At 42.1% G+C, this 144,179-nt stretch overlaps 1 long non-coding RNA gene across 1 annotated transcript; it reads left to right on the top strand.

Annotated features, from left to right (window-relative positions):
- Positions 1–69,666: 69,666 nt before the first annotated feature.
- Positions 69,667–128,623, top strand: LOC137485595 (uncharacterized). The gene is made up of 5 exons (XR_011005387.1): positions 69,667–70,321; positions 71,064–71,193; positions 122,973–123,271; positions 124,613–124,715; positions 128,285–128,623. It is a non-coding gene; the product is annotated as an uncharacterized lncRNA (long non-coding RNA).
- Positions 128,624–144,179: the final 15,556 nt, after the last annotated feature.

The raw sequence follows: 144,179 nt of genomic DNA, 5'->3' as shown, positions 1-144,179 counted from the left end.
AAGTTATTCTCTTTAGGCTGTTTCCCTGAGAATGGAGATTTTTTTTTTTGCCTGAAACAATCAGTGTTTCATGAAGTTTTCACTTGGAAGTCCTCTGATCAGGCAAGTAAATTTCCTCTTTCTGTTACACTGTCAGTACTGGTAGTTTGATGAAAAGTAGTAGTATAGCTTTTAGTGTTTCTAATTATTTATAGGATTCTCAGCCTTTATTAATTTCAAAGCCTTTGTTTCGATAATTAGAAAAAATAATAAGTATAGGTTTCTGCTTTTGGATGTACTGGTTATGCAGTGCAAATTGTGTCCTTGGTTTGTGGGATGGTCTGTTGAGGTGGTAAGAGCTATCTATGTGTTGTCTCATTATTTTGGAAACCTGGGGAAATTTTTTTGGCAATTATGGTATTTTAAACTCTGGGGAATTTAGAATGTAGCTTTCTGGAACTCTATATTTGTCCAAGACTACATTAAAACAAGTTTGACTTTTAGCTCACTTCTTATTGCAGAACAATCCATATTTGGCAACTTAGGCTGGAAGTAAGTGGACCAAAGAAAATAAAATCCAAAAGGGTTGTCTGCCCCTACAGCAGAGAATAAGCTAAACCCATATGTACACCTTTGTTATATATATGGAAGGGCTTAAGGAACAGTGATACTTACACAATAATTAGTGTATCACAACATACCTATTTTTCTACATAATGCAACAACATTTCCTCCCCTGCCTTGCTAATTAATTAATGTTTGGAAAATATTTAAGAAATTTAAAGCTCCCAGTAAGAGGTAAATGCTATTAATTGTAATTACCAAGTAGATTATTTCTTAGCTTTCACATGATTCTGTTCCCTCTGGTTAAACACCGAGGGATGTTTCCCTTCAGGATAACTCCATAACTCCTGTTCTCATTGCATGGCTGAGATAATACAGTTTGTTCTTGTTTTGTCAGCAGGAGGGGGAACCAGCTACAGTGCTAGAAGTTTTCCAGGGATTGCTCAGGTGTCTTTTAATTATGGTGAGGTAAAAATACCTTGTCTGCAAAACAGTCCAGATTGCTGAAATAATATCTCAGCTGGGTCTCTAACCTGAGTGATCACCTCACCTGCATTTCTGCAGATTGCTGTCTGGACCTGTGCAGAGAGTGTTCCAGCTCAGCTATCCCCAAAATGATTTTTCACCTTCATTTTCCTGTGCTCCATCCCCTGTACACGACTGAACCTCTGACACTATGGCTCATGTTGTGCTGCATTAATGGCTTCAGACAATATACAGTATAATACAATATACAGTATAATACAATATACAATATAATACAATATAATGGCTCTGTTCATACCTGCCAGGTATGAGCTGCATTAAACAGTGCATGTGAGGCATTTTTAGCCAGTGATCAAAGGGATTGGGGAAGATACACCCCAGGGATCTTATTTAATTGCTGTTTAAAGGATTTTAACAGGCAAATGAAGAATTGAGAGGACAGCATGGTGGGGGAGGTTCTCTCACTTGAGGATAATATGTCTGTTGCCTCATTGCATCACAGAGATGAGCTAAGATATTCACACCACTGGACTGCAGCAATGGATGGTATAAGGCCTTCAGGAAAGTCAAGCTGAGGGGTGGCAGTGGAGTTTGTGTGAGAGAGCTTCAGGAATGTCTGGAGCTCTGCCTTGAGGTGGGTGATGAGCCAGGGAAGAGTTGCAGGTCAAGATTTCCAGGAGGACCTGTATTACCAGCACTGTGGTGGGTGTCTGCCATGGAATTCCTGATTAAGAACAAGAAGTAGTTCAGGTGGTCTTCAGCCAGCTGGAAGAAGCTTTGTATTTGCAGGCCCCTCTCCTCACGGGAAACTTTGCCCACCCCAACATCTGCTCATTCCAGCAGGACACAAGCAATCGAGTGGTTTCTCAAGTGCATTGTTGAAAAATTCCTCAGCAAAGTGATCAAGGCGCTGATGAGGGGAGCTGCTCTGCTCCTCATACTTACAAAGGTGAAAGAACTATTTGGCTATGTGAGTCTGGGGAGGTGATCTCAGAGACAGCAAGGTTGAGATGGTGGAGTTCAGAATCCCAAGGGAAAGAAACAAGGCAAATTGTAGGATTGCAACTGTGGGCTCCAGGAGAGCAGACTTGCATCTCTGGACCTATTTGGTTAATATTTAAGGATTATATTCTCCAAGCTCAGGAGTGGGCCAACCAGATGAGCAGGAAATTGAGCACAAGTGGCAGAAGGTCTGCATGGATGAATGTGGAGCTCCTGACCAAACACAAACATTAAAAGCACACAGGATGTGGGAGCAGTCGGGTGATACTGGGGCAATGCTGGTTTCACATTGTCATTAACGAGAAGGATGGTGGGACAGAGTGCACTCTCAGCACATTTGCAGAACATACAAAGCTAGGAGGAATGGCTGATTCACCTCATGGGTGCATTGCTGTTCAGAGGCATGGGGCCAATGGGAACCTCATGAAGTTCAGTGAAAAGTCCTGCAACTGGGAAGAAACAGCCCAATGCATGCTGTGTGAGCATGAAATAGCTTGGCAGAAAACCTTTTAGGGGCTCTCATGGACTGGAAGTTGAGCAAGAGCCAGCAATGGAAGAGTGTAGCCAGATGGTTGAGGGAAATGGTCCTCCCTGTTCCCTGGTTTCAGAGAGACAATGTGTCCTTGGAGATAGTCAACCAAGGTCCTGCTGTCCCTTCTTAAGCAAACTGGAACTGAATAATCTCTAGGGGTCCCTTCAAACCTTGGTTATTCTGTGGCTTCATGATATCTGTATTATCTTCAGAAATTATGTGTATGGAAATGATGCTTGCTCTCTCTTTTTTAAACCAAGTCATTCCTGAGCAATGTATAGTTTATAAATTTTAGTAGAGGGTTATAAAATGCAGTTTATTACTAAATTTGGCTGTCATGACATAATGACATGATTGCTGAGGTGCACATGATAAATATTATTCTTATTTTGAAATAAGATGGTAACTGCAATCTCTGCCAAAGACAGCTTCGGGAGATGGAACCGAAATCTGAAGCCATTCTCACCTGTGCATTGAATAATTCCAAGGAAACTTGAACTTTTTGCTTTCAGTGCTTGCATGACTTGATACTGTATGCAGTAACAGCACCTACAGTACTTCAATAATAAGGTGTTTATTCCTGTCCTGTCCTGACTGGGTGCTGCAAAACAGGCAATCTCTATGGGAATGTTATCTGAGGTATTCCATTGGTAGGAGGAAAGCAAAGCAAACTAGAGTGAGTGTATTTTAAGCCAGAAGTAGAATTGGCAGCTCAAGGTGTTTTGAATAAGCTGAAGGGGACTTCCATTCATAGAGTCAAACTGAAAAGACAGTATTTATAAGATGGACAAGGGCACTGAGAAATTGAAAGAATTCATATCAAAGTGTTGCTTTATAGTTAGTAGTGTCAGAGAAAAAATGGTCTTGTAGAGGTAACTATTTAAAGAAGGAGCTGAATCTCTTCTCTTTCTGGCCAGTCAGATGTGTGAATGCTAGAGTTGAGTAGCAGGTAACAGATGGCCACTGCAGCAGCAGGTATCTGCCAGAACCTTGGGTGTGTGCTAGCACAGCTGCAGGTGACCTTCCTCAGAGCCTGAGGTGAAAGGGGGAGCTGGGCACTAAGGGAGGTGTGGACACAGCTCGTGTAGGGATGGCTGCAGTCTGTGAGGACATCCAGAGCCATGAAGAAGTTCTGATCCCTGTGTCCTACTGGCCTTTTTCTGACTGATCTGTCTTTCTTGGTAGGCAGGCTGTTAGGAGGTCTTCTGCCCACAAATGACTGCATCAAGGCAGATACAATTCAAGGTGTAAAGCTTTGGGAACAGAGTCACTGTGGAGCTGGTACATGAAAGCAGCTGTCAGTGCTCCTCCTTTGGCTGTCTCCAGGGCAATGGGTGTAAGAAATTCCTCCTTTTCAATGAACTGCATGGAAATGGAGTTCTCCAGTGGAGTGCTCTTCACTTGGCAAGGTTTTTCTCTAGTGATATCCACTTAGTTCCTAACAAAAATGTATTCAAAAGATTAGTGGCAGTACACTTGGAAGCTGGAACCACTCAGAGCTAATGATATAATTACTCTCTAAAGCCATTTGTAAAGCAATTATGTACTATTGTTGTCCTTTTTTCTGTATCTTTATAAAAGTCAGCCATCTTGTGATGGGCACGTGTTGAGCTGGCTGTTATGTAAGAATACAAATAATTTGTAGGCATATTTATAGAAGAAAAACAATGCTTTTACAACGTGACTGAATTGTTTAGATGTAAAAACCTTTGTACAGGAACATGTTGCTGTTACAATTTCTGAGGTGGCTGGACTTTTCCAATATATAAGCCTTGTAACTTCTGTAGAAAATTTTGTGGGTTTATTTTGTTTGCCCTTCTAAAGAAAATATTATATAACCTGTTTTTCAGGTGCTGGAGGTAAAATATAATTATTAGGGATAAGAGCTATCATAAATAAGTTGTGGAGAGTTTTGCTATTTTTTTAACAAGCCCTTTCTTTCTATGTTTTGCGAGTTCTGCTGAAAGGTTACATGCAAAGTGATAATCTCTCAGTGATAATCTCTCAGTGATAATCTGCTTGGCTTTGGTTTGTTATGGAGGTTTCCCAGGATGGGCTGGGTGAACTCACCACTGGGAGTGGTGGTTCTGCTCATTCTCCCTGTCAGCCCCTCTGTCAGCCAGGACAACCTGGTCAAAATTGGGGAAAGCTCAGCAGAAACAAGCTGTTTTTCTGCAGGGTTGGAGAGCTGGACCAGCTCATTGAGATGCTTGGTGGATAGCACAGCCAAAGTGGAGGTGTGGCTGCAGGGGACAGAGGGAGCCAGGAATGGCAGGAAGCAGCAGCAGCATGGGTTTAGGTCAGTGCAGCATCTTGCTAATGTTCAGCCTGAGTCTGCTGTAGCTAGAATGGAGCTCTGTTTTGTCTTCTTGCTGGTAATGCAAAATACACACAAAAAAAGGGGCATTGTCCACTAAGTAGTTTTCCTGGAAAACGAATGGAGCATTAATGGTGCATGTAATCATAATGGAACATGGATTCTTTCAGTGTTTCATTGCTATTGTGATCAGCACTGTGCTTCTTAGCCCACAGAAATGCTAATGTTTGTTTTACGTCTCATGTGAAAACCTATTTCTAGTCTAATCTACATTGAATGTGGATTTTTTTTTTTTTTTTTAGTTTAAAACTCTTCAGCAAGAACTGTTGCAATGCTATGCCCTAATACTGTGTGTGGGCAAGAGCAAGTTAATTCCATGCTGGCTTTAGCCTGGAAAGAATTTGCCTGGTCAGGAGTAATGTTTCAGACAGGAATCATGTATTTCTGTGACATCAGTGGTGCTTTTGGCTTGATTTGACTGAAGACCTGGTGATAAATGTGTGTTTTGTGTCCACTGGAGCTTGTTGAATTACTCTGGTCATGACAGAGAACACACAGAGTGCAAAGGAGAGAGCAAATGGAGGTAGTAGGAGACTCACCTGCAGAAAATGTTTGAGTTGAGTAAATCTGTGCTTTGGGAAATGTATTGTGCCTTCCTAGGGTTCACAAACAAGTTATATTTCCTTAAAAAGGAGTGGCAGAAAATGTTGGGACCTAATCAAGAAGGGAGATTTAATCTCTGAAACAGATAGTAGCAAACAAGCAAGCTCTAAGTGATATCAATGTGTTAGAAAAACAAAGTTTAGAGCTTGACATGCTTCAGTGATCAGACTTGGGGGAGGAAGCTAACGTAAGCTTGGGAAGAAGAGCGTACCACCGATAACAGATACAAAGAATGCAGAATTTATAGATGACGAGGACATCTGGCAGGACTCCCAAGATAAGGAAGGAACTCATAAAATCAACTCAGTAAATGTGTTGAAATCAGCTCCAAGTGAGTAAGAGGTAATCCTAGCGAGGATTGTGACCACTGACTCACAGACCACCTGCCCAAAAGCAGAGAGAAACAGCATGTGGGCTAACTAACATGAAAAGTGAGAGAATCATTAAGCAATATAAAATAAAATAGTAATTGATAAGAGAATTCTGTAATTTGTAGTCAATGAACACTAATTCCTTTGTTTGCTAAAATGTATAAATAGTTAAAAGTTTTGATAATTGGGGTACAGTCCAGCTTTCAGTGACACTAGAATGAGTAGTTGAAGAACATAGATATATAATGGGCTCAGTTTGTTCGGCTGAATTTGTTGATGTTAACATTTAAATAGATTGTGATCTGAATTTATAATACAAGTACTCACAAATTTTAGAATAAGCTCCAAAAAAATACTGTTATTTACTGATATAATATGTACAGAAATCGAGAAGTGGGTTAAGTGATAAGGCAGAGGTGGAGTTGAAACCGGAAGAGAAATTCAAAATATTTGTGAAAATCTCTGATGTAAGCAGAGAGGGGTGAATGTTATAAAATATTTCTTATGATTTATTTTTTTTCCATGATTTTCATCTAACCAAAGATGAGGAACAAGCTGTGTAATGCTTAGAGCAGGGAACCAAATGTTTCCTCTCAGGAGACACTTTCCAGCTGCCTGTGCTGCCAGTTCACTGTGGAAAAGCAAGAAGTGGGGCTCTACTGATGATAAAAACAGTGCTAAGGGTCAGGAATCCTTGTGGTTTATGGCAATTTGTGTTTCCTAGGGAGGGAAACCATTGCTCTCTACAGCTTTGAGGGAGGCATCATTAAATTCAGTGCCTAAGTTTAAAGGTTTCCTCTCATTATTTTCTGTTGGCAAAATATTCTTAATAATGTGATATCACAACAGTTGCACAAGTGAGTGTGAAAAGAATGATCTTAGACTACAGCAGTGCTGGAGAAGTTGTCTTCATTATATGCTAACTACAACTTGGCTTCCTGTGGATCCCTGAGTCGCTTCTACAAGGACAGTTATGCCCTCCAGTTGTTAATCTTCTTGAAGTTTTTTACCTATGAGTAAAACACAGGATATAAAATGTGATTATAAAATATCTTGGTTTGAATAAGGGATCATAGGAGTGTGTCCACTTTGTAGCACATACCTCTGATTTTCCACATTAAAATCCTGTATTCAAACCTTGAAAATCGCTATTAGGTTGTGCACTTGAGTTCCCAGGAAATAGTGAATAGCCTCTAATCTGTTGTGTTTCCCCACTTCCCCCCATTTTTTTTTCCTTCTAGATGGGCTGCTTGGCTGTCCTCAGGTTGAATTTTCACTTCTGCCTAGTGGTAACACAGACAACTTCCAGTTTTGTTGGCTGGGATGCTCTTCACTGGGAGCCCAGGCTGTTTCAGTGCATGTGCAATAGAGTGGGGAATGCCGTGCTTGTTACCTGATTCAGTGTTAATTTGTTTAAGTTTTTCTCTCTTGAGTTTTTTCCTGATTCTGCTTGTGTGCTACCTCAAAGAACAGGCCTGATGATGGAGTCTAGCTAGAAATTTTATATGTGGAATGAATTTTCTTTTTCTGTTGAAGTCTGAATGCCAGATGGCTGTGACCCAAAACATGAGGAAGCCTCTTCCAGTGAATATTGCTGAGGTATGTGGAAATCATCCTGAAAATATTTCAGGTGTATACATGAGAGACTGCTCATTGAAGCATCATTCAATTCTCTGAAGTGGAGGTGTCTGCAGCATTAATGATACAGAAATTTGGCATGACAGCAGGAAAAAGCTGTCATGAGGTATTGTCAGTTCACCTGCCAAAGCCTTTTAAGTGCTAATTTAGAGATCCACATCAAACTTAGACCAGAGATATTTTGCAAATCTGAACTAAGCTACTTCAGGAAAAGGAGTTTCTCTTGTTTAAAACACAATGGAAGAAGATAACAGGAAAAGAACACACAAACGACATGAAATTCCTTCTTTGATGGCTCATACTGTCACATTGCACGAATGTGTGTGTTTGCCCTTTTTGCCCCTCTCAGCCTGTAACATCTCTTAACCAAATTTAACCAGATTTGGAGAAAGGCACTCAAACACGCTGTGTTCCTGCAGGAGAATAATTGCTCAAAAAAGTCTGTGAGCAAAAGCCTGGGGTGTGAGCTGACTTCTTGCAATGGACCCCCAGGGGAAATTGTTCTTTTGTGTGTCTGAACTGTGGGAAAGCGTTCCCATGTCAGGGAGCAGCAAAAGCAGGACAAGCAGGGAGTCAAGGGTGGGCAAAGGCCACCACAGTGACAGGCCAGAATGCCACAGCACCTGGGCTGGATGAGCAGAGCTGGGAAGTGAAGTGTTTTTTCCAAAGAACCCTTAGCAAAATATTTTTATGTGCTTGCTGTTTCTGATGATGTAGATCCATGACAGTTTCTTAAAACTGCTTGTCTTAAGGAAGGGATCCTTGCCAAGAATGAACATCAACATTTGTTACAGCAAACACTGCTTGCTTCCAGCCCAGTCTGCATGCTGCCTTGGAGGGAAAAGCAGACACATGGTATTTGCAAAAGATGTACCTTATTTTAACAAAATTTTGCCCACATTTTCACATACAATGATTGAGAATGACAGTGAATTCACATATTTGTAAGTGGCTTTTTGGAGCTGATAACGACTAGAGCAGGAGTGGGAGTAATTTATACACAAATTATTTGCTATACATGTCTGTTGGAGCCATTTACTAAAAAAATATTAATTGTAATTAAGTTAATCTGGTCCTGTGGAAATATAATTTTGACAAAGTGTGTTTCTTACTGCCACAGACTGCTGTTAGCTCAGAGTTTTATGTGTTGTTAGTAATTTAAATACTGTACTAGTCAAAATAACTGCAAATTGCTGGTACCAGATGTCATCAATGTAGAAAATAATTTCTCCGTCCTAACTTTATTTTCAGTAATGTAATGGAAAATATTGAAGATATTGTGCAGTTAATTAGGACATTAACTGTTACCTAGTAATCTTGCATTGTGCTTTCTAAAGAAAATGTTTTCTTCTGTATGCAGCTCAGGGAATGAAGCACAGCATTGTTATTAATTCCCTGACTGGAGGAACTGGTGGGAAAAAGGCAGATAACTTGAAGTCAGTCTTTCTATGTACCAGCTTATGTGCATGAATTAAAATATCACTGAGGAGATGGGGAGAACTGGGCCAGCTTTCAGTGGAACTCTTGGCCTTGGAGGTGCCATGATGTTGACAGTGAAGTTTGAGGCTTGCAGTGTGTGAACAAGCTGAGGAGCTTTGGACCTGTTTGCACAAGTGGTGAGCAGTTAGTCTGAGGGCTGTGGCTGTGGAAGGGGAGCCACAGGGATGGACTACATCCTCATCAGCTCCCTCTGAGTGGCACAAGGGTTCCTAAGAGGAATAAAGTATATTCATGTGGAGAAGACACAGTGTGCTACAGGGTGGTTTAATCTGGGTCAAAAAGAATGAGAAGCAGTTGCTACAAAGTGAAATCAGGTAAATTCAAAATAGGAATAAGGCAAGTATCCTTTACAGTGAAGCAGAGGACCAGGAAAGAGGTGAATTTTCTCTTTTGAAATGTCTTTATGTCAGTATCCTCTTTTTAAATGTGGAAATTAAAGCTCTAGGCAGAAGCACACTTATCCACTCTCCTTTTTAAGGTATTGAACAAATGGATCAAGCCTTTGCCACAGAACTGTGCCTGGTGCTCACTTTACCACCAGCCCTAGTCTGTTTCCAGTACTATTTTTCTGAGTGCTTTTCCTTAGTCTTGAAAACAGGACCATGGAAGAAAAATGGAACAAATGGTTTGTGATGAAATTAAACTGAGGAAGGACGAGCTGGCAGGTTATTGCAGGTGGCTGTTGGAAGGACAAATGTGCCTCGTGCTTCCAGCCACCGGGGACTGGCTGAGATCTGAAACAAAATATGTGATCTGAAATTGCAGCTGAGAATGTTTTAGTCTAGATGGGACTTTTTCAAGACTAGAATTACTTGCCAGGCCTGTGAAATCTCAGTCATTAGAGTTTTTCAAGAAGTTAGCCAAATAGCTGTCTGAATGTCTTAGATCTCAGTAGGAAGATGGACTTAGATGATTCATAAACCTTCCTATTTGGAATTTCTAGGATTTTCCCCAGATAAACGTTTGTGTGAGATTTGATTGAAAACATATTTTGTTCAAATGGGTCTTTTTTCTCAAGTGGCTCTAATTTCTTTGTCAGTAGTCTCACCTCTTCCTCATTTATCAGTCTGCAGGTATTTGTAATATCAACTCCCTCTGCTCAGTTTCCTTTAGTTAGTTCTCATTGATGGATGCATTCCTTTGTAAGGGGTTTTATCCCAATCCTTTCAGGAACTTGCTAGTATTGGTGCCTCAGATGTCAAGTGCCCATTGATGTCTATGTTTTCAAGCTAGGGAGGTATTTTTAATCAATTTGATGTGTTCTTTAGTCATGCTGTATTCTCAGGTGCTAGTTTGCAGGTCTTAAACTAAGAAATTTACTCTCTTGCCTTTACTTAGAATCAACTGGAACAAAAAATCAGGCTTGTTAAACAAGAGCTAATGTACAGCAAATATTCTTTCCCGACAGTTGTTATATTCCTGGCTTTGTTTTGTGTGGCTTGCATGTTATGCTAATCATTTCATTTACCTGCATCTGTGAAATATGGGTGTAGTGATACAATTTGCAGTCTTTGGGAATGTACAAATTTAGCTTGGAGCCAGGAGTCAGTCTCACTTGAAATTAATTAATTTTAAAAACTCAACAACCCTAAATTTTGGGACAGTGAGGTTTTTCAGAAATTTTCATCCAGATGAAAAAAACAGCAAACAGGTGCACAAAACTGTTTTTATATATAAAAAGCTACCTCTCTCTTTTTCTGTGTGACCAATGCTGGGTTGTTATGCTTTTAGTGAAGCAAATAATTTCACTTTCTCTATGGAAAGGACTGCATGGCTCTGGCTTAGGGAAATGGGAAAGGGCAGAGTGTTCTGCAATGCCCTCCTAGAGGCTGGCAGAGCTGTAGAGCTGCCAGCAGCCTGGGAAATAAACTTGGAGCCTTGGAAACTGCAGGTTTAGTGGGACAACTTTCAGAATAAATGTATCCACTTTGAGAACACATCAGGAACTGTCAGCCCAGCCCAGAGCCATAAATATTTAATTTATCTTGACCCTTTTGATGTTGCCAATCAATGTTGTTCTCTTCTGCTGCAGACCTGGGACTATTATGCTGACAGTGATACCAGTCAGTTTGTCAGATGGAATGACACTGTCTCTCCAGATTCTGTTCTTTGTGGCCATGGGATTCTGTCAGAAGCCTTTGCACACAGCACACAGCCCGTGTGAAATTTATAGCTGCAATCCTGCTCAGAAGTAGAACAGACCAGCATAATTAGGTAATTTATCTTGTTAATGATAGTTTTGTGCAACAACGTATACAAAGTAAAATTATCGGCCTGCAAAAAAAATCCCCATATTAACTAACGATGAAATTCTGAATTCTTATAAAAGTCAAATATTAAATATTAACGTTGTGATTTTGCTTTGGCACCAATTTCTTCGGTTATCATCGCATTAAAATATTTTAAAATATTTACTCTGAAATAAAGGTATTGTTTCTCTGTAGAAACTGTTCTATTTTAGCTGACTTTGCCTTTTACAAAGATTGTTGGAGAAACAGGATACAGCTGACCAGGAATTACCCTGGCACATTGATTCCCTGAGTCTGGAGAGAATGTCAGTGTTTAAAATTGAGTGTTTTAATGAAACAGGTAAGTCAGGTGAGGTGAGGCAGTTAAAATGGTAGGTGGGTTCAGCTACCAGAAGAAAGGAGAATTATACCTAAGGTAAATGGATGATTATTGCTCATCAGAGCGATGATAATTTTTAATGTAGCACATTTCATACCAGTCAGAGCTCAAAAGCATAAGGTGTCCTTTGCAGCCCCTTCAGCATCAGGTTTGCTGCAGAGTTGCGTTTGGCTTTAGTGACATTTCAGTTATAGGCTGCAAGGAGAGAATGTTGATAGAATAAAATTTCTTCCTGCTGCTACTGATTTTCTTAGTCTGTCACTGAGGTGTGTGCCCTGCCTGGTTAAGAACCTCCTCAGTGCTGGCCTAGGACATGATGTCTGAGAAAGGCAGTTAGCAGGGAAATTCAAATAACAACTTGGCACAAATGCTTGTCAGGAAAGCTGGGGTCCATCTGCAACAGCTGGCTGCAGGATCCCACCAGTCAGGAGCATTTTCATTTGGTTTGGAACTGTCTTTGCTGTCTGAGATGGGAAGATGTGGGCTGCACCCAAGCCCTTAGGACAAGGGCTCTCTTTTACCCCGTGGCTCAGAAAGGGAAGGGAAGGGAAGGGAAGCGAAAAAGAGAGAAAGAAAGAAAGAAAGAGAAAGAAAGAAAGTGTGAAAAAGAAAGAGAAAGAAAGAGAGAAGAAAGAGAGAAAGAGAGAGAGGAAGGAAGAAAGGAAGAAAGGGGAAGAAAGGAAGAAAGGAAGAAAGGGGAAGAAAGGAAGAAAGGGGAAGAAAGGAAGAAAGGAAGAAAGGGGAAGGAAGGAAAGAAAAGAAAGGAAAGAAAGAAAGAAAGAAAGAAAGAAAGAAAGAAAGAAAGAAAGAAAGAAAGAAAGAAAGAAAGAAAGAAAGAAAGAAAAGAAAAGAAAGAAACCTGATCTGGCTGTGGTGTGGGCTGTGCTGGGGTCCCCTGTGTCCAGGGAAAACAGCACACTCCCTACTTAATCTTCTCAAAATATAGTCAATCTTCTCTTAAAATTTGGTGAAAATTGTGTGAAGGAACCAATTTGGGGTGTTGACTGATTTAAAAAGATAAAGATAACAGTATTTATTTCTCAGAGAGAGAAGTTATATGCCTTCAGGTTTTTAAAATTTTAATTTGTAATGGATAAAACCAGTATGATGAAGTGCAACTTACAAACAGGAATTTGGTTTCTTAGAAATAGATTATTTAGCAGTTGACAAAAATACCTGAATTAAAATGTGGTGGGAACCAGAGCATAAACATTTACCAAGGAGAATAATCAATAGATCTAAATGTAGCATCTTGAGAAAACACCCACAGAAAATTTGTTCTTAAAGAAATCCTGCCTCAGGGGATAATAAAAAATGTGACCAAAACAAATAGGAAAAAAGAAGGGTGTTGAAAAATCCTCACTGAAGGAGGACAAAATGCTCTGTTGCAACTGTATGATGACTTTGCTTTTATTTAAATGCATTTTTCAGCAGTCTTGCAAGTTTTATGTAATGGAACATGAATACTTAAAATGATTTCCTGAGAATTTCTTCTCTACTGCACACACATCGTCTTAGAATGCAGATAAAATTTTGGTTTTGTTAAAACCAATATTTTCTTTCAATATCTACTAAAATATTCAGTTCTGCTATACAGCAATTTTACTTTTGTGCAGATTTTAAGATGGGATTTGGGTTTTGGTAATATGGACTAGATGACAGTGGCTGGATTTAAATCCACTACTTGCATTAAAGCAACAAAGGTTGTCTGGGTTAAATGGCGTGAGCTCCTGCAGAGAAATGCTTTATTTATTTTTCAATTATTTCTATAATGTTAACAAGCCTGTTAATACAAAGCAAAGAGCAGTTTGTGTTCAGTTTAATAACATCTTCCCATGCATAATACTTCCCAAGTGTCACACTCCAGCCTCCTGAGGAAAAAGACAGTTCCTGACCCATTGGTACATGCAGAAGTCTTGGTGTGACCAGCAAAGTGACAGTGGCAATCAGCCAAGATGGGAATCAACAAATCCAGTGCCTGGTTTGATGGAGTTCCTCCCCCTTTAGATGCATTGTTGTCCCTCAGTTGCACTTGGGGACCAGTGCATTCACCCCAAGACCTGTATTTTATGATTGTGCATAGTTTTTTAATTCTTTATGATTCACTTGGCTGGCAGGCTCAGAGCAGTCTGAAGAGTGCCCATGCAGTGCTTGCAGCTCCTGGAGAGGCAGCAAATTGAACAGTGCAAAGCTCTGTGCCCTCGGTTCCCTGGGCACACTTGGGCTCTGCTCTGCTTGGTGCCTGGCTGCTCTGCAGTTCTCTGCTGTGCTTTTGCTGAAAACTCTTGTGAGCTGCTGAAGTGCTTTTAGCTGCGCTTCACTGATGGGAATTATGCTTCTCTACAACATGAGGAGACAAGAGCCCCCTTCAGATGCTGCCAGGTGGTTTATACCCCTTGCTTGAGAGATGGATGAATTAAGTGATGAATTTCCCTCTGGACATACCCACTTCTCTGCAGAAGCTTAGGAAAACACAACCAGCTTGCTCAGACTTGTGCAATCATCTGCTAGTCACTGGAGGGATGAGACAGGACTTTCCTACTGATTTGGGCAACAAAAAAGCATATCAAGTGAACACCTAAATTGTGTTGTTTGGGGAGGTTTGTGTGCTTGTTCAGGAGCACCCAGCTTTGTTTGTTACTTGTTTTCCTTTCAGAATTCCCTCTGGTGAACTTTCTGCTCGAGACTTTTGCCTACGGGTGGGTGTGGGTGCTGGTATCTTATGCTTTTTGCTGTTTAGTTGAGGCTCTAATACTTGATTTGTCTCATCTGGTTGAGAACTGAGTATCAGAATTAAAGTATGGTCAAACAAACAAAACCCCTGTATCTGCATTCTGAAATCATACAAATCTTCACCCACAGTGCTTATACTTACATAAAAAACTAGGGAAGTTACACTTGGGTTGTCTTGATCCATGATAATGTTTACATCTCTCTGTCTTTATTTCTTTATAACTTACTGGAGTGTGTTACATCTGAAAGTGTATTATTCAGTGCAAAAGAATCACTTGAATTTGAGGTTTTGGACAAATTACATTTTAAATTGAAAGAGATTCAGCTGACCTAATGATTCATCAGTTTAGGAAGGTAACTGCTTACAAGAAACATTTATGCCAGATTACTGAAAATAAAGGTTTATAACCTCAATAGTGTACTGACTTGTAATAGTTTAGCCAGGAAACAGAGGGGATTATTTCTCTTTAGGGTCCTTTATATTTTGTGCACACAAGCCTTATTTTGCACATGAATAAAAAAAAGTGTCTGCGTGGAAGATGGACTGAAATTCTTTCCTCTGAGGAATCCTGTTTGCAAGTGAAGTGTGTATTATGCTTTTGTTCCTTTCTTTAAAGTCAGGAAGAAAGGAACTCTACAGGAACCTGGGGAGATGTGTTCATGAGGTGCTTATATGGACTGCTGTCCACAAGAATACAGAAGTGGATAATGTTTAAGAAGAAATAGGAGTTCAAAAATCCCCACGTGTGGCACTGAGGAGACACCCCAGATGGCCAATCTGCAGCCTTATGGAGTGACACACCTAGGGGCTACTTTCAAGCTGCCAACACAACTAATGCTGAATTTTCCCATTGTGCTGGATGTTCCTGCCCCCTCTGCATGGCTGGAAGCCAAAGACAAACAGAGGCCTTGCATTTTCCCTGTTTTCCCTGTTTTCATATCCCCATGTGGGAGAGGGATGAACATGGGTAAATTGAATAGAGTGTAGTTTTTGAGACACATTCATATGTTTGCCTCTATTCCTTGTTACAACAGCTGCTGATAATTCAGGGCCTTTTAGGTCCTTGTTTGGTTTGCCAAGGTAGGCATCCAGAAAGGCACAGCTTCAAAAGCCTTGAATATGTAAAGGGATTTTGAAAAATTTTGAAATGAGAATAATTTGGTTTTTGTGTGAAGACAGTATTGTCATGTCCTTGAGGTGTTAGAAGATGTGTGAAAAGCTTGTATGAGATGGAGAGGTCCTGGAAAAGGAAGGTAGCAGGAAGTTGTTCCTGTTATGAGAATAAGGACCAACAAGGCACAGCCAGGAAGAGAGCCCTGTGGCAATAGTTTTTGGATTGGAGGTTGGAGGGCCAGCCTGTCTGACACATGGCAGTCTGGATGTCAGAGCAGGCAGTGCAGTCCAATGTGGAGTGTGTTATTTTGGGGATGTTGGAGGACGCTGCACTTATTTTCAGAGCTACTGCTTCTCCTGGCCAATTGGTCCAGAGCTCTGTGGCTGGCTGCTCTGAGCCCTGTTTGGAACAAGGTTTGCATTTCATGCAGTCCTGTCCCAGCTCTCACCACCAACATGTGCCCTGGGCAGGGGCTGCACCTCCTGACACAGACACAGACAGCTGCTACCAACATGTGAAAGCACATGGAAAGACTGAAGTCAAATCCCACATGACTTGCACCTTACTAGATGTGGCCAAGTGTTTTTGTTTGGATGATAGGACTGAACTCATGATCTGTGTGTTTTTCACCCTAAGGCAAATTGCCATCCTGAGCTCCAGGCCCATCTGTTGAGAATGTGGCTGGCAGCCCTGGGACCATGCATATGGAAGAGGTTTTACAGTGACTTCTGTGAGCCAGAGAGAAGTTTGATAAGAGGATCCATGTTTACCCCTGAAAAAATTTCATACCAAGGTCGTTAACATAGAAATCAAGAAAGAAAGAAAGAGAAGTAAGAGAAACCTGCGACTGCCTGTTCCAATGAGCACTTTGTTTGTCTCTCATGACCAATGAGTAAAGTGTAAACTTATGAGTCTTGTAAGAATGTATAAAAAGTATGCATGCTTCAAAATCCTGGGGTTTTGAAGCCTTCTGAAAATGGAGTGTGTTGCTTTGTATTGTCTCTGTCTCAACTCTGAGACACGCATGTGCCAGCTGAGGTGGCACTGATTCACACAGCACCAGCACAGCACGGTGCTGTCTCTGTGACTCAGGCTGTGCCCTTTGCACAGAAGGGTGGAGTGACAAAGGTGCTGCTCTGTCACTCCAGCTCTCAGCACAGGAATGAGCTCTGAAGCTCCCCACACCTCCCCACGCAACAGGAGCAGGATCCTTGTGCCTCAGTCCTTTCCTGCCCTGCACATGGCACCCAGCCCAGGCAGGGCCGGGCTGTCCTGGGCATGCAGAGCTCCTGGCAGCCACCTGCCTGCCCACAGGCCAGCATGGAAAGCAGCAGCGTTTAAATCCAGCTTTCTGTGCTGGGGCAGGGGCCCTCGAGGCACTGGAGTGCTTACAGATAGCAGGAGGTAAGTGGGGAGAGTGAGCAGCACTTGCTATCATTATTAATAATAATATTAATGAAAAAGCTCCCAAAGATCAAAGAGTTCAAAATTGATTGTTCCTGGTTACAATATACAGCATGAAAAGAGGCTGCCTAAACCAGTAATGGAATTCTAGTCCCTACCTTATTAAATTAATTTTGTTTCAGATCTTCAGCTTTTTTCCCCATCTGTGCAAATTTTTTATAAATGTTTAAAAGAACAATTACAAAAGAAAGATTAGGCAGAGTAGAAGCAGCAGTGATCCAGCTCGAGGAAGTAGTATGGAAAAGCAATAACGTCTGAGATACTGAAGCATTTTTGAATAAATATTCTTACATTATTATGACTATTATAATTCTATGTCAAATACCCTTATGTCCAGATCCAGCATTTCTTCTGCATTTTAATCTCCCACTAACTTCAATGCCACCATATTCAAAGGACTCCATCTTGCCTTTCATGCTTCCAGTTGGATTTTGGATTTGTAAGGAATGAAAAAGTTTATTATTTGTGAGTGTGTTGAACACCAAAAAAGATCAAAAGATGGAAGATCTGCTCCAGTTGCTTGGTGTACTTTTGGGTACAACTCAGCACAATAGCATGATTTGCACATGGGTTTCCATTGTTGGTAATTTATTTATGCCACATTTTGAGCTGATAATTTAAAAACTTGGAGCATCTTTTGAAAGTATTATTTAAATAGATCATTTAATTCTTAGCAGGAAGTCTATTTTTCTCATTCAAGAAGAATGACATTATAGTTGCAAAGTGTATTGCAATTAAAAGGAATTGTTTTGATCAAAGGGAGAGAAAGGGACAGAGAGACAGAGAGAAAAACATGGGCTTTACTCTTCTGTGATTCTGTCCCTTCTCCTCCCCTGCCCTTTACAAATCATAGGAACAGACTCTTGGGTGTCTAGCTGACTCTTCATATCCATGGTTAGGTAGTACATACTCAAAAACCAGGAATTTTGCACACTGGATAGTGTATCCCAGCTCGAGTTCCTGCTCAGTGCAACCTGAGAGCAGCTGGCTGCTGGGAATTTGCAGGGGGGAAGTGCCTGGGCCCCTCCAGCACAAGGTGTGGTGGGAGTGGATTCTGTCCTGTCTTTGCCAAGTGAGGGGTGTTAAAGGGCTGTTACAGCCCAAAGGGTGAGCTGCTGTGGAGTGAATTCACCCTGAAAACAGGGAGCTGCTAAGACCCTTACACAGCAGCCTCTTCTCCCTGCTGTGAATCTCACTGGGAATCTCTAAGTGACTCCTGGCTATTCTTTAAAAAAAAGTGTCAGATATTTTCCCATGAGTTGAAAATAACTGCCTATTGGGTAACTTGTGCTGAGCTGCCTGTGTACCACCCTGATACAGGCTGTGTCCTAATTTCTCTGCTCTTTCACCTGCCAGCAGAGCTGTGTGCATAGGGCATAATGCCTGCCATGGGTGTTTGCTCAGGTCTGCAAACCTGGATGTTTGTACCCAGCACCTGATTTCTCAGATGCCTTGTGCTCTTGAGAAATTGGTTTCAGTTAACTTTTCCTCAGTTCTAATTTTAATGCGTCTCACTTCGGGGAGGAGAAAATCCCCACCTTTCTTCCAGTTTGCTTGCTTTCTTTCTGTAGTCTGTGCTGCTTGTGGTGTGCCCAGCCTGCCCTGGGTGCTGGTGGAGAGCTTTGGTGACCCTGCAGCTCATGGGGAAGAGATGCTGGGAAGTCCTGCAGAGGAATTCCTCATCAGGAGTTCCAGCAGAGGATTTGATTGCCCCTAGGGATTCCTCTTCCTGTGTCAGGAAGAGGAAGCCTGGGTGCAGCAGGTGTGATGAGCTTGTTGCTGTTAGACTGGACTCCTGTCCTCTTCCTTTGTACATTTGGTCATCAGGTACAAACCTTAAATTCTTGGCACCCTGGGAAACTCATTGATAAACGACTCCAGTTTTGTGGTTGTCATCAGCCTGCACATGAACAGACTAGGCTTGGACAGGGTCCCCATGACAAGAGCTATCAGTGCCATCCAGCAGTATTCAATAGAATGTTTCAAAATGACTTTTTTATAACATCAGTAGTTTGGGATATTTGTTTTAATTAATCTGTGAATATTATAGAAGTCTGGAGGTTGAATTAAATTTTTTTCTGTTTTAACACTAGTAAAAGTTAACAAAATAATTAACAAAATTACCCAGCTTGCAGAAAACTCTGACTATGTAACCTATTATTTATATAACTTCCTCTTTGTACTTGTTGCTGAAGTGCATTTGTTGCTTTTGAGTTTTCTAGCCAAAAGAAAAATCTATTTTATTATGTTAGCACTGTCTTTTAAACAACTGTGCAATTTCTATTTCATTATGTAAAAGTGGAACAGCCTTAGAATCTTTTCAGGGTAGAAAAATTAGTTAATAGAGAAAAGGCAGATGGAGAAAAAGAAAAGCTTGGCAGGGAGTGGGGAGATGTGAGACCTTCCAGGGATGCCTGTTGAGCATGTTTGAGAGGAAATCTGTGCATGCATGGCCTTGTTCCTTTTGTCCTCTGGATCCATGTGGTTCACAGCCCTCATGAGCATGGTGAACCTCAATGACATTTAATGTATAATAAGAAATTATTTTGCTGTCTCACTTGGGGATATGAATTTATTACTAGACTCAGATCTGTTTCTTTTCTTCTCTTGTAAGGTCTTTTGGGATGAGAGTCTCTTCCTAAAAAAATTGAAGAGTTAATGCAGAATTATTTTCTTCTTTTCTGTTTTACCATAGGTAGTTAATAATAACAACAAAAGAAAATAGGACAGTAAATAGGAGTAAATTCCACACAGGGAGAAAACTGAAGAATGTGAAGGGCTTACCCGTTCTAAAGTAAAAAGTCTTGAACTTAGGGAGTTTTTTGTTTGTTTCATATAATAAGAAACTATAGTAGATGCTTTTCTTCTAATTGATAACTTTAAATTGACAGATCTTAGTATATGTGATAATTAGTTGAATTTTCATTTCTGAACTTGCATACAGTTTTGCAGGAGTTCTTAGAGAATCTGTTAGTTCCGCTCCTCACTGTTCCTGGGAAGCATAGAATTGCAGAATTAATATTCCAATGCTGCTTATGCCTGGTGATAGCAGAACAGTCAAAACATTACAAACCATTTTTTTTGGAGAAAATTTGTGGTAAGAGTTTATTAATATCTGTAGGGTCACTTTCAGTATAATTCTTTGTTTTCTTGTCACTTCTAATCTACTACTAGAATAGCACTGGAAAACAAGTAGCATTTGTAATCCACCTCTGCGCCAGCTCATGTGAAGGTGATGTAATTAAACATCTTTTTGACCATTATGGCAAATAATAAATGATCCTGACCTGACTAAGGAACAACATTGATCTGGACTACTTAAAAGCAGCTAATGACAAAAAGTCTTTGGAAGCAAATGCCTCTTGAAGATCACCAGGAGGCAAGAGAAGCTCCCCAGGGCTGCAGCTTTTCATGGTGTACAGTATGTTTGATCACTGATCTGTGCTGGCTGGTGTGATGTGGATTTATAAATCCTGATGGAACTACTTCCATTCCCCTTTGGTACAGATAATGACCCCTGGGATATTTAGTTTAAAGAAAAGTCACTTAAAAAGAGATGTTTGATTAAGGTACACAAAAATAGGTCTTCAGTGGGTGCAAACAGAAGTACAGGAAATTTTATTTAATCCTAAGAAAAAGCTATTTTACTGTAAGAGGGTGATCAAACACTGGTTGTCTGAAAGGGACATCCTTGGAGATACTCAAAACCCATCAAGACACAGCACTGAGCATGCTGTAGGCTTTGAGCAGGGGGACTGGAGTAAGTGATCTCCAGAGGTGCCTTCCAACCTCAGTGACTCTTATTCTGTGAAATGATGGTGGGGTAAAAAGATGAGCTACAGTCACCTGGTTTACCCTTTCCATACCATGGGCTTCTTATTAAATACTGTGCTCCTCTTTCCTGCCCCAGAAAGAGTGTGGTATAGTTCAGCAGAAGAAGGACAGGGTGTGAAGAGAGAGTGAGTTTTACCAAGTTTTGGATTTCCATCTGTGTGGAGTGGAACTCATTTAATACTTGTTTATGCCTTCTGTGCTGGGTGGGAGGACAAATTCTGGATTAATTAGCTTGTGCAATAGTGGTTGTGCAGATCTGTGGGGGGTCTGTGCATTCTCTGTTCCTAAAAATGAGACAAGGCTGCTGAAAATTTTAAGGAAAGGAAAAGCATGGAACTGGAAGGGAAAATAATGGTCTTTGTGAATCACCTAGGAGTGTATGTTCATTCTGAGCACATACTTGGCTCAGCAGGTGGCATTATTTACTGACCAAAGAACATCAGTCAACATGGCAAGCTATGGGCATTTCAAATCAGAAAAAAACATTATAATAAATACGTCCCCTGATTATATAGCTCATATTTTTAATTTATGGTCCACAGTAGGTGGAGAAGATTGAAATTATAGTGGTGATTAAAAATGAGCAGACAGAAACTTAGCAAAGTAGTCTGACAGTTTTGAGAAATACCCAGATCTAGCAGGAAGAAATCTGCAATCACTGCAGTGCCTCATTGTGCACCCAAAGCACGGCTGCCAATGTCTGGGGCTGGTGCCTGGGTGGTGGGAAAGGCAAGGCAGCAAGTCAGGAACATAATCAGAGATTAATGCTGTATTCTCTGCTTGTCTCCAAATGGTTTGTGAATGAACACCTTTGGAGAGACAAAACCTTACTTTTTTAGGATGTGCACTAAAGTTTCAGATTTCTTGAGTCTGGTATTCAGTGGATACAAAAGATCATTCTGGGTAGTTATAGCTGACAGTTCTATTTTGTATTGAAAGGTTGAAACAGTTCTGTAGGAATTGGTATAAAATCTCAAAAATTAAAAAGAATGGGACTCTCATTATTGCAGGTGGGGAGAGGAGATGAAGAGATTATGAGGTTGACTGTTTGGAATGCTGGAAAAACTTGATATGAAATAAGTATGTAGCATCTCTAAAAACCAGTTGTGTGCCTTCTGCCAGTGCTTCCTAAGAGGAGAGGATTTGAAGGAGAAGAGGTCATCAGTGGCTCATATTCTAGGATAAATTCTGCCTGTTTGGGAGGTCAAAACACATCACTGGCCCTGCATGGCCCATCAGGAGAGGCCTCTAGCAAAACCTAGAAATCATCTCTTCAGGAGCTCACGTGTGCAGGTGTTTAAATACACACCAAGGCACACACCAAGTACTCAGGTGTGTAAATGTGCCTCTGGGTCTTTGTCAGACAGACTGAGGCCTTGGTTTGGCCTCACACACACTTTCAGAGATTCCCATCCAATGTGCACACACAGAGCCTTTGTCAAGTGCAGAGTATTACCCTACAATTAAAACAAAGTTCTTCTGTTAATCTAAGGTTTAGAATTAATGGCAAAAAATCTTAATGAAAGGCCTATGTAATAATTCTCTAGCACTTTGACTTAAATCTGGGAACTCCCTCCACTGCCTGAACTCAGAGTCATACTACTGTGCATTTTTCATTTGGATTTTCACAATGATTTGTCTTACCCTGCTGCAGAGCATTGTCACTGAATCCACATAAACTGACAGTAACAACTCTTCTGTTAGTTCTTTAAACTGAGACTATGGAATGCCAACTTTCAGTAGTTAGTGCTTTGTTGGAAAGCTTGATAGGACTTAAAAATGCATTGATCTCTCCCTGATGGACCGCAAATTGTGACCTTTAAATCTTGGAATGCTTTGCCACACAATGAGGTGCTGCTTCTTTTCCTCACCAAATACAGAGTGCTGGACAGGAGAACAAATATGACTTCTTCAACCTAATGTTTGAAGTTTTTCAAGCATTCTTCTCCCCCCACCCTATTTTAGTGCTGTGAGCCTTTAATTGTATGTGTTCTGAGCAGGCAAAGACTTTTCCAGCACTGGAGGAAGTCTTGTGTTCCAAATCTCCCTCATTTCTCTCTTTCTGACTTATTTCTAACGTAGCAATGTGACACATGCTATCTCTTGCTGATGCCATCTCAGCATTGATTAAACTGAAGACGAATCAGCATGGGGGTCCTAGCCTGCTGTTCCTTTTTGCATTGTACATTCCCATAAAAAGTGTCTCTTTATTTCTTCCAATTTCACTATTGCTTTGGTTCATGGACCACTGAAATCCAGCTGTGAAGGATAATTTTGTCTGAACATGAATTACTTTTGATTTCTAGATTCTAATTAGGTGGTTAATTGCTTATGACCATATTGTATCATTGATGACATTTCAATTTTTAAGATAATTGCACAAGTGTGTGAAGCTAAAGAATTGTTCTTTGCAGTTCGGTAAATGTTGCTGTTTTTATAATACAGGTAAGGAATCATCATCATTCTGAGGACTTCAATTTCTGTAAATTATGTTACTGTTAGTTATTTACTGAAGTAATCTGATATTTCTAGAGCAACTCAGCAATATAAAATGAATTGTGGGTGCTATATAACCATACTTTGGTGGGCAGACTAAACATTTACTGAATTGATTATTCATAGTCTGTATTTTTAATTTATCTTCGTGCAATGCTTTTTTTTTTTGTCAACTTACATTAGCTATGGAGTGTCTAAAGCCATGTAGTAGCAAGTAGGAGTGGTAGAATCAAAAAAATAAAAGAAAAAAGTCTCCACCCCACCAAATCAGAACAACTTCCTCCCTCACCCCAGTTGTGGAGAATTAGCCAGGCTATCTCTAAGGGGATGCTGTGTCCATCTGTGCTCTATGCTTGCGAGGGGAACTCTCATTAATCACTGCAGAAGAGCATGTGCTGTTCTGTAGCACCACAATTGCTGATCCAGGGGCTGGGGAGGTCAGGGACCTGCCCACCAAGTGTCCCACACTCTTGGTGGGGCTGGTGGCTGCAGCTGGTGATTCCACAGCAGGAGTCAGACCATGGTCAAGACTTAGCTTGGATGGAGTGAGTGCTATGGTACTGAAGAGTCAGAGCCCATCATATTTCAACACATGAGTGCCCTGAGATCCTGAATGCTCCATTCCCAGCTCCAGGCCTGCCTTTCCTTCTGGAACCCCTTCCCCTCTTATGCCATTGGCTGTTCCCAGACACTTGCCCCCTTAATTCTAATATAAGTGAATTATTCTGAATCAACTTCCACTGGGTCATGGCTTGATGATGTGACTGTCACTCCAGTTGAAAGACTGAAGTGAGAGAAATTAAGCATAATGTACATTGCAAGCTTAAATATCCGAGACTGAGCTAGAATTGTAGCTGTCTGAACAACTGGGAATGCAGCTTGGTTGAGCTGGGCCTAACCAGTGGTGGAGCAGCTACAGCACCTCATAAATGTAACCAAGTGGCAAATCAGTCTGAGTATTTTCAGTGAACTGTCAACACATGGTCTGCAAGCGTGAGTTATTAGTGAATAGTTTTGTGTAATGTATACCTGCCGAATTTCACAAAATGTTCAAAGAGAGATGAAAGGTGAAATGCAGTGAATAAATTATTCATAACAATTATTCACTTAGCTCTATTCATCACTGAGATGAGACAGAATTATTGACTGGACATGGAAACAAAATTTCATTTCAGAGAGATGATATTAAAATACCGGTGTGTTAGTGTAATTATGCTGTGACTGTAAAGACTTTACTATTCTGCAGTAAAATATGCCATGGGCATTGCTGCAAGATTGATATTCACCATGGCTAGTACACTGGATTTTTCCTTTAGCTACACAATGGAATATTTGTGGAATATAGGTACACCACTGACCTCTTCCCTTAGTGAGACAAATTTTTGCTTATTTCCTTTGTTTATAATTTACTGATGGGCACACTGTGCTCAGCTGGATGGAATGGAGACTGGTTAAACTGGAAGTGGTAGGTAGGTAGGGTCTGAGCATTGTTCCTTGTGCTTGGATGCCAGTCTGCAGCTCCTGAGATGTGTGAAGGAGGGTGCCTTCTCTTAGCACTTGCATGTTCAGCATGTGAGCAGGGGTGCTGCTCCAGCTCTCTGTGTGTGAATATCTGCACTGACACATGAATAATCTGGCCAGCAGGTTGGGAAAGAGCAGTTAAAATGTTATCTTTGGTGCATTTTCCACCCACATACAACCAGTAGATCTAAATGGTGATTGTAAATGTGCATTCATGTTTCTCCTACATAGGGGATGCTTCCTTTAGTCAGCTCCTTAGGTTTTTGAAACATTTTCCTCTTGATTTGCTTTGTAAGGTACAAAATGAATACTAGCATGTCTGCTGCAGCACATGCATGGCTATTTATTATTGGCATGACCCTAATAATGCAAGTCTTATAAGAAATTGATATATCATTGTGCTAGGAGCTGCTTTCCTGCAAAAAGATCTTGTGTTTCCTGGAGCTCTCCTGTGTAGTACAGTCTGTCCATGGGCACTTAGCATTGCAGTCCTCATAAAACATTGGTGTATTGAGGCATAAATGATTCTTCTCCCCTCAGCCATCGTGTTTTCCCTACACTGTGAGCTCCTTACTGTGTGACCCATCTCCTGCAGGTGTGCTGTAAGCATGGGATCACAGAAGGGCACAACTGGTTTTGAACTCCTTCCTTGCCTGAGGGACAGAACATGAGATAAAACGAGTTGTCTGATTTTAGCACCGCAAATTAAGCGTTGAGTCAATCCAAGCAGTTAATTTCAGATCAGGACTTGAAATCACTTTAATACTTCTCTGCTCTTTCCAGTTGTCCTGAGCTTATTTTCAAAATTACATACTAGAACTGCTGTTTATCCACTGCAGATGAGCACATATTGGTTTGTACTGGAAGGCCCAATTTGTTCCACCCCAGTTAAAGATGTTGGCCTAAAACCAGGAAAGGGTCACATGGACTGCAGCAACACGTTTGAGCTGTATTAGCTGTAGCTTTGGCTGTGGTTACTGAATTGCTTTCACTTACCAGTGGTAGACAGTCTTCCAGCAAGAAGGGAGGCTTTTCAAAATGCTAATAAAAGCTTTAGTGCTCCATCATCATCATCTTGCAGAAAACAATGTCTAGATCAATCTATCTCCTTCTAAATCTTTAAAGAAACAAAATTTAAACTCATTTTGCCAAGGCCAAATGTCAATCATAAGAAAAAAATCTATATGAAATTTTAATTGCAAGATGTTCAGTGCAAATTTAATGAGTGAAATAAGAGATCTGAGAATTCAAGCATGCTCAGCTCATGCATAATGTTGACTTAAATTGGCTCTCTGGAGGTGCAGGGAATTGCGTTTTTAGAATTTACACACTGATAGAGCAAATGTACTGGGCCCTGTAGGTTAAGGTCATAAATCAGAATCATTTAACTGCCTTTGAGTGATTGCTACAGACTATAATGGTTGGGAGAACTGGCTTCATCTACAAGTGATCACTCTGCTTGGATTATTGAAATGCTATTCAATATTCATAAATCAGTGATCATTAATCCCCCAAATAGTTCCTGTCAGTTTTCTAAATAAATTTCCTACTGGCTAATTGAGATTGAAGGAGACTAGCTTGCACTGGTTCAGAATCAGGACAAATGAGTGCTTTGCCTACCTAGGATCAGAAAAACATCTTTGGGGGAAATTAAACCATACTGGGTACATATGTGGCTGCTAAAATTGTCACATTTAAGCTGTTAACTGGAGAAGCCTTTTGTAGCAGGTTTTGCTCTCATGAGTTACAATGCCTATAAAAAGACTTCTTTATTTTTTATGATGAAGACATTTGTGTGCTAAACATCAGAAGCAGCTAAGATGCCAATGGGTGGCATTCTTCACAGCACAGGGGGCAGGTGCAGAGAGACAAGGACCTGCAGCCCCACAGCTGCATTGCTGCAAGATGCAGTTCTCTACTAAAGAGGGGCATTTTCAAGCTACACTTAACTAGTGATTGACAGGAACCCAGGTACTACAGAAAATCACCATAAAAAAATCACCCCTCTGCCACAAATGCTTTATGAAAAATAAATGTCCCTTAAAAAGCAGGTTTCAGATTCAGTTGAATCTGAAAAGAAAGAAGTTAAAATTCATAGCTTTGGTGCTGGGATGTAATTGATGTGTTTTAACTATATTGAAGTTTTTATTAACCACACATATTAGTGTAGTTTAATGTTGTTTACCACTGTAGCTGCTAATATTTGAATGGGAGGAATATTTTACAGATACTAATGGTCTCTGTTACCCTATCTACAGTAGCTGTGAATGGGATTGCCAGCTTTCAGCACTGAAGGTCCCTGAAAGCAGAGTTCTGAGCTGTAAGGTGTGGATATTCTCCATTCAGTCAGAGAGAAAAGAGAGAGAATTCTTCCAGGCCCAGTGTGGGAAAGTTAGGAGAAGGAATGAAAACAATTATTATCTCTCTTTCTGTTCATGCTGTTTATAGATATGTTCTACCACAGTGTGCTATTCACAGTGCACCAATGGTGTGTGTTGTAGATGCCGGCAAACCCAATGGGAAGAAGGATGATGTCTGACTCCAGTTCAGAAGGCTGAATGAATTCTTTATTATAACTATACTATAATACATTAATATACTATATAAAAGAGGATACTAAAAACTACATGCTACTCTCTCTAACTATCCTATCTAACTAACTCACCCACAACTCGTGACCCTGTTCTCCAGAGTCCAGACACAGGTGGATCTCATTGGCCATCAGGCCCAAACAATCCACCTGATCCAACCAGGCACTCACTCCAGGTAAACAATTCTCCAAACACATTCCACAAGAGAAAAACAAGGAGCAGAAATAGAAATTGTTTTCTCTTTCATTTCTCTCTGTGCACCTTTATGAAAAATCCTGAGAGAGAGAGAAGGTGTGAAAGGTTTGCCACAGGTGTGAAAGGTTTTCACTTTGAGACCAATCATATTTTACCTTAGCGATCCTGGCTATAAAAGATGAACACTACTTCCTAATAAAGATTCTTCTTTTACCTTCAAACACCTGAGAGTCTTTTCATTCCGTCCCAGCCTCAACAGCGATGGTAGGGGATCTGATTTGGAGCCCATGTCTGATTTTGGAGCCCCTGTGGTTGCTGGGAGTCCTGGACTCAGCACCATGAGTTTGCAACACCTGAGAGCTCAGTGATCCTTCTGTACAGGACCATGTGAATGGCCCACATGTGTCTGAAAAATGCCATATTTGGCTCCGTTCCCTGAGGTGGGATTTTCTGTTGGGTCTCCTGAGGAGATGAGGGTGCTGTGCCAATCTTGGTGTATGACTGCAGGTGTCTGTCTGCTCTTCCTGCCCACTGGAAATTTTGGTCCACATGGGCCAACTTCCACTAAATCCAATGGGGCAGGAAGGGACTTACAACTATCAGGTTCCTGCAACCAGACAGGGGAGAAAAGACCTTCCTTCTAATGCACTGACAAAGGAAATTGGACCTTACTGCACAGGAAACCTTGTTTTTTCATAGCTTGGCTGTTCACTGCCAACTCCTTGTTTTTTCTGTTGTCCTGTTGAAATGTTGCTGTTGGCATGGGCTTGGAGAGCATGTATTTCTCAAAAAAACTATTTTTGCTTAAGTGCTGCTCTTCTCTTAGTTTCCATCTTCTCTCCATTTGATTTATGTGTGTATTTACTTTTAGGAAAAAAAAAATAGAGGAAGAAAACTGAGTATTTAGTGAAGAGCAATGGAAAGATTGTAGAAATATGGCATTTATAGGTGCTAGCAATGGCAGGGATGCTACTCCATTGGCAAGATGATGTGCAATATCAAAAGTCACAGAGGAAAGGAGGGATGCTCACACCTTGTTGGAATTATGTCAGAATATCTTTTGTTAATAGGATTTACTGGAAGATGAGCTTGAGAGAAGGATTTATTTTTTTATCTATTTCTTAAATGCAGGACTTAAACCAGAACTGATGTATATCTACATTCCTTTCATATCAGGACTACCAGAGCTCTAGGTAAAAAGCTAATTGTATCAAAAAGCCATACTTAGTTTGACAAAGAGCAATTATTTTTGAAACATGTATGAAAGGATTAAGCAATGTATTTAGAAATAAGTATTTCTGCTGCAATCTATGCTTTTTGTGCTCTCAGCACTGACCAACGCTGATGCTAACGTAAGTCCTTTAAATACACTACTAGTTTCAATTAAAGTTTAGGATATGATGAAGAAGTCTGAGGGGAAAACCCCATCTTTTTTCCCTGTTTCATTGCTATTCCACTTGTATTAGCTGCAGCCCAACCCTTCTCTGCCTGGCTGCTGTGCTAAAATATGAATGTCCATCCTGTTAGGCAGTTACAGCTTGGGCTGGAGCATTCCCCCACATTCACTGACATCAGCTGATGTTCTATTGCCCTGAAATAATAAATTCAGATGGTCAAGGTTGGAGTTGCTTCTGCTGTGAAAGTTTTTTTCTTCCTATTACAGGTGCTTCTACATAGGACCTGTTTTTAATGGAGAAATGTTTCTATTTTATGCTGTATCATTATTTAATTACTTTGCTTGGTGTTGCAGTTTTGTTTGTGATAAGCTGTAAATACCTTTGTAATCTCTTAGGCTTCTTGAGTCAGAGAATGACAAGGTAAAGAAGACAAAAATGGCACTGTCATTGCAAAGTCTATCCAGCTGCAAAAATCAGCTGTTTATCTGCATTATTTTTTCCACATAGCTCCAAACTGTGGTTTTTTGCAATGATTTATTTACCTTTTAGCCTTTTTGTATGCCTGAAACTACCAGAACCTGGCTGTAAGGATTTTTAAATTTTTATTTCCATTACTATGCCTTCAGTTCTTACTTCCTTTTGCTATTGCAGTGGCTTTTCTCAAAGAATAGACTGTGATTGTGAGGAGCTTGGCATCAGTAGGGAGCACACATTAAACTGAAACAAGGATATTCTCATATCTGCATTTTTCATGCTGATTTGTCACTGCTTCTTCTACTGCAGAAATTGGTTGTGAAATGATAAATAGCCAAACCTTGTTATGTCTTGTAAACAGTCTAATCCCATTGTCATGTCAGATCCTCTAATCTTGATCCAAGTTTTGTCTGTTGATCTAATTAGGTTTTTCATTGGTTCCTGGCAAATTTCTGGCTCTTGGAGTTCCTGGGCTGGCTCTCGAGACTGCTGAGGTGGAATGATCCATACGGCTCCTCGTGGCTTTAAACAGAAACATCTGTCAGAAACGAGCAATTCCTTGGCAGAGTTAGCAGTGAGCAAACTTGCATGTCACAGCACTGCTGTTGCTTCAGAGTGGCTGATTTTGGTGAGATATTCCTGGGGACTGCAGAGCCCTCAGAGATCAGCTCTCCCTGCCAGGAGAAGCTGTAGGAAGCACTATCTTCTCTGGTGACCTTCACAGAAAAATGAAAATGAGTGGTACTGACTTATTTTCATTCTTTGTTCATGTTTCCTTCATTTCCTTTGTGGAAGAAGAGGTTTCAGCATTTTCTTCTTGCTGGCAAAAGATGAACTTTAAATTTTATTTTATTTTTTTTTTTTAATTTTTAAAGTCATCAGGGACTTTTGCTGAAGTGTAGAGCAACAAGTTCAAATACTGTCCTGAACAGAGACAATCTCTGTAAATTAGATCTCTGTAAATTAGAGCCTAAATTAAACTAATCTGGAAGGAGGATACACATCTGTAGTGTGTACATGAGAACTATATATGTATGCATACATGTATAAATAACCCCAATTTCACCCTGGTTTTTTTTTTTGTCTGTTTATGTTGCATTGTACCAGTCATCCTTAAACAGTGTGGTTTCAAAAGAGGAGTTACTTCCTTGGCACTGAATCAGCCACCATTTAAGCCACCAGAAACACTTCACTGGTTTAAGAGAGTGGCACTGGGGCAGTGAGGGAGTGTCTTGGTTTGAAAAGACAGTTGTGTGCTAAGAAAGGCAGGAGCCTCCCTTGAAATGGAGAATGCAACCCCCCTCCCTCTAAATGATTATAATTTTGAAATCAAGGGGCTCTCAGGCAAAGATATGGGAATAGGAATAAAGTTCCTTATTAGAGGAAAAAAAAAATGCAGTAATACAAAACAACACTGCCTGAGTCAGAATAGGAGCTGACCCCCTCCTATGGGTGTGTCAGGGTGGTGGCAGCAGTCCCATCCCATGGTGGCTCAGCCCTCCTGCAGTGCCAGCTGTGCTTCTGCTGGAGCAGTGATCCTGCACAAGGCTGGAGTTTTCCTCTGAAGCTCCAGGGCTGGTGGGGATGGGCCTGGGCTTCCTCTGGGAATGCAGTGGGGAAGAAAGCTGCTCCTCTGGGAATGCAGTGGGAAAAGGCTGCTGTGGTGTGCCAAGGTCAGATTGTATCCAGGTAGGAATGCTTGGCTCCTCCCCTGGGCAGAGCCTCTCCCCATGGATGATGGAATTTCTCAGCCATGCAGGGACACTCACTGGCCATGAACAGCAGAGATCTCCTGGAGGGAGGATTGGCTGTGGGAGAGATAAAGAAAACTGCCCATGAACAGAAGAGAACTGCCCCAAAGATGGCAATAGAATGCACATCCCCAGCCACATCTTTCAACCTAAGACCGGGAGTTTGTCAGTGCCTTTCTTTCCTTAGGCCATTGCTCCTAAGGGAAGACCAGGAGTCACCAGGCAAAGGGCATTAGTTTGTGGGTATTTTAAATTGCATTGTGGTCACAGGCCTGCTCATGAACCTTCAAGGCAAAGCAAGCACAATTTCATTGCAGTCTTTTTTCTGCAGGCACATAACAGAGCGCTGCATTCAGCTCTGCTGTGCTGCATTGGCTCGTGTGGATGTGATAGGGAGCATCTGCTGTGTGCCCACAGTGCCAGAGCTGCAGGGGACACAAAATGCTGCTCTGCTTGGGCTGAGCCATGATACAGAGTCTGTGGAGACCAGAGACAGGAGCTGCCAGCACATGTGTGGCACCACAGGAGTTCCTGCAGGAGGGCATTTGGCAGAGTGCTGACAGGAGATTGACAAGATTGCTGCCAAAATCTGTTCCAGTTTTGGAGAAGTTGTGTTGCATCTTCTACTAAACACAGGCAGTGTAAATTTAAGTTGGATGGAACCTGTGACATGTAAAGTGTATGAGCTGCCAGTACTGCCTTCATGCTGTTGGCACAGGGCAGGTCAGGGCTCCACATTGTGCCTGCTGTGAGTCAGGAACTGCTGCAGTTTGTGTCTCCAGCATGGACAAAACTGTGCAGAGTAAGGTGATTGTGGGGCTTTTCCTCTGAACCAGGACTAGGAGCCCACTCTGGGTTGGTGACCCAGTGCAGTCTTGGGCATTCCTGGTTCCCTGGGGCAGCCTGGTGCTAAGGAAGAGCTATGCTTGTAGGACCACTAACAAGTGACTTATCCACTTTCTGGTATTTCAGCTGGCAGCTGGTTATCACTTGATTCATACTCTTTGATCTGCCTTAACTTCAAGTTTTCAAAATCTTGCTGAGTTTGTATAAAAAAAACAAAAAAACAAAAAAACCCCCAAAAACCCCAGAAAGAACCAAAAACCCCAAACCAAAACAAAACCACATCATCCCAACAGAAAACTCAAACCAAATCCTTGATGAATGGAATTGTTTTCTGATCAAGTTGTGTATATAGCACATAGAGGCTATTCCAGTTCTCTTTACCCCAGATTCATAGGTAATAGGATGATGTACTTAGTAAATACTTCATGCAGAAGATGTGAATTTTGGAGATGACAGCAATGTGTGAAGCAGAACTATGCAACTTTGGTCTGCAGGGAAACTTAGATATAGCTTAAGTGTGATTCTTAAACATTTTTGCTTTGACTCACAAAGTTGGAAAGCTAGCCTTGGAAAAGGGAAACCGTGTTTTGTTTCTGTTCTGACTCATGCAATACTTGGATCAGTTTCTGCTGAGATAAGATTGTTTTGAGCTGAGATGGCTTGAATTACCAGGACATGAATTTTGAGTGAAAAAAATGTTTTAATGGAAGCAGTAGAATTAGTCCCAGTGTCTTTAGCAAGATGAAGATTTTCAGTAGGATGAAGATTTACTTGTTGCAGAAACCATACAGGTGTTCACTTTCCAGCTCTGTATCCAGGCACACCCAGGTTCCAGACTGGATTTAAATAATCTGTAGTTAACAAGGAGCTCAGTTATTGTTTGCAAGACACGTTTCAGTCCAGGAATTTTTTTTTACCTCATTCTACACTAATTAAGCATGTTATCTCTAATTTTTGTGGCTGTCAAAAAAAAAAAAAAAAAAAGGGGGAAGGAGAACTGATGGATAATACTTATAGGTTCAATATTAGATTATCTTTAGAAGTTCAATTTTCACTTAAGGGAGACTGCACATAAATAAAAAAGCATATGTTATTTTAATGTGTAAATCAATAAAGCTGCCTTGTTTTTTCTGGTTTTATTCCAGTATTGATGGGATTTGTAAAAGTCATTTTGAAAACAGCATCCTGTCTGTCTTGGGTTTTCAGTAGGAAGGATCGATCAATTTCTTTGGGAAGGTTTTGAAAGACTGTAAACCAAACAGATATGATCAGTGATTCTGAAAACCAAGATTAACCTAAATACTGATGTTTTCCAGCCAGGCCCTTGTATGCTTCTGGAATATGTGCTGAGCCAGCTGGGAGCTGTGCTCTGGTTAAACTCATCAGCCCCTCCTGAAACCAACGGCCTGGGAAATGCAGAGTTCAGGATGGTCAACCCAATCATTCGTTCTGACTTGAAACCTTTCCTGCCTTTGACTTTTTATTTAGGGAAGACAGAAGGAAATAACAGTGATATTTAAAAAAAGGGTGATAGGGAATAGGAAAAAAACCCATTTTTTAAAAATTACTTTTTCTCCTGATATTGCATAATGGCTGATTTTGCTGTGCAACAACATGGCACCCTCAGAAATAATAGGAAAAAGAACATCTGTACAGAGGAGCACCTGGGATGAGTGTGTGTGGGGAGCTGTTCTCAGTAAAAGGGACTATAATGATTATATTTCTGAAATGATTGAGTCTAATAAATGTTGATATGTAAAAAGAAATGATCCTTTTTTATTAGTCCTTTGAGGTGGGCTATAATTTTTTTATGTTCTAGCTCTGATCAGAAATTGAAGTGACATATGGAATCAGAATTGAAATACAGCTCCATGGAATACTTTGTCAGTAGGAAAAAATGCATATGATAAAGCTGCTGAATTTTTGGCATCAATTACAACACCAGCTTGTGAGCACTGGAGAGAGACATTTAGGCCCAGGTTCCAGCAGCATTGTGCTCTGAATGAATGGAGAATTTCAGATAACTGCATTTCCCTTGTCTGTTCCAAGTATGTGTGGGTATTCTGCAGGGTTTTTATTAGATTGAATTGTAATCAGGAGCAGTCATTACTTTGCTGCTTGGAAGGATAATTCCCAAGAATCAGAAATTAGAGTGAAATTCATGCTTTTACAAACTTGAGGTTTTAAGCCTACCAGATTTTTCAGGATGTTTCACAGCTTGGTTCCAGAGCACATTTGAGAAGTGTAAATACTCTCCAGCTGAAAGAGAAGTGCCAAGGGCTAGGGCCCAGCAGACTCTGAGTTCTGTTCTCTCTCGGCTGGAGCTGGTGTTAATGGTGAATTATTCTTTTTTTGGAGGGCACAAAGCTGAAGCCCAAAGATCTCACAACGTGCCTAGGATTGTGGTCAAATATGATGACTGAAAATAAAAACCTTGATAATGCATAATTCCACCTTGGATGACATTTTTGAATTAAATTATCCAGTGATACTCACCGAGCCTGGCACGTTCCACAGGGGGGATCACAGGGTACAAAGCCAGTGTGGATACCTCCACCCAGGATGGCCTCTCAGGAGCTGAAAAACATGCCCAGACCAAAACTTCCATGGGAAGTGACAGTCCCTCTGGGGTCTGAAGGTACAGTGGGTGTCATGGGTGTGAGTGTGTCCAGCTGGATGGACTCTTCAAGCCAGTAGCCATGTGGTAAGAGAGTAAACCCAGCAGCAGTCTGTGAGGGAAGGACACAAGAGTGGTGTGTGCTGCTGTCACAAGCTGAGCTCGAGTCTTGCCTTAAGTCTTTGCAAGGAGAAGGTAAGTTTGCTTCCAGCCCTGGACTGACTGACTCAACTAACTCACAAGACAAAGGAGACTGGAGTCTCACCTCTGCTTGGGGCAGGAGGAGAAACCTTCTTCTTCCCCCTGAAATGTCCTTATGTGACAGATGCAATGTCCTGGGGCTGGGGAATGAGGAGGGAGAGAGTAAATAGGCAAGTCCCAGGGAAGGCCAACCATGCAAAATCAATCTGATCATCTACCCCCACTAAACTGGTGCTCCCAGAACAGGGGTGAGGAATTGGAGTCTTCCTACTGAGAGGCCCCCTTTGTCATCCAGACAGATTCTAGAGAAGTCTGCCTGCTGGGAGCTTGCATCCAGGCTGTCATGAGAGGCTGCTGAGGCTGGTCAAGCCTGTGGACTACCATCTCTTCCTACTCCTTCAGGTAGGTGTGAATGACACTGCAGAGAGGTGATGCTAGAAATATCAAGAGGGACCTTATATCCCTTGGGACAATGTTCAGAGGGTCAGGAGATGAGGGTCTGCTCCATCTTCCTAGTTAGAGAAGAAGATTTGAGAAAAAGGAGGTGAACCAGGTGAATGACTGGCTGCAGAGCTGGTGCCATGTTCAAGGTCTTGGGGTCTATGTTTTTGGGCATATCTTCAAGAACTGGGTCTGCTGGCAATTTAGGGTCTCAGCTGGCCAAGTGGGGCAAGAGTGTCCTGGACAGCAAATTGGCTAGACTTATCAACAGAGCCTTAATCTGCATTTTAAAGAGATGCAAACTTCCAACCCTTTTCTGATTTGTAATATCTGCTGTAATTTCCTTTTCATTCTGTCTTAAAAGGACTTTAAATTTTGAAATCATTATAGTGCCTCAGTTGTTGCAGCAAGCATATTGCACAGCTCTTGCCCCTTCTGTCCCATTTCTTGATGTTAAGAGTCCTTTCTCTTCCAGGGTGACTCTAGTACAGGGACTGGTGGTGGTTTATGAGGAGCTGTCTTTCAAAGACACAGATACTTTACAGTACTTAATTTTTTTTTTTCCTTCCTGCTCTGTAAAACTCTTTCCAGGCTCTCTCCTCCACGTTTAAAGTGCCATGTGTTCTGTGCTATTCCAAGCTTTTCTTTTGGCAGGGAGAGAAAGACAGGCCTGTTGTGCTGTAATAATAGTCACCCTCATTCTCTGAGGGTGCCATGTGTTGTGTTTTTGAGCCAAACATATTTCTGATTGTGTGATACCTAAGTCTAGTACCCAATATTTGCCATGCTTAAGTTTCAATAAAAGCCATTCCAAGTTGCCTGTATTCCAAAAGGAGTGTGTAATCTCTTTATTATGCCTGGCCTGGCTTGCTGGGCACATGAATAAACCTGGCTGTGTGTCATGATGACTGTTTGTATTGCCTGACAATAATTGGAACAGAGGTAAATAAAATCAGTGTTTTGTCTTCCCTTAGATTGGACTCATCAGCAGATGGGGAATGCTGCCATCCTTTCTTTATTTTTGGCAAGGACCTGCATAGCTGACAGACCCCTGCTACAATGGAAAGAGATGGTTCAATAATGTTTAGGGAAGAACTAATAATATGTCAGTTATTTCTGCAATGCTTGGAATATAGTTTAATTTGATCATTTAAATGTATTTTTTTTGAAATCTTAAAGAAACCTGCTTTATTACCTGCCTCCTGGTTTGACATCTGTGTAGCAAAATGTGAGCATTTGGGATATGCAAACTGAAATCAAAATGTAAAATTCCCTTTGAAGCTCAGTTTCTCACTCTTTTCCCTCCCCACCTTTTAATATTTGGCCTGCTGTAATTTTATTTCTCTGAAATTTTCTGTGTAATCAAAAGAGTGCTAAAGGAACAACGCAAATATTTACATTGCACAAATGCCACTTGATGTGATTAGTTAAAAGTGATCTATTTAAAATTTAATATGTGTATTAAACATATGCACGCACATGCATGCACACACAGGGAAGTCAGTGGAATAAATTCTGAGTTTAGGTAACCTAGGCTGTCAAGAACACAGAACCTGTGCTCCTGGGCTCTGGAATACAGTGTCTGGACAAGGATTTTTGACAGTCTGACCTTTAGTTTAAGGAGCAAACCCAGCCCTAATTCACTTCAAATGTAAAAGGCATTTACAGCCTTGTGGTGCTGCCTCTGTCTTGGTGTGTGTGGCCCTGGCAGGATCCTCCTCTGGAGCCCTGGGCTGCTTTGTCCTGGGTTTGGGATGTTCACTGGCTCCAAGACCTGTGGAATTTATTCAGATGAGCAAGAAACTGGCCTGGACCATGTGCTGCCTGTCCCTGCCTGGTGCAGGGGGTCCTGGGACAACTCCTTGTCCCAGAGCAAGGTAGAGCAGGGATGGGGCTCTGGCTGGGTCATGCCCACTGTGGGATCCCTTGATGCACTTCGATGCAGTGCAAATGAGGCCAATATTCCTCTCTCAGGGCTATGTCTGGAGCTCCTGTGCTGCTCAAGGATCAAATTTTTCAATCTGTAAGTCTTACAAGTTCATGAACTTGTCCAGGTGCTGAAGCTGCTGCATGACTTGAGCAAATGGGCAGTCACAAGTTCCCTTTCGTGCTTTGCCTGAAGCTTGAGGAAATGTTGCTTTTTTCTGTTCTCTTTTATGTCTGAGACAGAGGTGGATGAGTAGGAGGGATGTGAGGAAGCATCCTCACAAGCTAACCCAACCAAGTGATCTGAAAAATAAATCTTGGACATGGAAAAGACATTCTTTTCTGGAGATCAGTTGATGCTCACTGACTGTTTGAAGAGAGGGATAATGATTTTCAAGAAAGTTGAATAATCCTCTTTTATTTATAATTTTAAAATTGAAGCTGAATGATCCTCTTTTATTTATAATTTTAAAATCACTTTGTAAAGTGTTTTATGGCAAATTTAATAGGATAAGCAAGATATTTGATTTTTCATCTTTTTTTTTTTTTTAATTTCCTTGATGACTTTTACCAAAGATACTAGGGTATGGAAAACAGTACTTAATTTTTCCCAGAGGAGACGAAATCAAAGGAATTAAAGTAAGTGGAAGAAAACCTCTCCAGATCTGCTAAAGCTCATGGTTTGTGCAAGGCTCTTTCTCAGCCCTGTGATGGATAAGTACTACAGCTCCTCCACTTCTGGGCTTCAGACCACTTTTCCTGGTCTCTGTGGTCCAAGAGGTGGTGAATCTTCAGCACTGAAGAGCACTTTGGGGGTCAGTTCTGACTGTGCCTCACCCCTGTGCTCGGGGAAGGTTGGAAACACAGCAGTAATCTCACCTTGCCAGGCTCTTATGTCACCCATAAAAGACCTTGACCCAAAAGGAAGGGAGAGCAGGACAGATGGTGTCAGACAAGCTTCAAGAGGCAATCAGCTGCTGAGATTGATGCTTTTCTGCAAAATCTGCTCATTTTATTATTTCAGAGTCCTTGCAGCAGGGGTGTCCTGAGATTTGGTTTGTGCCAGCTGTGGTGGTTTGGGGAAAGACTTTGCTTGAGCACATCTTCAGAGGTGACACTGAAATGTCAGAGAGAATTTCCCTGTGGTTGAGGTCCCTCATGACAATCACATTGTGCAGAAATCTCTTGAACCATCCACCATCCAAAAAAGAACTTATCCATCGGGGAAATAGACATTTTTGTTATGGTTTTCACAATATTCTTAACACTTTTGTAACAGTCTAATATGGCTTCTAGGGAACTGAAGGGTCAAAACTCATCAAACCTGATCTGTCAGTTAGAGGAGGCAGTAATATTTAATATATGTTATAAAGCCTGTTGCAGTAAATGGCTGGATTAAAAGAATATCTTAACAAAATCGTGGAGCACAGAGAAGGAGCCATGTAGTGTTTTTGTACTGGATGCCTCTTTTTCTTATGATCCTCTTTTAATGTGGCTTTGGAAATTGCCCAGCAGTACAGCATTATTTGGCTTTGCTTCAAATGTTAAGACACATTTTCTTTTTTTTTAACCTAAAGGAGACCTTTATATGAAGTATAAAAATCACAGTATCACAAGTCAAGGGCCATTAACTAAGAGTAATGCTGGGGGGAATGTATGCTTTGAACATTGTTTCCATTATTCAGAATAGATCAAGTTTCAGCCCAAATAGAAATGAAAGGCTATTGAGGAAACATTGCAAATACCTGAAATTCTAACTTTTACTTTGCTCTTGTTAACTATGTGTGATTAAGGAAGAAAGGAAAATTGTTAAGAGGCTGTGCCATTGCACGTGATATAGCCACGACCCTGTCTTAACTATCAGCATGTGTGAAAGTCCATCGGTAGCCACAAAATTCCCTGAACATTTAAAAATGCTTTTCTTTGATACATCAAGCTAAAAAGAATGACATATTCTTGAAAGCACAAGAAAACTTCATGTATTTGCCCAATATTATTCACATATGGGGTTGTATTTCTGCCTGATGATAAAATGATGCAATTGTGTCTCATGGAAAATGGCTTCTTACCACTGTGGGATTGTTAGATTTTACAATTTCCATGCTGCTTTTGATTGGTTTGGAAGGTAAAGGAATTATAGAGGTGTAAAAGTGTAGCCTTAGGCTTCATTGTGCTGACTTTTCAATAACTGTTTCCTAGGGGCTTTATTTATCAATTTTTAGATAGTATACTGGCAAACTTTTGAACATTTTCCTTCTTTGCTGGTGTTGCCAGGCTTGTCTGCCCTTTGCTCCTACCCAGTCTCACCCAGAGCACTAGGCAAAAGCTCACTTCATCAAATTTGCTGGAGATAATAATGTTTTACTTTATTTTTGGGACTGTTCAGTGCTCAACCATCAGATAATGGCCATTAGAAGATGTTTTTGGAATGCTAGACACTTGTTCTTATTCATGAATGTGTATGTGTGGGCCTGATTTTATGAAAATTTGACCTAATTTATGGTTTGCCAATTGACTGTCTACAAACTACAGCAAAGCAGCAATTCCTTTGGGTGCAGCACTCCAGCACATTCTGATACCAGTTTTGTAGAGAGGGAATGCTAATACTTGTTCTTTCCTCACCCTTTCTAGAGAGCAGATGTTTGTGCTTTCTCACAAGACCATTGTTTTTTAGTAACTATCTATTTTTTTCTACTGTGACAGTTAAAAAAAAACAAAAAGTGGGGAGGGGAATTATTATTGATTTCAATTCTTGCTACAGTTTTGTATTGACAGAGAAGAGACTACAATAAAAGGGGTGAAGGTGGAAAATCAGAGATGGCTTCTGTAATTGCCTACCCACATCATAAGGATTCTTACTCTGACCTAATGTTTTCTTAATCTTTCTTTTCAATTTATGGATGTTGCTCACTTAAATGGATTTCAACTGAAGCAAAATTCCCTAATTAGACAAGAAGAGTGGAGGAATTGACCATTATCTCCAGTTTTGAATTTTCAGACAGCCTGTATTAGAAGTCATGCTTCTGCCCGCTGATCTTTAAACATGGAAATACTGTTTCTAGAGATTACTGCTCAAATTTATTTTCACTAGTCTAATAGCTTTTTAACTTTTGCAATAGTTTACATTCATCAGCAAGGGGCAAAGATAATGAAATTTACTCAATCAACTAAGTTATTTTGCCCCTCTTAGCTAATGACAGGTTATATTGCAATATTAAACTTGCAGGAAAGCTGGGATTTTATAATTTTTGGACAATCTTGTAAACAGTAGCCCGTGCAGTCAGTGAGTTGAGGTTGTGGGATTTTCTAGCAAGTATTAGAAGGGCCTTGTAGGACTGAAGTAAATGTGCAGAGAGTTGGTTTGGTAGCTTCTCAGCATTTTGAGTAATTTTTGGTAATTTTTCTTTATTGTACTCTTGAAGGTTCATCTGTGTAAGGGAGTGTCCTAGGGTAACTTTATGATGCTGAATTGTATCCCCATTCATCTGTTTAGCCCAGAAATAAGTTTTGCACCTTTAAAACTAGATCTGAGAGTGAAGAGGGGGCGAGAAGGAGAAGCAGTGGAATGTCTGAGGGGCTGTATTCAAAAACAGAGAGAGGAGAGCTCCAGCTTTCCTTCTCCTGGACTGAGTTGTCTGCAGATGGACAGACAGCAGGACAGAGCTCTCCTTTGCTTTTCAGGTTTTTTAAAGTTTTTTGCTCTTAGGTTTTTTTAGCTAGCTGAGGTAGTGAAGTTCCCTGGACTGTGGCTTTTCTTTTTCTTGGAACTGTTCAAACCTGCTCTGGACTGAAAACCCAGAAGAGCACAGGGAGCTCACACCAAGGCCAGGACGTGGCATTTCCAGCACAGGAGGGACTGATAAGAGACTGAGCCAGCCAAGGCAGTAGTCAATAAATATTGATTTTTTGCAAGCTCTAATGTATGAAATTCGAAGAGTTAACACAAAGAAAGATGACCGTGCTGAAGGACAGTCAATGTGCATATTAGGATTTGAACTCAGATGCCCTTTGCTCTATTACTAGGCCTGGGACAAATCCTTATCCTGTGATACTCCATGGTTAAATAGCATGCAGTCAGTTCTGGAGTTACAAAATTAACTCTTTTCTCCCACGTTGGCTTTGTGTCATCCTGTCTGGGTCAGTAAAACACAGCAGAAACATCAGTAGACGGTGAGTAAAATGCTTTGTCTCCCCTTGGGTGTTTGGAGGCAGCCCAGGGTTGCCTGTGTGTTGCAGGGTGTTATGGAAAAGCCAGTTTGGATTCCTGGAGTTAGTGCAGTGGTGGTAGAAGTCAGCCAGGAGAGCACTGGCTCTCTACTACCACTCCTCTGGCTCTGCAGCCAACGTGTTTTGTGCTGGCTCTGGGATCTCTGCAGAGCTCTGGGATGTGCAGTGATAGGTGTGTTCCAGGCCTGCACTCCTGTACAGCTGGGCTGGTGTGAAATTCTGGGTGGAATCTTCAAGGTATTGAGATGCTAGGAGACAGAAATATTCCAATTAGTTAAATTTTCCATGAAATTGAATTTCTTTCGAAAAACATTCCATTTCACTGAAGTGCAGTGGATAAAGGTTAATAACTTAAGTGCATCTTTTTATTTTATGAAAGAAATGTGATTGACTAGGTACCTTTTGTTTTTCATCCAGAATTCCCAGTTGTCTGAAATGAGTTTGCATGTGAGTGAAGGTTGCTTCAGTCTTCACCTTCATTGTCTGGTTATGATTTGCTCATAGAGATTCTATAATCACTTTCTGGGAATGTTTTATCCATGGGAATACACACTACAGTCTGTGCCAGTTCAAGCTTAGGTACTCTAAAGGTTTGGGGAAGACAGTCATGAAATAAAAGAAAAATGAAGAATCTCTCTTATTCCAGTTTCAAAATAAAGATGATAAAACTCTTGCCCTTTTTGATGTTAATTATATTTGAACAGAAGAAACTTGAAGCTGTCATGTAACAGGTTTGTTCTGGCTGTGGGCTGTAAGTTGCTGCTGATGGCTGTGCTGTTTGCACACCTATTTCACAGTTCAGAGAAACCTGTACGTGCCTGGGGCTGGGATGTGCAGGGACCAGGAGAGTCCCTGGGAAACAGGTCATTCCTGATCCACTGAGGGTTCAGCCTTGTCAGAATGAGCAAGCAGCAACTGGAGCTGTGGCTTTCCATCTGCACGTGTTTGTTGCTTTCTGAATAAAGAACTAGAGCAATGTGACCTCTTGTCTTTTACTCTGGACAGCAGGTAACTCCCTGGAAAGCATAAGTCTGATTTTTTAGCTCTTTTAATTGGAAGTTTCCTATTCCAAATGTCATGGAAACAAGAAGCATTGACATTTTCTGCAGAGAGAAAATGCTGAAGATTACTTATTCAAATACATAGATTCTTTTAATAAATGTATAGAGACTTTCACCAGGTTTCTGGAGTGCTTAAAACCCTGAAGACAGAGAGTCCTGAAGTCAGGCTTGCCTATTGCTACAAAGCTTCTGAGGATCTGAAGACTTTAGAAAAAGTGAAGTTTCTAGAAATTCAAGGCAGTTTGTCTGGTGATTTCCCAAGCTGGCAGGGAGCCCTGTAGACTTGGCTTGTGAGTTAGCTAGTGGTGAGTGTAGGACTTCTTTATCCCCAGGTTTTCACAGCATGCTGGGATGATTGCTGCAGAGCTATGGGGAAATGAAGTCATTTTCCAGTGGAAACCTGCTTGGTTCTCATCAGAATTTTATCCAAATTAATAAACTGTTTTGATGAACTAGATTTTAAATTTTTTATCCTAGTATAAAATATTCCAGTGAACAGTTTCTGAGTGACCACAGGGACCTGTGCATCTTGTTACAGCTTCAGTGGTCATTGCCAGTTGTTGCAATTTCTTTGCTTTAGATGATCTGGATAATACAGATGTTCTGCCTGCCATCCTCAAGCACAAGAGAAAAATATTTTTTAAAAAAAATCTGTAATGTAGTTTATGCAGTGACCAATCAGAAGACACATGCTGTATGTTGTTACACTCTGTCTTTTATGTGCAAGTGATTTATTAGCATTGATTCTTTGTTAAGATCAAAAATATAAGGAGACTACAAAACCCTGTACAAATTAGTGTGTTCCATGAAACTTTTCTACAATGAAGGTTGTTCTTGCCTCAGTAGTAGTCCTGGTTTCCCAATAATGGACAGGAAAATTGTATAAAAATATATATTGTCATTCATGTTCTGCTGCTTATACAAATCACCTGTTCTGATTCCTGCTTGCAGGTACAGAAGCATTCACTGTGCAGTTTAAAGGATGCCTACCAGTGCTGCTCGTCTTGAGAAGGGAAAGATTATTGGAAGGGATTTGGGGAAGAGAAGGGGAAAGCTCCAGACATGAACAGTGGCTGACTGCTGTGCACAGGCCTGCCACATCCAGCAAGGGCACAAAAAGAGGAATTGGGGCCCTTGGATACATTCCTAGGCAGACACTTTGGTCAGAACTGATGGGAATGGAGTCTGAAATGGCTCTGAGACAGTGGCAGCAGCTGCAGAAAATGTGGCCTGGGGAAAAAATGGAACACAAGACATGCAGGTGTATGGAGTTGAAAGAATTTTGCACTGAAAAACTCAGTTAACAATCTCACCAGTGCTGTTCAAACCAGCCAGGATTCCAGCCCTTTCTAGACTCTGGAGAGGATCAGCATACAAAAAAATGCCACAACATTTTTTTATCCTAGGGATGTGTTGCTGAGTACCCACTGTGCTTCAACGTGTTCAGTCAGGAGTGATTTCACAAGTCTTCAGGGACAGTTACTCTGCTCTGAAGCAACCAGCCCTGTAGAGTCTCAAACACAACAGCTTTGTACCTGTGTTGTCACCAGAGGACACAAGGAAAAACGATGCACCACAGCTTTGGTCACCATGATGAGACTAATTTATTTCTTCTGACTCCAATAATTTATAGTTCTCAAAAGGTGCCAGTGGATTGGAAGGTGAACGTGCCACCTCTCCAACGACACTGGACAAACTACCAGTACATCAAATTTCTCCACCTCTATGAAAGAATGCAAAACAATAGCTTGTTTACAGAAAGTTGCGTGAGAAAGTTCTCTACAAGAATGTAAATTCAGAAGGCTTTAGAAAATCCTAAGAAATCAGGGCGACACTGTGTAGTGAGAACTGCAATTGACACAGAGCTCTGGAAGCTCCTCACAAATTTTGGCAAAGGTTTTAGTATGACTTGAAGGAATTTTACTGTGTGAAATCAAACATGTCAGACCAACACTTCACAAAGTTTGGTTTCAGGTGCTGGTGGAATTTCACATGCAAGTTATGTGTCAGGTGCTGCTTGATATTTTGGGTGCTGTGCCCTGGGGATGGGTGTATGAGGAGGATAATGTGTGGATTTATGTTAGTGTGGTGACCGGTCAGTGATGATCACTGCTGGGTGGAGAAGCAGACCTCACTGCTCTGTGCTGAGTTACTGCTGCTCAGAGCCTCAGGCAGGGTAGGGATGTGTCACTTTGCTTGCTCATATTTATACAGCTCCTGTGCCTCAGAGTCCATGTGATTTGGGCTCCAGTGATGGTATTTTCTGCTATTTGTCCCGTGGCACATGGAGAAAATCATCCTTCAGTGGTTTGATCTGCTCCTGAGAATATTCCTTGGTGGTGAATGAGCTTTTAAGTAGTGTCTGAGGAATATGCTGCAGCTGGGCTGAGTTATTACATCTTCGTTGACTTGCAACCTGAAATCTATATCCTACTGAGTCTTGCTGTGTAGCCATCATCTCTTTACCTTGGGATTATTGATTGCATTAAAATGTTCACTTTGTACTGCACACAGATACAGGGTACTGATTACTTTTGTCCATGCTGCCGCTTGGAAATGTTATTTATGTGGGATCATTTCCAACATTACTGCCAATCTGCAAAGCAGACTGTTTTATCTTTATTTATTTAAAATCTTTATACAAATAAGTTTCTTACTATGAGAAAATACTAATTCAAAGGAACAACTTGCTCTCCTTATTTAATTCATTTATTTTGGTGCATCCTCTTCAAATTGAGAAAACATCAATATTAAATGGATTTAATCTTTTGTTATTTATGCAAAATGTTTTGTTCCTAATAAGAGATCACCCAGTCTAGATTTGTGGCAGAACATTTTTAGTCATAAAAAATGTGTTTGCAGTGTTGTGTTTTCACATATGTAGATGTGAATATAATTTTATATATACAAAACACATTCCATGCTTATTCCTTTAAAATTTCCTTTTGTTTTTTCAGATCACAGAAACAAGCTCCCTTACCATGCAGGTTATTCCCCTCTCTGGACTGTCAGTAAAACATGAACTTGTAATGTAATTATATCACCAGGACACTGATTTTTGAATTGCCATATCAAAGAGGGTGTGCCTAGGAATATCCTGTTGTATCAGTTTACACAAGGCTTTGGCACTCATACTCAACGTGTTTTTCCTTCACACCAAGCTGTTTCATTAAACAGGGCTTACTGGAGTTTCCTCTGCCCACGTTCCATAGGGACCACTTTGGCACATGCTGCCTGTTATCCCAGACCACCTCAGATTGAGGACAGCTCCCTCCCTTAAGTCAGCTTAAAACTTTGGGGTGTTTTTTCCCCAACACTGCTGAAAGAAATCTCAGGGAGGAAATAAATAATTTAGTTTATTTTTAATTGATTTCCCACCTCAGTCTCTAAGCTTAAGTAAGTGCACATGCATGTTTTTTCAGTGCAATACAATTTGAGTTAAGAAGTGAAAGCATTTCACTTATGCAGTGACCAACAGAACAAAATATCCTTTAAAAAATATGTGAGTAAGGTTCACAGACTCCAATCTGCTATTATTGGTTGGTTGGCTGGTGTTTTTTCTGGGTGGGGAGAGTGTTCCTTATAAGCCTCCCAGACTTAATTTGCACAGGCATAACTGTCATCCTTTGCTTTCAATGACAAAGCAAAATTTGTTTCCAAATTCTGCTTTTAATTCTGGGCACAGAACATTAGAAACACAGTGCTTAATGATGCTTGGAACCATTTATGCTGTCTGTATTCTTATTGTAACCAATATTTTGATTGGAAATTAATTTCTTAACCAGTTGGAACACAAAAACCAGATAGTGTTTTATTTTAGGTCTGTAATGGTGGCAAGGCAGAAGACAGGGGCATGAAACTACAGCAGGTTCATTTTGATACTCTGCATAACAGAATCCATTAAGTGAGTCTCAGGAGTCAGGCTCAAGGACCTCTTGATTAAGAATTAAATTACAGGTATGATTTACTAAATTTGTGCTTGGGGAAGAAGGATTTTGATGATGATATGATTGGTAAACTACACATTTCCTCAGCAACATATTAAAGTTAATGGGAATAGCAGAATGGGAAATGCAAAATACTTCACAAAACTTAGGAAATAAGTTGTCTTATAAACTGAACCAAAAATCTGTGTCAGTAACTTCCTTACTGAAGTAAATCCAAGGGGAAAGTAAGGCTGGCACCCATTCTGCTCAGACGGAACCTTCTTCTGCTGTTGAGGAAGATGTAGTTAAAAGAGCTGTAGCATCAGCTCCTTTGTCTGATTGGGTATGATAATTTCATATGATTGTTTTAAAACATTTAAATGTAGAATGTCTTGAAAGCTTTTATTCCAATGGCTAGGTATAAGGCTAATTTAAATTGCTTTTACATTTCTTTCAGAATTGATTGAAATTATATTTGTAGTATTTTTATTTGTAGATTTGAAGATATTTGTAATATTTTCTTGTTCTTTGTGGGTGAATTTGGCATAGTAGGATTCTTAACCACATTTTGGGTTCCAAGATGCAGTTGCATACAAACAACACACTACAGCAGGGTTTGGAAAGAGAAGGAATACAGCTGTTGGTATTTTACATGGATGCAGGGAAGTGAGGGACCATGGGATCCAAGTTCCTGTGCTGCAGAGTCAGAACTCTTGGTTCCAGATCTTGTGTGTGCTTCCCCTGCTCGCTCTGAACTGTGTGGACTCATAACATTCACCCAGCATGGGTATGACAGCATTGCTGCTTCATGGGATGCAAACTAATATGTAGGACATCAAAAAATGCAAACTAATATGTGGGACATCAAAAAGATGCACATCATACCATCCAAAAGTGCTCTTGTCCAGCCCAACATGCAAAGTCTTTGTGCTGACCTTTTTGTTTGGCTGTATAAAGGTTGGCAAGTCAGACCAGTGGTGTGTTCAGGCCCAAGCTGTTGGGTATTTCTCTTCCATGGATGCAGGTATTTAGGAATTCAGTATTTGTGAGTAGAAGGAAGAAGATGGGAATGGTCAGAGTCAAGTTTTTGAGATGACTTCAGTTCCTGTGATCCAGTTGAAGCCCCTTGCTTGCAGCTCCAAGGGGTCCTGCAACTGCCAGGATTTGAGACAATGGGAAACAGCCACTTCCATTCTATCCATCTGTTGTATTTCATTGGGATGGACAATTGCCCTGTTTTTCTAAAACCTTTCACTGGCAGTCACTGCATCTTTGGAGCTTTTGAAAGCTCCAGAGCTTTGAAAGCAGAACATTTTTCATAGTGGGAAAAAGAGCTTGATTTACCTCCAGCCTATGCTTGGGCTCCCTCACCTGCAGACCCAGGATTCATTAAGGAGAGAGCAATCAGTCTTATCACAAGAGCAGATAAACACGAAAGGCTGCTTTCTTCTAATATACAACAAAGCACATAATTAAAATAAATAAAGTAGCATTAACCATAAAGTCTTGCTAGTATTGTTTTTGAAGCCATGAAGGGATTTTGAAGTATCAAAGATCCAATCAGTTTGTATTTCATGAAGATGTTAGCTACAAACCATGAGAGAAATTATTAGTTAAACTAGAAATGGGTACAAGAAACCAGCTAGAAAACAGCCCCATTTTGTGTTGGTGTTGGGCTGGGGGCCCATGAATTTGGAATCCCTCCAAAGCAGTGTGTGACTCACTAATCCCAGCAGGAATGGCTTGGAAGTTGCTAGCATTACTTACTGGCAATGCAATGGTTGGGAGCTTTGTCGAATAGGGCAAAAGACCAGAACATTACACTGGGACCAGAGGTTGGTTTCATGAGCTGAAATAATAGACTGTTAAATATATTAGTATAAAACTCACATGAATCATAAAGGACTAGTAATAAGGATTTAATTTTTAAGGTGGGTTTTGTAATTTTGACATATCTGTAGAGGAACATCAGAGCAATTCTACCACACAGCAACACATGGATGGTTTTTATGGTGTTTATTCTGTCGTGTGACGCAGGAATGAGGGTGTGCCTGGAATCCTGGGCCCGTGTCAGGTCACCTGCATTCAGGACAAATGAATTAATATAGGAGCAACTGCAGGAAATATAGAGGGGCTCCGAGTTGAAGCTGGAAGGCTGGGCTTCTCTGCTCTGCAGAATGAGCACTGGGGCAGGGGACAATTGTGTCTGAGATGTACCTGGAGAAAGGGCTGAAGAAGGGGGGAATCCTTAGGAAATGCTTCATTTAGGAAAAGGTTTCTAGCCTTTGGGGCAGTTTATAGCAGAATTTTTGGAGCAGTTTGCTGGTAGAGTCAGTGGTAATGTATATTTGTGCCTTTAACATATAAGTGTTGTTTAGGAAACTGTAAGGTACAGTTATGTTTTTCCATGGCTGGTGGATCTCAGTGACCCAGGAAAACACTCTTCCTCCTTCTGTATTAATTGAAGTTTGTCTGGTCTTGTGGAGATTTTTTTCCAAATGGTCATGTCTGTGCATGTTGCAAGGATGTTATGTTATTGTTTTTGTTTTTGGACTTGGATTTTTGTTTGTTTGTTTGTTTTTGTTGTGTTTTTTTAAAATCAATTTTTGGTTTGTTTTATTTTGTTTTGTTTTGTTTTGTTTTGTTTCTCCAGGTGTAAATATTTTAATTTCAGGGCTTAGGGTTAGTTGCAAATATGCTCCTACAGGTATTTGGAATATTTCATGTTTAATCCATGGCTATAATAAAATTTCTTCTTAATTCTGCTCTACAGCATTTGATACTGAGACACAGAAGCTGTAGGAAACATCAGCTAAGAGCACTAATAAAGACTCAGTGTGCTTTCAATAAACTTGTGTTGCAATGAACAAATTAACTGTCAAGAGAAAAAGACAATATTTTCCTCGAGGGAATGTGCTTATACAGAGGTAACACTGAGTAGTTCAGTAGTATTTTGATTTGGAGGAAACTCTGAAATATGACTTTGGCTCTTTGTGTCTGGCGTGTCAGAAGGAGCAACACAAAAAAGTCATCCCCTTAGAAAACAACAACAAAAAACCCAGCAAGGGAGAATGCCCACAGGAAAAGCAGGAGGAAGCCTGAGCAGAGGGTTCTTGCTGGTGCTCACCTGAGCTGTAGTTAGGGCACGAGGGCAGAGCTGTTTGCTGCCATCAGCCTGGAGTGTGCCTGTCCATCCTGGGTGGGGCATGCAGCAGCTCAGTCACCTCCAGTTTTACTGCTTGTTCTAAATGCTAAGCATATTTTCCTTATGGAAATGCCATCTGGAGGAAAGAGAGCCCCTGCTGCTCTCTGCGCACTCTCCAGGGCAGGAGGGGTTACGCTTGGGGCAGAATCAGGAGTTGGAGTTGTGCTAGCAGAAGCAAAAGCATTCAAGGATTGTTTCTTTCTTGGGCTCTGTTTTTTTGACTTTTTGTTTGTTTGTTTGTTTATCATATGAAAGACATAACATTTTCAAGTTGTCGTAGAGCACATCCTTATGGGTTTGGTTTCTGACTCTGTTTGCTATAGGAATGTTATTTGAGACCTCAGAATTCCTGGTGGTTTGGGAGTTCTTCCTCAAGTTTTAAGAAAAGTAGTATATAGATTTTTCAGTACAAGTTTCTGGGTACTAAGAGTGTTGATGTTCATAAGCCCCTGAAATTACTAATTGATAAGTATTGAACCCATTGGGGTGAAAATGGTAGGTAAGGAGATGGTGGTAAGGGCTTTTGCCAGCATGAGTAGCAGTGCAGCCCTTGGCTCCCTTTGGTAAGTGGCTTACTGTGAGGATTTGTGAAGGAATTTTCAGTGAGTTAGAGATGGGACCTCTGAGTTGCTTTAGATGATGCAATTAATTTTTCTTATCTTCTGCACAGGCAGGACGGGTGAGTTTGGCTCACATCTTCACCACATGGCTCAGAAGGTCACAAGACTTCTAGTTACACGAACTTTTAAGAATTTATTAACCAATAAAATACTGCCAACAAGGATATTTATTTTTTGACCCAATCCTTAAATATTTCATATTATGGACTCATGCCGCATTGTAATCTTTCTTAGCCAATCATGTTATGACACACAAACCAAAACTCTAAACTTTCCTCTACTTAGCTTAATGTGTCTCTGCTTTAAACTATAAATCCTCATTCTCACTTCTAGCACCTAAGTCTGGGAGCCTTTTCCAAGGTCTCAGATCAAATCCTGTGTTTAATTCTAAGCTTTGGCTTACAGGCCCAAGGTTCTGAGAATTCCCTGCATTTCAGACTCCAACAGCTTACTTGTGTAAATCTCTATTTCCCAAGTCCTTTAGCTGAAGAATAATTGTGGATCCATGGATTCTGGGGTTTTGTCCTCGTGATTTTCAGTTGTTGATGTTGGATGCCAGCCTCAGATGAAGGGTGTTTGTGCCCCATGTGCTGGGCCAGCAGGATGGCACCTGGGGAGTCCCCAGCTTGCACAGCCTGTGGCTCTTCTGGCCAGGGGAGCAGAGAAGAGGCTTCGTTTGCAGGGTCTGTTTAGGGCATGTATACTAGACCCTGTCCTTAAACAGACAAGAAGAGAAAGGGAGAAAAGAAGGAAATAAAAGGGCAAGCACTGGTCCTCTGCCATTTTCTGGTAGTTTTTTTTTTTTTTTCTTTTTTCTTTTTTTCTTTTTTTCCAAAGCCCATGACTTGAGGTCATTTTGGGATTAATTGAAGCTAATGTCTTCACTTCAAAGCAGCACAAGATCAAGCCAAATGTACATGCATAGCAATTAAAGACCTGGCAAGGTATTATGGATTGGCTTCTACAGCAGCAGCTTTCTCCCTGAGCTGTTCCACTTGTTCAGGCCTTTGATGTGCTTCAGAGCAGAACTAGCTGGGCCTGTGCTTAAACAAAGGAGCATTTTAGCACTTGATTCTACAGAGAGTGACTGGTGTGCTATACTTAATATTTTTAACTGTCTGTTAAATTGGAGAGATTATGAATCTGTGGCATGGCTGGCTACAGGAGAATTCTGTGGATAATGAAGAAGATTGCAGGGGGCAAATTGAAAGATTTCTCTTTTATATTGTATAGCATCAGTATTCCTTTAGTGCTAACAAAGATGAGGCCAATTTAGTATAAATCTTCAAAGCAACATGTGTGAATTTATCTGTCCAGTGCTCATTACAGTTAATGGGAATCATGTGGCTGGAACTTTGCAAGTGCTTTAAAAGAGCTTCTCTTATGGTTACATTATAGACCCCCATGTTAGCTGTTTTGCTATTATTTTTATATTGCTCTATTTGTTTTCTTGACATTGAAAAAAAATCAAACCACTAAACTAATTAAAAACTGCATCACCCCCTCCAGTGCTGAAATAGAGCAAAATATCCATTTTCTAAAGTAAATAAAATATTACTTATATGTAAATCAACTTGAGACACATCAAGAATCTCTCCTGGTTTAAATCCCAGTGGTACAAATCCTGATGCTTGTTGCATGCTTATTGAGGTGAGCTTAACTGAAGATGTTGGTCCACACATCCATGTTTCAGTTTTGATTTCACTGTGCTGTTAGTCACCATGTGTGGTACAACATCTGCATTTCTTCATAGGTATCCTGAAGGGGATATAATCTTTAGGGAATCTTTAGGGAAGAAAAAGACATAATGAAAACAAGAATTATTTAAGCAGGTGATTATCATAAAAGTGCACCTACACAGATGAAGGAATAAATTGATGGAAGTTGGGTTTTAATTAATTTTTTAGTTGTAATCCTATAAAATTCTATGAATATGCCTATATTTTATTATGGAAAGGAGGATTTTTTCCTGCCATTTGAAAATGGGATAAATTAGAGCAAATTTTATAAAATCATTTGAAGCTCATGAATCATGGAAAGCTTTCATTCTGGTGTTAGGTGAAATACTCTGGGTTTTAGGTGAAGAAGATGTCTTGGTTCTGGCCAGCAAGGAGATTGTCAGTGGTCTGTGCCCAGTGAGTGAGTTGAATGTGTTGGTAACTGCCTCTGTTTTCTCCCACAGCCTTGTTTTGTGGGAGCTGTGAGAAAAATATCCTACAAATCCTTCTTCTTGAACATGAAACACCCTTCTGAATTTCTTCTGGTGTTCCTGTGAGTGTTAGGCATTGTGTTTTGTCTTATTTTTTAACAAAAATGTGAGTCAGGACTTGCATTCCTTCCTTGCATTCAACCCAAGCGAAACTTAGGAAGGTTGTGTAGGAGTCTGGATTTGAATTTTTGTACTGGGTTTGTGTGGTGTGGTTTTGGTAGTGGGGTGTTGGAACCCTGGTTGCTGAGGATTTTAGACTTTCCGTGCTGACAGGCACTGACCCCCAAGAGAACATTGCATTTGACCTGAGGCCATGGAGAAGGCTTCCGAAATTGATTGATTGAACTGGGATTGTGGGTGTGGAGTTTGAATAGAAGTGTGTGATATCACATGGGGGAAAACTTAAGAGTTTAAGGTTTTAGAATATAGTAATAGATATAAAGCAAGATGGAGGTTTTAGGGTGGAGGCTGGTCCTTCTTCTTCACCTTCTTCTCCACGGGTTTGGGTGGTTTTGTGTAATTGGATAAAAAAGTCTACAGTGAGGGCACGGGTTGTTGGGTATTGGGTTAAAAGTAAAAATAATTTAAGTGTCATTTCTTAATTGCACAGTTTATCCTTAAAAGGCCTTGAAGAGGGAGAAATGGGGCTCCATTTTCAGTTTGTTGGAGTGAAGTGCTGTAACACTCAGGGTTTGTGAGACTGTGACATGGATAAGAACTAATAAACATCTGAGTCCCAACAAGAAATTCTGTCTCCCCATTTAATCCCGACCTTGGCAGCAAAGAAGCAAAGACTCTGCAGTGGGGGCCACAGGGGTGAGTTTCTCTGAGAAGCTGCTGGAAGCTTCCCTCATGTTCAGCAGAGCCAAGGCCAGCCAGCTCCAGATGGACCTGGTCCAGGGGAGCAGAGACCTCCCTGCAGCCCCTGGAGCTGGAGCTGGGGCAGAGTGTGAGGAATACTCCCACTGAGGAGGAGGCTGCAGCAGAGACAACGTGTCTGACCACTGACCACAGCCCCCATTCCCCACCCCCTGTGCCACTGAGGGGGGGAGGGTGTGGAGAACGCGGGTCTCCAGGACGGTTTGGATGGATGAGAGTTCTCTGAAGTCAGGTCTTAGAAGATGTGGTTTATTAAAAGGGGGAAAGGCCCTGCTTGGAGTTGCCAGGCGCAACTCGTGGCAGGCCCAGGGAGAGATGGAGAGGGAGAGAGAGGGAGCGAGGGTTCCAGGTGAGGGTCCCAGGGGAAGGTCCAAGAGAGCATCCGGTCCCTCGGGCACACCTTATCAGGGGGCTTCAAGGTGGGCTGGAACAGGACTTGGGCCAATGGGGTCACAGATACCTGATACTTCAGGGGAGGGTCACAGGTGTGGGATGAACCATACATTGGGGGTGAGACAGAGCATTCCATGTGACCTTTGGACCTATCTGCAGGTAACGGGCGTTGTTTAATCAGAAAGGGGATTGCTTTCAGCCTGGCTATACTATTGTTTTCTAATTATTCAGTGGTCAAGGTTTGTTATTTCAAATCTAGTTCTCATCTCAATGTCTGTATTTTCCAAATCTTTTGCCAGGCAATCATATTTATAAGGTTTTCCTATTTCATCTTCCCCAACAGGAGGGAGAGAAAACTGGGACTAAAGTTAAGGCTGGGAAGAAGGGAGAGATGGGGGAAGGTGTTTTAAGGTTGGGTTCTACTTCTTGTTGTCCTACTATAATTCAATTTGTAATAAATTAATTTCCCCAAGTTGAGTCTGTTTGCCCTTGACCATAGTGGGTGAGTGATCTCTCCCTGACCTCATCTCCACTGATGAGCCTTTTGTTATATTTTTGTTCTCCTGCCCAGCTGAGGAGAGGAGTGACAGAGTGGATTTGGTGGATGCTTGTTGATGGCTTTGTTGGCCCCAGACAGGGTCAACCCACCACATTTAATCTTAATTTTATCTTAATTTTTTTAATTAAAAAAAATAAAAAATTAAAGAAATAAAAGAAAAAATTATCTTAATGTGTGATACACACTGGATTTGTAAAGAATGCATATATGTAGCCAGGACCAAGTCAAAGCAAGGCTCCCTCAAACCTCTCAGGTTCTGTGGGACACACTGAGTCATGGAGGAGAGTTAACATGTGATCCACTCTGTACCCTTCCAGAAAAAATTAGGCTGAATGATAAATTTTAAATTTTTAAAATTTAATGTAGTTACTGCTAGAAGTCTTTGCACTTTTATCAAAGCAAATTAAATGGCTAGTGAAATCTCTTGACCCTGTAGTCTTTGTGCCAGCACATCCTGATTTTCAGGCTTGTTTTTGCTGACTTGCTGCCATTGGTACGTGGGAAGCATACGGGCACAATGTGTTTTGTGACCCTGTGAGCTCGGTCCTGTCACAGATGTTAAGGAAGTGCTTACAAAAACAGAATTCAGATTCTCACTCTGATTCACTCTCTGGATATATCAACAGAATGAAAAAAGTTGGGAGGACTCAAATCTGCTCCAAATTGAGGTAAGAATATTGTACTAACAGCCATTGTACTTTTTTTAAATTTAAAGATAAAGGCAAATTCTTATTTTCCATGGAAAGCTCCTCTCTCTCATACCTTACTTGTAATAATTTTGTAGTCTTGATATTAAGTTTGTCATAAGGGATGTTGAGGAAAATTTTGTTGTGACTTTGTCTTCAAGCAAACCAAACAAAACTCATCCAGTTTGAAAAGGATCACTATGGTTACCTGGTTTAAAAGCAATTATTAATAAAGGAAAGAAAATTGGAACTGAGTGAAGCAGTAACTGCAAAAGCATAGCAAAAACGGTTAGACTGGTATTGTTCATCAGATTTGAACTTCATGTTTTGTTCATTAAATATCTGTTTTAGGGATGCCACCTTAACTCAAAGGTTATAGCTAGGAGAAACCAAACTTAAAAGGAAGTTTTAAAATATTTAAAGATTTAAAAAAGGACAGTATTCATGTTTTGAATTTCTAGGGTAAGGGGTCTGGATGGAGTCCAGTTAAGGTTTAGAGTGGTTTTCTCCCTTTAGTATTTTGATAAGGGATAATTGATTTTAAAATGGTTGCAGTGTGCCTCTTAAATCACATATGTTCTGATTTTGCTGCCCTGTTCTTTTTCATGGTGCATTACATATTCACATGGGACTAGAACCTTAGAAGCAAGGAATCTGAGCTTGGGCTGGAGCTTGATTTAAAACCCAAGCTTAAATATTTTAATTGAAGTCAGCTAACATATAGCTTCCAATCCCAGGGTAGAATGTTGGCTTTTCAAAAATCCCTCAGTCTCTAAAATTGAGAGAACTCCATACACTGGTAGTGTGGTTTGTAGTGACAGTCATGGGCCTACACAAAGCCCTCAGTTCTCATCTGCATAGAATGTATTCTGGTTATTTTTTTCCTGGGGTGACTTTTATTTTGAGTTCAGAGGAATTAGACCAAAGCTGGCTGATTTCCTCCATTTATGTAAAAAGAGCTTTTTTGCTTTGAAAAAATATGGGTAAACTAAATATCAGCTTTCATATTAGCCTACTTTATTACTTAAAATAGATGGTTTTAAAGGTAAATAAAAAGATATTAGATAACAAAGGTTATAGAATTACGTTCTTTAAAAATTAGGTTAAATTAGAAATTACATTTCTTTTAATATTGATGTAGCTGAGAGTTAAGTTATAAAAGGAGTCAATCATACTAATGCTAACAGTTTCAGACCACTGATTTCTAGAATTAGACTGGAGCAAAAATATTACTCCAAACCCACATTTGATTAATAAATTCCCGTGATGTCAAGATTTAAAGATGAACACATCACAGGTTCAGTCTTGTTGCCAGATTTCTGACACCAGAGGACTCTGAAGGGCTATTAGGAAGCTGGAATGTTTATGGGCATTAAAATTGAGCACATCAAGTGTGCTGTACCCTTCACTGCAGGTTTCCTGCAGTGCATCACAAATGTTTCCTACTGGTCCTGCTATTTCTGTCTCCTGCCCTGCCCCCATGTATCCAGGAGTCTTCAGCTTTGGTTGACCATGCTCTGCAAAGAGAAATCAGGGAGCACTTTCCCTGGTTTTAAACTTTTTCAGGGAAGAATGATTGCTGAACACTCTGGATATTTATTAGTTTTCCTAACCATATTTACTCAAGATTTTGATCTTTCAAAGCCAGCCCCAAATATGCGGGGAGTGGAGCAGGGTGAGCATCAGGTCTTCTCTTGCTACCTCAGAATCACAGAACATGCTGAGTCTGAAGAGACCCACGAGGTTCCTTGAGTCCAGCTCCTGCCCAGCACAGCACCATCCCTCAGAGTCACACCATGGGCCCGAGTGTTGGCCAAACACTCCTGGAGCTCTGCCAGCCTTGGTGCTGTGACCCCTGCCCCGGGGAGCCCGTTCAGTGCCCAGCCACCTCTGGGGGAAGAACCCATTCCTAACCTCCAACCTTAACCTCCCCTGACACAGCTTCAGGCCATCCCCTCAGGGGCCATCGCTGTCACACAAAGCAGAGATCAGTGTCTGCCCCTCCTCTTCCCTCACCAGGGAGCTGCAGACTGCAATGAGTCCCCCTCAGTCTCCTCTTCTCCAGCTGAGCGGACCCAGTGCCCTCAGCAGCTCCTCACAGGCTTCCCCTCAAGGCCTTCCCTGTCCTCGTGGCCTCCTTTGGCCTCTCTCTAACAGCTCAAGATCTTTCTCACCCTGTGGTGCCCACAGCTGCACACAGCTCTGGAGGTGAGGCCGCCCCAGGGCAGAGCAGGACAATCCCCTCCCTGGCCCCACTGGCAATGCTGGGCTGGAGCCCCAGGACAGGGATGGCCCTGCTGGCCCCAGGGCACGGCTGGCTCAGGTCCCACTGGCCACCAGCCAGGACCCCCAGGTCCCTTTGGGTGGTGCTGCTTTCCAGCATCTCCTTCCCCAGTCTGCACACACATCCAGGGCAGAATCCAGAACTTTCCACTGTTGAACTTCATATGGTTGATTAACTTGCATTGATTAGGTTGGCTGTAAGAGCTGTGTAGGACCAGAGAAAGCTTTGGCAACCATTTTGGGGCCGAGGAGTCCTTCAGGGCTGTAATTACAAAAAGTTATCTAATCTAGCAGCAGAAATCCTGATGTTCAATGGGACCTGAGCTCCCCACATTCTTCAGGTTTTTGAGACATTCCCCATCTCCCATTTTTGCAGATACCCGTAGGAGAGGTGTCATAATGTTGCTGTGGGTTGGGTCAGCATAGCAGAGAATAATCTCATTAGTGTTTCCATTTGCAAGATGGTAGTAGAAGCTTTTCTAGCTGAGACAAGGATATAAGCTATTGAAGGGCTGGAGTGTGTCCAGAGCTGGGGAAAGGTGTGGAGCACAAATGAGGAGAGGCTCATTCTGGGGAAAAGGAGGCTCAGGAGGGACCTTCTGGCTGTGCACAACTCTCTAACAGGAGGGGACAGCTGTGGGGATCAGGCTCTGCTCTCTGGGAACAAGCGATACATACTAGAGGGAAAGGCTTCAAGTTGCACCAGGGGAGGTTTTAGTTGGATATTAGGGAAAGTTTCTTCACTGAAAGAGCTGTCCAGCCCTAGCACAGACCACCCAGGACAATGGTGGAGTCACTGCCCCTGGAAGTTTTAAAAATACACACAGGTGTGGCACTTGGGGCATGGGTTAGTGGTGGGCCTGGCAGTGCTGGGTTACTGGCTGGACTTGATCTTAAAGGCCTTTTCCAACCTAAAGAACTCTGTGAGACTATGATTCTCTACACAGAACATAGGCAGGTATTCTATATACTCTATATACAGAGTAGGATTGAACCTGTTAGACTCTGCGGTCTTGGGTGTCAAAGGAACCCCAAGAATAAACCCAGAAATGACCAAAATTTTTAGTATGATTTCTCCCCAGTGTTGCTGACAGAGTTAATTCTAAAAGGGATCTGTAATCCCAACTCTTGGAGTTTGTTCAGTTACTGCATTTTATAGCTTAATCTTTACCACTTGGTTATTTAATGAAGATTTTTCATCTGGTGTACTGAAGATTACTCTGCTTGAAAATGGCTAAGAACTGCAGAGAACTATCTTTCCATTTATAAGTATAGACCAAATATTTCTTGCATACTCTCTGTGCTTTCTGCTATGGCAGGATTTTGTGGCTTCTCTGATCACCTATGCAGTAGCCAAAACCCATCTTTTAGCTTCACACTCTGAAGGCCTCAGAGGAAGTGGCCCTTGTCCCAGAGAATTTAAACTCTCTGAAAAATTGTACTGAAATAGAAAAGTGGTGTTAATTTCAAGCTCCATTAGAATCAAAAGGAAGGATATTTATATCCATCCTCTGTGCTGTAGTTTGGACCCTTTGATATTTTGTTTTAGTGTGATGCTTAAATATTGGAATGAGGAGTGCTTTTGAGGTCAAAGAGAAAATGGAGGTGAGGTTTTGTTAAAGAAATTAAACTTAAAAAATAGTTCTATTTTTATAGTGCCAACAGTGCACTCGAGGAGTGCTCCTCCCTTCTCTTGCCACTTTATGATCAAAATGTGTTGTGTTGGTTCTGGCAACCCCGTTGTGCTGATGGGCACCTTAGGTGATTCTTCAGGGCAGGGGAGAAGTGGGATCTGCTCTGAAGGGATGGAGGGATGGGGCAGGGGTGCAGCTGGTGATGCCACTGGACTGGCAGCCTGAAGGAGAGGTGCTGCCTCTTGGATAAATCCACCCTGAGGCTTGTCCTGGCAGAGTGCACGGCCCTGTCAAGGTTGGGGGCACTGGATCCACCTCCACCGTGTCCCAGAGTTGCTGCTTTAACCCTTCTCACAGTGCAGGTGTGGGGCTGCTGACAACACTGATGCCTCAGGTTTTAGCTTTTGTATTTTTCACATTCTCTGCTGCTTTATTGCGTGGGTCTGGGCTTCATATCAGGGGATGCTGAGCTCTCTTCACAGAGTAGGGAGACAAAACAATTCCTTCTCCAGCTGGGGACCAAGGACAAATGATCCAAATCTCAGGTCCAAGAGCATAAACAACAATGGAATAAAGAGAGAAAAACAATCAGGATGGGACTGCATGGGCTGGAGCTGGAATTGGACAATTAACTCCAGTATGCAAATGGAGCAGAACTGATCAAAGTGAGAGCCCCCGTGAGCAGTCGTGCATTTTGTGACCATTTTGGTTCACCTGGGGTGTAACCCTGGCTGGGCTCTTGTGCTGCCCAAGGTGGATCCATTGAGGCCTTTTAATAAATCCCTACTTTATTCTTTAGCTCTGTCCAGCCTCTGCTCTAGGTCAGCCTTCCCAAGGCATCAACACAGTTCTTTTTTTAGAGGATGCTTGTTCTGAAATGTTTTTCTCCATCAGCTAGGTTTCTCTTTGGTTTATGTTTAATGCAGTTTCTATTCCCATTCTAGCAGTTTTCCAAATTATGTCAGGAGTGAGGTAACAAGGAATATTTAAGAACAATGATAAGATGGCTTCTGCTACTTTGTGCTGTTTGGAAAACTGCAATGAAGAATAGAACTGTTCCTGATGCGAGTGTATCAGTTTAAATAGAAAACATTTCATGTGTCTGTGCTAATTATCCAAGCTGTAATCCAAAAGAATGGGGTTTTGCTCCAGGGCCATCCAATCTCTGTTCTTAGCTGCTGGAATCACGATGCCTCTTGGATAGCTAGGCTGCTGTTTCTAGCACAGTGTGTAGAAACAGGATTTTTTCCAGTGAAACAAAGCTGAAAGTTAATCTGATCCTTTCTGTAGCTAGCATTAATGTAAATAATTTGGACAACTTTGTACAAGGCCTGCTCTTTAGTCTGCATTTACCCAGTGCCTACCCCAACAGAATCCTGATCCATACCTGCCATCTCCTGTGTTAGTTCCTGACAGAGTTTAATCCTAGTGATGGACCTGACACATTTCATAAGTGTTCAAGGCACATCAAGCATTTAAAGCTGTTCCAGTGAACATCCGTGCTGGCAGAATTGTATCAGCTAGCAGTAAATGAGGTGTTCCCCTGGCAAAATGCAGGTACTGGTTGAAACTGCTCTGTGGAGAACAACAAACCAGCCAAGTAAAACAAATGCAGGGAAAAGAAACAGGAGTTCATGATGTAGTGAAGATGGATCATACAGGTGTATACAAACTTAGTGTTTCAAAATAGTTCGTTCAAATGAAATCTTTCTTCTTTCTTACATATAAAAATGGTAATGCAGCTATAAAAATTCAGTCTTTTCCAATATCAGAGGGTTTATAAATAAAAGCATATTTAACCACAGAATGATTTGCAACTGTGAGCGTTTAGGGCAATTTCCCTTTTGTGTCACAGGAAAGCAAAGACACAAAGAAATAGACACACTGATTGGGAGTTTGTTCTGTCATGCTGCAAGACATGGGTGTTGCCCTGATTTTTAAAGTGTTAAGTTTTCTTTTATAGTTATTTTGAAAGTTTTAAAGTTCTCATAAAACTTCTTTAGCCTTCTGATAATGTCTACATATTTGAGAGTCAGAGTTCCCACACAATTTCATGTAGAAATAGAATAGTTTACATATTTCTCTGTGGGTGGAGAGAAATGATTCATTGATGTTTGGACCAGTGTGGTTGGAGAGGTGGCAATTCCATCCTCCAATGCACGGTCACCTTTGGAATGCTATAAATACCAGATGTTTGAATAAAACCGGGTCTTTTTCTCTTTTGAACTTACCAAGCTTCTGTGTACTCATTTCATGTCCAATAGCGACACATGAGCATGGCCATCCCAGGGATTTCTCTTCTGGAATCTTACTCCACAAAAGTCTATTTTGATTTTGGTAGGACCAAGGCTCCTACAAGATATTGACAGACTTGTGGCACTGCTGTCTGGGCTCTGCAGGGTGCATTTTGAGGTAAAATCAAAGCCAGATCCCTCACTAGCCGTTAAAACCTCTTTCAGCAGCTGCTGTCCAAGAGGGCAGTGTCTGCCCTCATCCCCTCTGGCACCCTGAGCAGGGAGGCCCTGGCATGGCAGTTCCTGAGCATCAAATTCTTGGGTGTGTTGGGGCAGGCACATTCTTCTCTCTCAGGACTTTTTCATAGAGGAGCACAGAGGAAAGAAAGAAAAAACAATTTCTATTTCTGCTCCTCGTTTTTCCCATGTGGAATGTGTTTGGATAATTGTTTACCTGGGGTGATTGCTTGGTTGGATTCTGGTGAGGATTGTTTGAGCTGATGGCCAATCCAACCCACCTGTGGCTGGACTCTCAGAGAGGGTCACGAGTTGTTGTTAGTTAGATATGGCAGTTAGAAAAGTAGGTATGTAGTGTTAGTATCTCCTTTAAATAGTATATTAATGAATTATAGCATAGTTATAATAAATAAATCATTCAGCCTTCTGAACTGGAGTCAGACATCAGCATTTCTTCCCACCGGGTTCACCTGCATTTACAATAGTGTGTCAGGCCACAGCAGTGGCCCAAAGGAGTGCCCTGAGGCAACGGCACCCCAGGGTAGGAAATGGACCTGGGGGCAGCAGGCTGCAGGGTTTGGATGCTTACATGGGGTTCAGGTGCCTTTGTTTTATTTCCAATCTCTTGTCTGCTTAGATATGAAATGGGATAGTGACATGGTGCTTACCTCACCCAAAAAGTGTTTTTTGGCTTTGTAGATGAAAAGCCTTTTATGCAAGTGATGTATTAGGTTGTTTTTTTTTTTTTTCTGGGAAATCCTAAATAACCATGAAATTTCACTTTTTCTCTGTTGTAAGCCTCAATCTCTTGTGCTCTGCTCAACAGGAATTCTCCTTGCTCCCCATGTAAAATAAACATCATTTAAAGTCACTTTATCTTTCTGAATTTTAGAGTTACATCTCACCATAGCAGTGTCGTTGCAGCTGTGATACAGAGAGGTGTTTAAAGATGTAAGAATGGCAAGTTTAGCATTCACACTTAGCTCTCAATTTTTGCAGTATATGGACAAATAGAGATAGTAGCTGTGTTTTCTGAGGAAGATGAAGTATAGAGTTATTTTAAAGAAAATAATTTTAATGAATTCTGCTTTATATTTGTAATTATTTGGAAAACAGTGTATATGGTGGATCTAATATGCCAACAGAGATATTTATATGCCTCTCTTTTTCTCTCTGTATTTTAACCTACCTGAGGATGTTCTGTGACACAGCCATAATGGCACCAGACATTACAGTCCTGTGTTAATAATGTGTGGATTAAGGCACCCCCAGCAAGCTCTTAATGGGATGGGTTTTATCAGTGCTGGTAGAAGGGTCCCCACGTGGGCCTGGACTCCAGAGCAGTTTGGGAAGTCTCTTGTTGTCAATGGCCTGGTGATTTTCTGGAGGACGGGTGGAGGGGGAAGCAGAGGTGGGCTCTGAAGAGCAGCTTGAAGCTGCTCTGTCCAAGGTGAGGGCTGCTGTTAGAGATGGAAATCTGGCAAGAAAAGGTGCTTGGGGTGAACCAAACAGTGGAGCATGAGGAGTACCCGGGGAGGTTGAGGGTGCTCATCAGATTGCCAGGGAGACCAAAATGCTTAGAATCCTCTTGATGAAGAAAAGAACAAGTCTCAACATTAAAAATAGATGCTTTTTATCTTGTATATGATACAAAATCTCTTGTGATATGGTACTTTTCTATTATACTTTAGCAGCTCTGAGGAGTAGAGGATTAGGCCTGTATCACAACAGTAATTCACAGGAGGCTGTGTTTTGTCTTGCTATGACACCAGCTACTATTGTTTTTGATCTGCAGCCTCTGAAGAGGGATGGTGCATCTTCTGTGGGAGGTGTTGTGAGTGCAGATTAGTTAGACAAGTGCTGGAGTGAATACATAAGTAGTGATTTTGCATAATGAGGTATGTGAAATCCCAGTGGAGGTTGTTAAAGCAGATAGACAGCCTGTGGTAAACAACAAGGAAGGTAGGCTTTGAAAACAGATGGCTTTGAAAACCTGGCAAATGACTGCTCCATACTTAAAAATCAGTTTTGTTAGTGGAAAATATCTTATTTAAAAAAAAAACCAAACCAAAACAAACAAACAAAACTGAAAATGCTTAGGCTGCATATTTTTACAAACCTGAATGTGTTAGTAAAGTTCTATGGGGAAGCATACATCATCTGCCTTCCTCATGTGTGTGTGAGCCATGGGCTGCCCGGCTGGGATGTTCTGCAGCTTCCAGCAGCCTTCCCTGTGCAGCTGCTTCTACCTGCTGGGTTTGCTGCTCTTCATCATCACTTGGACTCTCTCTGTGCAAGTCCTTTTCATTGGGAATTTAATTGTACATTCAAAGGCTTAATTTGTCTTGAAAGACAATCTCCATGAGTGAAATGGGAATATAGAGGAATATTTCTGCTAGTTGGAAAGGGCACAGAAAAACCCATTGCTGTTTGAATTACTGCATTGCTAAGGTTGGGGCTGGCCAGAAGATGAGTGTTTTGGTTAGAAAAGACAGGTGTCTGCTAGGGAAGGCAGGAGCCTCCCTTGAAATGGAAAATGTAAATCCCTTCCCTCTGAATGATTATGATTTTGAAATTAAGGGCCTCTCAGGCAAAGATATGGGAATAGGAATAACAGTTCTTTACTAGGAAAATTAAAAATACAAATGCAATAGTACTAACAACAAAAAAACCCACTGCCAGAGTGAGAACAGGCCTGGCAGCCTGTGGGTCAGGGTGGTGGCAGCAGTCCCATCCCATGGTGGCTCAGCCCTCCTGCAGTGCCAGCTGTGCTTCTGCTGGAGCAGGGATCCTGCACAAGGCTGGAGTTTTCCTCTGAAGCTCCAGGGCTGGTGGGGATGGGCCTGGGCTTCCTCTGGGAATGCAGTGGGGAAGAAAGCTGCTCCTCTGGGAATGCAGTGGGCAAAGGCTGCTGTGGTGTGCCAAGGTCAGATTGTATCCAGGTAGGAATGCTTGGCTCCTCCCCTGGGCACAGCCTCTCCCCATGGATGATGGAATTTTCTCAGCCATGCAGGGACACTCACTGGCCATGGACAGCAGAGATCTCCTGGAGGGAGGATTGGTTGTGGGAGAGATAAAGAAAACTGCCCATGGACAGCAGAGAGCTGCCCCAGCTCTGACAGATGGTGACAGAATACACACCCCCATTTTCTACCTAAGACAATGAGATACTGTTTTGCAACTTTAAAATCTGTTTTCCATGTCTTTTATGCCTTTGGCATAGGCAGTAGCAGGTGTGAGACTGAGGACCACCTTCTCTTCCCATGGTTGTTGCAGGCCCAGTGAGACACCATCACTCCTGCTGCCACCTGCCTGGGGATCACACTTGTTGCCTCCTCCAGGGGACCTGCAGCCTGAACTGGGACAGTATCAGCTGCAAACAGAACAATTCCTGCAGTGTGCCAGAGGCCCAGCTCAGTGCTGACACTGTTAACAACTTTCCCCATGGCCTGAGCCTGAACCTGAGACCATTTCAGTAAAATAATGCTATTTTTCCCTTCCAGTGCAACTCCTAAAAGCTTTCCTTTGTCGGTGTTACTCTACAGCCTGTGGATAAATCAAATCACCTGTAATTTTCTTGGTTGTTTTGGTGGCTCCCTTAGAACAAGGGAGGCGTAGGGCTCTGTGGACTTGATTGGAAGATAGTGCAAGTGGTCCTCAGGGGAGTCCTCAGTCTCGGACTTCAGCTGGAAAAAAGGCAAGTTCCTATGATTTGAGAATGAGAGTTGGGTCATCTGGTGTTCTGAGAAAATCAGGGACACGTGTTCTTGTCAGGCACTTGCCCTTGCCCACTCAGTCTGCCTTGTCTGATCTTGTTTGGGCAATGGCAACTGTGACAGCAGGATTCCTGCCCCAGGGATGGCACTGGGTGCTGTTACATCCTGCGCTCTGAGGGCAGAGAAGGACAGCTGGCCTCTGCTCTGCTGCTTCCCAACTCCTTAAAAATGTGTTGAAAGTGGGATGGCACCTGGAAGATTGGCACAAACCATGTTTGGCACATCTAGAACATGGCTTGTGCCAATCCCCAGGAGAAAGCCAAGAGATGCTCTAATGGTGGGAAGTGTCCCTGTTCCCTTGGCCCTTTGGCTTGCAAGGCCCGTGCTGGGGACAAGGCCACTGAGATGGGTGCTGGCAGTGGAGCTGGGGCAGACATGGAGGCTTGGGCTCTGCTTTCATTTACATTGGATGGGAGAAAGAGCTGTTTAGAAAGCAAGAGAAGAAAATTTTAGCCAGTTCATCTTTCTCCTGAACCAAAGTGCTTGCTGAGTTGCTTGTTTCTCAAGGTACCAAGTACAGCTCTTGATAGTTTTTGCCATTATGTCGTTTTTAATCTAAACCTTCTGATTATAAAACTGAATTTGTAGGCATGAGAAGGAAGTAGATTTTCTGCAGCGATTTCCTTTCATGATGAATTTCAATATGCCCTGTTTTAACATTTAAAAAATGACAATGTGGGCCTTGTTATGACTTGACATTGTTTTCAACATTTAAAGCTAGAAGTTGGTTTTGCTTGAAAAAGAATGAAATAACAAAACTGAATTTTTCTCCCTTGAGGATTTTATGATTCCTTGTCAGGATTTTGACTTTAAACTGTGACTGCAGATGGAGATCAGTGGGTGAGCAGCAGCTGAAAAGTCTGACAGGACAGGAAAGTAGTTTTGCTTTCTGCTTGGAGAGAAACCTTTGCTACAGAGTGGCTGATCAGAGTTTCTGCTGCTTCTGTGATGAGCTGTCTGGGTTCTCTCCTGTTGGTGTTTATACTGACCATTAAGGCATTTCCAGAGCTCTCCCAGGCCCTGGGCCACTCAGCATCATGTTTAAAAGCTCTTCTTCTTTTTTTTTTTTTTCCTCTTTTTTCCAAAGAGGCCTGCTCTTCCTGAAGTAACACTGTCAAATACATTTTTCAAAAGCACTTCAGGTAATGCACTGAAAACTTTCAAACTTTGAATATTTTTGTACCTAAATAAGAGTTGAGCTGTTCCAAAAAGATCTCACCCTAGATATCTCAAGATCTGTTGTTTCCTGTGCTGCAACAAGATTGTTACAAAAGTCTGTCCCAGATCTGGGAAGTTCTTACAGAATGATCGAGAAGGGACAGTATCCTGTCATTCACAGGTTAACTGTCAGTCATCCCTGAGCTGAAATATTCCTTTGATTTATGTCTGTCCCGGATCTATGAAGTTCCTACAGAATAATCTAGAAGGGACAGTGTCCTGCCATTCCCAGGTTAAAAGTCAGTCATCCCTGAGCTGAAAAATTCCTTTGATTTTTCTGCTGCAGGGCAGCAGGATGTTTCCTCCCTGACACTCCAGCTCTGAGGATGAAACCAGGGCAGCATTTGGCAGCTCTGGGATCGCTGTTAGGAATGTTTATTGCACACGGGGGCAGTAGCACACCACGGAGCTGCTCCGTGTGTGGATGCTGCCTGGGCTGATGGATGGCTGCACGCCCTACTCGGGGATATTTACTGTTCCTTAGCTGGCAGTGGGCTTGACAGATATTGGCAAGAAATATTAACTTACATCCGAGTTTGTCTTAACTAGTAAGTGATGAGCAAAGAGAAATTTGTATTTGCTGTCTTAAAATGATCTGTGACTCTTTATCCTGCAAAGTTTTTTATTCCAGCTTTGACATGTGGCCCTTTTCATCTTTTTAAATGTTGCAGGTGCCACTAGAAGCCAAAACTGAGAAGTCTGCTCTTGAGGGCAATATAAAAGCACTTTTCTCGTCTTTGGAGTCAGCACATGTATCACATCGCCCTGTTTTGTCTATGCTCCTTTTTTAAGCTCTTTTAAATATATTTTCTGTGATACAGTCAGTAGAAAAGTTGCTCTACTTTTTTTAAAGGATAACCAAGTGCTTAAGTGCTTTCCTGGATCCTGGCCAGAGCTAGCATCTTGCAGAATAGAGCCGATGACAACTCATTTCATCCCCAAAATCGCAGTTTTCTTCACAAACTCCAGTAAACAAAGTCTCCTGATAGCCTGTGAGTCCTGGAGCAGTGGCAGTGTCCTGCCTTTCCAGATGGCAACGAGCATGGCTAAATGACTCGCTCAGGGGAGTTGGAAGATGAGTGAGGCTGGGCAGATGCAGGAGGCAGGCTCTGGGGAGGATTTTGCTGGCTGGCTTTATTACATGTTTGTTATATTCATGCTGATGCCTGGGTGCTGTGATTGGGCCACAATTGCCCGAGTCTGTCTGTTCTCTGAGGTGTTTTCTAAAAGTACATCCAGAGCTCTGGGGGAAGGGGGAGTGGCTGTAGGTGCTCCCCATGGGGGATTTGAATGACACCACCTTGCTCCAGGAGTGAGTGCTCACACTGCTGGGATTGAGGAGTTGCAGAATGGTAGAACTGGTGCTTTGATCTGCCCCTGAGTCTGGATGTGCAAAGGGAAATAATGGAAAAAAGAATAAAAGCCAGAAAATGAACAAACAAAACCACTGAGTAACACATTTTTTAGCCTTGTATTTACAAGTTATGTTAGCATTATTAACTCTGGTCAGGAACTCACCTGAAGCAATTATGCAGGGACTTCCTAATAGTATTTCATAATAACACAGGTAGTTACACAGGGATTATTTTAAAATAATACATTCTATGTATTAATCATTGGTTGCTATTGACTTGGTGACATATTGCTGTTGGTGAAATGAACTGTGATATAATTAGTAGCAAATAGGACCCATGCATGCTGTGTTAATTATTTTTATGTGAACCCAATTCATTGCTAATATAAATAGCAATATTAATCACAGCAAGTATCAATATTTATGCAGCATGCTTCCATTTAAGTGCAGCTGTAGACAGCAATGCTTGTGCATGCTGAGAGAGAGGTGTGTGAGGAGTCAGTCTTTTCAGCCACACCATGATGGGTTATGTCCCTTCTGTGACAATTGCTCTGTGCTTAAAGAATTCACAGAATTCACAGAATCACTGGGTTGGAAGAGACCTTCAGGATCACAGAGTCCAACCCAGCCCAAACACCTCAACTAAACCCTGGCACCCAGTGCCACATCCAGGTTTTTTTAAACACACCCAGGGATGGTGACTCCACCACCTCCCCGGGCAGCCATTCCAGAGCTTCATCACCCTTTCCATAAAAAACTTTTTCCTGATATCCAACTTATATTTCCCCTGGTGCAGCTTGACACTGTGTCCTCTGGTTCTGTCAGTGCTGCCTGGAGAAAGAGACCAACCCCACCTGAGCACAGCCACCTTTCAGGAGCTGTAGAGTGATAAGGTCACCCCTGAGTCTCCTTTTCTCCAGGCTGAGCACCCCCAGCTCCCTCAGCTGTTCCTCATAGGGTTTGTGTTCCCAGCCCCTCTCCAGCCTCGTTGCCTCCTCTGGATGTGCTCAAGTGTGTCAATGTCCTTCCCAAATTGAGGGGCCAGGACTGGACACAGCCCTCGAGGTGGGACCCCAGCAGTGCCAAGTGCAGGGGCAGAATGACCTCCCTGCTCCTGCTGGCCACACCATTCCTGATCCAGGCCAGGATGCCATTGGCCTTCTTGGCCACCAGGGCACACTGCTGGCAAACAGCATGGGGTGTTACTCCAGGCTGCTTCCCTGCAAAAGCCCCATGTCTTCAATAGCAAACTGAACTGCACACAGAGGACATATCTTTGTATCTGCTCATTTTTCCCTCCTCCCATTTCTCACCACACTGGCTGTTACCACCTCTTGGCCTGTGACTTGAAGAGCTCTGGGGCAGAGTGGGTGTTTGAGAGAATCTGTGTAGGAACAATAAAAATATTCTGCTGCATTTCTGTGGAAATCTCTCAGAAGATGAGGCTCACTTGGGTGAGTCAGGGTCATCTGTCTCTCAATTCCTCATCTTTAAAAGAAAGCTGTCATACAAGTGGGGGACAGTGTCAAAAGGAACACTCAACTGCCCCAAGTGAGTTTTCATCCTGTTAAATAAAGTCAGGAGATTCTATCTGGATGCCAGTGTCTGAGTGCATAGATCCAGCTGCTTTGCTTGTTCCAGTGCTTCTGCTGACATGCAATCTTTCCTCTTACTTAATGGTTTTCCCAAGCTATTGCCTTTAATGAGTTTCAGGGGTTGTTTCTGGTTTAACCTTATGCTGATGGTACATGTGTTCAGAAAAAAGATTGGACTGTGCAGGTGAGCACTGTGAACAGGTCTGGCTATACAGACTGCAGCAGTTGTGGCACTTAGAGGAGTCCCAGGGCTGGGGAAAGCAAGACTGCAGATTGGCATGTGATCCTGACCCTGGGCAGGGATGTGCAGTGCATGCTGCAGAAGCACTCTCAATAAATTAGATGATGATGTATGGCACAGTACATCACATTCTTGAAGGCAAGGCATATATACTCACCAGATAATGTGGAGCATGTGAAGTATTGAATATATCAAAGGAAGATTAATCTTTGTCTGGGAGTAACCCTGCACATTTTCTGTCTAGTTGAGTCAATGCAATATAATTTAAAATGTGAAGGAAGTGTGTGTGCATCTGTATGTGGATGCAGGAGGAATATGTTTGTATATGTCCTAGGGGATGTCAGGGTACATGTTTGTTTCTTTTAATATTAAAAGATTTCCCCCCCTTATTTTGCAGAAGAAAATGTTCTCTTCACATCTAAGGTCCTTTTCCTAAATGAGGATTAATTGTCCCTTGGACCAAGTGCTGCAAGACTCAGAAGGTGCAGCATGTCCTGTCCCAAAAAAGGTCTGCAGACAGGGCAGTTTCATTCTTTCACCTCTCACTGCAGGAAGCCGTGGCTGCAGTGTGTGCTGGGTCACCAGCACCCTTCTTGACCTGGAGCTGGAAAATCAAAGAGCAGTAACTGTCAGAATGTGGCCATTTGGCAAGTATCTGCTCAGAAATGGCTGTTGTTGTGTGAAGGTGCCTGGCACTGAGAAGTTAGCTGAAAATTTCTCATCTGTGTTTTGTTTGTGTTTAAGGATTGATAGTTTGTAGTGTTACAATTGCTACAACTATTTTCACCTCAAAAATTTGCATCTGCTATGTTAACATGAAAATTTAAAACCTTGGTACAATGTATGAAATGATGATTAATTTACAGCATTTATCTTGGCTTACTAATCATTCTGTTTTTAGCTGATAATTTTATTTGTAATCTCCAGAGTTAAATTGCCATAAAATACCACAGTTACAAAGACATTCATGAGCAGTTGAAAGGATATGACACATTGTAATTTAGGAATTAATGCACATGTTTAAAAAAAGCCAATTCATGAGAAAGCTGCTAATACATGTACATTGTAGGAGAAACAAAGCAGGGGGGAAAAAAAGCCGCAAACCAGAAGATAAGCACATGAGTAGTGCAGCTGTGTCACTAAGTGACAGTTTAAAGATATGGTGAATTCCATCCCACCATCTCTGAACAAAGAGCAACAAAGGGCAGAGAAATGTAACACAATCACCCAGCGATGAGCATGAGCAGTACCAGCTGGAAAACATTCCCTGTCCATGCCTGATTGAGCTCTGCCTTGCTGTCTCTTGTAATGTTGTCTCTACAGAATGTTCCCTGTTCAATGACACTCAGACACAGCACTCCCAGTGCAGGAGCTCTGGGAAAGGTGTCAGAACCTGTGGTGTCAGGTAATGCACAGCTGTGAGCAGTGTGCTCTCCCTTTGCAGTCCCTAGTGATAAGAGCAGAGGATGAGTCCTTTGAACACTGCAGTGGTCTCCAAAGCACAAACAATCTGCTGCTACTTCAGGTTTCTCAGCACATCTGCATCCCAGTGTCCTGGTTCTGGCCAGCACGGGGTTAGTTTTGGCAGTAGCCTGGCTGGGACACAGAGTTTATTCTGTACTACTTCACAGAACTGCCAGGGGCAAGGGAAAGGAACCTTTATGCAGAAGAAAGGGCCCTGTTTCGGGGCAGCGTGGCTGCAGTCAGATTGTGAGCTCCATGGATTTTGGCACATCAATCACTCTCTTTTGTACACTTATGTTACTAATGTTTTTGCTGTTACTGTTCATTTTCTTATCTTATGGCCCTAGAAAATTATTCCTACCTCAACCTGTGATTTTTGCCTTTTGTGCCTCCAGTTCTCTTCTCCATTCTGCTGTGGCAGAGAGGGGGAGGTGAAAGCGGAGGAGCAAGAGAGGAGCATGGTTCAGATTCTTGGTGGAGGATTGTAAACCTTCTCTATCACGTGGCATGGAAGAAGAACGATTTTAGGTGGGGTCCTGAGCACAACAAGTTTTTGAACAAATTAAACAGGAGATTTTTTAGGCAGTAGCACTTGGGCCAGTCAGGACAGAACAGGAAGCAAAGAATGTTCTCTAGACCACAGCTGGGGAGAATGGTCCTTCCTGGAGCCTCTGGCAGAAAGTACCTGGAGAGACTGGGAGCAACCCCTGGGGTTCTGGAGCTGGAAACATGAACTACCCTGAAGCCAGCTACACCCCAACTGAAAAAAGAGATACTGCCTGCTTATGAAGGGGTTTGAGCTGCTTCTGAAGTGATTGGCACCAAAGCACAGCTTCTTTTGGCACCCCAGCTGCCAGTGCTGGGCTGGATGCTCAAAGGGAAAGGCCTTGCAGCACACACTGATGCTACATGGACTGCACGGATAGCACTGATCACACAGAGAGCTTGAACAGGAAATCCCAATGGCCTGGGATCCTGGATCATGAACTGGCCTGACGGTGAACATTTTTGACTGTTGTCATCATCATCATCATCATCATCATTGAACAGAAGGTGACCTGTGCTGAGGAGGCCCCACCATACAACCAGCTACCAGAAAATAAAAAGCGATACACTCTCTTCACTGACACTTCTTGTCATGTTGTAGGGATACACTGAAAATGGGAAGCTGCTGTGTGGATTCCTGTGTGGTCAGTGGTAGCAGCTGTGTGGTTCAGTCTCAGAAAGGGTCCTTGTCTGGGAAGTACCATTCCTAAACCCCACCACCCAGCCAGAGCATGGCAGTGGGTTTGCTGCTGGATGTGGGCTGGTGCCTTAGGGGTTTGCTCAGTGCCTAGTGCTTAGTGTTGCTTTTTCTTCTACAAGCGCTTCTCACACCACAGCTGATCAATGCTGGGTGTGGGAACACCAGCAGTGTCAGCCCATTCCCACTCATCTGCATCCCTGTTTGTGTAACATCATCCCTATCCAATGGTGGCACAGGAAGGAACACATCATGTCAGCAATCTATAAATAATGTGAAATAAAAGCTTTATTTTTTTCAGAAAAATAACCAGAAGCTTAGGAGAGGGTGTAGAAGTGGATGAAATAATCAAGATAATGACACAGATTTTGGTGCATTTCATAAGCACTTAAGTTTGTGGTAGATTTATTTACTTAAATCTCTCTCCTGTAGTGACTGGTCATTCTGAATTGCAGAGAAAAGAGAATCCTTTGTAGATCAGTGTAATTGCAAGAAATAGAAATTTGGTATTATGTTTTTCTTTTCTTGACTCTTGACTGTAGAACTCTCCTAAGGTGCACAGGGAGAGATCCATTTTCTTCATGGCATAAGGCAGTCATAAATTATATGAAATTAAGGAAGTTTTTTCCCATCTTGTACAGATAACCCTTTGTTATGTGTTTGTTCTTCATAGGAAGCAGTTAGTCATTAATCCCATGCAATACAGTAGGGAATCTTTTGATCAATAAATCAAAAGTTCAAACATACTGTCTTTGAAGGATATTTTTACAGGGCATAGAATATCCCATGGTAAAAGGAATCCTTTGGAATAAAGAAGAGAGATGAAGGTGGTAGAGGCAGAGTAGCAGCAGCTCTTTGCTTACTTTGAACTGTCTTGGGAAATTGCAATTTGTATCTAGAAAGAAATTGGAAGAGGCTGAAGATTTCTGCGCTAATGTGAGCTAGGGCCTATATGTTAACAGATTGCCATGTTTAATGGGCTCCTGGCCTGCAAACACTCTTTCCTTTCACAACACTGTCTGGAAATGCACATAGTGCAGGTCACTGCTGTCACCCTGCTTCCATTTAAACAGCCACTCTAGATAATAATGACCATTTAAGAACTAGCAGATATATTTTTTTATTTAGCTCAATCCCTCAGACATTTCTGTCCTGTGTACCCTAAATACCCCAATTCCCTTATTTTCTACTCTAGCATTACCTTGATCATACATATGCTGCCATGAAGGATTTGTAGTTTAGGTGATTTATGCCATGGATCTTAAATAATTTAGAATACTAAATGCATTTTAATTTAACACACCATAATGAGAATAACAGATCTGTTTTTCTAAGTTGATACTTTTCTACAAGCTCTGATAGGGTGGTACCTGGCCAAGTGACTTCTGTGCCATTAACTCTTAGATGATTGAGATGGTTATAAAAAATTACAAGATAAATAACTGTTGAGTTCCACCAACCTTTCCTTCAGCTTTCTGTGAGTTCCTGCTGCCTGAGTGGGAGGGAGGCTGTATAAATAAACACTTTTTAAACTGCCCACATCAAGCTGAGAATGTGTGATCCTCCTGCCTCCAGCTCTTGGCTCAGCCGGTTCAGTCTTCACATCCAGCAGGTTTTCAGCCAGGGACTGTTAGGGTTATAGGTGAAAATAAAATGCAGGATCATTAGAATATCTCACAGGCAGTTCACAGGATTGAATAGGAGAGGCAATGGTGCTATTTTTTAACACTGGGCGTGTTTTTTCTAAAACATGAAAACATTTCCAGTAGCTTCTGGGCAGCTTTTCCATTTGTTTGTAATGTTCTCTCCATTGATGCTGTCCCCCAGTAATCAATAAAACTTGATTAAGGATAATAGTGAAAAGCAGCAGCCTGAAACCTCATTAGATGTAAAAATCCAGTACAGAGTGTGGTGACTGGGGTCAAATAATCATGACTCAAAGAACAAATATGTGGCCACAGAATAGAAGAAACCAAAGCTGCTGTTGCTGTGGTTATTCTTTTTCCTCACTGATTTTGTCCCACAAGCAGAAGCTGTGTCTTCTATGAGCTGGCCATGGAATTGCAGCAGGACAGGAGGATAAACCCTGCATGAATAAATGTCTTTTTAAAGATCAAACAGACGGGTTGGTTTAGAATAATGGAAAAAACAATCTCTTCTATTTCTCTCTTTTTCTTTCTTCTTCTAATTTCTTCTTCTCCAAGTCTGATTAACTTAAAATTGGATGTGTTGGAGTTTGCTAAATTGAATGGACTTAGACTTTGCTAAATTAATGCTTTGTGAAGGGCTTTATGTTGATTGAGTGTTGCTCTAAAATTTGCCAAAGTTCTCTGTTTTTCTGGTTTGCCAGTAAAGATTTTGTTCTTTAGACCTCTTGAGGAATATCTAGTCAGTATTTTCTCCTGTGTGTCTGACTCAGGGTATATAAAAGAATATTAATCCCTTTTAAGAGACTTGTTGAGCGAGATCTGGGACCTTGCAGATGGCCAGTAAGTAGAGGTGGCTGGCTGCTGCACTTGGCCCCAGCAGAAGTCAGGACACATCACAGTAAGATTCTCCTTGTTCACATTCTCCATTCTCACTCTTCTCTCTCTCCAGCTTCTGAATGTTGGAGCTCAACCATTGCACAAACATTAGAGACTCATGCTGTCTAAGGTGGTAGTGAAATAGGTAATTCTGGCTCTCAAATCCATCGTAGCATTAAGGCAATGCTCCAATTATCACATTTTGGAAGGCCAAATGCAATGTTGAAGTAGAGGTACCTGGTCGATTGTCAGGATCTGTGATATTTAGATGCTCCCAAGATTGTAGAAAGTCTCTGTCTTTCAGCCCTGCTGCCAAAGAAGGAGTCGTAATTCATCTGTGCTGGTTTTCAAGGGTGTTTATTTCTTCTTATCTAAAATATTTTCTTTCTGACCTGCAGCAGGTCTGTCTTGCAGGACAGTGTGTGGGGCTCTGCCTCTCAGTGGGATGTTACAAACATTATATGCTAAAAACTACGTGTGGTATATTTACAATAATGTGCCAGTACCTATCACCCATGTTGAACAGTGTGTCCCCAGCCCAAACCAACAGAAAAATGCCAACACCACAGTGAAACATGGAGGGCATGAAGAAGAAGAAAAAGGACAAGGCACGCCCAATTTCCTCCATCTTGCCCCCTTTGAACCCCTTATCTAGAATCCCAAAATCCTATTTTTGCACCCGTGCCACACTAATTACTACTTATATCAAACACTCAGAGCTTGTAATTCATCCTGAAAGATTGAAAACTCTTTTGCATGGACAGAGATCAGAGACAGTGTCTCTTGGGGCTCTGTACAGGGGGGCTCCTGACCCCCTGCCAGGGTCCCAGACCTTCCAGGGCAGCCAGAGGGATGCCCTGGATTCCCACAGTCGATGATAACTTACCTGATGGTCCCTTCCTGTGTCGGTGCAAACTTGGCATTGGGCTTTACAATATTTACCAGATAACTGAGGCTGTCTCTGAAACAGTTTCTTGTTTTCTGTTCCCCTAAATGGAAAGTTAAATGCAATCCACGTTCTAGAAGCTGGTTTTAGTTCTGACCATCAAGTAACATGCTCCAGTAATGACACCTATCCCTCTAGTTAAAGGTCCTTTGTGTAGTTTATAGACCCTCTTTTCTTTCCTCATGAATTCCCACCCTGCTTTCTAGGGAGGTAAAGTGCACATTAGCCACTCCCAGGAGAGTCCCACACTGTGTGTGTGATAACTGTGAGATAATATCTGAGCTGGTGGTGCTGAGGGCACTCAGCTTACAGCACTGTGCAGAATGGGGTCCTCACCTTGGCCCCAGTGTGGGCCAACAAGAGTGTGTTTTTCTTAGGGGGTTTTCCTTCCAGCCTGTACAATTTCACTGTTTAATGTTTTCCAAAGGACTGACACAGGAGAGGAGGGGCTGAGGATTTTCCTTTTCTTCTATTTATCTGCAAGTTCCTGACACGAATGGTTCTTTGAACTATCTTTAGGATGCTGTAGGGCAACTATACTTCTCATTAAAAAATATATTTTGAATCACAAAAATCTTTAGATGTGTGTGTGTGTATTCATAACAGAACATAAGCACAGAACTACCACTGCTAACACACAGAATGTCAGCTTTGTCAAGCTACACCAGAGTTGCCATTTCCCTTCAGTCCTGTGGTTGGGGACCTTTTAGATTAAATTCATTAGTTCATGGTAGTTTTGAGATGTAACATAAGCCTCCAAAGGCATCTTAAGCTTCTCTTTTTTATTAAAATTAAATCTTCCCTTGGCATTTCTCTAGGCACTTCTCCACTCACAAATAAAAGGGACACTGCTGAAGGATATTCTGCTGCACACTTAAATGCCAGCAATCCAATTAAAGAAATGTTTAACCTTTTGTAAATAAAGCTATGGCTTGTACTGGCTTTTGGCTAAAGGAAAAAAAATAACTAATTTATTATTAAGCTTCTTACCCAAGACTGATGTATGTATTCATGATATGGTTTATAGCATTATAAGGCCAGAATACTATTAAAATTATTCTGTCCTGGAAGGTCAGTTGGTTGCAGATTCTGACACTCTGTTCTTGATTCTGAGTCAGCTCTGCTCAGTGATATCCTTCTTCAAAGCCACCTTGGAATCTTGCACAGTCTGTAGACACAAAAGTCCTGATCCAGATGTTAGATATGTCACATCACTTTTTTTTTTACATTTCTGTTTTTTGAACATGGCCTTTGCTAAAATGACCATTGTTTTCCCATTGCAAACAATACATGTGAATTCCGATAGGAAAGTGTTCAAACTCTGATATACATTGTTCTAAACCTTAGTCTAAAAGCATTTTTAAAGCTAAACAATTGATTCTATATCTGGGTGCTGATTTTGTACTATCTCTAGGCAACTTAACTGGTGTGGAAGAATATGTTATAATTTATCTTTATTACCTCTTTTGCTGCTACTCAGACACTTGATCTGTTGGGATTATTTTGCCAAGAAGATTTGGCAGAAACAACAGCCTAGGCCTAATAGAAAAACTGATAGAGGTTTACACTGGGCATGGAGAGGAAGGGGAAAATGAATTTTCCTGCTTTTCAGCATCCTGAAACCATAGGGCTTCTCTGTGAGGGTAGGGAAACCCATTAAAGATTTTTGGTGGTGCACTTGCACTAAGACAAGATAACCAAGTAGAAGCTGGGTCTTTTACTAGGCTGGCTGCTGTGCTTAAGGCATGGAAGCATGCTGAATTTGAATCAGAAGCAGCACATTTCCAAAAAAGATTTAACTGGAGAGCAACCATGCAGTGAGGATTTCAAGTTTTCTGCTGCTGTTTCAGATCTGAAAAGAAAAGCCTATGTGCCCAGAAGCTTGTGTAAGTATTCCAGCAGCAAGAATAGGTTTATTCTTTATATGGCCTCTATATACCCAGAAAAGTTAAGCCAGGGTTCATATATTTCTTGTTTTCCTGCTGTGGCATTGTTAGCAAATACTCAGTAAAATACAGCTCCTTAACACCAATGTAGCAGTAAGAAGCAGGCATTCTTTATTTGGCCCCAGATGCATGAGAGGATATTTCCTCTGAAATATCTTGATGCTGGGTACAGGCAAGGCTGGTGTTTATATACTGTAGTTTACATAAATATTAATTGCTTTTCCCAGAAGAAACATACATATGATATTCCTTTCCCCAGATTTATCAGCATATTTCCCCTCCCACTGGCACAGATCTTTTTTTGTACCAGGAGTCCCTTTGGTGGTCTTTGGTGGTTGCTGTCCACAGAGTTATGCCTGACCACCTGATGAACTCAGTGCTACTTTCCAAATATAGAGAAGAGTTGGCATAACTGGTGTGATTGATTATTCTAATCAATGAAGTGTGATCTTTGTTCCCTTCTTGGTTAATGTTAGTCGTAATTTGATTGCATGGTTCCACAGGCTAGTGATTTTGAAAAATTGTCATTGCCTTTTCTGTACCATCTAAGTAAATAGTTCACCTGGCAACACTTCACCCCTTTGAGCTTTGTGTAGCTTGTTTTCCCTTCAAGCCTTCTTAAGCCTCACTTTGCTTCTTTACTAACTTTCAAAAAAATGTTAGGTCAAACCTGGGGCAGAATTGAATCATAGAATCATAGTATGGTTTGGGTTTAAAGGGACTTCAAAGATCATCTTGTTTCCACCTCCTGCCATGGGCAGAGACACTTTCCATTAGACCAGGGTGCTTAGAACTCCATCCATCCTTGGCCTTGAACTCCTCCAGGGATGAGCCACTCACAAATTCTCTGTCTTGTAACTTAGTGCAGGATGTATTTTGTGCTGTCATGCAGCTCAGGGAATCTGGCTGGGTTCTTGCACTTTTGCACTTTTTTACACAAAGTGCACAATGGAGAGAAGTTCTGCCTTTATGTGATCTTCTCTACGAGTTTGGTTGGATATTTTTTTAACCAAATTGACAGCTACTTTCTCTTCTATCCAGTTTCTTGAAAGAACAATAGTGCAGGAGGATTCAGATTCAGAAAGAACACTTCAGAGTTGAGTCTTTTTTCCAAAGGAAAAAGATGTCCTTTAATTTTCTGAGTGCCATGAGTCCCAAAGGACTTTTTTGATGGTGGCAAGACAGTGCCATGGATGGCAGTGACATTGCTGGCTCTAGGCCTGGTGAATCCCTGCAGCTCTGGAAATTCCCCAGAGCTTGTCTCACACTCTCCCCAGTGAGCTGCAGGCTGGGCTCTCAGGACCTGGGATTGGGACAGCAACAGAGCTCCATGCCTGCTGCACTTGTGCTTTGCCAGCTGCCTTATTCTGTTTGTATTGCTCCTGCTTGCAGCTTGGCACCATGTTTAGGAGTTGGGTTTTGGGTTTTGGTTGCTTTTTATTTAATGTTGCTATCAAGGCAGATATATTTTCTTTTCCTTTTACACTATAGAAAAACCTAAAGCTTCTTAAAAAAATTTAAAGCAATTCAGCTTTTTGAAACTGCATAATTGAAGAACACTGAAATAATTGGCTTATTATAGTGCACCCATAAAAATGAATTTTCATCTCATTTATGAACTATTAAATTCCTTATTACATGTGACTGATTGTTCTTAATGTGACTTGCATATAATTTAGCATTCTTTACCCATACATTTTGTAGCTAAACACTGGGGGAGGGAAGCTCATCCCAAAACCATGACACCAGAATGTAGATTGCAGAGCAGCCACAGACTGATTCTGCATGGCGTGCTCTCAGTTTGTGTCTCTGTTCCCCTCACAGTCCTGTGCTGAGGTGCAGAAGCCCCAGATCAGCCAACTGATTTTTTCCTGACCCCTTTCCCCTCAGTAAGGCCTGGCCATGCTGCAGCAAGAGCTGCCATTGCTAATGACAAACCTGAGCTGCAGGTGCCCAGGTGATTTCCCAGTGCCAGTGCACATACCCTGCAGCCACGTCAGAGCCTGTGGCAGTCACCCATGCCCACAGGGACAGGGACATTGCTGTGCAGACAGGCCACCAGGTGCAGCACAGGCGTGGTGCTGGGGTCACCTCTGAACTCCTCACCTCAGCAGTGGTTGGTGGCTCTCCCCCAGAGCTCCCCAGTGCTCCCCGTGGTCCATCTGCTGTTGGTGGCGGCAGCAGTGGCAGAGCTCCATCTCGGTGTGCTCTCACCTAAGCTCACCTGTGTGCCAGAGGGCTGCAGGTGCTGGCACGGAGGTTATGCTGGTGGTCATCCTTTGTCTGGATGTGTGTGAGGATCACGGGTCAAACCTGCTGCTGGGCTGGGAAGTCCTCATGTGTCTTAGGCTGAAAGATGTGGCTGGGGGTGTGGATTCTGTCACCATCTGTCAGAGCTGGGGCAGCTCTCTGCTGTTCATGGGCAGTTTTCTTTATCTCTCCCACAGCCAATCCTCCCTCCAGGAGATCTCTGCTGTCCATGGCCAGTGAGTGTCCCTGCATGGCTGAGAAAATTCCATCATCCATGGGGAGAGGCTGTGCCCAGGGGAGGAGCCAAGCATTCCTACCTGGATACAATCTGACCTTGGCACACCACAGCAGCCTTTGCCCACTGCATTCCCAGGGGAGCAGCTTTCTTCCCCACTGCATTCCCAGAGGAAGCCCAGGCCCATCCCCACCAGCCCGGGAGCTTCAGAGGAAAACTCCAGCCTTGTGCAGGATCCCTGCTCCAGCAGAAGCACAGCTGGCACTGCAGGAGGGCTGAGCCACCATGGGATGGGACTGCTGCCACCACCCTGACCCACAGGGGGTCAGCTCCTATTCTGAATCTGGCAGTGGGTTTGTTTTTGTTGTTTGTACTATTGCATTTGTATTTTACATTTTCCTAGTAAAGAACTGTTATTCCTGTTCCCATATCTTTGCCTGAGAGCCCCTTAATTTCAAAATCATAATAATTTGGGAAAGGGGTTTCCATTTTCCGTTTTCAGGAAGGCTCTTGCCTTCTTTAGCACACACCTGTCTTTTCAAACCAAGACATCATGTCACATCAGGTTTCCAAATGCTGGAAACACCACCCTCTATTCCTACCAGACCATTGCATCACCTCAGAAACAGGACATCAACACAGCCAAGAATCACTGCCCCCACTGTGCTTCCAGCAGCATTCCCTCTGTCTTTAGAGGGTCACAAAACTCAGTTTTGCTGTCCATGACTCCACTTTGACTTGAGGGAGGAGCAAAACTGTAAGAACAAAAATGAAGCAAAATGTGAGGCTCACCTTGTGGAACTGAAGAGGAATCGGGGTGAGTGAGTGTAGAAATAATATCACAGGGTTGAAGGGAAAGTGCAAGCAGGCACCTTTAATGAAATTCTGCAAAATTACTGAACAGCAATTTCAGAATATTTTATTTACTGTAGGAAGTTGCAAAAGAAATTACAAGTTTGTTTCAATAGATACAAAAAATGCCGTGGTTGTCTTAAGAGATGCTAGCCTCTCTTTGGGCACAGGCCATTAAGACAGCACTGATGCCAAGTATTCAGCAGGAGCAAATGTAGTGAGCCCTGGGTCATGGGTTTGAGTGTCAGTGGTTCCCAGAGCACGTGGATATTCCTGTGGGCATTTTTGTCAGAAAGCACATGGAGAAATGAGATTTTCATTAATATTTTGTTTAGCTGATGGATCATGTGGTTTGATCCAGTGCATGGTTTTTTCAGGGTAGCAGGTGAGCAGGACACCAGGTGAGGTAAAGAGAAGAAATTATGGATCAAAATTTGTACAAAGACATTATGATCCTTCAGACAAAATAAAATATGTACAATTCTATTCTGTTCAGAGGAGGAACTAGCAGTGTTGACAGCAGCAACATCAGAAGAGTACTGACATGCTTTGTATTTCGTTTGCCTTTCTTTTGGATTGTCAGTCTTCTCTGAATCTCCGTTCAGCAGCACAGTAAATACAGCCAGAAACACGAGGCACTAATGCCAGGGTGGCAGAAATGATCCCTGCAGTCTTCTAATCCTTCCCTTACAGTAGTTTTGAAGAGATTAAATGTGGGTTCAGATATGTGGATGTGCACTTTTCAGAGTGGACTGCACTTTTCAGAGCTTTCAGTCCACTTTCTTATGGACTGCACTTTTCAGAGCTTCCATTTTATGCAGGGAAATGATTCCCCTTATGTATTAGAGCTGGTCAGAGTGTGTCCATGCCAGTTCAGGGCATCTCTGGGCTGTCAGAAGCTGTGAGAGGAGCAGTTACCCCCAGCCTGAGTCCAGCCTGATGTTGGGGCTGGAGCTGCTGCAGTTCGTGGTGCAGCAGAGAATGTTCTGCACCCCCAGGAGCCAGGCCAGTCCCCTGAGCCCATTTCTGCCCCTTCATCTCTTCACTGTCCAGCCTTGTTGGCCCTGTTTTGGTCAGGGGTGTTTTTACAGCTCAGAACCCCTGAAAGGTTGTGATAAGGTTTTGGAGTTCACGGGTTAAGCAGAGCTGATGTGTGAGCTTTGCCAAGGCAGGCGCTCTGCTGCCCCGGCCTTTGAAGGATAAAAGTGTTATCCAGACAAATCCATGCTGCTTTTCAAAGCAGCAGCTCAGTGTGCAGCACAGCTGGGCTCTGGGAGCAGGGCAGGGAAGAGCAGCCTGCTGTTTTCTTTGGGAGGAAAGGTGGAAATACATTTTTCAAAGCAGCTAGTTGTTTTGTGAATGTCTGGGTTTAATGCCCAAATAAATGTCTTTTCAGTTGGTTTCCACCTCAGAAGGTAGATTCTAGGTGCAATTTAAAAGATTCAGATTTCACTAGTTGGCAATCAAAAGTGCCCATCATCCTGGATCAAACATTCTAATTCTCTCCTTCGGTGTAAACTTGTAGTTTTGAGGGCAGAAGAAGTCAGTATAGAGTTGAGCTGTAAGATCTACTCCCTCCCTCCCCCTTCTATTTTTGGTGTATGTGCTTTGCTCATGGTTTGCAAACACTGCTGATTGTTTTTTAAAGCATACATTGAAAGGATACACGGTGATTACCAATAAACTAAATTAACAGGGCTGGAGATAGTAGAGGGAAGTTCATTTATGTGTCACCATGTTCATTACACAGCACTGTGTGTGCTTTTCACTGCTCCAGATCACACCCAGACACAATGCTGATTATCTGTGCAGGAGGTTGCTTTTGCATGCCAAAGGAAACACTACTATGTCTTGCTAATTTGATTTTAATATCCGTGCCATGCCATTCTTTGGCCTAGAAATTAGCTTGCTTTTTACTAATATAATTGGCTAATTAAAACATCTTCTGTAGGAGATGGGGAGATACCCACAGTCCTTATGGGACTAGGAACATAGTAAAGTAAAGAGATGACAGTTCCTGATCCAACAGGCGATCATTTAGAGCACAAAGAAAGGAATATAGTCATTGCAATTTTCTTAATGAGATTTTGGGGGTGATTTAGGGTCCAGTCTTTGGAACGGAGATGGAAACATTGGAACTCAGAAGATGCAGCCCTTTAGGACTTGGGTGGCAATATAGAACAGGTAGTTACAATCCATTCTGTAAGTTTGCACTCTTTTGTATGTTTAATCATTTCAAATTCCCTACCTGTGCCAGTTATGAAGACTTAAAGAAACAGAAAAAAGTGTCACCAAAACAGTCTCCCTTGGTCCCAGTAACTAAAACATTTTAGGTTTTGCAACCAGATCATACAGTTCTGATATTTCCTTCCTTAACTGCTACCACTTCCCACCTGGAGTCAGTCCCTGGGAGGAAAATAACCCTGGCTAGAGCCAGTGATTTCCTGTCTCCCACTGCTTAGAGATGGTGAGGGGAAGGATGAGGGGATGGATGAGGAAGGGACAAGTATTACCTCTGCTATACTGGTGATGGAGAGATGGAATGGTGAAGATGGAGCAGTAATTTTCAATAAATAGATCACTTGGATCCCAGCTCCAACAGTCACAGCCTCCTGCTGATGCTTCAGGTTTTAGCTTTTGTATTTTTCAGATTCTGTGCTGCTTTAGGGTGTACTTCTGAGCTTCATATTAGGGGATGCTGAGCTCTCTGCACAGAGTAGGGAGACAAAACAATTCCTGCTCTAGCTGGGGACCAAGGACAAATGATCCAAATCTCAGGCCCAAGAGCAGAAACAACATGGAATGAAGAGAGAAAAACAAACAGGATGGGACTGCATGGGCTGGAGCTGGAACTGGACAATGAACTCCAAAATGCAAATGGAGCAGAACTTATAAAAGTGAGAGACCCAGTGACCAGTTGTGCATTTTGTGACCATTTTGGTTCACCTGGGGTGTAGCCCTGGCTGGGCTCTTGTGCTGCCCAAGGTGGATCCATTGAGGCCTTTCAATAAATCCCTACTTTATTCTTAAGCTCTGTCTAGCCTCTGTTGTAGGTCAGCCTTCTCAAGGCATCACTTCCCCCAGGGTCCTCTTTGGATTCCATCTTCATGCACTATCCTTCAGACAGAACTCGAGGAGAAGTCCTATTGTAGACCATCAATCGTTGAGCCTGGAAAGAGTTTGAGAGACTTATGCTAATAATATTTAATTAGTATGTGCAAATGATTCTAACTAAATGTAGACTTCCCTTAGTATCTTCAATTAAAAGCTCTGGATGTACTCCAAAGTTACAAATTCCTTCACTAAGCCAATAGGGAATGATAATGAATTATTGCTAATATAGTCATAAAGCTTTTATTTGCATAAGTAATATGAAGCTAATGTGTGGATAAAATTAAACTTGAAAATGAAATATTATTAAAACAAAACCGTTAATGAATTTGGACACATTACTGAGCAGGTATATTTGGCAGCTGGCTGGAACAGATAACTCCAATAGAAGTCTAGCAGAATCAAAATCAATATTGAACATTGCATAACACAGTGAAGATAGTTGAGCAAGTTAGATGTGCTCATTGTCTCAGTTCTGATGAACTTCATCATTGCTGGCTTTTGGAATCATAACTTAACCAAGAGAAGGTGTCAATGCAGGAAGGAGAACCAAATCCTTGGATTTGAGTATTTAATTCTGTTTTTTACTGTTTTAATTAGACTGGCTTGAGAGAAGATGCTCTAAATTTTGACTAGTATGGAATAAATATTGAAGACTAAAAGTCATGTTATAGGTCGATGGTGGTCACACATGCTGCTTATACCAGCAGGAATGGTTGTTACCATATTAAGAATCTTACTACCAAGACTGGGCTTTTTCTTCTTGAAATATTTGACTGGTCAGTTTTTACTCCTTTTCATACTGCAGAAGGCTTTCCTCAACCCCTTGGGGATATGTTAGTGCTGGGCTGTAGCAGTTTGGATTTATTTTGTTTACTATTTTAGTTTGGAGGAATTACTCCAACCTAAAATAATCTTAAGACCAGAATAGTATCAGGTGGTGGAATTTACTCCAAAATAGTAAGTTCTGCCTCTATAGTAACCTGCAGAAAGATACAGAGTGTAGTATTTTGATCAGTTTTTTTCTTTCTTCCATGATCACACATAAACCAGAATCTGAGCACTGTCTCTCTGTTGTTTTGGGAAAATGTTTGCTTTTTACTGTGGCTTCCTGACCAAACCTGCAGAGTACTTGCTGTGCTTGCCTCCACTCACTCTGGACCAGCCCACAACTCCTTCCCACAGGCTCAGCTTCACTCTGGGTTCCTCTGCATCTTCTCTCTGCAGAAAGGTCCAGGTCAGTCCCACTGCTGCCTTGGGCTGCCCTGCCTCTGTAAAGCTGCAGACAGCCAGCTGGACAAAGCAGCCCTGAACTGTGCAGAGCTCTCCCAAGGCTCCTGACTTTTGTGCAGACAGACACTGCCATCGAGACACCTCTGACACAAGATGGACTCACTGAGTGTGGGGATTAGCATTTTCAGGGCTCAAGGTTTCATTATCATGTCTGAGAAACTAATTAATTTTCTTTTTTGTGCAGGAGGATTATGTACTTCACCTTTTTGCAGAGACCAAAGCTCTGACACCTGAAAAGATGAATCCTGCCAGCTCCCAGCTGATGTTACAGCTTGAGTGGAAAGGCCTGTGTTGGCTTTCACTATCACAAAATTTGCCCTTATCTCTGCTTTTCCAGAGTTGGTGTTTCAGAAATTACTCCACTAAGTTGTTGCATTTTTGTGGGGCTTGTGTAGCTGACTTATCTATACTACTTTGAAAAGTCCAGTCCTTAGGAATCCAGTGTTGCTTTATGGTGAAAAAACCATCATAAATAAAGGTTTATAGGTTTAAATTAAGGTTTTCCTTTATTTTTCCTTTATATTCCATATGAATGGTTGTGCTGGGGAAAATAATTGGACATATCTCTTCCAGTGCTTCATTTCAGGTGCTTGTACTGTTTCTTATAGAGAATACAATTAATTTTATCTCAGCACTGAGAACAGCCTGTGCAGCCAAAGCCCAGCTGAATCTGGGCAGTGTGGTAAGTCAGACTTGCTGGGTGGTGACCTGTGAGTCAGTGACTCCCACACATGCCAGAACCTCACTGTGAGGGATACTGGTGTGTTTTGTGCCAGGAGCAGAGCTGGATACATGGAATACCATGGATTATCACTGTTTTGCAGACTTCTTTTCCATTTCTGCACATATATGTATTACATTTAGCATTTCTACTCATTTTTATGCAATTTTTTTATACTTTCCAAACTGACAAGTTACACCTTTTCCTTTTGTGATGTAATTGTCTCCTAACTCAGTGATAATGGGAAAGTAGTGGCAAGCTGGCTGTGTTCTGTAAGAATATTGGCCTGGAAGAACAGTTCTCACTTTTCCCACCTCCTTGGGGCTTGTTCTGTTGGATTGTAGCAACCCTGAGGTTTCCAGTGTGGGCATCTGTCTTCAGCACAGCTGCATGTGCCTCTTGCTGTGTGCTGGGGCAGGGGAACAAAACCCCTTGGTGTGGGCAGAGACTGCTGGCACTGCCTCTTGCTTCAGGACCCAGCCTGGAGCCTGGAGCAGGCACAGCCCCTGGGAGCTGTACAGTGTACATCTTCCAGCTCTTGCCTGTTCTAAGAGCTTGACATAATCAGGTTATGAAGGTTGGTGCACCCTGAATTACCATGTTTCAGAATTTTGGCATGTTTGTGTCAAAACTAAGTAAAGATCTCCTTCTGTTCCCTGGAGACTGTGAATAAACAGGAAGCAGTGGGAATAAAGCCTGAGTTTGTTGGTGGGGAGGTGTTTCTAATGCCTGCCCTGAAACACAACTCTGCTTGCTTTCTCCAGAGGAGAATTTCATTTTCAGAGTGTGCAAGTTCTAAACAGCTGAAGAGGAACACGCAGGCCATGGTTTATAGATCTCCAGCAATAGCTGAGTGGATTTAAACTGCTTTTATAAATAGATAAGAACAAACTGTGACTCTGCTGTTAACACGTGCAGTTGGAACTGCTGACTTCTTAAACCCTGGAAACTGGGCTTTATGATGGAAATAGTAAGTCTGTGAACCTTAATTACAGTTGCAGTGCTGGTTATGGCCACCTTTTCACACACAAGAAGAATTCAATATGAGAGTGTGACCAGAGTAGAAACAAGTTGTCATGAATTATATTAGTAGTGAATGTGGACTTTTGTCATGCTGGTCACCTCAGCCAACCTGGGAAAAGTTATTGAACTGAGTGTGGGCTGGGTCAGCACAAGGAAAGTAAAATGGAAACCTTTTTTGTACCGTGTTTTCAAGAGCCAGTTTCAATATCCCAGTGGAAATGCCCCTTTTCTATTGCTTTGTTATTAAGGAAGCTTGGGAAGATTTGACAAAATGCTCAAAGTTAAATCACAAATTCATGTTCAGATGAGAGTTTGCTCAGTTCTGCTTTCATTCACTATCATGCCTCAGGTTTAGAAGAATTCAAATACTGAAACGGTGTATTATCATTTTGAAATGCTCAGAAGACAAGGCCAATGTTTCATCAATTTATGTTTGTCCCAAATGGCCTCTATATCCAAGACTGTGCTCGGAACTCTAGATTACAGGCATAAAAAGATGAAGAGAATTGTAATGATTTGCTTCAAAAGAAGACTAAGACTGGGGGAGTATGATGAAAGTCAGCTGCAGCTTGAGCATTTTTCTTCAGAGTAGTTCTTTAAAGGAGTACAGTGTCAAAATCAAAAGAGATGGCAAGGGTATGTTCTCTATTACTAGACATAAGCAAACAGATGGTTTGCTTTTTCTCCTCTTTTAAATATGTAACTACTACGGTCTCATTATGTCTCTTGGAATGGTTTCAGATATCGATGCAGTTTGCAAAACTGAGTTGATTGAATAATAGCTATATCACAATTTCAAATCTATTAGAAATATCGCTTGCCAGAGGATCTAATGGTTTACTTGACTGTCAATAATAACATTGGATAAGCCATGAATCACTATGGACTCTTTAACAGCATTACATTTCTCCATACCGGGGCAGTGCTGCTGGTTTCAGCTGCTGGGAGCTGCAGGAGCTTTCCTGCTCCTTTTGAGGGAGTTTCATTGTCTCAGGGCATCTGTGGGAGGGATTCTCTCCAACCAGCTGCTTCTAAAGTTTGTCCTTTTCCTCCTCTGTCCCACTCAGCACTTGCTGCCAGAAGGAGCAGAGATTTGGGTCCTTGCTGTTGGTTTCAGGTATATCCTCATTGCTGCTTTATTTTTCCTCTTCTTTTTTGGTCTTTGTTATTTAGGATGTTAGTTTCTCCTCTGCCTCAAGGACTATAAAATAGAGGTAGACAAGTACTTTCTTTTCTTTTGCTAACTCTAACTAAATGTTCTGCCCAGAACAATATCTTGTAACTTGGTTTGTCTCTCACAATGATGTATTTCATACGAGCCCTTCTGAGAAACAAAACTATCCCTGACAGCCTAATTTTTTAGACAAAGGTATTGAATAAGGTGGTATTTAGGGGTTTTAGAAACTCAAGTGAGTCACAGTGTTATCAGTAGCCTTCCTAGAACACTGACAATTTTTATCATTTCATCTGTTATTAGTTCAAAGCACGATTGCTTCCTTAATCTGCAGTACACGGCCCCGCTGGGTCCCCCGACACAAAAGCACTTGCTTGAACCTGTTTGTGTCTGATGAAGCAACACTTCTGCAGAGAACTCTCATGGAAAATTAGTTGACCTCAAATGTCTACACAAGATGTTGCCATTTCTACAGTGTGCTCTGGGGATGTGCTCTGTCTTCCTAATTAATCATAATTTTCAACACAATGCAAAGAACCACGCAAAGAATGACTCAATGCCCAAAAGGAGCACAGGCAGTTCTTACACTCAGGACCTGTTTTGTGGACATCTGAAGTGCTCCAGTTTGCAGCCAGCCTGGCAGCTGGCTCAGGGGGGTGAGGCACAGCCAGGCACTGAGGTGCTGGGCTCAACTCACATGTTGTGGCATGAGAAAATTGGCAATCATAAATAAATACCTTCTGTTTCCTTTCCAGTGGGATCTAAAATAGGTTGAGGTGTATGAATTGGGCCTGGCTTTACACCAGGGTCTGAATTGGGACTGTGAGCTTAGGACAACCCTTGGCTGCCAGGACAGGCAGTTCAGTCAACCCTGTACCAGTTTTAAGGTATTTTGCAGAGTAGATTTTAAGTTTTATGTCAATGGCAGCTGCTCAGGATGTGGAAGTTCTGATTTTTAATGTAGAAGAAGGGGAGAAGTTTTTCCAACCTCTTTAGGGGTCCACCTCCTCTCACTTCTCTAACACTAACAGTAGGAGCAACACTGAAGAATGCAGCTCATCCTAGGCCCAATTTTCTGTTAAGGGGCTACACTTGTTCCAGGACCCTGAGTCTTGCACATGAGTGCCTGGAGACTCTGCCCATGTCCCTGGTTCATGATGCTGAGCTGCCTGCTCTGTCCTGGGCTGTCAGGAGTGCTGGCTGCATGGGCATGGAATTCTCTTGGGTTCTGCCTTCCCCTGCAGTCCCAGCTGCACGTGAAGGGATCAGCAAGTTGAGATGTGGCTGATTTTGTAATTTAATGTGCATCTTGTGCTGAAATGCATCCAGGGTCACCTGCAGAGACATCCTGAGTGACAGCAAACCCAGCAAACCCAGCAGGCTGTGCTGTGATCGGGGTCTGGCAGGACAGACAGAGCAGAGGGGCTGTGAGAAGTCTTCTGTTCCCTGCCTGCTGTTTTCTTCTGGATAATAACACACTGTGGTATAATCCACATTGGACATAGTCTGACTAGCCAAAATGATGGTCTTTGGCCCCAGACTGACACCAAGAAGAGTGTTTTTCAGTATTTAAGCTGGGTCAATGACTGTGATTCCAACCCTCATCTGTCTTGGATCACAGGAAGCTGGTTTGGGCCACAGCAGAAAGGAGTTTTTAGCTTGATATTTCCAAAAACTTCTTATACTTCATTGTGTGAAAACCTCCCTGGCTGAAAAACTGGGCCCAGAGAGAGGTGCTGAGTGTGGCTTGTCACTGGTGGGGCTCCCCAGGGCTCAATTTTGGGGTCAGCTGTTTCATATCTACATCAGGGATTAGAATGAGGGGATCAAGGCACCCCCAGTAATTCTGCAGATGACACTAAGCTGGGTGGGCAGGAAGGCTCTGCAGAGGGATCTGGGCAGGCTGGAGCATTGGGCTGAAGGCAGCTCAGAAGGTTCAGAAAGGTCAAGTGCTGGGTCCTGCACTGGGGCTGCAGCACTACAGGCTGGGGGAGGAACTGAGAGCTGTTCAGGAGGAAGGGGCTTGGGGGTGTTGGTTGACAACTGGCTGGGTATGAGCCAGGGAGTGCCCAGGTGGCCAGGCAGGTGAGGGGCATCCTGGCCTGTATCAGCCACAGTGTGGCCAGCAGGAGCAGGGCAGTGACCACAGTGGCCATCCACCTGTACTGGCACTGGTGAAGCAACTCCAGCTCTGGGTTCACTTTGAAGTAACTCACTTCAGAAAGGACTCTGAGGTGCTGGAGGTGCTCTGGTGTCCAGAACAAGGCAATGAAACCTAGAAAACGTGTGCTGTGAGGAGTGGCTGGGGGAGCTAGGGGTGTTTAGTCTCAAGGAGTGGATGCTCAGGGGCTTCCTTCTCATTCCCTACAGCTACCTGAAAGGATGGTGTAGCCAGGTGGGACTCAGCCTCTTCTGCCACGTCTCAGGTGAAAGGACTAGGGGAAATGGCCTCAAGTCGTGCCAGGGGAGATTCAGATTAGAAAAAAAATAAGACATAAGTTGCCCAGGGAAGTGGTGCATCACCCTCTCTGGGAGTGCTCCAGAGGTACTTGGATGTGGCACTTGGGGAATGTGGTTTAGGGGTGATCATGGTCATGCTGGTTTGATGGTTGGATTCAACTCCCTTGAAGGTCTCTTCCAACCTTGACGATGCTGTGATCCCACCGAGCTGCCACTGGTGAGGTCACCCTGGGTGTTGGGTTCTTTGGGCCTTGGTGTTTTGTTCTGTTCTGTTTTCATTTGCTTGTGCTGGCAATGATCTCTGGAAGACAGTAAAAATATTTGTTCACTACAGGCAGGGTGACAGATATCTCTTGTATGAAGAACTATTTGATGAGCTGTTAGTTTTGAGTGCCTTTCCTATTCATTGAACTAATTAGCTCTACAAATCTTGCTGTCAACCAGTCATATAGCCACTTATTTATTTTCCCATGTGCAGAATTTTTCCTTTGCTACATATACACAGAGCTGTAAAACCAAATGCACCAAAAATTGTCTCTTAGTTGGACGTAAATGGAAACAAAATACACTTGGAATTATTATTACATGTACCATTAATTTTTATTTGAACTGTCTTATAAAAATGCCAAGCTGCTTTCATTGTTTTTCACTGTTGAACTCATGTAATGAGTGTAATGCTCATTTACTGCATTACTGGGAGAGTGTGAAAATGCCTGTGTCTGAGACAGGGAAGAGTAGAGGCTTTAGTGCTGACCACATGGGCACCTGGAGGCTCCAGCTGTCACTGATTGCTATGGGTCTTTAAAATTACTGCTTGGTTTTAACCTCCTCTTGTGCTTTCTTGCTTTCTCTCCTTCATCAAGCTTTTTTTGTTTGTTTGTTTTGTTTTTTTCTTTTTTCTTTTTTTATTTTTTTAGCCTTTTAACCATCCTAGTGAGTAGAGTTGAGCATTTAATGCAATTAAAGCATTTCAAGCTCATGTCAGAGCAGCCAGTGGGCCTGGGCTCTGCTGTGCTCAGTCACAGCAAGCCTGGCTGCTTCTGGCAGTGACACTGCAGAGGGCATTCTCATGAAAGAGACACAGAAAATGTGCTTTGTGGGAAAGAAAAATGTGAATTATGTGATTCCTGGCACAAATATCTCTGGTGATTTGATTGCTGTGGCATTTCTGATTTGGGACAGCACCATGTAGGCTCTGGAGACTCTGCAGTATCCACCAGCAAGCAGGGCTGCTCATGCAGAGCTCTGAAGGGGGACCCAGGAAGTGAATGATCAGCCTGTGAAATACAGCCAGATGTTTTATAGCTGCACAGTTGCCTTCTAAAATTGCCTGTAATCCCTGGAAGTTTTGTGATGTGATGGCCAACTGGAATGATGCCGCCTTTGGAAGGAGATTTTCCATTTTGTAACCTGATCTCTCCAAAGTAATCACAGCCAAGATTCCTCTTGAACATATGCAGCATCCTCTGCCCCTTAGAATGGAGCTCTTGGAGACTTTTGCCAGTGCAGAGCTATGCCATCGGTGGTCTGCTCTGTAATGGATCACAGGGCGTTAATTTATTTTCTCAAGTTAGGCAATGGTTTTATTTTTTTTTAAATGTTGACGTCTTCCCTTGACGCCAAGTATTAAAATCTTAAAAACACTCAATTTTGGAAGCAGAGGTAATGGAATTATGTAGTATATAATGCAAGCACAAATTAAACTACATGTGAAAGCAGGCATTTACATTATTTTCCTTCCAACAAAGCAAGCCTGTCACCCTGTTCTTTTAAAAGTTTTAAAGTTCTTCTAAAAGTTTTCTATACCTTCTGATGTTTACATATTTCTACTGGAGTTCTCATGCATGTTCATGTAAATAATGATTGTTTTGCATTCTTCTTTGTGGGAAGAGAGAACTGGTAGACTGTTGGTTTGACCAGTGTGGTTGGAAAGGTGGCAATTTCATCCTCCAATCCACTGTCACTTTTGGAATTCCGTATATTGCGAGGTCAGGAATAAACTTCCTCTTTTTCCCTCTTTTGCATCTAGCAAGAATGTGTGAGTTATTTCGTGTCGTAGCGCGACACAAGCCCACTTCAAATGAAGGACAAACAGAGTGTGTGCAGCCCAAAGAGAGCTGTCAAATGGAAAACTGCATCATATAACTGTGCTGATTAGTTTCCAGGTGCTCTTATTTTGAGTAGCAGAGATGTGTGCCCACGTTTGATGCGTGGATGCTGGCAAATAGGAGAGTGTTTGGGAAAGGGTTGCAGGGAAGGTTTGAAAATCATGTAATGTAAAGGGAGACAGAGGCTTTCAATCTCTTTACCTTGTTTTTGAAAAGAAGAGTAAATGATTACTTGAAGAACAGGTCTGTGCCAAAAGACTGTTTGGACATCACTGGAGCATGTTGGGCACTGTAGCCCAGTGGCTCAGTGGCTGAGCTGTGTGGTTTGGGCTCTGGATGTAAGTGAATATTTGAGCAGCTTCAGAACGTTGGGCAGTTGCTGCTGCTTGAAATCTGTGGTCACAGCTGAATCCTCAAAGCTGCAGATCTGATAAAGCTGTGACTCAAGTGCTCTGGTTGATGTTGGACAGGTCAGATAATCAGAGTGGAGCAATGGTAAAAGCAATGTATTGAGGTTTCGGATAGAATTTGACAAGTGCAGCTGGGCAATGTGGCTGCCTCTGGTATCTGTGGAAGACACTCAGCCATCAAGATGATGGCAATAAAGTAAAGCTTGGAAAGTGAAAATTGTGGGGAAGACTTTAGGCCTGTCCTTTGGTCCCTTCTCTCTTGGGTCTCTTGATGCATTATGAAATGTTGAGGTGATGTACGGAGATTAAAGGAAACCTGATCCCGTCTCTATAGTGTGTAATACCTATCTTTGGGGAGAAAGAAATCTGCAGATGGTGGAAATGTATTTAAACCAGGACAAGCCCTGACAGTTAGAACTCTTCAATGTCAAAGTCTGCCTCAGAGCTGCTGAGGTGGGACTCCATCTGTGCATCCTGTGGATATGCACTTTTGGAAGAGGGGTAGGAGGGATGAGAGGAGGGTTTCAAACACTTGAAATGACAGGCTTTGAATTTCATCTTTCAGTGTTGCACAGGCACTGATTTACCTGCACAAAGCCTCCTTTCTCTCTGTGCTCTTTGTGTAACCATAATGCATCCTTTGAATTCTGTCTCTTCTTAAATTTCCCATCAGCCAGAGCTCACCCTGTGGAAGTTCTCAGCTCAGAGCACTTTCAGTTGGGAAATTTTTAACTTTTCCTTCCAGAAGTGTGCACTTATCACAAGAGTTTTAAACCATTTTCCAGCTGGGACAGAAACCAGACAGGTTTGACTTCTACAAGAGGACTTGAGCTGTAACATCCAAGCTGTGCTTACCTCAAGGGCAGAGGCATCTAGAGCTGGGCTGTAACTTGGCCCACACTGGGCTATTGACAGCAGCTCTGAGAGGACACCTCTGTTGGTGTTAGCTCACTGATCCCACCCTCAGAAATGTCTCCTCTTTGGTGCTGCAGTCCCTCATGGACACCAGGAGAGCACAATGTATTATTTCATTTGCTTTCTTCAAGCATCCAGTCCACACCGTTGCTTCATCTGAAGCTTTCCCTGAAAGAAAATGCTGGTATGGTACCCAGCTCCTCACAACTTCTGAAGAGGAGAAAAAGACACCGTTTGTTGATGTAAATGGAAAGATTTTGCTTGAGCTATGTGGGCTTTTGATCCAAGAATTAACCCAAAAGGCATTGAGACATGCCTAAGGAAAAGAAATTGGTTTTAAAAGGAAATACATACCACATTAGAATAAATTACAAGGTAATGGGGTTTACTGAAGTGGGGTTTATCAGAGTTGAAACTAGAGTGGTCTTTTAATCCATGATGGCTGCTCATTTATTGTGATAGTAAGTTTACAGAACCTACAGTAAAAGAGACTAAGGGAGATGTAACTTTTTAAAATTATGCTGTAAACCCCAGGAAATTCTCTGTACCCAGTTTAAAGGAAGCGTGGCATTATGTTAAAACCATGTGTCCTTACAGACTCTTCCTCAGGGTGACAAATCTCAGTGGTGTCATTTTCCAGATGTGTTTGATTATAAGTCATACTTTTTCCTCAAATTGTAGGAAATTGAGTGTTCAGATTTATGCTTATCTTTGAGTTTTAATTCAATTTATGGCATATGTAAAATTTTCTTTAGTCCTAACATGTTGTTGTCAACTCTACAGAGTATATTTTAGTACAGTTTTGAAACATTTCTATGGTAGTAAGCACTTCTGTCTTGGCAATACTAGAAATGCTTTTCCATATCAGCAGCAGTGCATGAATGCTGAACACTCACTGGAGAATTGGGCTGGGTGTTGAGAGAGATTCTAATTCAAAAAAGCAAATGCATTACTGGTAATCATATTTAGGAAGTTAATGTAATAAAATTAAGAATTAGTCATCTGTAATGAAGTATTTTTTTCATACGTGGAATTTTTCACATCCCAAAATTTCTGAATATAGGTACACTCTGGGAGGAATTAGACCAGAGAAAAGTCCTCCCGTTGCACTTACAGCACCTCAGGACCGTGGGATGTGTTTCTACATCCTGCAGTCAGGATGCCACTGGGGAAGAATCCCCCTGATTCAAAGAGGCTTTGCTGCCTGTGGGTGCCTGTGGCACACACAGGTGAGGTGGCCTGGGCTGGAGCAGCACTGCTCTGTTTGCTGAGGGTGTCCAGATTTAGCCCTGAGCTGCAGCAGCTTCAGCAACTGCCAGAGGTATCACAGAGGAGTTTTTGCCTGGAGAAGACACAAATTATGTTCTGTTCATAAAAGAGCATTTTCATTTCTGTTGTGTCCTTATACTAATGTATTAGTTATTTTGCATTGCCTCCAAAACTGGAGCTCCTTCTCTCTCACCAGTACTTGAGTGTTTGAAAGGCAGGGTGGGGTTTTTTTCACAGACAGATTGCCAGGGATCCACAAGGATTCCTGTTGGAGGATCCACAAGTATTCCTGTTGTAGGATGTAAATCCAGCCACATATTGAAGCAACATTTTATCCTGTTTTATTATATCAGAAAAACTTACACTGAGGAAAGCCAAGGCCATTTTTAATGCTGATGTTTATCATTTAGCAGCTACAATAAAATCTGGGGAAGAAAACAATGTTCTCAGTGACATGTTAGTCAGATCCCTTGGAACTTTATTGCCATGCTGGTTAACTCTGCAGGGGGAGGTGGGCAGAACCTCTGGGAGGGCTACACTGAATACTGTATTTAACAGCAGAGGGGAAAAAAGCCTAGTAAAGTTTTTAGTAATCTTGGCTTGAAGGGTAATTTTCTTGTCAACTCTATAATTAATGCACCACATATTACAGTAGCCCATTGTTATTCCAGAATGCCAGGGTGCATTTCAGACTGAATGACTGTTTAACAAAACACTTGGCAGATTTATTACCCTCAGGTGATTCTGTCAGTCGGCATTTCCCCATGTTGAACCTGAAGGAAGCAGCATCAATTTTGGTATCTATTTTATGAAAATCCAGGCTCTTTAAATTAAACCACACACATATGCAGAAGCCCCTATAAAATCAAGACTAGTATTGGATCTTCGTCTTTTAGCAGGGAAGCAGGAGTTACTCTTAGAAACTCCTTGGATTTTTCTCTCCACAATCAAGGCATCATCTGCCACTTCAACTATCTCACCAGAAGTATTTGTGGTCATTTTCACATCGTGTCTTGAACATTATATTTGTTTTTTTTGTTACTCTACAGTAAGTTGTCAGATTGAAAAGACAGGTGTCTGCTAGGGAAGGCAGGAGCCTCCCTTGAAATGGAAAATGTAAACCCCCTCCCTCTGAATTATTATGATTTTGAAATTAAGGGGCTCTCAGGCAAAGATACGGGAACAGGAATAACAGTTCTTTACTAGGAAAATGTAAAATACAAATGCAATAGTACAAACAAGAAAAACAAACCCACTGCCTGAGTCAGAATAGGAGCTGACCCCCTGTGTGTCAGGGTGGTGGCAGCAGTCCCATCCCATGGTGGCTCAGCCCTCCTGCAGTGCCAGCTGTGCTTCTGCTGGAGCAGGGATCCTGCACAAGGCTGGAGTTTTCCTCTGAAGCTCCAGGGCTGGTGGGGATGGGCCTGGGCTTCCTCTGGGAATGCAGTGGGGAAGAAAGCTGCTCCTCTGGGAATGCAGTGGGCAAAGGCTGCTGTGGTGTGCCGAGGTCAGATTGTATCCAGGTAGGAATGCTTGGCTCCTCCCCTGGGCAGAGCCTCTCCCCATGGATGATGGAATTTTCTCAGCCATGCAGGGACACTCACTGGCCATGAACAGCAGAGATCTCCTGGAGGGAGGATTGGTTGTGGGAGAGATAAAGAAAACTGCCCAGTGAACAGCAGAGAGCTGCCCCAGCTCTGACAGATGGTGACAGAATCCACACCCCCAGCCACATCTTTCAGCCCAAGACATAAGTGCCGAGTACTCATTTGGTATTGTCAGAAACAGTTCAGCAGTGACTGTGTATGGAATGAAATTCCTGAAACAAAGATGTCACACTGGATTTGCTGTTGCCAGGGCTGCAAAAGAATTCAAGTTATTATTTAATACTGGAGGGGTGTAAAGGTGCAAAAAGTTTTCCAAAACAAGGTTGGTTTAAATTTCTTGTTACAAGGTATTGGGATTCCAAGGTTGAAAATGTCTTCTTTTACTTTTTCAGTAGGAGAATGATGCTGATAGAAGATATGTATGGGTATGAAGGGACAGAAAAAATGTAGCAAGTGAGAAACAAGAAATTTTATTTTGCAAGTTTGAAGCAGCAAAACATCTTTAAATAATTCTCATTTTGAGACAGCACAATCTTCCACTCTTTCAAAAATTCTGTGAAATATTCCATGAAAATTTGTTATTTTATGAAATGCATTACAATCAGTTTATCTACTTTTTCCTCACTGCTCACCTTCTGTCACATTTCTACTTTTGTTACTATGCTTTCTAATATTTTCTTTTTTTTAGTTTTGAAATTTATGAACTGCCAGAACTTTTATTTCTTTCCTGTTTCACAGTAGGTGTTTTTGCCAGAGGCTGAAAAGTCACTAAAGAATAAAGTCAGGAATGAAGTGGGGATGTTATAGTTCCCCACACCTGACCTTTAACTGATCTTTTATTAACAGTAAATGGAGGGAAATATAATTTTAAAAATATCAACAAGTATTTCCTTCCTCAAGTATTTAGGAATGCAGGAACTGAGGGAACTGTCCTCAGAACTCTCCCCAGAAAAGTCTCTGTTGTTCGTAGCCAGGAAAGGAGCAGAGCTCTCCTCAGCCAGAAGCTATGTTAGCACTGTTAGGTTTTTTAGGGATTTTTTCCCTGTGATGTGTGTCCAATCCCTGTTTCAGTTTTTATTTTACACCCTCAGTGTCTTGTGGCAATGAGTTCTAAAATTTGAGTTGTTCTGTTGAAAATGTCACCAGTGTCCCCAAGCTCTTCTAGAATGAAATGAACCTTTTTCTTCCTTTACTGACTTTTTGGTGCCATTCTTAATGTCATAGGCTTCTACTGTGGCAGATTCTCTCTTCAGTCCTTGAGCATGTCTTTGGGAAAAACAAATCCAAGTAAAGGAAACCTGTAAATGTTCTGATATAATCCACAGCAAAACAGAGCTTGAATCCATGAGCATGTAATGAATACACAGTTGGCTCCAGTGTGCTGGATGTCTGTGAGATTTTTCAAAGTCTCAGGCATAATTTGTCTTCCAAGGGAGACAGATGCCAAGCTGTCCTTTGAAAACTTCCCCTTCCACTCCTTCTCCCCTAGTACTTGCTGTGTTTGATTTCATGCTCACCTATAAAATTATTGTTGTCAGCCAGTTTGACACTCAGCATTATACAAGAGGTTTTCTACCCCTCACAGCTGGCTGTGGCTTGGCGTGTTTGTAGCAAAATGTAGAGACCTAAGGATTTCACAGATGGAATTTCAACCATACCCTGAGGTGTGCTGCTCTGGTGGTTAATTATCCCAGAAGTTCTGTTCAGCTTTACCTGTGGGAAATGAACCCACTGTGTTTATTCAGCTGCTGTTGCATAAGTGGATGAGCATGGAGATTGTTTTCCAGATTGAAGAAAACACACAGAGAACTAAGAAGGCAAATTTACTTTTATACTGCAATTTATGTGAACATGAACTAGAAAGAACTTTCATTGTTTATAGTATGCAGGATAAATCCTTTAACTTGTATTTTATTTTATATGCTTCCACTTGCTCCATAAATTAAGGCACCCATGAGCCACCCAAAAGTATGAAATAATGTCTAGGAGTAAGGATATAAAATATCAGCCCCATATTTGCCCTTGATTATTCCTATGCAGGTGTGGGAATGAAGACTCCTCTGTTCCTTAAAGATCTCTCTTACTCCACAAACAGTGTATTTGCTGTTGCATTGTCTGAGTTATTTTCATAATTCATAATTATCTTGGTTCTTAAAAATTTAGACATACATTTAGAAGCATGATCCAATCTTGCCTGATTGCCACCACATTGTGTTTGAAGTAATTAGCATTCACTTGGCTTTTGAGGCTGTTGAATGAATTTTCCACATGAGATTCCTTAATTTGTACGTATTTTATTGCTATAAAATAGGTATTGGCAAGCTGCCTGAACCATAGTGAAGGCCTTTAATTCCTATTCCTGTGTTATGAAACAAGTGCAAACGAGGAGGCATAGGAGAGGCTCCTTAAAAAATATTTTGTTGACATTTCAAAATTGTCCTTACACAGGTGCAAATGCAGAGGTAAAACTAAGGTAGCTTAGTTCTGCACTTAAAGAGCCAAACCCAGTTAGTTTTCATACGAGAAAGATAATGTTCTTTTATAGTATAAAAGCTCTCTCTTTCTATCCTTGAGCTATTATCCCCACGAGAAATGTTCTCTGCTTGAAGAGGTTATTAGTGCCTTTGTGCTGGCTTCCTGCAGACTAAGGAAAACCTCCAAGAATATTAATCTTCCCTGCCCTGTACATCTATTCTCCTGGGGCTGAAGCTGCCCTGCTAGCTCAGGTTTAGAGCAAGGAGGTGTTTATCTGGTTTAAAATAGCCATGGTTGGGGGGGTAAAATAAGAATAAAATGCCTGCTCTGTTCCCTGCTCCCCTAGGGACACAGGGAAAAATCTTGGGGTCTTCCTTGAATATGGGACTCCTTTCCCCCTCCCCAATTAAACTGACACTTTGCTCTCTGTGTGGCTTTATAAATAGTCAAATGATATATTTAAATATGTCAGAATGCTGTAAGTAAAGAGCAAATTCTAGAATTGCTCTCAAAGCAGTCAGGTTTCATAGCTATGTTTTCCTAAACAGTATTACAACAAAGTTTTAGGAGAAAACCTAATGTTAACAAAAAAAGGAGGCAATTTTATTGGTTTTGTTATTAATTTACTTTAAAGAATTGCAGGGAAGGACCTCCCTGGGTCGCTACCAGGGTATTTCAGTACAGCCTTTAAGGAAAAACAGCAAAATAACAATTCTTGGCACATGCCCTTGTACAGGCATAACTGGTACAAAATTCTGCCCAGCCTAAAGTAGCAAACCATCCCTGGTGGTCTGGCATTTCACCATCACGAGCTCTCATAAATCAAGCAGCAAGGCTGTGCAGGCTTTGGGTGTTACTAATGAGCTCTTGCTGGCAAGCAGGCATTCCAGGTGAAATCCAGCCTCCCTTCCTGCTTCTGATGGGAGGCTACAGGAGCTCCCAAAATGCTGTTCTTGGTAACAAACCTGGCTAATTGTAGTCATCTGAGGGAAAAGGCTTCTAGATTGAGGAATGAACTATGCAGAAACACCAGGGCTTCCACAGACAGGACTTTAGGGGATGGGATAAGCATGGAGTGTGCCCTGTGGTGATGTTGAGGTGAGTGGCCTGAAAGTTGGATGTAAATGTGTTGGGTTACTCCAATTCAAACATGCTGCTCTAAGGCCCCACTGAAATCATCACAAAAAGGCAGGTGCTTAAAGGCTTTGTTGAATTTGAGGACCACATTTGCAACTTCAAACATAAGAAATACATTGAGAATGAGGAATGTGCCTGATGCTGGGCACCACAGGGAGCACTCATCTTCCTTCCTTCCTCCTGTCTGTACAGCATCCCAGCTGCTAAAGAACTTTTATCTCAGTCACACTGAACCTTTCTTCACCTGCTCGAAACTCTTTCACTTGGCCTTCTGAGCTCATTTTCACTGTGCAGAGTCTCTGCTGGCCTGGGAAGAACATCCTGGACAGCATTTGGCATGCCCTGGCCCTCTCAGTGCTGACTCAATCTCACAGTTCATAAAGACAGCTAAATTTAAGCACTTCCTGAGCTGTGGTGCAGAGGAGACTCCAGGATGCGGTTTCTCCCAGGGCCGCTGTTCCAGTGCCAGCTGTCTTTGTGCCTGGTCCAAGGCAGACCCTGCACACAGCAGATACCTGTAGCAATGCATCTGAACAACTCAGGCTGCAGTGTGCACCGGCCAAACCGTCTGTAACTGTTTTATCAGAATTTTCTCAGGGCTCTCTGGAATTCATTGAGGTTACTAACACATAAACTGTGCTAAAATGGGAAAGAAGCAGCTGAGAAACTGAATTCCAAGACCACAAGAAATAGCTAACAGAGAGCTGTGAGCCACCTGGGCTGTAACCAAACACATTCTGAGAGGTGCACGCAGAACACGTGGACAGGCAAAGGCACCAATAAGAAATGAGTGATCAGTGTGTGCAGTAGGTATAAATGTATAATGGAATGTATAAATGGAATGTAGGAATGTATAAATAAGTGTTTAATGTGAACAATAAACAGCTTCTGCCTAATCATATTGGTCAGTTGTCCAGGAGTCCTGAATTTCCACAGACACCAGCCCCCAAACACACAGGAGGAGGGTGGGTTGCATCCTGGGGGAGCTTTGCTTGGTGCTCAGTTACTGCAGCAGCAGCAGCTGAGTCCTGGCAGCATTTGCAGCCAGTGGTGCAGGGGCTGGGTGCAGTGTCCCTGTGTCCTGCCCGAGACAGGCAGGATTGTCCTGGAGCTCCTGAGTCATCCAAAGGACAAGGGCATGATTGTAGAAGGCAACACCACCGTGGGCTTGTCAAGCTGATGGTAAATGCTCTCAGGGCCTTGTTCTCTATGTTCCCTTCCTCTGGGAATATTCTTACCCTGTTCAATTGTTCTTTAACTGAGACTGAGAATCCCAGAGAGGACAAAGCCTCTGTAGTATTGCAGCAATACATGACTTAATTTTGAGGCAGATCACAGATTTCTGCCTGACATTTCTACCTTTCAACTGTTGCAAGTTTTTCAGCAAACAGTGGAGGAGAGGGAGAAAGACAAAACCACCATGTTAAATGTTAACATGCTTTTCTTCTCCCTCTGGAGGTAGAGTTCAATAAAATGTATAACAGTTTTAAATCTTGTTCCAATACATTTTTATGTGAAAATATATGAAGTATAGTCTGAAATGACAAAAGAAAAGTCTCATTTGTCCTTAAGGCAAAGGTTTTTAAGTGTTCATATATAAAATATGATTGAGAATACCAGTGACATTTCAACTTGAGACAAAAACAAGGTTAAAAACATTCTGGATTGTCCTAAAAGTGGAAGTTTCATTCCTAGGTTCTTTATGAATCCTAGTAAATGAATTGGTGTGCAATACAATTGAATTGTTGAATATAAATGTACCAAGTTTAAAGAGAATTCAGCTGGGCAGCAGTGGCTGAATGCAGTTGCATGCACCTCTCCATGGTGTTAGGGGCACTGTGTCCTGGTTTGTTGGTCTTTCTGTTCCAAAAAACAGACAAATGTACAGATTTACTTCTGTAAAGGAAAGCTTCCACCTGGACTGTGAATTCCTCTGCAGAGGAACAACCTCTGCAGTTTGGTTAAATCACTTTAAAAATAAAGCCTCGGCGCTGGATTCAGTGCCAAAATGTGCAGGTATGATTTTCTGTCCTCCTGCTTTGAAGAATATTCCCTACAATTCTAGAAGCAGAAATACTCCATCAGAGGGGGCTGTAGTTAAGAAAACAGCACAGGTAAGCTCTGGAATGTGCATTTACAAAGAGAAAAACACCCTTTGTGTTTCAGGCACTTTGTGCCTCAGTGGATATGGCTTGGCTTGGTGTGAGAAGCAGCTCTTGCTGTTTCACTGCTGCTCTCCAGAGTTGGCCAGTCATGAAACTGTGAAGTGCAGAAGTGAGTAAACTTCAATTTGTGCCTTTTCCTGGGAGAAAGAGGAACAATGTGCTTGTGTCTCATCCTGCCTACATGATGGGACTTGTGTTCCTGCTCACTCAGTCACTGATCTGCCTGTTGCTGCAGTGTTCCATGCTGACTGCAGCAGAATCCAAGGGGGAAGATGGAACTGGGGGACTGGGGACTTGGATAAATCCAAGAATCTCATAGGAGATTTCTCTCTCATTGTCTATTGCATTGCTTTCCCCTGACCAGTGCAGCTGTGGGAGTGACTGAGCCCCTGATGTTGCAGGCAGGAGATGCATGTGGGCAGAGAGGATGGAAACTCTGCAATTCTTCTAGGTAATGCAAAATATCTCAACTTTGAGGTTCTGTCTTTTCCCCTTCACAGATGTGCTTTGTGCCTGCAGGGATGGAGCCACCCCATGCTGGAACAGTGTTGGTCAGCAGTGTGGAGCAGCCTGGTGTGTGCACTCATCAACACTGACAGTGGCACAATGCATCGTTTGTGAGGCTTATTTTGTTTGAGAAGCCAATATAATGACTTTGCAGTCATTAAGGTTTCATAGCTACACCTGCAGCTCTCCAGCAGGTAAGGTCTTAAGTTGGTGCAGGTCACAACTCACTGACAGGTTGGATGGAATAACAAGTTGCTGGATAAAAAAAGTCTCTCTTTAGATGTCTCCTCTGACTTTATATTCCTACATGTTGATGTATGTTCCTCACTTACATTTTATTTTTTAACAACTTTTATCCTCTTCTTATCAAGGTATCATAATTTCTTCTTCATAGTAGTAGCTGTTTATTTGGATTTTTTTTTTTTGGATAATATTTATAATTCAAACTGACCTTTTTGCTACATAACCACTTGAAAAAGAGATGTCCTGCTCACATAAGGGATGCCTCAAGAGAAGGGCAGTCCTGCATAATTTCCTGTTCTCTCAGAGAAACCCTTCATATTGGACAACTGGGGAATATTACTTTCTGGCCCTGCACACTCTCCTGGGTAGAAGGGTCCTGAAACACAATTTATTGTAAAACACACAGTGGTTACAGAGCTAGCACAGTCAATGATATTCCTTTTATTACCACTCAGATGAGAACACAAAATGACATTGGAAAGCAGTGAACTCACCAGAAGGGCAGAGAAAGCCATTAAATTCAACACGCATCATATTTCATAATCAGAATCCTGCAGTCAGAGCTGACACCACTGAATGAGTTTGTTGCAGTCATGATAATATAAAACCTGCTGCATCTGCTTCCCTTGGCACTTTTCTTTGTAGCCCCTTGCAGTGTATGGGCTATTAATCATCAGTAGCCAGGGACACTGCAGACCAATGCACTTTGTATTGCATAAATTGAAAATGCATCACTATTAGAGAGAAAACTGCCCTCCCTACATCTCTATTTAGATAGGCAGTTTCCTGAAGAGCTGCCATGCTATTATGGCTAACCACTTAATTGGAGTTATTTTCACAGCTTGGTAATTGGGCTTGTGGGGGGGAGGGTAGTGCAATCCCTTTTGTGGCATGTATGAAAACAAGGCAGGGAGAGTGTTCCTTGTCCTGCCTGGGAACCCTGACAGGGCTCCAGCTGGAGGTGAGAAAATGCAGTCAGGAAAATGTGTCATTTAACCTCACTAAATTAACTTCACAAACAGAGGGCTGAGTGTACCTGTGAGGGGAGAGGGCTGCTGTGCCACTGGTGCCTTCATGCATTTTCAGTGGCTGCATGGAGCTGAGCCAGAGGAGGGGTGCTGCCTTTTCTTCCATTAGTTCTCTTCACAGAAGAGGGCAATACTAGGTTTAGGAGGATAAAAAAGTTTTAGTGGCAACCTGAGAAAAGACAGTTGTAAATTCAGCCCTCAGAGGTGCTCTTTTTAAAGAGAACCCATTTTATTCTACAGCCATTTGCCCAAGTTTTATACATAAAGAGGAAAGATGAGCATCTAATGAAAGTGGGACATATAAAGTAATTTGTAAATGAAAGTATAGCTTTTAAGCTGCATGTGTTTAACTGTACATTTCTTCATGGTTTGAGTATTTTCTCTTGTATGGCTGTGGCCAGTGTTTGGAACCTCATTATCTTTGGTTATAGCTGCCCACACTTAATTCTCATCACATCTACCATACTCTGTGGATCTTGTTCCCCAGCGTGTGCAGTCAGTGATGTGTCAGCAAGACACGAGTCTGAGCTGAAATTACACGAGCTTGTGTTGAATCTCACATCTTCTGATACTTGCTGCTCGAACACAGGTGTATCAGCTGAACTGCTCTGGCCAGATCCAAATCAGAGCTGAGTTTAGTTTGGGATTTATACACAAAGTTAGTTCTGAACTGTGATCTTCAGCCTCTCCCAGCTGCTCCCTGATGTTACCCTGATTTTTAAAAGTGTTTCCTTTTATAGTTATTTTGAAAGTTTTCTATGCCTTCTGATGTTTACATATTTCTACTGGAGTTCTCACGCATGTTCATATAAACAATGATTGTTTAGCATTCTTCTTTGTGGGAGGAGAGAATTGATAGACTGTTGGTTTGACCAGTGTGGTTGGAGAGGTGGCAATTTCATCCTCCAATCCACTGTCACTTTTGGAACTCTATATATTACAAAGTCAGAAATGAAATTTGCTCTTTTTCTCTTTTGAACTTACCAAGCGTCTGTGTACTCATTTCATGTCCAATAGCAACACCCTCACATGGGTGTTCTTACATTTCAGCTACATTTCTTCACTTGACCTCTTTGGACAAAGTTCTCTGGAAAGTTTCAAATTCAACCGCAGCAAAAGGATATTCCTGTCTTGATTGATCCAAGCAGCCCAGAGAATCTCCTGTCACTCAGCTACTACATCAAAGGAATTGGGACCGGGGAGATATTTCCTGAGATATCTGTCAGTGAGGTTATTTGGCAGAGCTGGAGGATGTGGAGGGCCCAGGTTATCAGGTACAAGGATGGCACTTTATTGACAAATGATGGGGAGGGAAGGGCCAGGCTCCAGCCCACCACCACAGGCTTTTTTTTGGCTGCACATGAACAGTGAGGCACGAGAAGGGGGGCCCTGCACTTGAGTTGGGTAGAGCTCACTGATGTACCTGATTGGCACCTCAATAAATAAAATAAATAAAACAAACAAAACAGGCAAGGTCACTAATACTTGAAATTAGGGGCAAACAGAGCTTGTGTCCCAGTAGTCAAACATTTTGTACCCCAAAGCAGGTGGTCTTGTCTATGCACATATTAGAAATACGTCCTGATCAGAGTATCTTTGAAGTGAGCATGGACACACTCTGGAAATGTGTTGGTACAGCCAAGAGCTCTCTCAGGGAGTGTGTTATAAAACTCTGAGGAGAATTGTTCAGGATGAATGTGTGGCAGTGCTCAAAGCCAGACTCCTGGCTCTGCTGAGTTTACTGGTGCTCTTGTAACTAGAGGAAATACCTTGTCTTCATTTCTGTTCTTAACCTTTCACAAATTTTCATTCTGGATGCTTCAAGGAGATCAAGACACTGGCTTCTCAATAAAGTGCTAATTCCCAAGTCTGACAAAGGAGGGACAGAGATCTGAGAGGCCCCTTCACCCAGAAAGGGAGAGGAGGCATGGTGAAGTCATTCCCAGAATTGCACACAGGAAGTGTCATTCTCTTTTAAGTTGTACCAGTTTGTGCCTTTTGATGCTGGGATTTAATCCTGTTAGGAGTTAAGCTGATCAAAATCCATGCTGCTGTTGTCCTGCCCTGTCCTTCCCTTCTATCCTGCTCCTGGGGCTCTGGTGCTCCTCTGCAGGGCTGAAGCAAAGAGCTTTTGGTGTGCTCAGCCTCAGCTGAATTAGCTCTCAGAGCTGTCTCAGGGAACATGTGTGTGTGTGTGATGGTGGTGCCCAAAAGGGAGGGGAAAGGGCAGCACTTCCCTACAAGAAGCAGTATTCAGTTTTCAGCTCTGATCACTGGGTCAGAGGCCGGCAATGGGGTCAGAGAGGTCACAGCACAGGAGAAGGAGAAGGAGAGCAGTGTCCTTACCATGGATGGCAGCTGACTCCTGTGGAGAGGACATTAAGGATTGGACTGTGAGGAAATCTGAAAATTGCTCAGTAAAAGAAGGAACCACTCAGACACTGGTTAGTTGCCTGCATCTTGCAGTTTAATGAAAGCTTCATTTCAGTCCAGGTAAGCTGGTGATGAGTTGTAACCAGTGCTAATTGTTGGCTGTGGGGTAAAGCAGTCAGCTCCTCGATGATGAAGAACATGGAGTCATAGAACCATGGTACAGTAAAAATGTGGCAGACCCTGGCTCAGGGAAGAAATGATGATGTCTGCCTCCAGATCAGAAGGCTGAAAAATAGCTTTATTAAAACTATACTATATTACATTAATATACTATTTAAAGAGATAGTATACTATTTTACATACTTAGCTCTTACTTACCTAACTCAAACCCGTGACTCTCTGCTGAGAGTCCAAGCCACAGCTGGATCCCATTGGTCATTGAACCCAAACAACCTTCACCAGAATCCAACACAGCAATTACCTCAGGTAAACAATCTCCACACCACATTCCACATGGGGAAAACAAAGGAGCAGAGATAAAGATTGTTTTCTCTTCTTCTCTCTGGGCTTCTCCTGAGAGACAGAATTATGTCTCTCTGTCCAGAGAGTGTGGATGTCCCACCATAGAGCAGCCTGAGCTGGAAGGGACCCACAAGGATTTTTGAGCCCAGCTCCTGGCCCTGCACAGACACCCCAACCATCCCACCCTGTCCCTGAGAGTGGTGTCCAAACACTCCTGGAACTCTGGCAGCCTCAGGGCCCTGCCCGTTCCCTGGGCAGCCTGGGCAGTGCCCAGCTCCCTTTTCCTGATAGCCAGCTTAAACCTCCCTGACCCAGCTCCAGCCATTCCCTGAGGAATGCTGTTCAGTGCCTGACCCCACTCTGGGGAAAACATTTTCCTCATATTACCATTTTTAACTGGAGGAAACAAGGAATATGTGATATTTAAAAATAATTGGGTGGCTTTTTGTGTTGTCATCAGGAAAGGAGGAAAACTGTATTCATGTGAGCCCAGCACAGGGCAGGCCTGGTAATAGTGTGCCTCTGGGACTGATGTCTGTGTCTAAGACCCAAACATTAATTCTACCCATAAAAAATAAGCAAGGATGCATTTAGGGAGATTCTGTATGCTCTCTGCTGTCAATCACAAAGGACTCTGAAGTCTTGAGAGCTACCAGATCTGATTTTCAAATGTAAGTAGCTACAATAACCACATTTAGGTTATGAACAAGCCCTTTTGAAAAGCAAGCAATGTTGTCTGCTCAGACTATTGCTGCTGTTCAGTGTTGGTTTCTACAAAGTTACCTATTCAAAAATCCTGAAACTTTTTCCCTTAAAAACCAGGCATACAAAATCCACACACTCACATTTAACATTATCTATGCATGGAAGTATCTTGTTCAAAGAAATAAATTATGCAGAGGTTTCCTAAATAATTTAACAGATCCAGTAAACAAAAAAATTATTATTTCTTACAAAACAACCTCAACTTGCTAGCATTTTGTTCCTGTGGTAACACATGTGGATTCTGTGTTTTGAGGCTTTAATTTTAATCACACAGTGTCCTGTCCTGTGTCAGAGCAGTGTTGCAGATGCAGAGCAATATCCCAAAACCATGTCAAATGCTGTGCATACTTCCAAGTTTCTCCTGTAAATTAAAGTAGCTGCATGCTAATCTCCCAGTGTTTACTGTAAAACTGTTCCTGTTATAAAATTAAATATCCAAGTGTCAGCCAGTGAGTGTGGCTGTGAAAACAAGATCTCCTTTTGTTTATTAGTTAATGTTGTTGATGTGATAAGGGGTGAAAACAGGAAACCTGTTCAAATAATCTGTTCAGATGACCAAAAAAACCACAGAAAACCCCATGGTGTGGAAACCATGACAGATTTCTATCTGTAGCCTACTTTCTTTAGGTGAATTTTTCTTAGTCAGCAATGCCTTTTTTAATGCTTTGAGGTCACTTTGCTAAACAAAAAAGTTATATTTAATATAAATTTAAACTCTTCAGTAGTAAGAGTGCCTCATGAGATAACAAATGCTAGGTAAAATGAAATGCTTCCAAAGGACACGAAGTTTTCGTTCTTAAGGTATATAATTACTTTTCTCTTTCAGTATTGGAATAACACTCACACCCTGTTGTAAGACTTTGCAACTGGTAGAATAAGTTACTGCAGCTAAGTCAGGTTTTACATTTATTTGGTCCTTGGGAGGATGCTGGAATTAAGATTAGAAGGAAATGAGACCTCACTGATTTAGTATCAAGTGCCTCAAATGTGTTAACTCACACACACCCTCCACAAAAGCAAATCTAGTCAGGATTTAGAGTTATGCTGTGTTTGTTGCTGTGATTCTGGTGAATTGTTTCAATTTCCTTTTATATGTGAAAGAAAAGCTAAGCAAAGTGAATTACAACAAAATATTATATATAATTATATATATATATATATATATATATTTATTTATTTATTTAAGATATAAAGCTGTATTTGACCCATAATGCAGTGCTATGTGTTTCATACATTGTTTTTCATACTATTAACAACATTTTTCATTGTGAATGTGATTACAGCAACTGCTCCCTACCAAGAGCTGTTACTGCTGTGGGAGGGGATGGAAAACCTAGATTCACAGTTTAGGAGCACATTAAAGTGAGCTGAGGAGTCAGACAGTGAGTCAGTGCCAGAACCAGGATGAGAAATTACCTTCTCTTGCTCATTTCAAATGTTAAAAATCCTGACTCATATCCATCTGCACAGTATTTCTCTAGGATAACATGAACTGCTACATCCTTCAAGCTGAACCACATCAGAGTCAGCACACACTGTTGGCAGTGCTGCAGAGAAGAGAGGGGACTGCACAGCCACTGGCTTGCTTAAGATCACTCAGCAAACTTTCTTTTCCTTCCCCTTCTATCTTTATATTGTATTAATTTGCCTTTTCCTTTCTTGAGTGTGCAAAATAATAGGAAATGGATTCACCTGTCTTGGAGTGCAAGAGTGGGAGAGCCTTGGCCTTATCCCTGGCAAGAGGCAGCACAGAAGAAGAGGCCAAGAAGGTCAGGCTGAGTGTCTGTGCCAGCCCTGGCTGCTCTGGGGTGAAGGAGGAAGGTAGGAGCTATGCCTCCCACATGCAATTGCTTCACACGGTGCTGAGAACAGAACAGTTTGTATAAAACTGATACCTTGGGAAGGCTGCCCTAGAGCAGAGGCTGGACAGAGGTAAAGAATAAAGTAGGGATTTATTAAAAGGCCTCAATGGATCCACCTTGGGCAGCACAAGAGCCCAGCCAGGGCTACACCCAAGATGAACCAAAATGGTCACAAAATGCACAACTGCTCACGGGGGCTCTCACTTTTATAAGTTCTGCTCCATTTGCATTTTGGAGTTAATTGTCCAATTCCAGCTTTAGCCCATGAAGTCCCATCCTGTTTATTTTTCTCTCTTCAGACCACGTTGTTTGTGCTCTTGGACCTGAGATCTGGATCATTTGTCCTTGGTCCCCAGCTGGAGAAGGAATTGTTTTGTCTCTCTACTGTGAAAAGAGCTCACCATCCCCTAATATGAAGCCCAGACTCACACACTAAAGCAGCACAGAATGTGAAAAATATAAAAGCTAAAATCTGAGGCATCAACACCACCTGTCTGCCCAAGGCTGTGCTACAGAGGCAAACCATGTGCTTCTGTACATGGTGAAATTGCTCATGGATTTGACTTTACTCCCTGTGTTGGAGTAAATTGAAGGTGAATTCAGTGCCACTTCCCTTTTCCAGACAGGGGGTTCAGCTCTGCTGGGCAGGGAGGGTGAGCAGTGGGAGCAGTGGGCTCGCTCTGAGCTGGCTCAGCCTGGTGTTTTAGGCACTCAGGGGTGTCAGCGTGGGTCACACACTAAAATCATCCCCAACAATCTGCCTGGGAACAGATCGTGCTCTGAGAATCCTTCCTCCTAGCCCCACTGAGCCTGCTGATTTAGTGCCATTGCCCAGCTCCAGGGGACACAAAGTGATGTCCTTGCAGGCTGCAGTGCTGTGTCCCACTGGCTCCATGAAGGCAGTCAGCAATGACAACTGGCTTGGTGCAGTAGTAACCTGGTATTTTCACTGTGGGGAAAACACAGCTCTGAAATCACCTAGTCATTTTTGTGAAACAACATGTTCAAGATTGATTACTTACTTCTGGAATCTGTTGCAGCTGAGAGTGGAGCTGTTTAAAGACTTACAGGAGCAGTGAGTCAGGGTCATCCACGTAAATCACTGCCTGCTGACAAGAAATGTAACAGTTTGGCTTAGTTGTTAGGAAAGCATGCTCAACTGGATATGTTGAAATCTTAATGGTGCTTTTCCTTATTATTTGATACAGCTAGTAAAAAAAACCTCAAGCAATAAAACTCCCTCACCACAAGCTTTAATTATTTTATGAAGTGAGCAGAAATGTCTCGAGACTTAACATTTGGAAAAAAGCTTCAGTTGATCAAAACCAAATCCCTCCCTCTGTGTATGCACAAATACTTGATTTGCATTCATTTATTATTTCAACTAGCTATTTTTGGAAAAATCATTATCACAGGCTTCCTTGCTGGTGAAGGAGCTCAGCGGAACAGGAAGATGGCAGGGACAGGGATGTGAAATGAAAGAGTTGCTACATCAAGTCCAGGAAGATGCCTCCAGTGGAAGAGCAGGAGACAAAATCTTTCTCATCTCCCTGGTTTGCTGTAGGACAGCTTTCCATACTGCAAGCACAAATTTCCTTCCACACTGCCTTCTGGAGTGAGCCCCAGCTGGTCCTAGAGGAAATCAGAAACCTGTTGTAAGGGGAGTTTGTTAGGGCCTCCACCCAGACTCTGGATATATCCAACACCACCCTGGCTCTTGCACCCAGGACAGTTCTCTGCTTCCATCCCAGGCAGTTGCTCACTGTTTGATGGCACCAGATATGACCTGAGTGTGCTCCTGTGCACACCCCACGCACAGCCCGTGCTGGCAGTACCCACAGCCTCAGAGCTCACAGGAGCTGCTTTCAGTTGCCAAAAAAATGCCCTAACCTGGAGCTCTAGGTTGCATGTTTTTCTACTAAGGGAGTTCTTTAAAAGAGCACTTAAATACTTAAAAGCACTTTAAAAGAGTTTGTATAGCTCTTCAGAAATGGTGTGTGTTCTGATATATGGAGAAAGCAATAACATTTTTCTGGGTTTATAATTAATCAATACCTTTTTTATTTGTTTACCAAAGTCATCTTTGAAATTACTCCTTCATCCAGTCATTTATCTCAGCCAGCTCTTTACCAAAGTGCAACTAGCCTACTCTTCAGCACTAAGCAAAACTTTATTAAAAAAATTATTTTTAACAAAAGTATCCTTCAGGTGAAGATGGAAACACTTGTCAAATTATTCTATTGAAAGCTTTTCATAGTATGTCAATCAGTAATCTCTCATTATTTAAGCAATCCCTAGAAGGTAAGAGATTTTAAAGATGTACACTGCCTGTAGAATCACTCCTTTGTTGAACAGCTTTGTATAAAACAAAAGATCCCCCTGCCCACTGATGGGATCTGCAGTCAATAGAGCTGGATGAAAATTAGTTAGGCAAGTCTCTCTTTTTGAAATCAAGAAAAACTTTTGAAAGGTTTCCATAAAGACAGAAAACACAAAAGAAATTATCTAAAAACATTTTCAGGACCTAAGACTTGAAGCACTTTGTCACAAGGCAGGAAATTCTGCTCATGTTGATGGAATGTTAAAAGTCTTGATTAACAACGCTTCCTAAGTACAAGTGTTTCTTTTACAGACATTACTATCAGATATTCTCACTGCAAAATGTAAACTTGCACTTTTTAGTGGCATTCAAAACCAAAAGTTTCTTTGAAAAAAAAAGAAACTTATGTATATATACATATATGTATATACATGCACACACAGAGACATATATATACATGCCTACACACACACACACAATCTATGTGGAACATATAACATGCATAACATATATCTATGTGGAACCTGTTGCAGAAATAAGCAGCTCAGAGAGGAGAGTGCAGAAGGGCTGTGCTCCTGTGTCCCGCCCTTTGCTGGTGTTAAGAGTTCTCAGATGTTTTTCTTAGAGGTTTCTGAGAAAAGTCTTGAGTCCTGGTGGTTTTATGCATTTATTTTGGGTTCAGCAGTGCAGAAGCATAGATTATCAAACAGACTCATCCATCAGATGCAAGGAAATGTTGGCCATTGTTTAACACTTGATTTCCCCCACCCCATGCAGTTGCTGAATGCTTTCTTTGGCAAAACTGAAAACCAGTCCCTTCAGAAAAGCTACCCCGAGTGCTGGAGGTTTGGTCCTGTAACAAGATCATGAAACAAGATCAGATAACAAGATCTGTAACAAGATCAGATTCTACTGCCTCTCTCACTGTAGAAATATGAAAATAGAGATACAATTTTCTGTTCTTAAATATTGAGCTCACCACTTTGTGTTTTTCATGTGTATGGTGCCAAAGCCTGGTCACACAGAAGTTTGAAGGTTGAATAGTTATATATAAATACAAAGAGAACAATTAGGATGGGAAGGCAGAATTTAGAATCCTGAAATTCTGTAATTTGTGGGCTAGAAAGGCACAGAAACAGACCCTGAGTGTTCTTTATTGGGCAACAACACTTGCAAACATATGTACTTGGAGTTGTGTGACTTTTTTCTTTCTTTTAACCATATTAGCTCACCTAATCTGAAGGGGTCTATTTCAATAAGTAGTAACCTGAAAGAAAATTCAATGGAATTAGTTGGTGTTTTCCACCAACTAATAAACAGCTTACTACTGTAGTAATACCACTGGTGCTACATATTTTAGGCTAAAATCATTATTGCAAATACTGAATGTACTTTGTAGAATGACCAGTCTTTTTTTTTCTATTTGCAATTTTTGTTTCCATTATGGAAGACATTAGGAAAAGAATATTTAATACTAAAAATATAGTGACTCCTTTGAGCTCATGTGGGATTGGCAGTGGGAATGAGATTCAATTTTATTTGAAATTCATGTTGTGACTGAGTACAATCCCTTCTTCCAGCCATACCATTCATCCTCAGGCCCCCAAGATAATAATGTTTGATTTGTAAATTTTAACAGCCTGTGGTTTTGCAAATATAACTCCAATTTCGTGTACTGCTTTGAGTTAGATTTAGAGGAATTGCCACTTAGAGTGAATTTCTCTTGTAGAAATTCCAAACGTGGCTCTCCTAAAACACTAAATATCTCCCCCTTCATTCCAACACATAACATGTGTTTGCAAAGCAAAACCAGAACTAGAACAGCAGTTTTTACTGCTCCAGCTTGTAGTATTGCTGCAGAGAATATCACAAGGCTCATGTTAACCAGGCAGAGAGGAAGGAAAAGGTCAACATTTTCCTCAAAACTACTTTGTCTGAAGTAACCTCCACAAAACAGAAGAATGTTGTTGGGCATCACAGATGAGTGTTTTCTATTAGCAGCAGTTTGTAGCTGTTCCAGGTACCATGGCAGTGTTCATTAGAGAGAAACCCCAGCACAGAGTGTTTTGAATTCCTACTGCTGCTGTTTACACTCTGTTTTGTCAGGGGCTTTGTCAGCTATTGCTCTGCTGGGTTTTCCTTGAGCTCTTTAAAGATCCCACCTCAAAGTTACATGGCTCTTAAAATCATAGTAAAACAAAGAGCTAATATCACAGTTTAATATTTCAATTAAATGACAGAGTAATAATTTGTATTAATTGTGGCTTATTAATTGCAAAGGACAACATCTTGTTTTGTTGTACTTAAAGATTTTATTAGTAACAGACAATTTTAGTTAGTGTTTGTTGCCCCAAGAGCTTTAGAGGAACTGATTTTCTGTCAGAAAAGATTGGAATCAATTGCATTCCTCCCTTCCAGATAGTGCTAAAACATTTATTTAAGGGTTTATATGCTCACCCTGCCTTATCTGTATTCCAAGTCACTTGTCCAATGAAATAAAATTAATTCATGCCTTCCTTCACTCTGTTATTGACAAAGTAAGCTTTATGTGGCTGGAAGCCAGATTCTGTCTTTTGGGAATACCACTCTCTAAACTTGTCCAAAAGAATTATTTTATTGCATTTTTCATGCCACTTCAAGTGGGTTTGAATGGTAAATCCTAGAAGCTGGGCTGTCTGTGACCATATCAGCCTTTTGAATTAGCAGCATGCACAGCATGATACAAGTATGAGATTGTAAGGAAGGAGTGTGTGTGTGGCTACACAATTCTTTAATTGAATTTTTTTTCCCACATATTAACCTACATAACACTACTTGGTTCTCCTATTCAAGAACTAGGTCAAATCATTTTTTTAAAATGCCTGGCATTAAGGTGATGAAAAGTTTGCCATCAATTAATGTTCTTTAGCTCATTCTCTGTGCAAGAGCTAAAAACTAACTGTGCCATGTTTCATTTGAGGAAAAGGAGCATCTGCAGCTGCTGTGTCCAGCCCTGCAGCCAGTGCTGCAGGAGCCACATCCAGCTGGCTGTCAGGGTGGAACACAGAAAAGCTGCTGTGGTCCAGGTGGTTTCTCTTATACAAAAGATAGAGTGGGTCATTGCTGAGTTAAATACTGAGCAAAGCAGAGCAAGCTGGCCTGGCAGCCACAGTACTGCTGGAAGAGCCCAGAAGTGAGAGATGCACTCTGCTCAGGTGTCATTCCCCCTCTGTGCGGGGATAGAGATCTGCTAAAGCCAACAAGAGGGAAAGGTAAAAGTAGAATCCAATAGTGGTGTGCTGACTGGAGACTAGGATGTGGGAGAGGGAAGCAATAAGGTTACCTTCTCCTTCTGTCCCTCAGCAGATTCACAGAGCTGACCCTGGAGAGAACAAGGTGCAGAGGCACTGGGATATTGCAGCACTTAATTCCACTGCCTCCACCACCAGCTAATTAAAAATCCCTCTGATTCTACCAAACTCCTTCCTCTCTATTTTCATTTCCTTTCCAAACAGGAATTCAGTTTAAAATTGACAACCTTTGGGAACTCTGCAATAAATAAGACTATTTAAGTTGTTCTAGAGCTTTCTTAAGCTTCCCTCAGAGAAGCTATCCACACATTCAGAAACGTGGATGAACTGAGAAATGAAAGGTGAATAGATCTAATTGTTTAAGGTCTCACAACTAAGGGTGGAGAGGAGGCTGGGAAAGAGGAACCGATCCCATTTCTCTTACAGAAGCTGCCTTCTCTCCAATGATGCTCATGAAATGAGCCAGCTGGGGGAAGAGGCCACACCAGCAGCCCCCACAAACCTGAGGTACCCTGGGCAGGTCTGCAGAGAGTGGGAGCTCTCAGGTGTGCAGGTGAGACAAGGAAGAGAGGTTTGTTTTCTGCATGCTGGACCTTGTTTCGGTGAGCCTGAAGTGGTCAGGTGTTGGGACTAGGTGATTGATGCTGATCCTTTCCAACTCTAATTACACCATTCTATCCTAATTTCCCTTTGTACAGTAGTGCTGTTCTGGGAGTAAATGATATTTTGTACAATTGTCAGTTATGCACACATCAGTTTAACACACTCATGTGAGCACCTAAAGAAAAGAAAATTTGGCTTTGGATAAGTAGCCCTCAATTTAGCAGATTTGGACCTAAAGATAAATGCTCAGTTCTATGATAAACCTTTCTTATTGTGCTAATGGTGTTAATCAAGGTATTAATTAGGTTGCAGTGTCTGACCTCCAGGTTTGCATGTCTGTGGCATATCTGCCTGTGGCAAATTGTGTCTGAACTGCTCTCCTGTGGCTACCAACAGGAAGCTTGTGTAGCCAAGGAAAACTTCCCATTTCATAGCAGCAACCCTACTGCATTTGCCAAACAATGTGAGAAGCATTGCAGGCTCTCCAGATTGTCCCAAAAGCAACCCCAGCAGAGATACCTGTGGGTTTTGTGCTGATTCACTTCTGAGGTCATAAAGAAAGTTGAGTTTGTGACCACCCTTACTTTTTTGGTTGTCAGATGAAATGATAATAAATGGGTCACAAAATTGGATGGCAAAGCAAATTTGGTATGCTAAGCAATGCTGGGCAGCAGTTACCTTACAGATTTTGGTTCTGGCAAGGAAGTTTTACAACTATTATTGGTTACAGAACAGTCATTCTACTACAGTTCTGAGTCATTCTGTGCCTAAAAAATTCCCAGCTTTGAAACAAATCTGCAGCACAGAATAAAGCTTTCTATTTGTTTAACCCTATGTCAAATGCAAGGCAGTGCTGTAACACAGAAATCAGACCTCAAGTAGGCATTTGAGGATACTTTACCTTGTTTTCCTCCTTTTGGACAAAGACCCTGTTTTTAGAAATGCTTTTACTTAGTCATAGAATTTATCTGAGTGCTGGGGAAATCGTTCACAACTGTAACACTCAAGGCTCTTAATTTTGAGCATGCCATTGAAGGGTGTGTGCTCTCTTTGCTTGGCCAGACTACTTTTATAACACAGCCCCACGAGGATTCACCACCTTGGAAAACAAGCTGGGGAAATCAGTCACCTCCAGTGCCTTTCACTGGGAATATTTCCAGGGAAGCTTTCTAGACTTCCTAAAGGCAAATGTGAAGCCAAGGCTCATCAGGCCCTGCTGGGAATGATTCTTATGCTCAACCCTGTGCAAACCCACCAAAAACCAACTCCCAAACCAGGATTAGCACATTTCTGTGCTTTGCTTTTGTCAATTCTCACACTGGAGAGTTCCCCCACTCCTCCTGGAACTCAGAGGGAGCTGTGGCATAAACATTTCACTAATGAATTGGCCTCTGCCTCAATAAGCAATCTTTTCCTTTGGTGTCTGTAAATTCTCTATGTGATGCTGGTCTGGGCACCCTTGGCCCAGCCCCAACCCAAGTGACTCACATTAATAAGCACTAAATACATTTCTCATAGGGTGAGAGAAATGAAACCTTCCCCCAGTCCCTGCCCCTGGGGCAGACACCCAAGTGTGGGAATTAGAAAAATAGAAACTTCCACAGACACTGAAGGGTTTGATCTGCAGCCTTGGGAGAAGCTTGGATTGATGTAAGGGTACAATACACAGACATTAAGCACAGAAATCATGAACTTATGTTTCTATAGTTGTAAGAAAGAATACGCCCTAAGTGAGAAACTGCATTGATGAGAGGGTGAAGGGTTTATAACGTAGGGGTGTGGTTGTATAGAATAAGCTAAAAGTTTAGAGGTTATAACAGAAGCATCTGTGTGCATGTGAGACAGAAACCCATTGGACCACAGTATCCACAGTGCAGCAGAAGTGAATAAAGGTGATAGGTCAGAAAAACAAAATAACCCTGTGGCAACTGTCCATTGGGTTAGAAAGTTCTATATTGCCTTGTAACAAAGAACTTGTGACTACTCTAGAGCTATGGCCGGCTGCTTGCTCCTCTAAAATCTCACAGCCTCTGAGACTGGTGTTTATCTGAGCAATAAATCGTCCTGGGCCCAAAAATAGTCCCATCCCTTCATTACTAGAGGTGACAATGACGCCCGAGGGCACTCAGGGCTTCTCCAGCACTTGGGGTGGAGGTGAGTGAGTGATACTGAGGGGGCTTCCCCACGGTACCCTGTGCTTGGGGCACAGCTCCCTCCTGCCAGCCCAGGGGCAGCTGTTGGCTCAGCAAATGAGATCTGTGTCCAGCAGGAAATGGAATCTCAGTGGGAGAATGGGAGCTCCTAACAGAATTCAAGCTCACTCACAAGCCAGACATGCCCCAGGAGCTGCTTTGCAGTGACCTCGTTTGCCCTCTGTTGTTTGTCCCAGCAGCACAATTCCACAGGCAGCAAACATTTAAAAATAGCTTCAGATATGACTAATCGAAGACAAAATGTTGCTTTCAGCTGCCACTTGGCAGCTTTCACCCTTGTGGTGGGTAGGTGGCTTAAAGAGGTAGGAAGCAAATATTTGGATTCTGAAAACACTCCTACTGCACCTTGTTTGCGTGTTTATATTTGAATAAACTACTAGCTGAAAGGATGATTAATTCTAGAGAGATGGATACCTAGAATGTAAAAACATCATTTCGTGTTCAAGCCAACTTGCTAATGCAAAGCTGATACTCTCCTGATGGGCCAAAGTAATTTTCCTTATGATTATGAAAAAACTCAAACATGTTTATGTGGAGTGAGGACTTGATATTGGTTCTTTTAAGGGAGGAAAAAGAAAGATAAATTCCAGTGAATTCTGAAATGTTTTTGTACAGATATTATTTAATATGACCACTCTCATCATGTCTAAGAATAGGATGACAACAGAGGGAGAGAGAAAAAAAAATCTATCAGATAAGTGCAAACATGCCTTGAATCAGAAGTTCCCTGCCCTTGCTCACGTGGGGGTGAGCCCTGGCACAAACAGTCCTTGCTTTATCCATGGGTTTAGAGCAGGGCACAATCAGTTCTGGGACTGATTGAAACTTCCCAAACGTCAGGACCTTTGATTGCTTGGCCTTCAAACCAATTTTTTCACCCTTGTACCAGTCTAGAAGGAATCCCCCACATTCCCCAGGATTTACCGGCAGGGCTGGGTTTCTGTGGCCCCATGACCCTCTTCAAAACAAATGGTCTTTTTCCTTTGTGCAGGTCCCAGCACTTTTAAGGTTTCTTAATTTAGTTCACAGTCTGGTTTTCAGAAATATTTATTGCAGACAGTGCTCAGACTATGAACAGTGAGCTATACAGGAGCATCTCTATGGAGAGTACCCAACAATCAGTACAGGTGAGACTTGCCCCTTGTCTTGTCTTGAATCAGCTCCTCAACAACCTTTGGCAAAACACAAGGTTTTAGATGGTGGTTTGCTAATGGAAATACCAAGCAGATGCTTAACAAACACCAGGAAGGACCAAAATCCCCTTCAGGACAAGTCTTCTATGGGATGAAATTGCAGCAGTACAAGTCAGTGCTTCCTATATAAGCACTGGGCTTCAAATTCTACATTACATGAGAGAAACTTGTATTTTGACAGCAAATTCACTGATGCAGATGTGTCAGACTGCTGTCTGTACAGCAGATGATGGACAGGGTAAAACAGCCCTTCCCATTTCTGTGGTCTCAGACATGAGGATCAAAGACACATATGAAGGACTGTAAATGGTAAAAATAAACATCCCACAGACCTGGGTCTTTGGCACCCAGGAGGGAATCAGCTGTTCCTGCATTCCTGCAGACTCTGAGTCATCAGGTGTGTACAAAAATAGCTTTTATGGGAAAAGCAACAGCCTCTCCAACATTTTTTTAGCATTTCACAGACATTCCAAACCTTTCAGCTGGGGTGATCCTCTATGCTTCATCCATTTTATGTTTTTTAATGAGGTGAAGGTGTTTTTTATAATTTAAAGACATTCAATTGCTTTCTTATTGCTGTTCTTCAGGTGTTAACTCTAGTTTTGTTTTCTGAAGTTTTGCTGATGCTTGTTTTCAGTTAGGAGAAAAAGCACTTGGAAAGTCTCTGAAACTCAGGTAAGATTTATTATTACAAGAGACTACAAGGTAAAGTTTTCAAAGAATTGACATGTTAGCTCAGTTTCAGACAGGACAGTTGATGTGGCAAGTGAGAGTAGGACCAAGGGAAAAAAATGTATTTCCTCAGGTCACCTGGAGCTCCCTTGGCCTATTCCATCCACAAACTCTAAGAAGTAAGTTTTTTTAAAAGAAATAAATAGCTCCCAATCTTAACAGTGAAAACAACTAATTAACAAAGAAAAATCAATAGTTAAGAACAAATTCTTCTGAAAACAGACTTAAATCATGAACAGTGCGTCATATCTCATTGAATCTCATCAGGGTTGCTAATATTGACTTCTTGAAACATTCTAAGTGGTAAGTAAGTAGTACAGTAGATCTACATCAGAAAATTTCTGCACTGAATCCTTTACTTGTTTTTTTCTCCCAGGAAAAGCAACAACAAAAAAAAAAGTTTCCAAATTGATAATCTTAGGGGGGATTTCTGCGCTGTAAAAAAATAAAATCTCCCAGCCTTCATCTTCCATAACATTGCCAAAGAAAGACGTGTCCAGAAACTACACTGCCTGTGTTGTTTCTGCTGATTTTACAAGAGGCTCCTCTGATGTCCCATTAGGACTAAGATCTGAATTTGAAAGACCTGAATGCTCTTTACTGTGAAAATGCTGAGCCAACCTTGTCTAGCAACCTTTGACATGTAAAGAAAACTGGTAATTGCCATTTTCATCACTAAATGTTGTAAATGACAGCAAATTTGATAGGATCTACTTTTAGATCTCACTGTAAAAGGCAGACAGTTTCAGAGAATGAATCAATTTTCTTCTACTCTTGGTTTACACTCCTTCCTCCCAGCAAATGTCTAATTACCTTAGATAAACATCTGTAAACATGAGCCTTTCCCTCCATAATCCACCTTCTATGTTCCTGGTTTATACCAAAGTTAAGCTCAGTCTATTTACCATACTACTTAAAATGATGCTTTTAATGCTCTATGCAACTTCATGGTCTCTTACCAGGAGTAAAAAAGGCATTGGAATTAGGAAATGATCATCTCTGATGGGTCTGGATTCAATAACAGGGACTTCTAACCTATGAGTCTACGAACAGAAATGCCAGTAAACAGATTTGCAGGAGTGCTTGATCTGTTTTCCAAGAGCATTAATTTTCATTTTTATCCTGTTTATTCTTCTGTGTAATAATTCCTCATTCCTGATTTGGAGAGGAGACCCATGCATTATCATTCAGAATGCCACAAAATTCAATTAAGGGCTGGCTGCAGCATCCCTTCTTGGTTTGTGAATGAGTCCAGTGAGAAAAGCAGATGACTTTTTCCATCACAAAGTGTGCCTGCTAATTTTTACAGAGCAGACAGCTTTAAGCTATGCAAGCTATCATTAAACAATAAAGAAACATTGATAAAATGGCTCAAGGGGTAGTCCCATTCAGCCAGGGGTAAAACTATCCTTTGAACATTTCAGGGACCACGGACATGAAACAGTGTCACATCTCAGAAAATGTAATTCCACACCCCCCAGACTGCAGCCTCTGGAAGCCCAGCTTGATCCTCCAGCTGGATCCAAACTGCCTGGCAATTCTGCTGTCTGTCAGTCAGGTGTCACCATTCTGCTGTCAGCACTACAACCATCTGTACCTCAGAGGTGCACAGGCACCTGTCAGCTTGATGGAAGCAGTCTGTATGTAAGGATAGGATGAAATGTTGATTCTGGTCCTCTGACATCATTATTATCATTTTTATTATGTATGTTTCAGTTTACTTTTCAAGATGACCAAAAGTTTCCAAGGCAAACTTTAATTTCTCTTATTTAGAAACCCTGAGATATCTTTAGGCATCTGGAAAATGCCTCACTTTCCCCCACAAGTATTTCATGAGAATTTTCTGACTTCTACCCACGTAGTACATAGTCATGTTTTAATTCTTTCCCATGACTCGAGGGAGTGAGGCATGGATTCAATGTTCTATTTAAAAATGCTTTGACACATTTTGTTGAAGCCAAGACAATTCTGTTGAAGCATTATCATGATTTACTTGAGGTAAATCAGCAAATAAATCATGTTGCCCATAGGGCCACTCAGCTGAGCGTGTGTTTTATAAACACAGAGCCCTGTAGCGGCAGCAATTGGCACATTTCCTTCAAGTCAGTGAGAGATTACACAGTAAGACAGAGATACTCAGAGAGCTGCTGCTGGTGGTGTCTGAGCCCCTAGGCTTTGTTCAGGCAGCTCCAATCTGAATGGATCACTTCCTTACCAAAGGAAACAACAACAACAAAATCTCTGGAGTGCAATGCGAAGTGTTTTCCATTAATGGCGACATGAACGTTACTGCCGAGCCGTGTTCTGCCAGACGATTGTATGCAGCAGAAGGTAATTTAATTCACAAGAATTTTCCTTTGCTTCCCCCTCCAGGTTAAAAGTCTGATCAGATGCTGGCTCTACATGCAAAATCGTTGAGTGACTGCAGCAGCTCCTGTGAGAACACAGAGCTGCATCAGGCAGCAGCTGGAACAAGCCCCCACTGCCAGGGAAGCAAACACTGGGGCTGCTTCCCCACTGCTCTCTCCAGCCCTTAGCTGGTGGGGCAAAGCAGGGCCCAGAGGCAGAAGGAAAAGGTAAGTACAGCTGGAGGCTGTTGTGCCCACCATGCGTGTGCTGGGAATTACCTCACACTGGTGTGGCACATCCTGCAGTGGTGACAGCCCTGTCGGGTAAGTGAGGTTGTTTATTCACACCAGGACGTTCCTTGCACCAGTTGATGCTTCAGTTTTTAGCTTTTATATTTTTCACATTCTGTGCTGCTTTAGTGTGTGAGTCTGGGCTTCATATTAGGGGATGGTGAGCTCTTTTCACAGTAGAGAGACAAAACAATTCCTTCTCCAGCTGGGGACCAAGGACAAATGATCCAAATCTCAGGCCCAAGAGCACAAACAACGTGGGCTGAAGAGAGAAAAACAATCAGGATGGGACTACATGGGCTGGAGCTGGAATTGGACAATGAACTCCAAAATGCAAATGGAGCAGAACTTATAAAAGTGAGAGCCCCCGTGAGCAGTCGTGCATTTTGTGACCATTTTGGTTCATCTTGGGTGCAGCCCTGGTTGGGCTCTTGTGCTGCCCAAGGTGGATCCATTGAGGCCTCCTAATAAATCCCTACTTTATTCTTTAGCTCTGTCTCGTCTGTTATTTCAGCCTTCCCAAGGCATCACAGTGGCCCCATCCCCTGGCTCAGCACCTGCTCTGACGAGGTACAGAAAAGGGAGGTTGTATCATGAGGTCAGAGCAGCAGTTCCTCAAACTTTTCCGTGAATTTCCTCCTCTCCTGCTTTCTGCTCCCCTAAGGAGGGTTACCAGAGGCTTACACCAGGACTGCTTTGCCCATGATGGTCCCACTGGGTTATCAAACCCAGCCCAGAAGGGCCCTTGGCCACAGAGAGCGAAAAATCTTCTGAACGAGATTACTTCTCCTGCCAGTCCTCAAACAAACCCTGTCTGCTCAGGTTTGAGACTGCCCACACCCATTGGTTCAAAAGCCCCAAGCTCTGCCTGGTCACTGGCTTGGTAACAAACCTGAGAGCTGCCAGCAAAGGGCAAGGGGACAGGGATTGGCCAAGGCTGCTGTATTTCTTGTGCATCTGAGACACGCTATTTCTTTGCTCATCTTCTGCATCCTTAACCCTAACCTTAAACCCCCAAGGTTGGGTTTCTGGAAGGAGAAACCTCACAAAGAGGGGGAGTGCCTACATAAACATGCTGAGGTATGAAATCTAGCTGCTAGGAATGTTTAAAGTTGTGTATGAGGTCTTTGATGCTTCATCCAAACTTCTGTTTGCCTGGCATGTGGTGAATGCTTTGGACAGCTTCAACTACCTGGGTCTGAAAGCATTTTATAGAGCAGGTGTAAATGTTCATCAGCAAGGGATAGGCCAAGCCACCTGCCAGCTTTGTTGCTTCAGTGGGTAGAATTCAAAGGTGGGGTCCTTCTTTCCCCAAGTATTGAGCTAAAAATTCTTGACTACTTTCAGAAGAGATCCAAATCCTTTAAATTCCAGGTAGGAATAGATGAACAAAAGTATTATCACCTGTGCACAGTTGAAAGCTAAAAGGGATCTTCAGCAACATTCGCTTTCTCCCTGTCTTGGTCAGGAGCTTCAGGTGGGAATTCAAAGGCCACTTTCCAGGGCTTTCCTCATGTATGTGTGTCTTTTGGAGTGGATTAATCTCTATCAAACCTGATAAAGCTTCATGAGAGAAGCTGATTTCTGATTTACATTCAGCTCCTGTCTGCATTATCAAAACTACTCCTGATGGATCCCCCACACTCCTGCAGTCTTTCAGAGAGATTCAGTGACTCCCACCAGGCACTGGCAGTTGGAGACCCTGCTGAGGACACTTCCCAGGGTCCCACCAAAGCTGACAGGATGACTGGACATGCACAATCAGCTCTGAAGTGGGATCTGACATTTTCCAAAAAGACTTAAGCTACTCAGGATTTCTCTGGGGTAATTCCTGTACATGATCTGGGATACCTGTGCTGAGCACATCTACTCTGATAAATGTTTCATAAAATGGCAGATTTCAGAATAATTCTAAGTTATATATTTGCAGAACTACTTCACAAGTAATTTTGATAAATCTCAATGAAAAACAAATTATTTAAAAAGTCAGAAAAAAAGAAAGAACAAAGAAAGAACATGTCTCTGGTTTGGAAGTAGAACTGATTGCTAAAGTTCCTGGATAACATAAATACTCTTTCAATTTCTTTGCGATTTTGAAGCTGCTGCAACTCCAGTGAAAGTTCCTAATGTTATTTTTCCTCTCTTAACCTAATTAATGAACTGAAAATGTATGTAGTCCTGAATGAAATTGCTTTCTCCTCAGCACTGCAGAAGGAGTTATTGCTCGTGTACCTATTAAAGCTTGGGCACCTCCGCCAAGGCTCCCCAGCAGCCACAGTGCCTGAATTCCCTCCCCAGGAAAGGTGCCCTGAGATTGCCCATTTGAGGCCACCCTCACACGGGATGCAAACTGCTAACATGAACTCAGGACAGCACCACCCTGATCCATTATTATTATTTTCAATGTTGAATTTGAGTTGTTAATTTTAGCATATTTGCCTGCTGAATATTTAGAAAAGCCTTGGTTTAGGTATATTTTTATAGAAGAATGAAAAATAAAGCTATCCCAAGATCATTGTTTTTCATTAATAAAAACTTTAAGGACTCTTTTAGTTTAATTATTAAAAAACAAAATAAAATTGCTTAAACTGAGAGGAATACTTTTTTCCTGGAACATGATTTTTCAAAAATGAATTTTTCAACAGTAGTATTAAGACAGGATTACTTGTTAATAAGAACCTGCCATCCCTATTAGAGTGATATTCTAGGGTATTACTAGTACTGTGCCAATAGCTTCACAAGCAGTTAGTTTCTCAAAAACAGATTTAACACATTTCCAAACAGAAAATGTGTGTATTATTTTGTGGTTTAAATCTGTTTTATCATGCTATCACTTCCAAAATACTGAAGGCATAAAATGGTTGATAGTCCAAAAGATAAACCAGCACAAGCTGCTCTGTTGGAATGTAAGAAAGGATCTGAGAAAGTGCTAAAAGCATTATTACAGCTACAGAATGGACTCTTAAATCTTTTATGCAACTTGATCAGTTCTCCTTGGAACCACACTGTATTGTTTTCATAAATAAACACCCAAAGTTGCTGTGCACAGTGTTTCTGGGCTGTCACACACTGCTGTTGTGCTTTAACAGGGTTTGTGCTAAATTGCAAACTACAAACATTCCCGTGAAAAATCCTCGATTCCAGCACACTGCCTGTGGCTGCTCTCAGGGTCCGGGTGTCGAGGTGACCCCAAGAGTGTAAAAGTCCTCATTTCCCAGCCCGTGCAGCCAGAGAAGGAGTCTGAATGCGTAGGATCAGCTTCTCAAGGTTGTTTGTTTTCCCTTATCTATCACATTCTCTCTCTGCCCTGCTGAGCTCTGTCCAGCAGGTTGGCCATGGCATTCTATCTGCCCTCAGGGTGGTGTTCACATTTTATACCAAAAACTCCGTGTGCCATGTTTGCAATAACATGCCAATGTCTGTCATTTCTGTTGGACAGTGTGTCTGTACCTTAAACCAACAGAAAAGGGTCACCATCACACCAAGACATGGAGGACAAGAAGGAGAAGAAGGTCAGGACACACCCAAATCCCTCCATCTTGTCCCCTGAACCCCAGTCTAAAAATCCCAAAATTCTACTTTTTCACCCTGTGTTAATTAAGCTACCACACTACTGAAACCCTTGTGGCTTGTAATTCCTCATACAGAGTTGGCAGCTTTTTCCACAGGCTAAAATCGAAGCCACAGGTGTTTTTGACTTTGTGCCAAGGTCTCCGAGCCACCTGCCAGGGTCTCGAGACAGCCAGGACAGCCAGAGGGATGTCCTGGATTCTGACAGCTGCATCCACCCCCTGAGCATCAGCACCACCCTTACACCCACCAGTCAGGCTCTGCCTGCTCCATGGGGTCCTGCAGCTCACAGACCCATTGCGAGGAGCAGCCCAGCCTGACTTCCTGACCTTGGATTTGTCCATGGGAATGAGATTTAGGGAATAATTCCTCTCCTGCATTGGTTTCTTTTTACTGGAAGAAGCAGCAGAGAATAACCCTTCATTTTTTTTTCTGCTCTACCATCACAACCCCAAAAGCCTCCATACACTGGCCTGTCTTTGCCTGAATTAAAGACATCCAGCTCCCTGGGTTACTGCTCAGGATTGTCAGCCAGACCTGGCAGATGAGTTTGCATTTGTCCATTTTCAGTAGAATAGTTTAACCTTATGCTAGACCATGATTTTCCAGCTCATTTTTTAAGTGGAATGCTCTTCAGCAGATCAGCTGTCCTGCACTGGCTACAGCTCAGTGATTTAAGAGACACAAAGCTCTACATCCTGCAGACTGCAGTCCCCAAAATGCCCTTGTTGTCGCAGCTCTTCACACTTGTGTCACACACCCTCCTCCCCCCTCAGGAAGATTGCAAAGACACCTGACAGGGAAAACACAGCTTGTCCAGAGTATTCTAATGGCTTGGCTGCAGCTCATGTTGTGTGCTCCCCAGTAAACTACAATCTGAGATTGTTAAACTCTAAGCACTGCTGTTGATAAAAAGAAAAAAAAAAAAAAAGAAAAAAAAAGCTGACAGCTGTGTGAAGATGTGGAAGATGTGAAGATGCACTCTGGAGAACAGTGTGAAATGAAATCACACAAAGGTAGTTTCAGAAAGAAGGACTCTTGAAAGGAATTATTGGAGAGTCTGTGGAGTCCAAGACACATAAAAAGCATCTAGACTATAAATATTGAAAAAAATCGTCTGGTAAGAGAACAAAACATTTTAAGTGCTGCACAGGAAAGAATGGAAATCTTTGCAGCATGTGAAGATTGCAGTATAATTGTGCACTTTATAATTCTGAATTAGTGACAGAAAGGTAAAAAGGGAAAATTAGTATAGTTATCTTTTCAGGGCACTGATGAGAAGTATTCTTTAAATGTCTATATGTTTTGGGGCTCTGGTTTGGAAGTCAGGATGCAGTATTAAAGTCAAGTAAGGCAAAACCATCTGCAGCTCACCATTGTGCAGGAAATGTTTCAGTCTAGGGAACAGGGAATTTTAACCCATCACAGGGAATTTTAACCCATCACAGGGCAATTTAACCCATCATCTTTTTCCAGAAGAGAAAACCCATGGCTGTCTACTACAGACCACTTGGTACACAGATGCTGGTACCTCAGAGAACAAGATGTGAACAAATGGAAGGTTTGGCAATTTTGAGAAAAACATCTGTGTAAGCTCGGAATGAACACTATCCTTGCTGCCATGGAATAATCTCAGCATGCAGTAGCAAATAATTTATCCCAGAATGGTTTAAATTTCTTAGCCTAAAGCAGAAATACCAGCCTCCACCCCTGGAGTGCCTCCAGGCTGTTCTGTTGGCCAGAGTGTGAGGGCAGCTTGGAGAGAGAGAGAGAGAGAGGAAAGAGCTTTCAGTGAGGATGAGGATGATCCTCAGCTGGGACTGAGAGAGGAAAGAGCTTTCAGTGAGGATGAGGATGATCCTCAGCTGGGACTGAGAGAGGAAAGAGCTTTCAGTGAGGATGAGGATGATCCTCAGCTGGGACTGAGAGAGGGAAGAGCTTTCAGTGAGGATGAGGATCAGGATCAGTTGGGACTGGGAGATGTACATGGAGAAGTTCCTGCTCTTCTCTGAGCCTCCTGCTGTTTACAGAAAGGATCATTATCTGTGTCTTGCAAAGGAATCAAGAGATTTGCTGTGAGTCTCAGATGGGCTTGAGCCAGAAACTCACTACAAAGCCCTGAAAGTTGAACTTCAACTGCCTAAAACCCAGAATCATCCAGAACAGGCTGTGGATGGAGCACGGGACTTGTGACAGAGCTGTGCTGGTGTGAAATGGCAGCTGAAGGAATGTCTGGGGTGACATTTGTGCAGCTGAGTCCCAGCCTTGCATTGGGCCCTTTATTTTTCCCTCAACAGATGGAGAGTTTCAAAGAGATACTTTCAAACCTGATTTCATGTGTTGACAGGTTACAGACACAACCTCTGTTCCTTGAGGACTAATCCAGTGGTTCTGCACCTCCACCAACCACAGCAGGAATCTGCAGGAATTCAGACACAAACCAGAAGCAGTTTCTATTGTTGGAACCACATCTGAGCACACAAGAGACAAGACAGAAGAAAGGAGCAGCCATTTACAGCATGTGCTGCTGTTAAGGCTCATGAGCTCTACCCATGTAGCAGCTCTTGAGGATATAGTATAAGGTGGACTTGAACAATAACACTGGATATTTACTTTACAAAAAGTAAAGTTCATGAAGAGGCTTTCATTAGAAGCCATGCAAAAAATGCATTGCTGGTGTCTCATTACATGTTTAGAAGGATTTATTCAGAAGGAAATGAAAGAGAAATAAAACCTTTTGCCCCACAGCCGAAAGGAAAACCCATACTGTTTCTTGTATGAGTGGGAAGCAAACACTGAAGGAATAAAAGTGGATTTATAAGAACTACCATTGCATGTGCCTGTGCACACTGACAAGGCATAAAGAGCTACGGGGTTGCTGAATCTGAGGTCACTTTTGTTGATATCTGTTGAAAATCATTGTTGCATAACTCATACCCCAGCACAGAAAAATGTCAGAGAGCAGCAGCAAAAATACAGCTTGGAAGGATTTATCTTCACAGATGGTCTAAATTGTACCACAGAGCACAGACTGTGTTTTCTCCTACAGCATTTTGCAGGTTGTCTATCCTGAATTCCCAGCTATAGAACTAGGCAATGGATCCTGAAATGATTTCTTAGTGCAAAGTCAGTAAATCTAAAACTAGTGAATGAGCCTTGACTCAACATGACTTTCTTTGGGTGCCAAACCAGACCTTATGCCAGGACAAGCTAAGATCCACCAGTTCTCATGTGACATTGCAGCTATCACAGAAAACAAACAAACAAACACTGGAGGAGTGGATATATTGGTCAGTGTTCATCAAGGTGAGCTGACACCCTGAGACAGATGTGCTGATTTACCTTAGGTACATTCAGTTTTGTTTTGGAAAAAAAAAATGGGCTTGCATGCAGCTACATGAAGCCAGCAAAGTCTGAGGAATTACAAGGCTTTTTCTGAGGACACCACACATATTGAAAAGTTCCTTGCAAAATCTGTGTTTCTCCACAGGCTCCTTCTGTTTTCCTCATGGACCTTTGTTTTGCTCACAGATCACCTCCAGCATTCACATTTACTTCCTCTGCATTGATTTTATCCATGAGGGAGTATGGCTGCCTTCAGCAGCTGGTCTCTCTCCTCTTCCTCAGTGGATTCCTTGGGATGTTCACATTCTAATATGATGCATTATGTCCGTTTTGATTGTCCACTGGTCAGAAGTAGTTTTATCCACAAGCCTGTGAATGTAACAACTCTCACCAGCTTAGAAAAAGAAGAGCAGAATTTATTAGTACCTTTTCAGTAACCCATAAAAATTCCTCTGGCTTTTGTTTGTGTGGCTTCTCCTGGAAAGTGGGGGGGGTGATAGAAAGTTAGAGCCAGTCATAGTCTACTATGAAAATTAACTTTAATGGGGAAAATAATGTTGCTTACAAACCAAAGAAGCTGCACTGCATGGGAAATAGAGCATGAAAAGGATTTGTGCTGTGATGTCAAGATTAGAGAATAAGCAACATGAATTACCAAGTGGAATGCAAATATTGTACATTCAAGTGTGACTTCAGTGTAATATCAGAGATGTAGGTTCATAAGAGCATCTCTAAAATTCAAACTGTTGCTCTCTGCATACTGGAGTCCATGCATTGTGGCTCAGGTGGCCCCAGCCTTCATTGAGCTAGGGCTGATGCTTTCTCCGTACTCCTTTTTATCAGTATTAATTGCATGAAATTCGAGATTTCGTTTATGCAGATACACTGCCTTTAGGTCAGTGACTTGCTTACAAGAACACGTGGAGGTGGACACACCTTGGCTCAGGACAGAGACAGCAGTGGCAAAGCAGAGCTAAAGCACAGGTCCTTCTGGAGAGGTGAGGGCTGAGCAGCTCATCTGGGAGAGGGGAGAGTGCCAGTGAGCACCAGCTTGGCTGCTCGGTGTGCCAGGTGGGGCAGTGTGAAAAACAAGGTTCACTCTCCTGTAAAAATTTAAAAGTTTAAAAAAGTACAATAAGAGACAAAGACAATAAAGCAAAGATTTACAGCCAGGTGCCTCCTGGCATTCCACCAAGAGCACAGCTGCTATTTTGGAAACACCCTTTATATACCATTTCTGTGGCATCAGTCTGTTACATACTCAGAAATAATTATGCATATCAAACTAGTTTACATGTTCCCCAAATGAGTTTACATGTTCAAAGAATTGTTTAGCGTGGCTCCTCCTGGGGTCTGCCTTTTTAGAGCATGCAGATTCCTTGGTTGTGGTTTTAGTCCATTCTTGTCATCATCTCCAGTTTGGGCCTTGATCCACACTTTCTTCAGATGATGAGTGCTGATAGTTGGCATATCAATAGCAAGGTCCTCATCCTGTGTCCATTGGATGTTGTCCCATCCAAGCAGGCATTTTAACACAAACACACTTATATCAGCTATTTCACTACTATGTCTAAGCTTAGTTATCAACAGAAATAAAAAATTATATCTTTGTAGCAAAGTTACTTTGACATTATACATGTAGAATCCATTTTAGTATTTGCAAAAATCCAATATTATAATATATATATCTAACAGGCAGGAGCTACAGACTGCACACCCAGCCTCCTGCAATTCTCTCTGCACTGCCTCGGGAACAGAGCATCTTTTAATAGAGATGAATTTTTCTAATGCCCCATTATTTATTTTAAAGGGTCCAAGGCCACCTTGCCCCTGGATGTGGAACCCAGAGTTGTAGATATCCTGGTACACTTACAATAAAACAACTACTTAAATGTTTTACTGAATCAGGGCTCTGATACATTAAAAGCTTTCCATAGCTGAAGGGGTTGGACTAGGAACCTCTTGCATGCAGACAAAAAAAAAAAAAAAAAAAAAAAAAAAAAAAAAAAAAAGTTTTCATATGTAAAAAAAAATAAAATTTAAAGGCTTTAATATCTTATGGGCTTGGAGGAAGAAGTATTTAAAAATAAGAGCAAATGTTCAGTTTCCTTCAATTCTGCATGATCGGAGCCTATATTTCTAAAGGACAGGGTCTAGGTCTCAGCTTGTCTGTGCCATTCATGTCCAGTGCTAAATTTAAGGATGATCATCATTACCTCCTCATTACCAGGCTCTCTGCTTGTGAGCTCCTGACTTTGATAAAAAAATGAGAGGTTTAGGGCTCACACCATATAATTCCTTCCTCTTTTCCCCTAATTTGCAGGTTTAATGCCACAGAAATTGTCTTCTCTCACCCTTATGACTTGCCCTTTCCTCCATAAATGGTGTAGTTGCACTGCAGTGGCTGCACTTGTCTCAACAGCTGCCTCCTGTGTGCATTGTGCTTCTCCACTTGACCCAAAATCATCTCACTACATTTTTTGGAGGCATTTCGTTGCTTTTCCTTAAGGAAATTAATTCCTTCCTTGTAGAAGAAAGCCAGCTTCTGTTTTCCACTTGACTACTTTTTTGGGCAAGAGAGGGGAGGAGGAATGAAGTGGGTGATTTGGGTTTTTAATCAATGAACTGCCAAACGACAGTACTAGTGCAAAAGGGCAAGTATGTAATTTTCTCAGTAGCAAATATAGCTACATGTATCTAAATCTGAGCCATTCATCAGCTCCTTTATAGGATAAGACAGGGCTCAGAAATGATTTTCTGTTTAAGTACGTAAGATCAAACATGTTTGTCATTTTAGCCTTCTCTTTATTCTATCTGATTTCAAGATCTTCAGACAGACTCTCTTTAGATGTCATTGCTTCAAGCTTCTGCTTTTATCACATTAACCACTCTTCATGAGCTTTTACACATCAGAATGTATTTGGATACATTGTTGAAGAGAGCATACTTGTGAAGACTTCAATAGAAAGTTAGAGAATCTGTGCCTGAAACTTTGTACAAACACACTCAGAGGAAATAAAAACATTGAAGCAAAAATGAAACCCCAAACAAAAATCCACAATGCTTCACTCACATTTTGTTTTTTCAAGGAAAAAGAAGATATTTTCCTTATGTTTGAATGCAGCTTTGTGTGCAAAACCCCAGACACAGTGAGCCATCTCGTGCCTGTCAGATTCTTGCTTTTGCACAGTTTAGTACTTTTGTGGTTTTGAATTCTTCTCCCTGTTCTGTGAGGCAGTGTTACACCAAACTCTGCAATTAGGAAGACCTGCATTTTCTAATGAATTGTCTAGGCCTTTATTGAGCCACATCTTCAGGCATGTGTGGGTCCTGCTTCTATTTAAGTGTTTGACTAGAGAAAACTCTTCCCAGCTTTCCCAGCTAGTAGAAAGGGCTGGGGTTTACCCTGCACTGTTTTCCTGAGGACAGACTTAGCCCTTGTGGGGTCCTTTGGCCATTTCCTCACTGGTTGCCATCCCTGGTGTGTCAGCAGTAGATTGCAATTAGCACTAATGAACGTGAGACAGTAACAGTGCACAGCACTGAAGCTCTCTCATCCCTCCCACATGCAGTTTGGGCTCACCTCTGGCAGGAGGGTGTGTTTGTACCTGGAAGAGGCTGGTCCCAGGGCACACCAGCAGTGTGGGGTGACAAGGGGACACCAGCCGGATGTTTCCTTAGCAAGCATTTCAGACTGGCAGGTTTCTTATCAGCTTCAAACTGATAAGAACTGATAACTTCAGCTTATTTTTGAGATAAGGCTGCCTCTCGCAGTTGGACTGGAGTGAAGGACTGTTAGAAAGAAACTCCAGAAGCATTTCAGGACATGTTTGTGCACATGCAGGTAGATGGATTGATAACAAGCTGGCCAGCCACCTGGGTTCTGTCACCTGTGCTGGGGAGCTGTAGCCCCAGGATTTGCTACAAGATAAACTTCCTCTCTTTCATCAGCATCCCTGGGGTGTTGGAATCTCACTGAAGCATACACCATGACACTGATATGACAGCATGTTAAACAAGATAAAGCCCAGTCACTATATTTGCATCACCAAGTCTAAGGGTTGAAAGCACCCAGCTTGCTCAACACATTTTCCTGCATTTCCCTTTGTTTGAAAAGTATCTGCTTTAGTTCCTTGCATTAAAAAAAGACCACCCCAAAGCAATTATAAAAAGAGTACTCACATGTTTGTGGTCATCCCCCAAGTTCTGCTGTGGAGCCTGTCACTCAGAGGGAGCCCACTTGCAAGTGGGTGAGGGGAATTTGTGAGTACAACAGGTACTACAGGGCTACCACTACTCTTGCTTGCCCAAGATGGAAAGCCATAGGCCTCCTTGTTAGAAAGGAAAGGTGCCTTGTGGGAAATAGTAAAGGAAAGAAGACTTTGAGAAAGCTGTAAAAGCAGGCCTTAGAAACAGAAAGAACAGAAAACTCAGAGCTAGCTGCAGCTGCAAAGTCTGAAAGTAGAAAAAGTTACAATGGTACAGCAAGCAAGGACATGAAACAATAGCTTCAGTTTTAGGCTTGGCTAAGATAGACCTTAAGACTGCAGAAAAATATGCTTAGCAAGATAGTAGAAGGTTTTGAACTTAATAATGGAGTATTGTGTATTGTTAATAGAAAGCATACAAGCAAGCATTGTGTATGTGTGCTTTTAGTGATTGGCTAGAACAATTGTCTGTGAGCTTTAGCAATGTGCTATTGGCTAGAAAGTTTTTAAATGCTCTGTAACAAAGAAATCTTTAGCTGCTGCTGGCAAGACATGAGCTGTTGCCATCTTCCTATTGTCTCAACCATGTAATGAGGCTGATGCCACAATAAAGCTCAAGGAACGTATCCCAGTAGTCCCATCCTGTTAGTGAAAAAACACCCAGACAGTGCATCTCGTACATCTTTGGCAAAGATTTTCTTCCCTGTTGTGTGGTTGCCTGAGAAGCACAAAACCCCCTGCTCTCAGCTGAGTCCAGCTGCACAGCCCACACCTCCCATACACTATTTTCAGAGCATGTTGCCTGGAGGAAGCATAGACCTGAGGTGTTATCAATCACTAGGAGCAGATTTCCCTCAGCCATTTCAAATCTTCCATTGCAGAAGGTCCCATAATGTCTCAGCTGTTAGCAATCAAGTCCCAAAATGACCGTTTCACAGTCCTAATCAGTTCAGAAATTAAACACCCCTCCCAACATCTCATCCCTCAGAAACAAGACTAAAAACACTGTTTGTCAAAAGTCTAACAAAAACACCCCACACTCTCAAACTCATGCAGTGTGAAGATAATGAGCAGTACTCTATATTTTTGGTCTAATCATTGATGTCTCTTAGATTTAATTGCATAGAAAAGATCTTGTATTTAAAATATTGCCATAAATGAGACCCAAAGGAAACATCTTTTCTTAATAAAATGCAGAAATTCTTTGAACTCAGAAGACCTAAATGGTGAATTCAATTGTCTTCCATTTTCAAGCTATGTAGAGAAGACTTGGAGCTCGCAATGTCATGTTTTTTCAACTCCTCTTCCCGGCTGATTTGTCAGGTTAATTATGTGACATACATGAAGGACCTATGACTAATGATAAATAATTAAGTGTTTGACACTTGCTGTTGATGTTCATAGGGATAGGTTTGGCCATTCAGTGGCTTCACAGATAAGGGCACTTGGCATACATGGGAAGGGCACAATAGCAAAGCTTTCTTTTTGAGAGCTGTTTTCTAGCCACTTTTAAGCCTTGATTTATCAAAACAAGGAATCCACAGAATTGGGTTGGAAGAGACCTTCAAGATCACAGAGTCCAACCCAGCCCCAACAGCTCAGCTAAACCCTGGCACCCAGTGCCACATCCAGGCTTTGTTAAACACACCCAGGGATGGTGACTCCACCACCTCCCCAGGCAGCCATTCCAGAACTTTATCACCCTTTCTGTAAAAAACTTTTTCCTGATATCCAACTTATATTTCCCTTGGCACAGCTTAAGACTGTGTCCTCTGGTTCTGTCAGTGCTGCCTGGAGAAAGAGACCAACCCCCATGTGAGCACAGCCACCTTTCAGGAGCTGTAGAGGGTGAGAAGGTCACTCCTGAGTCTCCTTTTCTCCAGGCTGAGCACCCCCAGCTCCCTCAGCCGTTCCTCACAGGGTTTGTGTTGGTCTTGAATGTTCAATCCAGGCTGTTCTTGTTTAAGAACAGATTGTTCCTGCTAACCTGATTGATCCTTGATTCCCAAACTGGGGAGGGGTGAGGTGCAGGTGAGCCACTGGCACAGCAGCAAAACCCCCCCTGAGACAGGGTGAGAGAGCAGCAGCCAGTGCAGCACGAGTGTGCACGTCTGGTCATCACCAGTGCTCAGGTTTGTTTATTTTATTTACAGCTGCAAACAAAAGTCATGCCAGGGAATCTGGGAGAAGCTTAGAACAGATCCTTAGGAATTTAGCTGGAAATTTAGGAAGGAAAGGTCTGTGTAAGTGAAGAAGGAATTGTGGTGACACTGACTGCTCAGTTCTCTCAGCCTGCTGGTAACAGTACGCACTGTACTATGACACTGGACACAACTTCTTGGCTATATAAGATCACTTGCCATTTCTTGATTTTTTTTTTCCAGATTTCAATGTTTTTAGGCTCTGACTAGTCTGTCTTGGTGATGTGTAATCCCAGTCAGGTTTATGAGTAAAAGGTGATTTGTATGTATATGTGTGCACCAGAGGTTTTGTCTGTGCTAGCCCAGAAACTCCACCTTTGTAGCAAGGTCTCTGTTCCCCATCCTGCCTGCTACCCCAGACTGCTGCTCAGCCACCTGGGCACCCCAGAGTCACCCTCACTTACACCTTCTTGTGAAGAGACATGTGCCAGTTAGAAAAGGGGAGGAGGGAGAGGAAAATGGAGAGCAAATACCTTGCAATAACCTACCATCAAATTGTTATCTTACAAGGGAGGTGTGTGACACCCAGCACACCAAAAGGTATTACTTCCTTAGAGAAGGCTGGGCGTGAATATCTTGCACTGAATTTTGTAAAAGATTAAATGCTAATAATCAGATCAAATGTGGATATATGAGATGGGAGATGAGGCTGGGAAATTGCTTGCCAGACTGAAGGAAGAGGAGGACAGCAGTAAAGTTATTAGCTCAATTAAGGAGAAAGATGGTTTGATGAAAACCTATACTCACAGAAATAAATCAATTATTTAGAATATTAAAAAAAAAAAAAAAACACCAACTTAAATCTGTGGACAGCTTTTCTCTGACATCTTCTGTGCCAGTGTAATCTAAAGACTTCTGTGTTTGTGAATGAGTATTACAAGAAGTTATCTGCAAGAAATAAATATAACAACATTTAGCAACCTTTCAGTATTTTACAGAGTTACTCAAATGGATCTCACAGATGGGAAATTACTGTTATCCCTGCTTTTTATGGACAGAAAGGGACAACACTCATGGCTGCAGCTTTCCCTGTTCTATCCTGCATCCCTCAGGCTCAGGGCAGTACATGGATCTCCTGATGCTCGTCCCCTTGTGGGCCAGCTGTGAGGCCATGAACTCTGCTTCCAAGATTGATTTTGATGCTGAAGCATTAAAGCAGCATTTTAGGTACCAGTGATCCCCAGTGCAAGATATTGGTGGATGTTTATGAAGCATTTTCTTACATCCCAGTCTGTTAACTTTTCATTAATTCAGGGATAGTTCTAGAAACATAAAATGTGTAACAGTGGATTGCCTACGTGATAACTAAAAAAGAAAAGAACTATCTTAAACTCCAGAGACTCTCACTAATTGACCTCACATGCTTAGTAAGGAGTTTTGATCAGAAATAATTAACATAACCCAGCTAGACCAATTAGACCTCAGAAAAGGGGAAAAAAAAAGAAATTGGATCATAGAAGCTTCAGTTTGAAGAGCATCATTTGCAATATGAAATACCAGCTGATTCAGCAAACAAGTAGGAGTTCAGGAATCAAGTTACAACCCCTGACCCAAGGAAATAGTAGATAAACTGAAAAGCCATGACAACATTTTCCTCACGGCAGACATGCAGAAGACCTTTAAAACTGATTATCAAACTCATCACCTCGAGAAGAGGTGGGCAGAAGACAGAATAGTTTAGCAGGTGCAGCAGCACTAAGAGAATAATCTAAGGGTTGGTTCCACATCAGAGGCCCTGGGGATAGGTGAGAAAAACAACTTGTAGGGAGCCTGCTTTGGAAATTTACCCTGAGAGACACTATTACTAATTACTGCTTGTTGTTTGCGCTGCAGAAGACTGGAGATCTCAAATCCAACAATCCTAAAGGCAAAGGCAGAGAGAACTCTGCTAAGAGACCAAACAGTCACACACAGGAAAAGGCCCCCTCATGCTTTAATCAACCAACCTCATCACCTCTCCTGACGAGTTTTCATTCCTGTTTGCAGCTGCAAGGTGGCATGGCCTGTACTGGGCACACCATCCCAGCCTCACATTGCAGACAATCCCCAGCCACGTGGTGCTGCTGAGCCACGAGCCAGCGTGCCCCTTCCTGAGCCACCATCTCCAGGGCTGGCCACGGAGGGCCAAGGAGCACTTGGATATATTAGCAGGAGGAATGTCAAGCTCCTGGGACAACGAGTTGTACAGATTTAATTCTTTTGTGGCAGAAAGTTGTCTTGAGAATTTGAGCAGGTGCTCAGAGAGGCTGACTTTCAGAACAAATATTTTGGTCATTACATCTGAGATAATATGGTGCCAGGGAGAACTTTTAGTAAAATGGTGTAGAAAACCTTTGTAAATGGAAGTTCCCTGCAACAGAATATCACATTTATAATGGCCTGCTTAGGAATTTAACTAATGTCAAGGGGGTTGGTTAGAGGTTTTATGCTTTTTTTTTTGTCCCACTCATACCTGTTTTCATAGACGGGTACGTTCCTGTGTGTGTAACACAGGAGGATGTCAGATCCTGCAGGAAAATAACTGCAAACCTCAGCATCTCAAGATGCTGTCTTGAAACTTCATCTTCTCTTAGTGGCACCAAAAAATGAATTCCTTTATGCACAAAATAAACAGCTTGAAAAATCTCAAACTTCATGTGAAATATTCAAGGAAGTTTTTTTCATCTTAAACCTTGACGCACACTTTGCATTCTTGCACATCCCCAAAATTCCTGTCATCTCAGGGAATGTGGATTTCAAGGCTTGGATTAATTTGGACTGACTAATTACTTGTGCTGTAATGATCAACCTGCTTAATTTATCACTTCTTTGAACATTTAATTAGCCAACAGTGCAAGACAATTTCGTTCTGAATTAGGATAAATTAAAATGCTAGCTTTGCAGCTTTAAGGATATGTGAACTACCACCAATTGCTGCTATGAAAACATTCAACAAAGCAGAGAGAAGAATGCAAAGATCTCAGCCAGGTTAATGATTCTGAAGTAACATCCTTTGAAAAGCTAGCTGTGAAACGTGTCTGTTCAATCACATGTCAATCTGCCTATGCTGAAAGATAAAAACAAGAAGCTGAAAATGGTGATTTCCTCCTCCTCCATGCTCAGCTCCAGCTCCTTCCAGTGCAGGAGGCTCCTGAGGCCATCCACGCATCCACTCCTACCCCTGTGTGACTGGGGTCCCAGTTCAATCCCTGTGCACATCCATTTGGGGCAAGTTCACATGTTTTCCTATAAACAAAGCTGTAATTCATATTTCTAAGTACTCTGAAACTGCTTTGGAACTGCCCTGGTATGTGACAGTTAAATGTTCTCAAACTGATAGAGAATAATAAACCTGAATATAGAACTTTAATAGGAAAAATGAGCAGTGGAGATGGTTTAAGATTAGTAATCCATGGAGATGGTTTTGTACAGATACCCAAACTGCTTCCATTATGTGTGCTGTCACTCGGCTTCCATGACTAAGCCATTGTAATAAACTGAAAAGGACCATGGATAACACTTTTAAAAGTGCTAAAGAATCACGAGTGTAATTCTTGCTGGTTTCCTAGAGTCTCATTTGCAGCCTTGCACCTGCAGCACACATTTAGGTGCCTTCTTAATATATTTTCATCCTTACTATGGAAAGGATGGGACTCTTGATATCTTTGTGTGCCTTGATATCTTGGCCAAAGCCACAAAAGGAAAAAATTGACTGTCTAAATCCTTGGGCTGTTTAGACCTCTCAGAGTCTTTGCTCTTGAGGTGTTTATTCAAAACGTGAGTACACAGTTTGTAGAACAGAAATGAGGACCAGTGAATCCATTTCTTTCTTGTCTAATGAATATAATTCTACAATTGCAACCACCAGTGGGATGCAAATGAGTTCAGAATCTCCTGAAGAGGTCTGAGAGATGACCACATAGATCAGTATCAGACATCTACTGATACAGACACCAGGGGTGGCAAGCTGAAATACCAGTTTAGTTCCAAATGATTCTGAATACAGTTTTCAATGGTGTATTTAGTGCAAATTAGTCCATTTTGAATTGTTTGCCCAAACTATACAATAGTATCATTTCATTAAAAAGGCTTCAATTAAAGAAGAGAGAAAAAACTTCCCAACAGAAAACTATCTGCACACTTATTATATCTGCACACCCCATATATGTACACTGTATAATCAGGCATGCTCAAATTAGAGATGAAATTACAGCTTTTCTGTTACCATGAGAACAGCAACATTTCTCACAGCCTCTTAAAATTATTAACTCAAGTAGCTTGTATCTTTTTAAACTTCCTTATTATTTTTCTAGGGTTCTACAAGCTTTGGCTGTACTCACACTAGCCAGCAATAATCACATTTCAAGTGAACTACTGCCAGCATGGAGAGAGCCTCCGCCATTTTTTGTCAGGCACTATAATTAGCTTTTATCCTTCTGGTTTTTTTTTTTTGTTGTTTTTTTTTTTTTTTTTTTTTTTTTTTTTCTAGTAGCCATGTGTGGACACTACAGCGGAAACTGCTACAATGAAAATGCCAGAAAAGCTTACAGGAAGAATCTTACAGCCTCACAGCAGCGAGCAAGTTCAGTGGTGGTCTGAGTTCAGCAGTGTTACAGATGGGTAGTGAGATGGATGGCTCTCACAGTGAAGGGGTGATCATTATATTTATGTTAAGAGAAGTTTTGTAGCTGTGTGGTTGTGTTACTGCAGTGTGTCCTCCCCCTTGCATTGCTATCATGGGATGGCCTTGGCACTCGGGGCATTTGGGAGGCTTGGCTCGTTACTATGGCAACACCTGACCCCAAATCAAGGTGTGAGAAAGTGATCTGCACCCCTGGGCAGCAAGGAAGGAGCCACTGACAGGACTTCAGGAGGGGCTTGAGGTATAAAAGGTGGAGCATCCATTTTGTGGATGAGCACGTGGCTGGTAGTCACAGGGGCTCCCAAGAACTGTAATTGTTCCTTATTCAGTCCTTTTGTTGTATTTTTTGTTAAGGTTTAATAAACCTTTAAAATTATAAAAGTGAGCACACGTTTTTCACAAGCAGTGTGAGGAAAAGGAATGATGGTTGGAGCCTCAAGCCCTTTCCTCACAGCCAGTGCAGGTCCAGGTGTCAGTGTCATTGTCCCCCCAGAGCCTGAGGTTGCCATGGCAATGTGCAGGGAGGCCAGCCTTGCTCCAGCAGGACCAGGGCTGTGTGTTTTCCCATCTGGTGGTGGCTTGATCCTCTGGGGCACAGCCTGCCCTGTGCTCTGCCTCTCACCTCAGCAGCAGTTGGAACAGTTTGCTTTCAGCAGAGAGGGGGTGAGGAAAAGCTGCTGGGAGCGTTTGGCTCAGTGCAAAGGAGATTAAGGGCAGGAGCTGGGTCTGAACCAGAGATCCTGCTGGCAGTGTGAGCTGCTGGCAGAGCTGGCCTGATTCATGCTGCACTTCATATGCTTTACGTGTCCTGGTGGCTCAAAGGAGATGGAGGGGACATTTGGAAAAACAAAGGGTTCCAGCTGCCTTGTTACCTGCTGACACAGGAGTCACTGTAGCTGCCTGGGCAATCCATCATGCTCTGGCTCCCACCTAGCTGCCAGCTTTCAGGTCATTCCAGGAAAAGGGGACTCATTTGGCCACGTGTCAAAAGGTGAATTCCAGTGTTGGTCTGCTCAGCTTAGAGGTGTTTCAGATTTCTTCATAACATGCTCATCATTAGACTCCTGCTGCCATCCCAGAGCAGGACAAATAATAATTTTAGGATTTCAGAAGTCAAATTCACAGAATTCCTTGACAATTCTGTTTCTCTTCTTTTGATTAATTGCTACTTAGATACAGTCAAATGGGCTTTAGGGCCTTAAGATGATCTGTGTTTTCTCCTTTGGTTTCCAGCTGTGACTATCAGACCAGCTCAAACAGAGACAGTGGCACGGGAGGGGAAGGGAGTGAGTGGCAGCACACCCTGGGGCACCTTCACAGCCTCCAGGAGCCCTCTGGCTCTGCAGGTCCTCAGTGGGACCACTCTGCATGTGCCAAGGTTGGGCCACCCACTACAGTCTCGCACTCTGCAAATGAGTAAGAATCACCCTGGATTGCTGTTCTTCCTTTCTTGTTTTTCTGGGGATGAAAATAACCCCTGTAAAGAGGCCCTGCACTTCCCTTGACAGTTTTCAGACTCTCAGGGGCTTTGTGCCTCATGTTTGTGCAGCAGAGCCTTCACCAGGAGCTGAAGGAAGCCACACTCACCTGTCCTGCTCTCAGAACAACCTTTGTGCTTGTAAATCACAGAGGTTAGTGCAAACAGCTCAGAGGTGTTTTCCAATAAATCTTTGCAACCACTTTTAGTTTTGCTTGAGTCCTTACAAGGTACAAAACATTTCCAGAGGGAAAAAGGCTTATGATTGGAGAGCAGCCCTTTCACCCTCAGTGTAACCCATTTTTAAGTATGCTCAGGCATGAGGCAGGCAGACCAGGTCCAGTACAGCCAGGTTATTACAGCCTGTCCCCCAGCCACACAAATTTGATGTGTGCACATGATGGGCATTTCACCTGCATGAAAGGAGCCCAGTGTATTTTCTGCAGCATTCACAATGGAGTAAACTAAGCTGACGCTTCTCAATACTACTGGAATTACTAGTTTTTAAATGACTTTGTGTTACCTTGCTAACTAGGTACCTTGCTACCTCTAATCTTGCTATTAGGTTTTTGGTTACTTGTAAATCCAAAATTTCTTCTTACACAGTGCTTCCAGTAGTTTTGCTGCCTCATCTTCTAAAGACTTCAAGGCTTTTGTGATCAGTCACCACATACTGATTTGAAAACAGAAGTAGGATAATGAAGATATGTTCATACTAACTATGAGGGTAAAGATAAGATAAAGGAGGAATATTTCAATAGATGAAAATAGTTTTGAAGATAAGGAATGCCCAGGAATTCAGGGGAAAATAATAAGATTCCAGAGATAAAGTAAACTATAACAATCTTTATGAAAATGGGAGAGGAACACATTAAGAATTTTATTAGCAAGAACTACAAAAATTAGCTCTCTCCAATTTCATCTTAGAATCAGTGAACATTTTGTTTCCATAATAAAAACAGCAATGAAAAGAAAATTGGACACAGGGCATTACACTTTTTCCTCTGGAGGGGAAGATGATTTCTCCTCTCTGAGGAGTAATTTGGCCAATCAAGGCTGTAACTCTGTGGGACACAGTGCAGGTCACAGCTGTGCCATCTCACCCACAGGTCCCTCCACTGCACAGCTCCCTCTGCATTTGATCAGCACAGCCCTGGAGAGTCCCATCTCCTCAGCCAGTCACCCCAGAACTGGAATCACCAACATACTGATGGATGAAGGGGAAATTTTTCTCCTTTTACCCTTTTCTGCACAGTGGCAACAAATGAGCCTGAGGCAGGGGTCTGTATGCACAGGGTGCTCCAGTGCAGGAGCTCCTGGCACTGCCTGGCCTGAGCAGGCCATGAAGTGTTGGTTCTTTTGGGTTTTTTTCTGTTTGGGTTAGGGTTGGGATTGAAAGCATTCGAGATGGTATTTTGTGTTTGGACTCAGATGTTTATTATTTTTTATCTATATTACAGTCTTACAAGTTGAGAGTTTTACAGTATTTTACTAATAAGCTACAAAATGGCTCTGTATT

This window comes from Anomalospiza imberbis, chromosome 20, assembly GCF_031753505.1.
Source record: "Anomalospiza imberbis isolate Cuckoo-Finch-1a 21T00152 chromosome 20, ASM3175350v1, whole genome shotgun sequence".
Classification (NCBI taxonomy): Eukaryota; Metazoa; Chordata; class Aves; order Passeriformes; family Viduidae; genus Anomalospiza; species Anomalospiza imberbis.
The sequence above is the reverse complement of the archived record's forward strand: the minus strand, read 5'-3'. Positions and strand labels throughout refer to the sequence as shown.